The sequence below is a fragment of the Leptidea sinapis genome, chromosome 12 (assembly GCF_905404315.1).
Source record: "Leptidea sinapis chromosome 12, ilLepSina1.1, whole genome shotgun sequence".
NCBI lineage: Eukaryota > Metazoa > Arthropoda > Insecta > Lepidoptera > Pieridae > Leptidea > Leptidea sinapis.
In genome coordinates, this window is record NC_066276.1 from 8,951,870 (window position 1) to 9,096,048 (window position 144,179).

Consider the following 144,179-nt stretch of genomic DNA (forward strand, 5'->3'; position numbering starts at 1 on the left):
TGCCGAGACGGCGACAGCAGATATCCTCCCTAACGTACACACATACCCCGGCATGAGGCAAAAAATTGTGCTCAATTTTGTACCCGGGATACGTTAAATTTGACGTATCGCTAGGTCGAGATATCTGCGTCTCCATAAGGAAACACAAGGCTGGCTGCGCCGTCTCAAGGTGGTGGTGGACGGCGTTTAAGTTGGAGTGAATTCCCCTGATGTTACAAAAGTCCACATTAAGCGTGGAGCGGGGTGCCGTGGTGCTACTGCCTCGTTTGTCCTTGGTCATGCGCGGTTCTGTGCCCTCCCCAGAATACGAAGGGTACGAGCTAGAGTGCCCGGGGAGGGATTTTCCAACTCTGGTAGAGCCGGTACCCTCCTGGGGTAAAATCTTTTTGAGTACCGCTGTCATATTCGGGTGGAGGGGTGGGGGGGGGAATGGCCACCGGTCCTCGACACTAACCTATGCGAAACATAGCGGCACTAGGCCGCTACTTCACGCCGGTATTCTGTGCGAGTGTGGTAATTAACCCGGACGAGTCTGGCCCGATTGTGCTGACGTCAAAAGACGGCAGCGTGACTCTCCCACTTCTAAAAAGCCCTTAGTTGCCTCTTACGACACCCATGGGCCTGGGACTCCCCTATTCTTTTTACGCCCCGGGAAAAGTGCGAGGCAACTATTGAGCTTCTATTGAGCAGTCTTATAGTTTAGTTTCTGGTTTGGAATATGTTCCAAATTATTTAAATTAGTCAATAAGACAATAGGGGACTGCTCTAGCAATATAAATACACAATGTACAATTAATAGTAAACATAATAATTGTAAAGTTATAAACCTGATGCACCAAAATATGCAAGGATTGTTAGGTAAAGAACTGGAACTGGACTTACCAATGAACCATGAAAATATTGATATCTTATGTCTTACTGAACACTGGCTTAGAAAATATGAGCTCATTTTTAACTCCAGTGGTCATCGGGTGGCAAGTGTGTTTAGCAGAGAAAGGCAACACGTGGCGGCTCCCTTATACTTATAAGTAAATCACTTAAATTCAAAGACCGTAAAGATATTGTGGGCCTCTCTGTTGAACGTACCATTGAAATAGCGTGTGCAGAGCTTGAGTGTGCCATTGTTGTAAGCATATACAGACCCCTCGATGCATTATATGAGTTATTTGAGAGTGTATTGGAGGAGGTTCTATCAAAATTATCAGAATCTAAGAAATATATTATGATTTGTGGTGACTTTAATATTAACTTATTAGAAAAATCCACCACAAGTATGAGATTCAAATCTTTGTTTAAATCATATAATTTATCAAATATTTATATAAAAAACACAAGGTGGTATTGTTTGCGGATGACACTTCACTTATATTCAAAGTGAAACGAAGCCAAGTTTTGTATGATGAAGTAAACAATGCTCTATCTGACATCGTGTACTGGTTTAGCGCCAATAACTTATTGTTAAATAATCATAAAACCAAATATATTAAATTCACCGCGCCAAATGTCAAAAATGTAGATGCGAATATTTTATTAAATGGAGAGGTGGTAAAACCAGAGGAATCTGCTATATTTCTTGGCATTACTCTTGATTCCAAATTGCAGTGGGGCCCCCATATTGAAGGATTGGCGAATAGGCTTAGTTCTGCAGCATATGCGGTTAAGAAAATTAGACGGTTAACTGACATAGATACGGCGAGATTAGTATACTTTAGTTATTTTCATAGTATTATGTCCTATGGTATATTATTATGGGGCAATGCGGCCGATATTAATACTATATTTGTGCTGCAGAAGAGGGCTATTCGCGCGATTTATAACCTAGGTCCTAAAGAATCATTAAGAGAAAAATTTAAAGAAATAAACATTTTGACTGTTGCTTTTCAATACATTTTTGATAATGTTTTGTATGTTCATAAGCACATTGATGAATTTTCTAGAAACTGTGACATTCATAATGTTAACACGAGGAACAAACATAAACTTGTTATGCCTACTACTCGGTTGGGTCGAGTTAGTAAGTCTTTTGTTGGGCGATGTATATGCTTCTACAATATGATCCCAGAAAATGTATAAAACAAATGTGTTACGAAATTTAAAAGAATTGTTAAAAAACGTTTGTGTGGGAAAGGTTATTATAGCATAAAAGATTTTCTTAATGACACCACGGACTGGGAATAAAGCGAACACCCTCAGGCTCTTTAACTATAAATGTTTATTTTTATATTAAAAAAAAAGCCCGAGTTTCTTGCGCCCATTCTTCTCATTTCTGAGGCAGTCTCTTTTGAATGGGTGGTAGATTTTGACGTTCAATAAGTGATTTTAAATCCTATTTTGAATAAAAATATTTGAATTTGAATTTGAATTTGACAGCTCTCGTCATGTACGTCGAAGCATTGCTACGCGATAAGAAGTTTGACAACTCTCGTCATGTACGTCGAAGCGTAGCTACGCGATATAAAGATTGACAACTCTCGTCATGTACGTCGAAGCATTGCTACGCGATAAGAAGTTTGACAACTCTCGTCATGTACGTCGAAGCGTAGCTACGCGATATGAAGTTTGACAACTCTCGTCATATACGCCGAAGTGTTGCTACGCGACAATTATTTGTTTATTTATTTATATAGATTTATAATTAAAATGGTCTTTGTTTACGGCTCTTTCAAACCTAAACCACTGATCGTATTGACATGAAACTACCACCATCCGGTGCGAAATTTATCCTAGATGTTTGATGGCTACATATTTTTTGATTTGCAACGTTCTTACTTTTAAAAATTGGGCGGGAACGGCTAGTATATTTTATTATATTCTATTCTATCCCCGTTTTACTTTTAAAAAGTGGGCGGGAACGGCTAGTATATTTTATTATATTCTATTCTATCCCCGTTTTAAACAATGCATGTTCCTTCACGCCTGGCAACAACGTATAGCCCCGTCAGTATTAACGCCTCGCACAATTACCTGTCGCCTGCAGTTCCCTTGAATTGATATCAATGCTTGATTTTGATTCAAAATCGGCATCAATTGAACACTGGTATTAAGTCATTAGTTCAATGGTAACATTTTCTCACTTTATATCAGATGAGTAACTTACCCGTTTGCACCCTCTTATAATATAAAAACATATATTTTTCAGTACTTGAACATAAATAAAAGACATAAACCTTAAATATGTATATATAAATTAAATTTAAAAACAAAATTAATGAATGATGGGGGATTTGAACCCACGACATCTCGCGTTCCGTGCGAGTTCTCTTCCACTGAACCAACTCGAAATTCGAGTTACGTATCATGATAAAATCTTGAATGCTTTGTTAACCTCTCAGGCTGTGGCTTCATCTACACTCTACAGGATCTATTTTACAGTTTTTACCAATATTTTCATATTAGGAAATTGACTTGAGATGTCGCTTTTTCTAAACATAAATGGATCTTGAGAGTTGAAAATTTATATAGATAACATATAATAGACATTTTTTATTCGACATAATCACAAAGAGATTCAATTTTTGACTAAACTATGGTTAAGTCAAAAATTGACACCATAAGACACCTTTTGTATATACATAGGCTGCACTTAAAGTATCGGGAATGAAATATTTCCACTGTTCCTGTCATATTAAAATTAATTGGAATCTCTTTGGTTTTAAAAATCGAATACCATTTATTTTTTTAAAAAAAGATTTTCGGTCTTGTCACAAGGTCTTGTCAATAATAATAATATATCTGTTCAGTCTGTTCATTATATTATATCGCAGAACAACCCGATTATGAGAATTTGTAGAGAATTTAATGAAGTTAATATATACCTTACAAATATAAATTTGTTAAAAAGCTTTTTTTTATTCGATAATATCACAAAAAATAGAAGTTTGGAATTAACTATGGTGTGTAGATTGTATTATGCCAAATAGGACCCTTAATGGGAATTTGTTAAAACTGCAACACTGGTTTTCAGAAGGCCCCGAAAATCAAACTCAGCCTGAATAAAATTATTACTTATTAATTATATTAAAAAATTTATATTTAATATAAAACCATCTATTTAATATAAACTATTACTATAAGGAAAAAAGAAAAACATATAAAACTACTTATACTACAATATAAATAAATTAATAATTAAAATTAAAATAATTGAAAGCGAAACGTAAAATCCGCCTTACACGGCTTTGAAATAATTACTGTGTTATTTTGTTAAAGCATCTATTTTGGATTCCTGAAACCATAATCAAATTTATTAGTTACTAGCTGTGCCAGAAAAGGTTGTATAGCCAATGAAAGTAATAAAAAAAAATCAACACTAAACATTTTTGGGGTATCAAAAATAGACGACCGATTCTCAGACCTACCAAATATATCGTACATTAAATTTTTTGTACTTTAATAATTATTATATTATTGCCATCTTGCAACCCTATTGCGGATCTGTTGATGGAACAGAATAATATAAAAATCGTGATTAAAAAACAGGGGTTAACCATAGAAGGGTGAAAGTTTGAAGTTGTATGTATTTTTCAATTCTGAATCATATTTTTTTTTTTTAAACTAATTAAAAATGTATTTAGAGGTGGGTCACCCTTATTATTTAGGGGTATGAAAAATAGATGTTGGCTAATTCTCTGATCTACCCGACATGCATAAAAAATTTCATACAAATCGGTTCAGCCGTTTCGGAGGAGTTTGGTAACAAACACCGGGACACTAGAATTTTATATATTAGATAAAATTACTAACGTGTACAAATTTATACAATGAAATATTAGAGGTTAAAGTATAAAATCGCCGATTTGTATTGAAAAATTTAAATTCGTTTTCTTTTTTTTAATTTATTATTATTATGATATATATATTTTGCTGACATCTAATAGGAAGGTCATTTATGCCTTTGGGATAGAACTGTGGTGATCTAGATTCGACACTCTATATACAAGCATTTTGTACTGCCTCCTGAGAAGAAAACTTTTTATCACGTAGAAAATTGTCCAAATCACGAAAAAAATTGTACTCCATTGGAGCAAGGTCTGGCGAATAGGGAGGGTGATGAATGGTTTCTAAACCATGAAGGTTTTATGTCAATTCGAAGTACCTGTTACAATAAAACGGCAATTTTATATTATAACCCCTATTATATTATACAAAATCCACAATCCTGTTTTATATTAAAATTATAAACTAATTTATCAAAGTTTAACCCAATACAAGTTAGAATCTGTTTAACCTCACATCTGTGTCCACTTGTACCGAAATTGATTAAACATTACAAAACAGAATCCAATTTAAGCGAAGTGTTATTCTTCAAGCAAATAAAGTATGGGTTTCTGCAAAATCGCTTTTAAACTATTCAATCATATATTTACTGAAATTATTACGAAACAGCTTAATTACCTACTAATTGAATTTATACTGTGAGCTACGATTTTGATTATTGTTTTAACGTTAATTATGTTATTATCGTAAGCACACGCTGTCCTGCAGCAATATTTAAATATAATTTACTTTAGTATTTACAATATGAATATATTTATATTCTAAATAAAAAAGCTTTACAAAATTTTATATACATGTATATAAGTAAGTATATTGTATTAAATATATCGTTGTCTTGTACCTATAGTACAGGCTATGCCTAGTTTGGGGCAAGATAATTTGTGTAAAAGTGTGTCAATATTTATTTATTTTATTTTCAATAAATATACTTAAATGTTATATAATATTGACATTTTATTTTGATTCCTAATACGAATGATATTTTATAGATATTACTCAATATCAAGAATGTCTTTTTTTATGAAAATAAGGGATGAGACAAGCAGGACGTTCAGCTGATGGTAATTGATACGTCCTGCCCATAACAATGCAGTGCCGCTCAAGATTATTGAAAAGCCCAAAAATTCTGAGCGGCACTACAATTGCGCTCGTCGCCTTGAGACATAAGATGTTAAGTCTCATTTGCCCAGTAATTTCACTAGCTTCAGCGCCCTTCAGACCGAAACACAGTAATGCTTACACAATAACTGCTTCACGGCAGAAATAACAGAATAGCGCCGTTGTGGTACCGTAATCTAGCCGGCTTCCTGTGCAAAGGAGCCTCCCACTGGTAAAACGTATGTCTTGATAATATCAAATTTAATTTGTAAGGTATTTGATAAGGCAATAAAAATAAAGTAATTTTTATAAGGTAATATGATAATGTAATGATAGTGACAGTGGCATAATCACTACATATTATAAAACAAAGTTCTTCACCGCGTCTGTCTGTCTGTCTGTTCGCAATATAAACTCAAAAACTACCACACCAATTATCATGATGCTTTCTCCAATGGATAAAGTGGTTCTCGAGTAAGGTTTATGTATATAATTTGTTAAGTTTTTGTATGCATTGGCTAAATTAGAACGATATTTGTTGGAGGTATCGGAAAAAAATAAACTATGTGGGAGCTTTCAGCGAATACACTGTCTAAGCCCTTTGATATATAAGAAAATAATATAAGATGAAATTGTGTATCTTATATAGGTCTACAGAAAAGTCCTAAAAAATCTAAAAATAGGAGAAAATTATAATAATAATAATTTGAAAAATTTAAATAAACTTGCTCTTTTCTAAATAACTTAATCTCATCTGAAAAAGGCTGTATAATTCCCATAAAACCTAATTTATCCTCCACAGTGCGGTTTTCAAGGAGCTTTCTTCCACGTATTACAAAGCTGTGGAATGATCTTCCTTGTGCGGTGTTTCCGGGACGATACGACTTGGGTACGTTCAAAAAAAGCGCGTACACCTTCCTTAAAGGCCGGCAACGCTCCTGTGATTCCTCTGGTATTGCAAGAGATTGTAGGCAGCGGTGATCACTTAAGAACAGGTGACCCGTACGCCCGTTTGTCCTCCTATTCCATACAAAGAAGTCCGTGATCGCATATGTCTATCTCTAAAGGTAATCACACTATATCCATTTAATACTTTAAAAATTGGTATTTATAAAGCGGTTATGTAAAATCTGTTTACACAAATACGATACTATTAATACTATTAATCCTTTTCATTTTTTATTACTACATATATCCGATGATTTATTTACACATTTCCGATGGCTTTAGACGATGATGTATCATTCACTAATACCACTTTTGTCCAAAATAAATAAATACATCCTAGAAAACCATTACGCCACACTCATAAAAATGATAATAAATATTGCAGCCGCCATCTTAGTGTAAATTGTGAATAATGTTTATGAATTAATTATAATCGATCTGGTAGGCGCCCAGTGCCCAGGGCACTCTTGAATGATAGGGAGATCTTAGCGTCCAATTAAAAAGTAGACTGTAATTAATAAATTTAAGTCGTGAAGTTCAATTGACAAAGGTAATATAACGTTAACACGATAGTCCGTTCGTATCAAAAGTGACGGTCGCGAGGCTCTCTGCTACGCGACCGTATCGTATCCAAAACCGGTCTGTCCGCGCGACCGTCTTAATTCGGCCGCTAACATTTACAGGTAAGGGGCATATGTTATTAAAGGCTCTTTTTATGATTCCCTTTTTGGTCTTGATTTCAGCGACCCTTTTAATGCCGTCTCCACCTGGATACACGCGTACGATTCGTCCCAGCAGCCACATAAGAGGGGGGCTACTCTTATCCTGTATGAGTACAAGAGCCCCTTCTTTTAAGTCGTCCTTTGATTGCAGCCACTTCGTTTTTTGTTGCAATAAGGTAACAAATTCTGTGGAAAAACGAGTCCAGAAATGTTGCTTTAGCAATTCGATGCGATGGAACCTTATTACCTACTAATTATTATAATAATGTAACAATAAATCATTCTTATACACTATACTACTTTATAGTATAAAAAACGAAAACCGGAGTTTTGATGGAGCCGAGTTCAAATAGCCCTATACCACGAAATACGCTGGCATTTTAAAAAAAGATCGCGGAAACAAATAATAACATGACATTCATCTCGTTTTGATCGCGAAAACCGCTTAGGGGCCTCGTCGATGTTTGTATGAGTGTGTCATTTCGAATGTTTTTAGGTAGTTTCCGTACTGGTACATATGTCTACTGTGCTAATACTTCCTTAAATCATATTTTGTTTCTATTGAAAGAACAGCGTCAGTCGGGTCTAGTATAATATAATATAACATATCTGGGTCTTAACGACCTGCTCGTCAACGGTCCTTAGAGACATCTAAAAACTTTAAATGACACAAATAAAATTTGAAAAACAAAATTTTATGAACGATGCGGGATTTGAACCCACGACCTCTGGCGTTCCGTGCAGGTGCTCTAACCAACTGAGCTAGCCGTTCGAGTACCGCCTCGTTATTAAATTCTGTTTGCTTTGTTCAATTCTCAGGTCGTGGAGATCGTGGGTTCGAATCCCGCATCGTTTATAAAATTTTGTTTTCAAATTTTATTTGTGTTTTAATCCTAGAAGTGAGGGTTATCACTTCTAGGATTAATACTTAATATCTTCTAGGATTAATAAATAATACATTTAAATGATTTTATTAAAATATTTGGTAAGCTACACGTCCTTCTTTCTAGAAACATAAGCTATAAGCTGTGTTTATTGTAATTAATTATCAATTCTCTATTAAAGCTGTAACTATTAATTAGTCCAAATGGTGCTCACATTTTCCTTCTTAGCTGTTTTACAGTGCCGACAAGAACAAAGTCAATTAATACATAATTTCTTTCATGAAAGAGCTATAACGGCCCAAGTCGAAAGTCCCATGTGGTTCATTGTTATCCTGAAAAGGCGAACGCCTCGTAATTCTAGGATAAACTTTTGAGACATTAACAAGGCCTTAGAAAGTTATGGTGACATTCAAGATGAATATAATGAATACTTAGAACTTTTAAATTTGTTTAACATGGGACCCTTCCACAAAAACTTTTTATTTATTCGTTCTTATGATCGTTATTATTATTAGATTACATATATATCTTTGTTCCGAAGAAGGTTTTAGTATATAATTTATGGTAATTACTTAATTGGAGCCTACATTATTTGACTTAGAAATACCTTACCTTACCACCTACCTGGGAGGCTTCTTTGGACAGGATGCCGGCTAGATTATGGGTACCACAACGGTACATATTTCTGCCTTGATGCAGTAATGTATTAGCATTATTGTGTCCGGTCCGAAAGGCGGCGTAGCTAGTGAAATTACTGGGCAAGTGAGACTGAACATCTTATGTCTCAAGGTCACGAGTGCAATTGTGGCGCCGATCAGAATCGGCTTTTCAAGAATCCTGAGCGGCACAGTATTGTAATGGGCAGGACGTATCAATTACCATCAGCTTCATCTTGCTCGTCTCGTCCCTTATTCAGTCCCTTATCAGTTAATTACATTTCATTACATATGACAATTCATGCAATGATCGGGTGCAGGGTATTTAATTGTTTGCTGGGTCAGCACTTGAACATCATAATATTAGATTACAATTAGATATTATATATCATTATTAGTCTATCATTTATCATTCCTTTTTGTGATCGCTAATAGTTGACAACAGTATTTATAACATATGTGAGCATAAGCTTGATAGGTTATTATACGAAAAACAACTGTTTTCTCCGAGCGCGTCTACGTTCACTGGATCAGAATAAAACCAAATGAGTGTGACGAATCACTCTCAATAAATACCTCCAAAATAAAGAGTTCAGCGTACCTATAGAAGTTCTCCCACATACGGCCAGAGATAACAATGGAGGGGATGATATACCAATAACCTATTCGTTGATATAAAAACTCAAAATCAATAACTCAAAACATTCAGTTTGTGGTTTTTTTATGCAAGTATGAGTAAGGCTTTCCAAAATAATTTAGAATAACATTAAATTTAGAAACTGTATATATAAGAACTTTATCTGCCTATGGCATATTTGTATATATTTATAAGGGTTGGCTCACCTTGCGAATAGGGCGTTCGCAAGCTGGGTGATGATAAAAATATTCTATAAAATACAATTTTATCTTTATAAAGTTCCCTGCTGTCCTTTTTGTAAAAGTTCTTTTCTGGACTGAGGCGATCTTTGCGAATGGTAATGCGTTCTGACTTTAATAATTTAATTTAATAATAGTTTTTTTTTATGTAAGAGGAGGAAAATTAATAATAATAATAATAATAATAATAATAATAATAATAATAATAATAATAATAATAATAATAATAATAATAATAATAATAATAATAATAATAATAATAATAATAATAATAATAATAATAATAATAATAATAATAATAATAATAATAATCATCATCATTTATTTCAGGCATAACCCATAGAAAATACAAATTAAAATCAAAATTACAATTAAATTACAACTAAATCGAATTAACTAACCATGCAAAAAAATTAAATTAAATAAATTACAAATTACTTACTTATATTAAATATCTTATTTTCTATTTTTATTAAGATGGATGTCCATCCATCTTTTGAAAATATCGTTATTATATACATTGTTAGAGACAGTCATCAGAATTCCGTTGGTGGAGCGTCTCATTCGATCCCAAAAAGAAGCAATTCGTGTGCGAATTATTGCGAAGAAGTCGGGCACTCTCGCTCTCGCAAACATACTTGCAGCACTGCAATACCTTGGAAGTTTCATAAGAGCTCGATAGGAATCATTATATTGCACTCTTAGTGAACTTAAGGTCTTGTTTGAATAATTACACCACAGTTGGCAGGTGTACATACACAGGCAATAAGTTTTAAATAGTGTTGTTTTCACCTCATTGCTGGACTTTGCAAACCTTCGTGCTATCATGTTGCTACGTACCGAGAGCGCCCTTCGCTCCCTCTCAATATCGCAGTCATCTTTCAGATCTTCCGTTAAGATATGACCTAAATATTTGAATTGATTTACAATTTTTACACTATTCTCATTCAGATATACCCCAGGAATATTTTCTGGACCCTTTCCAGATTTAAATACCATAAACACGGTTTTATTAACATTATACTTCAATCCATGACTGTTAGCATAATTTTCGCATATTGATATTAATTTACGTAACCCTTTGATCGCATACGGGTCACGTGATGTTTATTAATAAGTGCCACCCACAATACTAGAGATATTCCAGGAGGTTACCAACCTTTTAAGTAGGTGTACGTACTTTTTTGAAGGTACAGATGTCCTAATATAGTCCTGAAAACACCTAGCAAGGAAAGTCATTCTATACTTTCGTTTTATATACAATATTTTTCACTAAGCTTAATAATAAATATGTTATTGTGTGAAATTGATGAAAAATACAGGTCTTTTCAAAATAAGAAAATGTTTGTAGGTTTTCTGCCTCTTATACTTAAAGCCAGATTAACAATTATATTAAATAATAAATAATAAATAAATAATAATATTGACACACTTTTTACACAAATTATCTTGCCCCAAGTTAAGCACATATAGCCTGTGTTATGGGTTACAAGACAATGATAATATATTTAATACAATATACCTACTTAAACATACATAAATTCATATAAAGTTACATAAATACGTTTAAACATCCATGACACGGAAACAAACATCCATATTCATCATATATAAATGCTTGCACCTACCGTGATTCGAACCCGGGACCTCTAGCTTAGTAGGTAGGATCGCTAACCACTCGGCTATACAGGTCATTATAATTAATATTGTTCTCAACATCACTTGTGTTTCACCTGATTCCTGCAGCCGAATTCCACCTTCGCACAATACGCCACAAATTAGGATATCATCCCCACCACCTGGATGTGTGGCGGTCCTCCGCAGTGCGGTTTTCAAGGAGCTTTCTTCCATGTACTACAAAGCTGTGGAATGAACTTCCTTATGCGGTTTTTCCAGGACTAAACGACATGGGTACCTCCAAAAAAAGCGCGTACACCTTCCTGAATACCGGCAATGCTCGTGTGATCCCTCTGGTATTGCAAGAGAATGTGATCACTTAACACCAGGTACGCTAATTTTTCATCCTTTTCCATAACCAAAAAAGGAAACAACTCAAAAGAATTGATATTTTATTTAATATTATATATTTTAGCAATAAAACATCTCACGGTTGAAAGTTCATATTTGAATTTCCCGTAAAGTCATGGCACTGGTAGCACGCGTTCGTTAGTAAAATGCATAATGCAGCATCATTGCAGACTCGAGATAAATGTATAAATTCATGAAAAATGTTGTATATCAAGCATATTATGAAATGTTTTCCTGTAATATTTATATTTTGTTCATTTGGTTGTCGAGCCAGTTTGTAGAGGAGTTTGAGTGCTGCCTTAGTGGGCAAGGAGATTAAAGTATTAACCCTCTCACTCTCCTACTTAAAAACCAATGTGAAATAGCGGCTTTATTCTATGTTTGTGTCTTTAGTCTGTGGGCTAACCTAAACTATACTGGCTCGGAACAAACCACTCTTCTTAAAATTCTATTATAAGGGGGGCTTCGGTCTGCTTCAAAAACAGTATTGCTACCAAAAGCAGCAACAACGTGGTATTATTACTCTGTTGTATCAAGATTAATGGGAGATTATTTATTTATTTGATTCGGAGAGATCTCCATATGTTTAGTAAATGTATGTAGGAATATTTCGTATGAACTATGTTAACATTAATAATCAATTGTATTTATAAACCTAGAGCTAATTGTGAGGAGAAAGGAGCAGTCAAATTTGGCAGCAATCATGTTTAGGATGCTGTTTTTTGCGCCAACAAGCACTACAATAGTACACCACGGTAGCCCCAACAGCCTTCTGACAGAATGCTTTGAATTTGTTGAAAATGCTCTTTAACATTTTTTGTGCTTCGAGAAAACCTGCCTGCGAGCATATTGCTTTAACTTTCCGAAATCAGCAGTGCGCCAGGGCACTAGATTTTTCAGATACACCAAAATCGTGAGTGCCATACGGCACACTATTCCCTCACCAAGTTCTGACCATTATTTTGCTTATAAGATGAGGTTCATTTTGCATGGTCTTATAGCTTGTTTCAACAGCTTTCTATTACTCACTCAAATCATCTCAATTATAAACAATCTATTAATACACGTAAAATAATACTCATTGACAGAACGCTGCGCGCGCGGAGTATCACGCCGATCTGAGGCATACTGAGATCAGAGTTTCCCGGAACGGAAAGGTTCCGTAAGCTGAAATTTTCTTTGCACTTACCTCACATAAAATAAATCGCTTGAAATAATCGGGAAATTCGTGGAACAACCATTATAACTAATGTTTATTTGTACGACTAAGCCGTGCTGAATTCAACATTTCATTGAAACAGCCAAAATAAAGTTTTGTCATGTTTTGAGATTAAGTTGAAGAGATTAAGCGCTTTGCGAATGTGGATTATTTGATTAAAATATTCCAGTAGAGTATGTTCACCAATGCTTTATTTATCATTATATATTATGTATAAGTCATAAGATGAGATAAATTAAAATGAGGTGTGCACTGTATATTATTATTATTACTAATAGGATTCAATACCCGCTGATCAATTTCATTTTTCTCTTCAAAATTGGATGTATAATACTTATAATAGATATATTTTGTAAATAATCTATAATTGTTCTTAGATTAAGGATTGGTTTCCGCTCCAACTAGATACCGCAGGCGTAGTCGCAAAGTGCGGTAACTACTACTACGCCCAAGTGGGCGTACTCGAGCTAGTCTTGAATAATGGGTTACGTTGACGTGCCACATGTTCTGTTAAACTTTGCTAATAATTGAAACTAAAATGCCGGCTTGAGTTTAAAGCTTTGAAAGAACAATAGTATAAGAATAAGTAAGACTCTGGGATCACATTTCATCAGTAAGTATTTTGTATTTTATTAATATCAATGTAAAGTAAGATGAAGCGTATGTTACAAAATTTGAAAGATGCCATTTAGTGTCAAGATGTCACGCACACACGTATAAGTTAGTTGGCACTACAGCAGTGCCAACTAACAGTTGGTAGTATCATCACGGTAGACGGTCGTACCTTATATAAGCCGGAGCGCTAAGTTAGAGTGGGCATATATAGATATGCCCACTCTAACTTAGCATACATAGGTATTTATTTACCTTAGTTTTTAGATGTAGTCATTAGTCTTAAGTTAGGTTAAGTGATAGCAAATAGCCAGGTTTTCCCAGTTTCCTGGATTTTCCCCCACAAACCTCATGTATTAGTTTTTAAGCATAATAAAGTTTTATCCCTCAATACGTAGATAGGGTTGTAGAAATAAGTTGTCTGATACCTACATATATAAGGCTTAATTGTAAATTGCTTTAATAAGTAGATTTAAGTAATTTTGTATATATATTTTAATATCAAATATAGAAATTTGGAATTTGATTTATTTTTTCGAGTGGGCATTACGTATTGTGGATTCTAAGGGGTAACGCTTCCCAAATTGTATTGACTCAGTTATTATTATAATTATTCATGGAAACTGTAAAATACAGATATTTCAATTTTATTAAATAAATTACCAACCCCTTCTACATAATGAAACAGTCAATTTGATGTGATCAAAAACAAAAAATATCGGTTTACTCTGGCAAATTCATTTCAGGCTCAAAACAGTGTGCACATCTACAAAAAGGTTCAAAGAGGCACGTTTCATAAAAAGGGACATTAAAACAAATGGACTGGTAGGTATCTTCCATTCTCATATATGAATAATTCATGTACACAATCTATAAACCAGACAGCGGAGAGCATTTTACAGAACAAACAAATTTTATTGATCTCTCGGGAATTGTTTGTATCTGAACCATAAAATATTTACATTCACTCTGTAACACCTGGCTTAGATACGCCTACTAAAAAATACAGACTACAAATTAAATATATTATATTCCCTTACCTTAGATAATTTATACGTCTAGATAGAGTATCTTGCTGTTAGACAACCGATAAAAACAGGCCAGGAATATTAGTTTAGTGTGCGTGACAAGCTACGTCTTACATTCCCGATTTGTATGATACTTTGTCTTCATCATTTCAGCCGGAAGACGTCCACTGCTGGACAAAGGCCACCCCCAAAGATGTCGGTGATTTTGGTTCTCCCACGGATCTCCTCATTTCTGATTCGATCTCGCAGGGAAACTCCGAGCATAGTCCTCTCGATTGCCCGCTGAGCAACAGTGAGCTTTCTCATAAGGCCCATAGCTAGCTAGTCTGTGTTCATTATGTCATCACTGGCAACACACATTGGTTAAAAACCTTCGTCTTCACTATGTGTCAGTGGGCGCAAATGCTCAAAATAGAGGTTAGATCAAACCCAATTTATTTGAACGTTTTCACAGCTGTCATAGTTTATATAGACGTATTTAAAATGATCTAAATCACTAACCAACGCAGTTGCTGAAGTTACTTCAGGTTATTAAGATTAATATTACATTAAAGACTTTGATCTGACGAGCCGTGTATATTTGATAAAAATGGCTATATCAACAATTGAGAAAAATAGTTCAAAGTTTGATTGCATGAGTAAATAACTATAGTATAAAGAATTGTTTTGGATTGGATAAGCGGACCCGAATTAATATTAAGAGACTTTTTTTTATGGAATAGGACGACAAACGAGCGTACGGGTTACCTGTTGTTAAGTGATCACTGCCGCCCACAATCTCTTGCAACACCAGAGGAATCACAGGAGCGTTGCCGGCGTCCCCGACAATTCGAGCTGCTCTGCTTTGCACGCGGTCAAATGGATCGAGCTGATACTGGGGTGCGCCAGACCAGAAATGACAGCAATACTCCATGAGTGGCCGGACCTGCGCTTTGTACAGCGCTAGAATGTGGGCTGGCTTGAAGTATTGCCGTGCTCTATTTATGACGCCCAGTTTCTTTGAAGCCAATTTGGCTTTGCCCTCCAGATGGCCACGAAATTGGCAATCGCTCGAGATTTAGAGACCCAGTATTCCGATACTAGGCGAGGCTTTAAGGGAAGTGTTGCCGAAGAGCGGTGATACGACAATTGGGGTTTTCTTACTAGTCCATCAAAATAAATAAACTAAAATAAACTAAATTCTGATATTATTTGCTTTGTCATACATTTTGCAATGTATTTAATTATTACATTTTATAGAAGTGCTTTTAATCATATTTTAGATATAGTTAAAACAAAACTTAAACTCCAAAGCACTACCGTTGCATCGTAAGGGCTTACATCGATTTGTGCTTTTGTATGTATGTTTGTGGCAGTTGGAGAAGCCCTATGTCTACAGACAAACAGAAAGAACTCATAAAAATTTAAATAATTAAAAAAATATATATATATTTAATTTATGAAGGAAAATATTGTCAAATTTAAATAATGGTTATGCACGTTAAAAAAGTTTAAGTGTTTTGTCTCAATAAAGGCCTATTTTATTTTTAATTGTTTTATTATGTATGTTTGTAATGTTTTTACATAAAAATTACCGAGCCGATTTCAAAAATTCTTTCACCATAAAAAAGCTGCATTTTCAATGAGTGACATAGTCTATATTACATTTAAAAAATCCGTAATAAAAATTAAATAATATAACTAAAGGTGTGAAAAAAATAGTCATAAAAAATCTGCCATCGCGTGCGCTCCGGAAACTATTGATAGTGGAACAAAAAATTGTTTTTCAGTATTATAGAACGTATCAATATCTATAAAAAAGTCCGCGATACCATATGTCCAACTACTGTAGTATTCCCACTATAACTACTCCTTTACATTTTAAAAAAGTTCATATAAGTGCCAACAATAATCAAACCAAATTATTCATACTTCTGTACTAATCCTTATCCCATTATATGGTATTTTACTAAAAACTGTTTCAGTACCTGTAAAAAACATTTTAAATTATTTAAATCGGGCATTAAATTTAAAACATATTTCATTTTTTTTTATGAAAATAAGGACAGAGACTAGCACGTAATTGACTATTACAATGCAGTGCCGCTCAGGATTCTTGAAAAACCCAAAAATTCTGAGCAGCACAACATTTGCGCTCGTTACCTTGAGACATAAGATGTTAAGTCTCATTTGCCCAATAATTTAGCCAGCTACGGCGCCCTTCAGACCGAAACATAGTAATGTTTACACATTACTGCTTCACGGCAGAAATAGGTGCCATTCTGGTACCCGTAATCTATTCGGCTTCCTGTGCAAAGGAGCCTCCCACTGGTGAAGGTGTCAAATGTCAATGTAAAGAAAATAATCCAATAATAATATAATAAGTGAAATAAATTTTTATTTTATTAAAAATTAATCTATAGTCCGAGATTTCCCACTACCACGAGATCCGTATCTAAGCGAGTGAGACTGCAGGGCATTGCTAGTACATATATTATACAAATATATTATATATCGATAAAGTCAGTCACCCTTTATTGATTCAGAAGCTAAATAATTATGGAATTGGAAGAAACTTACTGAAATGGTTTGAGTCATATCTTCATAATAGACTTCAGTCAGTAGTTGTAGGAGGCACTGAATCTACTTCATACATTGCGCGATCTGGTGTTCCCCAGGGATCCCACCTAGGACCGTTGCTCTTTTTGATATTTGTGAATGACGTTAGGAATCATATCAAATATTGTAAAGATTCTCTCTTCGCCGATGATTTAAAAATTTATAAAGTTATCAACTCTGCCTCTGAGGCTGCTTTTGTTCAAAGTGATCTCAATGGTATAAAAGATTGGTACCTATTAAATGGTATGATCCTAAATGCAAGCAAATGTTTTCATATTAAGTACACTAGAAAAAAAAACCGCTTGTTACAGTGTATGAGCTCGATGGCGCACCTTTAAAAGAAGTGCAGGAAATTCGTGACTTGGGGGTAACTATTGATAGCAAACTAACGTTTATTGCACAAGTTAATAAAGTAGTTACCACACCCGCACGAATGTTAGGATTTCTAAAGCGAAACTCGAATTGTTTCGGCTATTCTATATAACGCTCTAGTGCGCAGTCATATCGAATATGGTAGTATTATATGGAATCCCCTATATACGATCCATTCGCAACGCATCGAGAGTATGCAAAGAGCATTCACACGACACCTTGCATACATTAGTACTGGATTCTCTCATACACACCCGTACCATCAGCGCCTCAGGAAATTTAATATGATTTCATTGCTCGATCGGAGATCTCTTGCCGGAGTAATATTTTTGTACAAACTCTTAAACGGTCAATTTTTTTTTATGGAATAGGAGGACAAACGAGCGTACGGGTCATCTGTTGTTAAGTGATCACTGCCGCCCATACTCTCTGGCAACACCAGAGGAATCACAGGAGCGTTGCCGGCCTTTAAGGAAGGTGTACGCGCTTTTTTTGAAGGTACACATGTCGTATCGTCCCGGAAACACCGTTGGAAGTTCATTCCACAGCTTTGTAGTACGTGGAAGAAAGCTCCTTGTAAACCGCACTGTGGAGGACCGCCACACATCCAGATGGTGAGGATGATATCCTAACTTGTGGCGTGTCGTGCGAAGGTGGAATTCGGCGGCAGGAATTAGGTAAAACAGCTCTTCGGAACACTCCCCGTGATAAATGCGGTAGAAGACACACAATGAAGCGACGTCTCTACGCAACGCCAAGTGATCCAGCCGTTCACAGAGTACTGGGTCCCCGACAATTCGCGCTGCTCTGCGTTGCACGCGGTCAAATGGATCGAGCTGATACTGGGGTGCGCCAGACCAGAGATGACAGCAATACTCCATGTGTGGGCGGACCTGCGCTTTGTACAGCGCTAGAATGTGGGCCGGCTTGAAGTATTGCCGTGCTCTATTAATGACGCCCAGTTTCTTTGAAGCCAATTTGGCTTTGCCCTCCAGATGGCCACGGAATTGGCAATCGCTCGAGATTTCGAGACCCAGTATTCCGATACTAGGCGAGGCTTTAAGGGAAGTGTTGTCGAAGAGCGGTGATGCGACAAATGGGGTTTTTTTAGTGGTAAACGCGCAAACTTGAGCCTTCTGGGGGTTAAATTGGACAAGGTTCAATTTACCCCCGCGACCTTCTCAGGAGAGGACTCGATAGAAGACACAAGTTTCTCCCGGCACTGGTCGACGATTTCTCGAGAGAGACGTGCATGGCCCGTGTATACGGCATCACCAGTGCTGTCATCTGCATAGCAATGAATGTTGGAGGTGTCCAACATATCATTGATATGCAGAAGAAACAGCGTAGGAGATAGCACACAGCCTTGGGGCACTTCAGCATTCACGGGCTTCGGGTTCAAGCAATGTCCGTCGACAACGACCTGTATGCTGCACCCAGTGAGGAAGCTGGAGGTCCACTTGCACAAGCTCTCGGGAAGCCCAAATGATGGAAGTTTAGAGAGGAGCGCCTTATGCCATACACGATCAAAGGCCTTCGCTATATCCAGGCTAACTGCCAGGCCTTCCCCCTTGCTTTCAATAGCCGCAGCCCATCTATGTGTTAGGTATACCAGAAGATCACCTGCCGACCGACCATGGCGAAACCCGTATTGTCGGTCGTTGATCAACTGGTGACCCTCTAGGTATACCAAGAGCTGACGGCTAATTATGCTCTCCATGATTTTGGAGAGCAGGGAGGTAATAGGAATAGGCCTGTAGTTTGCCGGATCCGAACTGTCTCCTTTTTTTTGGATCGGATGGACAAGGGCTGACTTCCATGAGTCAGGGACTACGCCTTTGGAATAAGAGTGCCGGAATAAACGCGTTAGCACTGGTGTCAACGCGTTAGCACCGGTGTCAACTCAGGGGCACACGTTCTAAGCACGATTGGAGAAATGCCATCCGGTCCACTCGACTTCCTGACGTCCAACGATAACAGAGCTCGCCTAACAGGTTTCTGTCTGAACTGTACTTCAGGCATAGAGCTCTGACACCGCGGATTGGTCGGCGGTGTTTTTCCGTTGTCGTCACGAGATCGAGCGCACAGGAGATCGGCTTTCTCTTTTGCCGTATGGGCCAGGGTGTCATTCCTCATGTGCAACGGTGGCTTGGACGGCTGGCTGAAGTTACCAAGAGCAGCTTTCGACAACGACCAGAACTTGCGTGTTCCGGTCGGGTAACTGGAAAGCTGCTCGCCGATTTTGACGACGTCAGATACAATGTATTTGACGTCGTCAAAATCGGCGAGCAAATACAATGTAGTAACCTCTTGCAGAATATTAACCTTGCTGTCCCATATTTATTCCCAAGGTTCAAAATCAAGAGAATCTTCCAAGTTCCTTCTGTAAAAACCAACCTGGGAGTTCAGGCGCCTCTCGCTCGAATTCTTCGCGAGCACAATAAGTTAAACGATACCGATATTCAGAACTTGATATATTCGGTGGTGGGCTGGTCAGGTTTAAAGAAAGTGTTGTTAAACACTTAGCTGGTACTCAATCTGCATTTTTCAAATAAGTAGTTTTTCTTTTTTTTTCGTCTTCATTATTTTCATTATTTTAATAAGTTAAAGTTATAATTTGTACTTTCATTTCTTATCTTTTTGTTTTTATTATAGCTTAGATAGTTAGCTTATATAAATTAGTTCTATTTTTCAGAGGTAATTAGGGAGTATTTTTTGTAATTTTTATGTTCACCATAATTGTCATTAGAACTACTAATTGTAACATTAGATTAAGAAAATTGTATTGTATATGATGTGGTTTGCTTTAATAAATAAATAAATAATAGACATAAAAAACGAAGTATTCACTAGTACAAAATTAAATGATAGTGGACATGGCATGCAAGTTATAACAGCATCGCAAAACTTTTATTTTATTTATGAAGTTGCGTCGCGTCGAAAAATTTTCTCTCTCTCATATTTTTTTGCGATTGTTGCTGCCGTACACAACTGGCTTTGCATGAAAATCATATTTTCTAAACGATACGTGGTCTCGAGCAAATGTGAAAAACGTAGCGAGCCCCGCCTGCTCCGATATTTGGATCGGTATTAAGGTGTCAACGAAATGGGTCGCTATGAGTATCGAGGAGCAATAAATTCGTTTTCAGCTACGTAGAACTAAGAGCGCAGATTATTTCACACCATTTACTCCTTTCATCCGCAGTCTTCATAATACCGCTGCTATAAAAAGGACTTTCCCAAGATTGAAGTTTTAGAATACACTCATAGCTTAATCGAATTCCAAGCCCGGCTCTGGCTCAGAGAAATTTTTCAATTTTTGAGTTGAATTAAATTTTCCAAATACTTTTTGAGAAATTTATATATATATTTAAATGAATTGCTGTTCGTTAGTCTCGCTAAAACTCGAGAGTAGCGGGACCAATTTGGATAACTTTGGTCTTAAATTAATTGTGGAAGTCCAGGGAAGGTTTAAAAGGTGAATAAATATGAAAATGCTCAGAATTAAATAAAAACAACGATTTTGATTTTCCTTTGGTGTGTCCCCCGTCGCGTCGTTCAGAAATCAAGTTTAAAAATGAATAACTAATTAGAATTTTTATATCTTTCTTACTTTCTCAGCAGGTAAAAATAAACTTTATTTTAGGTTACCATAGTTGGTGGATTCCTTACAGTTGTTGACTATCTATGAAATTACTTTTATGGTAATTGATAGAGTATGCGATGTGTTCATTTAATATAAAGTTGATAAAGTTTTAAGATATAAAGATATTTATAAGTACTACGTGCTTATTCATGTGTGTATGCGGAAGAAGTTGCAGGTATCAGCTAGTAAAATATATTTATTTACTTATTTACACGCTCGTCTCTGTAACACACTTTTTTTAGAAGGTACCAGGCGAACATAAGTGATACATTTTTTTATATATAATCGCTTATAATGCTCACAGAATACCTTTATTTATTTACGGTGTGTGTCATCCACACATGCATGTATTGCACTCAATAACTTTTGTTTTGTATAAATTTACATTTTTGACTTACTTGTGTAAGGCATTGACTATTTGACGTTTGAGTATGTTTGTTGCGTGACTTTACATTTTATATTATACTAGCTGACCCGGCAAACGTTGTTTTACCATATAAAGTATAATTCACGTATATATATATATATTTATATAGTTTTATAAGTAATAAAATATTGCCTATATTATAGCCTGTACATCATTTTGTTCTTTTGTCAATAGTTTTTGCAGCGCACGCAAAAATAGGTTTTCGATTTTACACCTTGTGTTACAAAAAAGCAATTTTATTACGGATCCCTAATTTGAAAAAAAAACATAGCCTATAGCCTTCCTCGATAAATGGACTACCCAACACTGAAAAAATCATTCAAATCGGACCAGTAGTACCAGAGATTAGCGCGTTCAAATAATAATAAAAATATTACTATAGATTGTAATTGAAATGATTTGTAAAACGATGAAAATGCCATTCTCATGAGTTTCTTGGTACTTCTTCTCATTAGCTTAAGCCTTTACGAAGAAGCAGTAGATTCAATAAGAAAAAACATTTTTTTGACAATAAGTGTCATTTCCGTGACCTACATGAATAAAGTGATTTTGATTTGTGCTTGGAAAGTAATGTATGGGGATGTCTTTTACTCTGAGGTCATTCTCATGACTGCCCCCTTTGAAGTGCCTTGTGGTACCAGGTCAACATAATATCATGGTGGTAATATCTCTGATAATAGCAATGGAAAAGGTGCATGGGAATCACGATTCATCCGACGTTCCTTGAATATATTCCTTTTTTTATGATTTAATTACAAATTATGTATAATTTTTAAACTTCTTCCTATACTTGTAGTATAAGAAGGTATTATTTGCCAAATGTCATAGTGCTAGGTCAAAGGAAAATACCCTCAATTTTGATTCCCTTGAGAGTATTTAAATATACTTTTTTGCGGCATAAGCGCCCGTATATTTTTATTTTAGCTTCAAGAGATTGAAGATTGAGTATATGGTTTTAACTTCAACACGATACCTCTACGCGTTCCCGAGATAAAGGGTCTTGACAGACAGATGGACGGACTGACAACAAAGAGATCAAATCAAATCAAAAATATATTATTTCGTAGGTAAATAATATTACACACACACTCGTGTGAGTGTGTGTGTAATATTAGTAGGAGTGAGTGTTCACTCCTTGTTCGCGTCGGGGTAGGTAGAGACAACAGAACACCACTTGCTTCTATCCTTACAAACCACACGCGCTTCCTCTACATTCATTACTCTTTTCATACATGCTCACCGGTTGCGGGTGATTCGGACCTCTCCTTTTCTCAAAACGTCCCCAATTTGGTCGACGAATGTTCTACTAGGTCTTCCGCGACCGACTTGCCCACACACACTTGCCTTATATATTTAAACTAGCTGACCCGGCAAACGTTGTTTTGCCATATAAAGTATAATTCACGCGATAGTTTTATAAGTAATAAAATATTGCCTATATTATAGCCTGTACATCATTTTGTTCTATTGTCAATAGTGTTTGCAGCGCACGCAAAAATAGGTTTTCGATTTAACACCTTGTGTTAGAAAATAGCAATTATATTACGTATCCCTAATTTTGAAAAAAAAAATAACATAGCCTATAGCCTTCCTCGATAAATGGACTACCCAACACTGAAAGAATCATTCAAATCGGACCAGTAGTACCAGAGATTAGCGCGTTCAAACAAACAAACAAACACTGCAGCTTTATAATATTAGTATAGATAATATAACACTTGAAATAATATGTCATTTTTTCATACAGCTCATTCGGAAGGTAGATTTCTTTAAAGAAGAACGAGCAAGAAACTCTAACGTTGCTGTTTTCAAAACATAATGATATTAAAAGTTCTTATTTTCAAATAAATGTACAAATCATTTCAATAACAATATATGCAAAGTGATGTAACAAAAATACTCAAACGTCAATTATTAAATGCCTTAGACGAATAAGTAAAAAAACTGTATATTAATAGATAAAAACACAAGAGTTATTGAGTACATACTTATTCATGGTACAATACAGTGGATGCATCAATCCACACATACCGTAAATAAAATAAAGGCATTATGTGAGCATTTTCTAAGAGATTATATAAAAAGATTGCCCGTTGACAGGATCATCCAGCCACCACAAGTAGCGCCCGTTCACGAGCATGACGCATGGACCAGCCATCGCCTCTCTAGACCATATTTTTGGGAAGAGAAGCACCCGTCCCACGTCACCGCCCCAAGCAGTGACATTAAGCGAGAATGAAGATGCTTGTCACGAAAACTCTACCAAATAACAAAAAAAAATATTTATTTTTTTTTTTCATTTAATATTTATTATTTATATTATGACCTGATTTTGACTTTATAGCTGTGAAAATTTATTGAATTAGGCGTTACTTGCGGAAATCCATAATTATCCAATTGTTTTGAATTTTCTTTAGTGTTGATTCCGCCAATATTTGTCTTTTAAACAATTCGATACGTGTGCGAATCAACATGTCCTGAGGATGCCTAGAAGCCAATTAACAGCTTTCCTATTTAATATGTACTTGGGATTTATGCTTCTAAACTAAAGAGTTTCACTAAAATAATAAATGAATGTATAGAACTTTCATGCGACGAGACAGAATAACTTGAAGTATATGAGAAAGCTCATTTAAACGTGTCCTCTCAGGAATGAGTCCTGGCTATGTCGGTTATAAGCCCACAAGATAATGCATTTCTTACATAACATAAGCTTATATTTCTTTCTTGCCAATTTTATACATTTCGTTATTCACATATGAGATGTTATCCGCGTTACAGGCATGCCTATATTTTTATATATCCATTTTGTTGATAAATATATTTTTCATATCTGATACATAATGTATATAGGGATCACATAGCGATATGGAACGCCATAGATCATCATGTGCTGTGTAACGACTCAGCTCATACTAATTTTATACAGGGTTGATAATTCCATTTAACTTCGCATGGGTATTTTATTTGACCCCTCGTTTCCCATAAGAATCCTTATCAAGTACTTATAAGTAAATAATATATAAAATAGTTTGTGATCCTCTCAGTTTATTTTTGGAATAAACGACTATTCCTGACCAAAGAAATTTAAATAGGGAAAGCCTCATAAAATATCTTACAATACAAGAGGCAAAAGGCACAGCCGGCCACATTCTATTGGGGTCTAAGATGCTCCTAGATTTTAAGGGTTTAATACTCACGTCCCACTGAAAGAGGGTTTGGGATCTGACGTGAAGCATTAAGTCATTCAGTAAGTGGCGTCGACCACAATTTTCCAACATAACTTTATTAAAAATACTCAATTGAAAAGTCAAGCCATATATTGTTCTGGATACTGTACTTGATTGGATCATTTTGAGGGATACGTTTTTTTAAGTAAGGGGGAAGAACGGGCATACATACGGGCAATAGTACAAGTACGGAAGTTTCACTCTGTAAAATAAATTAAAGAAATAGGGACTTTTGCGGTTATACAAAAAGATGTAATTCAGATCGCACAGCGCTACAAACCTACATTTTTATTTACCTAGAAGTTGCCTATTTCTATCTTGTCTTACCTTTTCTGACGATATTAGGGTTGACTTCTTTACCTAAAAGTGTACCTACCTAGCATGAAATCATCTTATTAAATACTTTAGTTTTTTCTGTAACATAAATAGGTATGTAATCGTTATTTTATATTAATATTCTTTCGTTGTCAAACCTACATTAGTGTGCGATAGTAATGTATGCATTGAAACACCACAACATAGTCAAACCTACTTAGTATATAGGAAATAAATAGGTAGCTGTCATGAATGGTACTTTCATTATAATATAATCACTTTAAATTAGATTGTTTCAGCGTCCTTTGCAAGCAATGTCAGTAATGACCTTTTTTATGACAATAAGGGACGAGATGAACAGGACGTTCAGCTAATGGTAATTTATACGCCCTGCCCATTACAATGCAGTGCCCACCCGTATACTACACAGTAGGCCAGCCTGTAGGCGTCACGAGCGAGAAGTGACGCGCGAGCTTTGGTGTTACGTACTTCAACAATCCGACCGATATTTAAAAAATGGAGAAACATAAAAAATGCAAAGCATATTAAAATACCCCAGTGGGAGGCTCCTTTGCACAGGATGCTAGCTAGTTTATGGATACCACCATGGCGCCTATTTCTGCCGTGAAGCAGTAATGTGTAAGCATTATTGTGTTTCGGTCTGAAGAGCGTCTAGTGAAATTACAGGGCAATTAAGACTTAACATCTTGTGTCTTATTACTTAAGGTGACGATCGCAATTGTTGTGCTGCTCAGAGTTTTTGGATTTATTCAAGAATCCTGAGCGGCATTGCATTGTAATGGGCAGGGCGTATCAATTATTATCAGCTGAACGTCCTGCTCATCTCATCACTTATTATCATAAAAAAGGAAGACATTGTGCTATTGAAGAAGATGTAGGTGTTTTGACGTTCGAATATGACTAGTTTTCATTTTCTCAAGATAAATTAAACGTAAAGTAATTGTTAGTCCGAAATGAGAGTGAAGTTACATAAAGTCCCAACAAGCTGAAAATCAGTGAAATTGTTCAAAACATAATTAATAACAATGTTTAAAAGTTCCCCATCATTCCCGTGTATGGAAATTTTTTTATTCAAGATCAAAGGTCAAAAAAATGAGTTTTTCGCGATTTTCAGCAAAGGGTAAGTTTTATCATAAAAGTACCTCAGACAAATATTGTAGCTCATAAAATTATCTATAAAAAATGTATCAACACTTTTTTTCTTACGAGCCACCGTTTCTGAGATTCAAAAAGTTATACAAGTTGTTATCGTCATAATGTGCACACGTTTCCACGCCACCTATGATACAACTACAAAGTTATGAACAATTTCACTGATTTCAGCTTGTTGGGACTTTATGTAACTTCGAATGTCTAAATTGACCGGACTATGTAGAGCTCACGGTATCTATGATCATATAAAATATAGATAATAGGATCTCCTATAACAGAACTATCGTTTGACCATTCGATTTTAAATGGCGCGGACGTCTAGAAAAATATGGATATGCATTCATACGTAAAAATTGCAATTGTTACACATTAAAGATGAAAAATAATGGTATTTCGTTGTCCACTCATAACTCAAAAATATTATTATCTAAGAAATTTTGATTTAAGATCCAAAAAGAGGAGGAAGTTTCAATAAAATTCATAATTTTAATTCAATGCCCAAAGTAAGACTCCGCGGGATCGTTACATTATGGACGCATTACCAGTGTATCGTCCAGACACTCAAAATAATACATCTCCTTTAGTAATAATGATAAAAATAATAATAGTCATAAAAAAAATTTCTTATCAATTCTTCTCCCCGCATCATAGACCCTATACAAACTGATGTAGATTTATAACGTTTACCAAATATTGTTGCAACATGTTATGTTATAGTCACTCCCTATGGTAGATAAATATATTTCTGTTTATAATTTATAATAAATAACAATTTGTTATTTTTTTAAAGTGATAACCCTAACTTCTGGGATTAATTACACAAATTCATGAACGCGTGACTCGAACCCGTGACCTGTCGCATTCCATGCGAGCGCTCTTCCACTGTGCCAACCGTTCGAGGGACGTATCGTTGATTAACCTTGTATGTGTTGCTGTGGCTTCATCTACAGGATCTACTTTACAGTTGATAACCTGCTCAACCCCAATAATTGTATATTAGGAAATGGACTTGAGATGTCGCTTGCAATGACGTTCTTATGTATAGAACGTCATTGGTCGCTTGTTTCTTTAGATTTGAAAGAGAAGACTTGAACAAAGATTTATGAACCTTACGTCACTCGAACAGTTGGCTCAGTGGAAGAACACTCCCACGGGTCGCGACAGGTCGCGGGATCGAGTCCCGCATCGTTCACAAATTTAATTTGTCTCTTTAAATTTCTCTATCAAGCATATTTTTGGAACCATTATCAAGAATATATATTTTAATCCTTTATGGAATCCCAAACCATATGTTCCAAAAAGTCCTGATAAAACATATATCCTATAGCTGCTAGTTACAATAAACTTTTTACCGTTCAATAATTTTTTCACATGTAATTGTAACCGCGTTGTAAACGAGAATCATAAATTACTCGACTGTCCCGTGCTAGCTTTCATGCCTCAATCAAAACGTCTGATACCAGACCAACAGCAAATTGAGTCGTCTCATCTCACAGGGCGTGTATTTAAACGAATCGCGTTTGGTTAAAAATAACTGGTCTGTTAATTTACACAAGTAATGGAAGGTGACGCTGAGATAACTCGCCTGTTAATTTACACAGGTAATTGAAGGCTACGCTGAGAACTTATATCCTGCTGTTTAATAATAAATTTCAAAATTATTGCACGTTTTACTTTATGTTTAAGTTTTACTGGCATTTTTGGGTTAATCTTGTCGGGACTTTTTTCTGTGCAAAAATGATCCGATCTTGTTTAGATAAACGAAGCTCCCGATAACTGAATGTAATTAAGATGGAATTTTGTAATGAAAGTAATTCTTTTGGAAGAATTGGCCAATAATGTGCTTTCCATTGTGAGTTTCTAAGATTTTTTCCTTAAAATGTGTATTCTTCGCTATTGGTAAATGTTGTGGTACTAGGTAAAAGCATAAAACTTGTGATTATTATAAACTTACGTGAATATTAGGTAAGTATAGTGCTGTCGTAGTATTTTGGTCTTTATGGCTTTAAAGTAGCATGTGGTATGTAGATAATAGTACATTACGATACAAGTGCGCAAAGTAGGTCGTTCCTGCACCAGCGAAGAGAGTGCAGGATGACCTGCGAGCGCACGAGTATCGTATACTATTTTTCTATTAAATTGCGCAAAAATCGACCACTATAATTATTTTCAAACATTCCCGCACGCTCAACTACATTCCTGCACGCTCTTGTGAACGTGTGGGAAAGTAGTACTTTTCTGAACGCAAATGCATGTGCAAAATGGAACTTTGCGAATGCATTTGCGTTCACCCATTTTTAAAAACTGATTTTTACAGAAATGTATCACATGAAAGAAATGTATTTTACAGAATATCAAGTGTTGCTTTAATCAGCAACCTTTCAGATGAAGGCCATACCATTAAGTATAAATTTCCTTTGTATGTTGTACAAATGTGCACATTAAGTTACCAATAATTATTAACTGAAACTGTATTGGAATTAAACTAATTTTGTGTCTTATTGCTGTTACTCAAACTGTAACTAATCAAATTAAGGTCCATAGGCGTCAAAACGCATCAAACTTAAGTTTAGTCTTCATTGACCTGTGTATCCAGGTTGACCCTATGAGACCATCAACATCTTGCAGAGCCGGCCTAGTTTTTGTACTTTTGGTGTGGCACACTCGTTGACGTGAGTCTATCATCATGCGACCCAGGCGTTCTTTTCAAAGTCAAAGTCAAATTAACTTTATTGACACACAGACACACACTCACGCCTTTGTCCCCTTCAGCTTCGGCAAACACATTATAACGCTTCTTGCTTCTATCCATACAAACCTCACGCGCTTCCTCTTCATTCATTTCTCTTTTCATACATACTCGCTGGTGCCAGGTGCTTCGGACCCTTCCTTTTCTTAAAACGTCCTCAACTTCGTCAACAAATGTCCTACAAGGTCTCCCGATATTTCATAAGTCATTTTTCTTCACTCATTCGCTCCACGTGCCCAAACCATTTCAGCATTCCTTTCTCAATCTTTGTCACAACATCTTCTTTCAGACCACAGTGCGCTCGTATTAATTTATTAAATTAGGCTTAAACCAAGCGCTTTCGAATCGTCATCAAATATTTTGTCCTCTTATCTACAAAAAAAAAAACAAATAATAATCAAATTATTCATAGGAAATTGAATACAAGAATCTAATTCATCCAATCTAATACAATTACCTGTAGCTATAACGAATGCTAAGCTAATCCAACTGTTAGAAATTTCGTTAGTGATGCTACAGGTACAAGTATGCTCATTAAAATGTGAAAATCGTTGCAGTGAACTCCAAACAAAGGAATCAAGCCTTTGTTAACAATACACAATAACCATGCATTATAAATAATACGTACTGATCCCTTGTTTGACTATCATTTTCAACCACGATAGCAACACTGTCCATTGTATGAGAGATATTTAATGAAATTACGATACACGAAATATTATATAAGTTCATAATTACGGTACAATATTTTTATATTAATATTTTACGTTGATAAATGCCGCATTTATTCTGATTGAAGCGTTTGTGAATATATAATATAAGAATACTATTTGCAGCCTTTGCCTGAAGCCGTGAAGCAGTAATGTGCAATGGCTATTGTTTTTGTGAGGTGAGAGCAATCTCACCCAGCAATAGCTAAGAATCTCAACCATCAATAGCTAAAAATGTCATCCATTAATAACTAACAGTATCATCCAGCATTAGCTAACAATCTTACCCAGCAATAGCTAATAATCTCAACCAGTAATAGCTTACAATATCATCCAGCAACAGCTTATAATCTCAACCAGCAATAGCCAACAATGTCACCCAGCAATACCTAATAATCTCAACCAACAATAGCTAACAATACCATCCAGAAATAGCTAACAATCTCACCCAGCAATAGCTAACAATGTCAACCAGAAATAGCTAACATCTCAACCAGCTATAGCTAACAATATCATCCAGCAACAGCTTATTATCTCAACCAGCAATAGCTAACAATGTCACCCAGCAATAACTAATAATCTCAACCAACAATAGCTAACAATACCATCCAGAAATAGCTAACAATCTCACCCAGCAATAGCTAACAATGTCAACCAGAAATAGCTAACATCTCAACCAGCTATAGGTTAAAATTTCAACTAGCAATAGCCAACAATGTCACCAAGCAATAGCTAACAATGTCAACCAGAAATAGCTTACATCTCAACCAGCTATAGCTAACAATCTCAACCAGCAATTGCTAACAATCTCAACCAGCAATTGCTAACAATCTCAACCAGCAATAGCTAACAATGTCATCCAGCAATAGCTAACAATCTCACCCGTTGAGGGCGCTGTAGCTATTGAAATTACTGGGCGAATAAGGCTTAACAGCTTGTAATATCTTAAAGTAGCGAGCGTAATTGTGACACCGTGACCGCTCAGATTTATTGGGTTATTTTACCTCTTGATTCATCCTGAGCGGAACTGTAATGGGCATTGCATAAGCTTCCTAGTGTGGACGATATGACACAGTACCTTAAAAAAGCGTACACCTTAGGACACCACACCAACACCAGAGGAATCACAGAAGTATTGCCGGCCATTAAGGAAGGTGTACGCGCTTTTTTGAAGGTATACTCATGTGATATCGTTTAGAAAAAAATCTTCCTTATTCTTTGCAATACGAAAAAAATATAATAATATGTATTCTACCCATAATTATTCTTACAAAATATTTTCATAATCAAAGAAGGACATGCCCTTTAGTTTTAGATTCATTTATTAATCCCTAGAATAATAAATGAAAGTGGCTCTATAAAAATCCTTGTTTTCCCGATACGCATAGAAAAAGTACAGAAAAATATTTTTCACTGATGATATTACTTTCCCAATTGAAGAGCAAATGACAAAACGTACGCTGAAGGATTAAAAAAAACTTTACTAGGGCTCGGAAAAGTCTAACTGGTCATCATACTGCGTCAGGCATGGTTTGAAGGGGAGTTTCTTATCAAGTATTCACAAAGATTCATTTCTGTAAAAAATCTGTGAAGACTTCAGGCAAACAAAACACCTTTTTGTTATTATAATATTTTTTTATGATAATAAGGGACGAGACGAGCAGGACGTTCAGTTAATGGTAATTAAAACGCCCTGCCCATTACAATGCAGTGCCGCTCAGGATTGTTGAAAAACCCAGCGGCACTACAACTGCGCTCGTCATCTTGAGACATAAGACGGCCCAGTTATTTCACTAGCTACGGCGCCCTTTAGACCAAAACACTATAATGTTTACACATTACTGCTTCACAGCAGAAAAAGGCGCTGTTTTTGTACCCATAATCTAACCGGCATCCCGTGCAAAGGAGCCTCCCACTTAAAAATATAGTAATAGTTACTCAATATAGGAGGAGAATAAAAGATAGAATGTGGGTGTTTAATTAAAATAGCCTGAAGTCAGAGTAAAAATTTCAACTGAGGAAAATTCTAATGAAAAAATCTCGTTAAATATCAAAGCTCTCTTTCGATATAAATCAAAGGAAACTTCTTCGTAAAAATCAAATAATACTGAAATGATTCTTTAAAGGTTTTAAAACATCCTCATAAAAGGTGGGGACTGCAGATAATTGTATTCCATTAAAGCCTATATTGGCCACAAAAAGAAGTGATTTCCGTAAAGTATTTGTGACGTTGAGTGACGTAATACTTCGCTAAGATTAGATCCATCATTTGGTGTCGGCAATCGTTAATTGTTGTTTTTTCTCTTCAATGTTTTCAGCTAGATATAATTACATATTATAAAGTTTGTTAAAATTATATTTATTCTCTAAAAGTGATTTTGTATTAGTGTGACAACTGGGCTGAGAGTGTGTCATTTATAACAATCGTGGGCGGAAAATGTATGATAATCTATTGATCACTTGTTCTTCATTTGTTTTTATTATTGCTTTTATTTCATTTAATATTTTTTTATACCATATTTAAAGACTTCGCATAGCTTTCTGCGTTCAATTTATAAAATTGTTATTTGCAATTTATTTGATGAAATTAAAATAATTTGTTTTGTTTTTTTTTTTTATATAAATAGCGTTATTAATTATAAAGTCATATTATTATTAATATAATATTATTTTTTAATAATTAAATTATAAATAAAATCGACGCCCCCGGGGAATAAAATGGTTATGCGCTATTGCCACTTTTTTAATGTCTTTGCATTTTCGGCATCTATGGGTCGATATACACCTACTGATTTTTTTTTAGATCTTTTGACAGAAAATTCATAAAGTTATAACAATTTTTATTTTTACTCTACGGAAATCAAGGAAATAAAAGTTGCCCATACACATCCACAATCTGTTTACTTTAAATATGATTATGATGACGACTATATTGAAATGAATATAAGATCAACTGCAACTAAAAACACTGGAAAACGAAAATCTGCCTCTACCGCAGCAACTTCGTCTATCGCTGATGATGTGACATTGCAGCCAGCTTATAACGGTCCAGTTCCAATTTCTAAAGCTCTACACGACGACCTATCAAATCTTTGTAGGATTAACGCCATACCTCTCCATTATCACAGTTTTTACAATTCGCTGATAAGCACAAATAATACTGAAGCCGTTATAGGTGAGGATGACTGGGACAGTGAGAGCAATGAAACAGACTAATTGATTTTTTAGAACTAAGACTGATTAATGCCTATTATAACAATTGTGATTTTCTTAAATAAAAATTATGTTTATTATACTTACTTCATTGTTTATTTTATTTGTTTTTACAATATGTAGGTACTGACTGAGTGTAGAAAAGCACCCACAAAGTACCCAGTACCTAGTGGTATTACAGTAACAGTGTTACAATAATTTATAAACAAAATTCATAAACATTACTGCATATTACGATGAAGTCGTTATATAGCTATACGAAAAAAGGCACTGGTAAATAATGTAGAAAAACATCGTAATGTAGGGATATAGTTTTCATGATATTACAATTTCACGAGAATAAAATCGTTATGTGCCGTTCCTTAGGATACACTTAAATATAAAATCAGTTATATACATCTTTCGTAATAACTTTAAAAGTATAGATTATATATTTTTTTATTATAGCTACTTATTAAGAAAAAAAAATACTGAAAAAAATGATGTATTGTATGTTAATATAGGCCGGTTAGTTTATGAGCTAAAACAGAATAACAGTTTTTTGCTCGTCCTGTAAAATTTACTTTTGTCTATTACGATTTTATTCCCCGGGAGCGTCGAAATGTATATATGTGTAAAGAGTGTATACATAATAAATAAATAAATTTGTTTTTATTTTCCTTGCAGGTATAATATAAATAAATATGTTACATTCGGGGAATTAGATTTTTTATGCATCAACATCTTATCATACTAAAGGAATAATAAGAATAGCTAGTGAAATTACTGGGTAAATGAGACAACATTTTATGTCTCAAGTTGACGAGCGCAAAGGTAGTGCTGCTCAAAATTTAAGGGCTTTTCAAGAATCCTGAGTCTGTAACAATCACCATCAGCTACAGTCCTGCTGGTCTCGTGCCGTATTTTCATTAAAAGTTCATAAAATTGCATAAAACAAAAATATAATAGAATAGTTTGTAGTGCTAGCGAACCGTCGTTTGAACACAATACGATGTACATAAACACACCAATTCAACTGTTTACGTACAAGTATGCTCATTAAAATTACAAATTCCGTGCGCCTTATTCATAACGAAGGCATCAAAGCTCTGTTAACTATACACAGTAACCATGTAATGAAACTTAAAAATATTTTTTGAGTTTCGGCTCAAATCAACTCTGAGACATTTCCTATTATGAATTATATATTTCATAAGTTATAATATGTTATGTTTTTAGAGTGACAACCCTCACTTCTAGGATTAATACACAAATATAATTTTAAAAACAAAATTTTATAACGGGGCGGTACTCGAACGGTTAGAGCACCGGCTACGGCTACCAGCGGCCACGGAACGCCGAAGGTCGTGGGTTCGAATCCCGCATCGATCATAAAATTTTGTTTTTCAAATTTTATTTGTGTATTTCATAAGTTCTTTAAGATACAGATTGATTATAATAGTGGCGCGTTGGTATACATTAGATTAAGATTTATGTGTTTGTAAGTGTTTTTTTTTAATGTTCTTATTTATATAGTTTCAGTTACTTGATTCACAGCAATTTTTTCAATCAAATTTAATAATATTATTATTTGAAAATTTATAAGTTATGATATAATAATATATCATATAATATATAGTGGATCCTGTAGAGGAAGCCACAATCTGAGAGTTGAACATACAAGATTTTATGACGATACGTCACCAGAACGGTAAGCTCAGTTGAAAGAGCTCTCTCGACTCTCACGGAACGCGAGAGGTCGTCAGTTCGAGTCCCGCATCGGTCATAAAATTTATTAAATTTAAATTTTTTTATGCATTAATCCCAGAAATGAGGGTTATCACTTTAAAAAAACATAACAAATTGTTTAGATTTGCAAGAGCGACATCTCAAGTCAATTTCCTAATGGGGTTGAGCAGATTATCAAATGTAAAGTAAATCCTACAGATGAAGTCACAACCTGAGAGTTGAACAAAGCATACAAGATTTTATGACGATACGTAACTCGAACGGTTAGGTCAGTTGAAAGAGCACTCGCACCGTTCATAAAATTTTATATCAATATTGATAATAATATTGACACACTTTTCACACAAATTTTTCTTGTTTCTGAAATTATAAACTTAGCTTACTTTTATTTTCTAGAGTTTTTTATTCACATCGCTTAAGTTGTATATTTTTTCTTCTTTTATGTACAATAATTCCCAAATAAAGGGAAATTGCTTGAGATAATAATATATACGAGGTTACACCGTTGTCATCAGTTTTATAATACTAGTTAATCAAGGTATATTTATGAGGAAATTATCAGACACGATCTGGTTATAATGGAATCTTTCAGACACGTGACATCGCTACACTTAGTACGAGAACTATTCACTTGAGCTTAATATATTTACGTTTTAGTGTGTAATTTACCTAAAAATAATGTTGGGTAATGTAAACACTTAATATTAGTGCTGCAGAAAAGGGGTATTCACGCTATTCATAACCTAGGTCCCAAAGAATCATTGAGAGCAAAATTCAAAGAAATTAACATGTTGACTTTTGCTTCTCAATATATTCTTGATAATGTAATGTTAGTTCATAGGCACATAAGTGAATTTGCTAGACGCTGTCATAAACCTAATGTTAACATCAGCAACAGGCATAAGCTTATAATGCCTACTGCTCGGCTAAGTCGAGTTGGTAAATCTAAAAAACGTTTGTGTGGTAAAGGTTATTATAACATTAATGACTTTCTTAATGATACCACAGGTTGGGAATGGAGCAACCTCAGGCTATTAGATAATAAGATTAATTGTAAAATATTACTTTGTAAACATATTTTTTGATGAAAAAAGAAGCCCGCGGAGTTTTTTGCGCCCATTCTCCTCAGGCCTGAGTCATTCATTTTCGAATGGGTGGTAGTTTTGTTTGACTTTCAATAAGTGATGTCAAATCCTATTTTGAATAAAAATATTTGAATTTGAATGAATATCCTTTAAAAAATTAAGAAAAGTGCTGGATCCGATTATTGTTAATAGCGACTGTTATTGAATACCAATATGTCAGTCTTATTACAATAGTTTTTAAATTTTTGATTACCTTAGATACAATTTGCTTTACATAGTTTTGCATATTATAATAAAGCATTTAAATACAATAGTTCTAACTGATAATCGCTAAATAATCGATGGTGATCACTTAACATCAGATGACGTTCGCTCATTTGTTCTCCTCATCCATAAAAAAAAGAAAAAAACACAACTTCAATAGAGTTGTCCAACACTGAAATACAGAATGAATGAAGAGCAGTTCGATTAAATAGTAAATTTATGTATTTATTACCAGGAACTCAGCAGTAGCAGATGACGCAATAGCTGTCAGTTTTATTTTAATTATAATTTATATAAAATTAAAACCAAATAGGTACTAACAAAAAAAATATCATTTTCGATTGCTTTTTATTAGTTGTGCAATATCAAACACAACCGCTTATAAGCTTTAACTTTGTGAGCATCTGTAATATTTACCGTATGATTGAGTTGCTAAACAATTACTAACTATAATTGCAATTGTATGGTTTTGTGTTTTAATGCTTTAACTATGAGGCAACATTTAAATACTATTTTGGCTTATAACTAACAAATGTGCTTACATTAGTGAATACCTTGTTGGGGGAATTTTCCAGATACCACCTTCGCTTAATATGCGTGGCTTTATGTAGTGGCTACAATTTTCTATAATAATATGTTTACATAAAATTTTATTTCTCCAAAAAAAAAAATATGTTCAATGCAGGTAAGTTTAGATATTTCACTCATAAGTTTACGAATCTTAAAAAAATTACATTACTTTACATTTTGGTTCCGATGCCATGGCTTTTATTATTCCTTTAATATTATATTTTAAATGGCGTTCCTTTCTATTAATACAATGCGAAATGCTTTTATAATATATAAAAAAGGAATTATTGCGAGAAATGAAGATTTCCGCAAGGATTCTTTTGTGTATCATTAAAAAAGTCCTGAAGTTTGGTCCTTATCATCAATGTACAAGATGGCCCTAAACTAATACAAATAGAGTTGAATAACGATATATTAATATATCGAATAGAGTTAAATAAAGAGAGTGGCTCTATTTATTTATTTATTTATTTATTTATTAGAAAATGCTTACTAACTAGACACACAATTAATATTATGACTACTTATAATATAAAATTTCTTATATTTATATTTGTATATCTAACTTATAGGTATGCACAGCGTTGCCTTCATTTATTATTGTAAGTTAAGTAATACTACTACAATATGTGTTTACTATTACTAAAAACTATAATTTTATACATCCAAATTATAAGGGTTCAAAAGCGTATTTTTTAAAATTCCAAATGTATTAAAATTTATATCTATACTACTATTACTATGGAATTTACTGTTATATAATTTTGAGATAAGTTGGATAGGTGCTCTATCAAACTACATCCTCACCCTGAATTTTCTTTTGTCTCAGTTATATAATTTACAGAGATGACAAATTTTTCACATCTGTAGGTGGCTCTACAAGCAAGTGACAAAGCGTACGCTCAAAGAAGTTTTAAAAGTAGTTGGAAAATTGTAACGTGGTCATCATACTGAGTCTCATCAAGGAGTTCCAAAGATTAATTTTGGGAAAAATTTGATAAATCCAGACAAAATGTATCAATAATTGTCTTAGATTGTGTTGTGGAACTTGTCACACTTGGACTTTCCAGAAAGACTCTGCAGTTCGTCATAAGTATGGCACAAACTCAACGTTCCGAACGTTATTAGAGCTAAAGAATGGCCTCCGCCTAGCCCACATTTTGTCCTTGTACCACAAATATAAGTCAGTTTACGAACACACGGCCTGATCTGAACGACACGTTGACTGCTTTAAAACTAAGGTTGTCATTTTGAATAGATTTTGTTACTTAGATAAATTAATACATAGGTCTTAAAAAGATTGAATGATTTTATTAACATAACTTATGGCCAAAATAGACATAAAGACAGTCGAACATCTTATAATCAATTAATTGATACTTATTGTTGTTTCATTATGAAAATAAAAGAAGCCCGCTGAGTTTCTTGCACCCTCAGGTAGTCAATGGATGATAGTTTTTGACTTTCAATAAGTGATATCATAAAATAGATAAAACAAAAATATTTAAGTCTGAATTTGAATTTAAAGAATGAAACCGTATTTAGTTTAGATTTGGGACTAAAACATTGTTTAAAATAATTAAGTGCCTGGGGAGTTGAGGCATTTGTATTTAGTCATTTTAATTGAGCATGGAATTTTTTGCAAGAATCTCGTCAAATTAAATTCTGTTCTTAATATTGTATTTTAAGGAAAAACAAGCTCCTAACAAAATTTATAATAAAAATTTTCTTTAGAACTTTCTTTGGGTTTTTCTGTAAAATATACAATAGTTATTCTCATCTAAGAATATAACAAATCATCCTGTAATATGTGAAATTGTGTGCCTGTAAAAATTATTTCGAGATTGTTAAATTTGCGTTCTTGTGAATGCTTTGAAAAATTATGTTCTTTGTCAGTTAAATAACTTCGGAAGTTATCGGGTTCAACTTTCTTTAGTAAATGCGCGCAATTGACATTTGATTAAAGTCGAGTATTTTATTAGAAAACTTAAGGATAAGATATGATTTTGGAGGAAATATGTAGCGAATTCCGCGAACATTAGAACATGCAAATTTCGAGATTTAGAAGTAAAACGGGGCAATCATCAATCTGGAAAATCAATTTGAAATTTACATTATAAATGAGAATCATCAAATCTGTATGAAGATTTATTATATGAGATGATGATGAGATGAGCAGAATGTTCAGCTGATGGTTATTGAAACGTCCTGCCTACTACAATGCAGTGCCGCTCAGGATTCTTGAAAAACCTCACAAATACTGAGCGGCAGTACAAATGCGCTCGTCATCTTTAGACATAAGATGTTAAGTCTCATTTACCCAATAATTTCACTAGCTACGGCGCCTTCCCGACTTAAACACAATAATGTTTACACGTTACTTCTTCACGGCAGATACAGGCGCCGTTCTGGAACCAATAATCAAGCTGGCATCCTGTGCAAGGAGCCTCCCAATATTATTAGAACTACAATATTTTCATAATGATATTTGCAATTTTGAAACGGGGACGTAGATATGCATATAACAAGTTAAACGTTCAGAGATATTAGAAATACTAATATATATATATTTTTTAATTCATTTAAAATATACTTTTACATAAATGCTTTTATATTGTATAATATAATATTAAGTATTTTTTTATATGCATTGCGGGCCTTTAAGGTGGGAGTATGCTCTTTTCTTGAAGTACCCTAAGTCGTATCGGTTTGGGAAAACAGGAGTTGGTATTTGATTCCACAAGGAGGCTAAAATAGGCAAGAAATTACTTTCTTCTTTGACAACGAAGGCTTACTATAGTATAGTAGATTATATAGAGGGTAATGACGCATGGTTCTTGTCTGGTTATGTGATTGTTGTGAATAAGTTGTTATGTGATTTAAAAGATGGGCTGGGGGTTACTTGTCAATACTCCCCCCTTGTCAAAGACCCTTTACTAACTTATATAGCGTAATGAATAAATATATTTCTATTTCTTACTATCGAATATTTACATACAGATTAATATTCATCATATAAATATTCAATATAATCTAAACACGAGGATGGGTGCCTTTACAACCTTACTAGCTGATGCCCGCGACTTCATCCGTGTAGAGCATGGTTTTTCAACCTTATTTTGCTCACCGCCCACTTTGAGAATATGTTTTTTTTCTAGAGTATTTTTTGCCTTTTAAGACTATATTTTTTAATCTACCCACGCCCCATCTGCACCATCTCAATGCGCCCTAATTTTTTCTGGGTCTTCTACTGCCCCCCCGAATGTCTCAAACGCCTACAAGGGGGCGTTATCGCCCACGTTGAGAACCTATGGTGTAGATAAAGGGTTTTTAAGCAAGTTTGGAGTTGAAGATTACCTCATGTCCTATTCCAGTTCCAGTTCCCGTTTTCGCTCCCGTTACCATCATATTATTATATGAATCTTATTAAGAGGAAGATTGTTATGGCAAACTAAATCTAATAATTGTATAGTTATAGGTCATCGACGTGAGTTTCAGTTTGTTACAAATCCCGCGGAAACCATTAATTTTTCCGGGATGAAATGTAGCATATGTCCTTTCCCAAGTTCTAGTTCAGCGAAAGCGCTGTACCAAATTTCGTCAAAATCGGTTCAGTAGCTCCGGCGTAAAAGCGTAACAAACAAACTTACATGAACATTTATAATATTCGTAGTGATACACCAAATTATATTTCAACAATATACAATAATTATTTATTTTGTTTACAGAATTGCTCTCTTGGAGTAGTCCTACATAAAATATCACTAGCGAGAAAGTTTTTCTTGTTGTTAAACTTTTGTACACAAGATGTATTGACCAAACACCGACGTGCGACAGTTACAACAAATACGTTCACTTATCTGAAATCATTCTTTTTCTGTTTTTTACGAAAATGGTAAGTCATTTTTTTTTTTATGATAATAAGGGACGAGACGAGCAGGACGTTCAGCTGCTGGTAATTGATACGCCATGCCCATTACAATGCAGTGCCACTCAGGATTCTCAAAAAGCCCAAAAATTCTGAGCGGCACTACAATTGCGCTCGTCACCTTGAGACATAAGATTTTAAGCCTCATTTGCCCAGTAATTTCACAAGCTACGGCGCCGTTCAGACCGAAACACAGTAATGCTTACACATTGCTTCTTCACGGCAGAAATAGGCGCCGTTGTGGTACCCATAATCTAGCCGGCCTCATGTGCAAAGGAGCCTCTCACTTTCAATAACGTATATTTAGTTATGAATACACTGCTGTCACCGTTTAATGACAAGATCCAAGAAGATATATATATATATATCCATAGTTATGTCCAATATAGTTTTACGGCCGTTCCCAATGTACTATCTACAGATAGAGATAAATTACTACCTTCTACTGTTAGTAGTAAGCTGTCAATAATCTGAAGCTGTCTCAATATACCAGATAAGTCATTCTTATCGCCTTATATTGGGACGCGTGAATTGCAATTTCCATACAAACTTCTATCGCTGGGAAGCTATACGTCGTGCCATTGACAGGCAGTGTATACGGATAAGGTGAGTTACCGTCGTTAAGTTCATTGGGACAGAAAAGTCAACGATAGTTACGATTTTTATATCAAGTATGAGATAGACTGAATATTAGGAACAGTCGATAATCCAATGCTTTATGTTGATAGGTTATTGAAATGTATGTAAGCGTAAAAGGATAGATTTGTCTACCTCTAGTAAGCTAAACTAAGGATAGATAGGTTATTGAAAACAGCCGTTAGAAATAATTTTTTATTTGTTCCGAAACAATTAGAGCCACCAATGTGAAAATTATGTGTCAATACTCATATTACACATACATGATTGTTTTATACATTGTTCATATGTTTTATTTTTTAATTATACACGCGGCAACAAACACGTTTGATTATCGCTACTAATATTATAAATGTCAATGTAAGTTTGTTTGTTACGGTATCACGCCTTAACCACTGAAACAATTTTGATGAAATTTCGTACAGAGATAGAGTAGAACTTGGAAAAGGACATAGGTTAACTTTTGTCTTGAAAAAGAGGTTTGGAGGGGGTGGAAGTTTGTTTGGAAGCTTGTCATTATCAAAGATGCCGCATGAATTATTTAGGAAAGTATTTAGGTACTTGATAAGAAATAAATAAATATTTGTTCTAGCGTTGTTAAGCGTTTAAAAGTACCTAACCTGTGTAAAAAAAAATCTCATGGGAAACTGTATGTGGTAAGTATCAAACCCACAAAATTTTTATGTTTTCGCAAAGGATGGAGAAACAAATTAAGTTGTTTGTAAAAATGTATTAACAAAAGCAATTTATTGTTAGCCGGAGAAGTATGTATCTGTATTATTTGCAAAGTATTCTACAAAATAAAATTTGCTGCCCAATTGTAAAGTCGGGGTATACTCGTAATCTAATAGGCTATATTTTTTTTATTGTTCAAAATATACAAGAAACAAACTTCTAAACAATTTTAGCCATCCTCATGAAACTTAAGTGTTTATGTGAGGAATAGCGAGTTCACTTATTCTTAACTTAAAATATTTTAATATTAAATAATTATTATTCTAAAATTATCCAAATAAAGTACAAAAAATTTGTAACATACAATAACATAACTAAATTATTTAATGCTTAGGAGACAAAGCAAAATAAAAACAATAGAAATAATGAAAAAATGACACACCCAGACTATGCTCATTAGTAATAGATATTTCCTAGAGTATGTGGCCATGATCAGCGGCACTCATTCCCAAGAAATGTCTCTTACATCGACCTAACAACAATGATTTTGTATTACTGGTATCTCAAATTCGATGAGCACATGAATGAATAAATACTTCCCATATTTATAGTCATGTTAACACACTACGGTCAAAAATAATTGTGTGGTTTAATGTTGTTTTAAAAAGATAATACAAAGGAAAGGTAAATAAAAGCTGAGTCCTACGCTATGTCTGCGACGTAAAGAAATTGGCTTACTTTTTATTTATTTCGTGATATCTATACATTTAGGTACCTATTTCCTTATGAATTTTATTTATTAGTATGTGTTAATATTTTATTGTTTAAATAAAAGTATTTTGTTGGTATTGTTAGACATTTTACCAGTGGGAGGATCATTTGCACAGGATGCCTGCTAGACAACGTACCACTGTACCACAACGGCTCCTATTTCTGCCATGAAGCAGGAATGTGTAAACATTATTGTGTTTCGGTCTGAAGGGCACCGTAACGAGTGAAATTAGTGGACAAATGAGACTTAACATCTGATGTCTCAAGGTGACGAGCGCAATTGTTGTGCCGCTCAGAATTTTTGGGTTTTTTGAGAAACCTGAGTGGCGCTGCATTGTAATGGGCATGGCGTATCAATTACCAGCAGCTGAACGTCCTGCTCGTCTCGTCCCTTATTATCATTAAAAAAAAAAATTACTTACCTTTTCTATTTTCGTAAAAAACAGAAAAAAATTATTTCAGATAAGTGAACGTATTTGTTGTAACTGTCGCACGTCGGTGTTTGGTCAATACATCTTGTGTACAAAAGTTTAACAACAAGAAAAACTTTCTCGCCAGTGATATTTTATGTAGGACTACTCCAAGAGAGCAATTCTGTTAACAAAATAAATAATTATTGTATATTGTTGAAATATAATAGAATCGAATTATTGCATTATAATGGGAAGGGCGTATCAATTACCCTTCATCTCGTCCCTTACTGTCATAAAAAACATAATTTTCGATTTATATATCATCTTTGGCGGCAAAAACCTCCTCCATTAATTTCGACTCGTTCCTATCTCTTGGAATACTTATCCACAACTATCCTGTTGTTTCTGCAGATTTTCTACAAAACACACAAAACAATACAATTCCTGTATAATTTATCTTCGATTGGATTTGAAGATAAGAAAAATATTTTAAATTCTCTTTGATAAAAGTATCAATTCAATTATACTTTGATAAACTTAATAAAGACGATACTGCAGTGCAAACTTAATAATTCTAGATACAAAACCAAGTTTATAATGTCCCCAACAACACAAAGTTAAGTAAGGCGTGCTACTAAATATACAAAGGCGAGGCTAGGGCTCCACTAGGGCTGTATATTAATGACTAGTATTCAATAAACACCCTTGTTTGAGCTGCAACGATAGCAAAAGTTTGTGACTGAAAATATGTTTATATATAAAGGGTATATAAATAAAGAGTTTGTTATACGTAATAAAAAAAAATTTAAAAGCTTAAAAATAAAAAATCTCCTTTATTTCAGTCTGGTTAGGAGTATCTTGAAGTATGGTTCAGTTGTCTGGCGTCCTTCTATCATAAGACTGGAACGTGTTCAGATGCGATTTCTGTGGCATGTGGCTTTTAGTACCGGTGAAGCCAAGAAAATTTCTTCTTACATTGAAAGGCTGGTCATCTTTAAAATGGTCACTTTGGATGAACGTAGAGAACTTCTGGATCTTCTGTTTACTCATAAACTATTGAACGGCTTTATCGACTGCCCCGAATTGCTAAATAAATTTAGTCTAAGAGTACCAGTAAGAATTCCACGTAAGCCTATTACTCCACTTTGCCCTCCACTTCGTCGAACGATCCTAGGTACCAATTCCCCAGTCCCACGATTATGTAAAATTGTAAATCTTATAGCGTAGCTGATATTCACATATTTGCTGAATCCTTAGCGAAATTCCGCAAGACCATTTGCAGCATCATTGGTAATCTTATAATTGGAAATGTTATAATTAGAAAATTAATGTAACTGTGTATAACTATGCAAGATACTCATTTATTAATTAAAAAAAATGTTAAATTTGTAACGTATTCTATATAATACTTAAAATTAATTATTACTGTACATTCTGTGTTTATTTATAAGTAATCACATTTAGTTCCTAGTTTTTAGTTCTACTTTTATATTTGTGTGTATTATAGTAAGCGATTGAAAATAAACGTAAAAAATAAATAAATAAAAATCAACATTTTGAAGTAGGTATCTCGTATCTAGGTAGGTAATATTTTTTATATTTCACTAAGAACCAACAACTGTTTTCAGAAGTATGTATTTTTACATCTTAAATGTAGGATTGGTCTCCGCTGCACTCCAACTTGATACCACACTGCCTCAGAACAATAGCTTTTTTATTACGGCAACTAGTAATTGTTTGTGTTCGTGAAATCTTGACAATCAATCGCATCTTTCAAATTTTGTAACATACGCTTCGTGTTATTTTAGATTGAAATTAATAAATAAAAAATACTTACTGATGATACACTTATCATTGATATTGCGAGCAAAAACAGCTCGCAATATCAATGTTGCATTTTGAGAGGGGACTGCTAATGAACTTCACTAAGTTTTTTTACGCAACCCGTCATTTTAGGTCAATTGTTAGCAAAGATTAACAGAACACGTGGCACGTCAACGTCACACATTATTGGAGACTGGCTCGAGTACGCCCACTTGGGCGTAGTATAAGTTATACAAATGATTTAAGTTTTCTTTAGTGTTAATTCCGCCAATGTTTGTTTTTAAACAATTCGACACGTGTTTTGCCTCTACACGAGGCATCCTCAGGACGTGTTGTCTCGCCAAAATCGACATGAGACTCATTTTGGCGAAACAACACGTGTGAATTAACACTAAAGAAAACTTAAATCATTTGCATAATTATGGATTTTCGCAAAGTAACGCCTAATTCAATAAGTAGTATTAGTTGCCGCACTTTGCAACTACGCCTGCGGTATCTAGTTGGAGCGCAGCGGAGACCAATCATTAATCTAAGAGTTACATATTATAATTTGAAATTACAAAAACGCCGAACACTGCTAAAATTTATGTATTGAGTAAATTTGAATAAGTAGATTTTTTAATTGGCTGTTATACCTACATTAATGCTTGAGTCTTTTTTGTAACATTTATGGTGTCGGTCTTTTAAATAAATAAAAAATTAGAAGTACTACCACACGGCATTTTAAAATTTTAGGAGTCGTCTTATATCATAATAATATTCTAAATTATTGTGCCCTCTTTATCAATTTGAGTAGTCTTTACAATTAAAATAATTACATAATACCAGTGGTAGGCTCCTTTGCACACGATGCCGGCTAGATTATGGGTACCCCAACGGCGCCTATTTCTGCCATGAAACAGTAATGTGTTAGCATTACTGTGTTTCGGTCTGAAGGGCGCCGTAGCTAGCGAAATTACTGGGCAAATGAGCCTTAACATCTTATGTCTCAAGGTGACGAGCGTAGTTGTATTGCCACTCAGAATTTTTTGGGGTTTTCAAGAATCCTGAGCGGCACTGAATTGTAATGGGCAGAGCGTATCCATTACCATCAGCTGTACGTCCTGCTCGTCTCGTCCCTTATTTTCATAAAACTGGTCTAAATGAAAAAGAACTAAAAACATACAAGATCTCAACTGTCTTGTTAAAATATTTAAATAGGTCTTCTCATAATATACTATGATACCTACTTGTGCTAGCTGGAAGATCATGGATCATTACGAAGAGAGACGGACCTATATGGATGGCAATATCTTCGCACGACACGCCACAAGTTAGGATATCATCCCCACCATCTGGATGTGTGGCGGTCCTCCACAGTGCGGTTTTCAAGGAGCTTTCTACCACGTACCACAAAGCTGTGGAATGGACTTCCTTGTGCGGTGTTTCCGGGACAATACGACATGGGTACCTTCAAAAAAGCGCGTACACCTTCCCTAAAGGCCGGCAACGCTCCTATGATTCCTCTGGTGTTGCAAGAGATTGTGGGCGGCGGTAATCACTTAACAACAGGTGACCCGTCCGCTCGTTTGTCCTCCTATTCCATAAAAAAAAAATTGTAAGAGTAAAATTGTTACTCGAACAAAAAATCTATAGTCATTGTTGTTTTTTCAAGAAAAAGGCCTTATTAGTAAGAGCAACGTTTATTACTTCAGTTTGGGATGTCAAATTGAGTTCACGGCATTTAAAGATATTTGAAATAAATGAAACATCTAAATTGAATAATTATTCTTCTTCTATCGCCTAAACCACTAATCCTATCGACATGAAACTGTGGTAGTTAGCATTTGATGCGAAATTTATCCTAGATGGCTACTTACTTTTTTATTGTATTTGTAATAAGATGAAAAAAAATTAATTTATTTCCTTTTAAAATTTGCCCAGCGAAGCGGGTAGTTACGGCTAGTATAAATATTTTTTTTTCCAACTCGATTTACTCCAATAGTTAACCGATGACAATGCATAATAAATTTATAGTTAAACTATAATATAATAATGTTATATTACTTATAAGAACTAATACAATTAATTCAAATTAATAAGAAATTTTCCTTTTCCTTCAAAATTTCCAATGAAATATTTTCATAGTATTTGCAAATTATGGTCTAGCCCAGGGGTTAAGTGAAATAAAATATCTTCTAATCTAATCTAATATATAAAATTCTCGTGTCATGGTGTTAAACATTGAACTCCTCCGAAACGGCTTAACCGATTCTCATGAAATTTTGAGTGCATATTGGGTAGGTCTGAGAATCGAACAACATCTATTTTTCCCTAAATGTTAAGGGTGGTCAAGATCTTTTTTTAACTTTTTTGACATTTTTTTTAAATTTGTTTGATTATGAGTCAGCATTAAAAAATACATACAACTTCAAATTTTAACCCATCTACGATCAACAGTTACTTTTGTATCGCGATTTTAATATCGGCAATACAACGTTTGCTGGGTCAGCTAGTAATATATATATATTTCTTTTGTGTGTTTGTTGTAACTGAACTCCTCCTAAATGGCTGGATCGATTTTAATGAAACTTTCTGTGTGTCTTCAGGTGGATTCAAGAATGGTTTAGATTCACAATTGAACTACCTCCTAAACGGCTGGACCGCTTTTGATGATTTTTTGTGTGTTCCAGTAAATTAGAGATTGTTTTAGATTCTCAATTCCGTCTATATCTTTATATATATTATATTTCTTTTGTGCGTCTGTTGTAACTGAACTCCTCCTAAACGGCTGGACCGATTTTGATGATTTTTTGTGTGTTCCAGTGAATTTGAGGTTGGTGTGTGTCTTCAGGTGAATTCGAGAAAGGAATAGATTCACAATTGAACTACCTCCTAAGCGGCTGGATCGATTTTGATGATTTTTGGTGTGTTCCGGTGAATTGGAGATTGGTTTAAATTCTCAATTCCGTCCATATAATATAATTCTCCTGCTTATGTGTATGTTAGTGAACTCCTCCTAACGGCTGGACCTATTTTTCAAACTTTAGACGTGTGTACAGGACAACGTCTGTTGGGTCCACTAGTACTAATATAGATTATCGAAAATATCAGAAAATGGTCTCCAGATGTGCCATTTGCCCATAGCATTGAATTTATCATCTGAGTCTCATGCATTAGGGCTCGCCAAAGCCTTACCCTAAGATTTTAGTGATTCCCAGCCACTGTTCAGGCATTATCTATTAATAAATTAAATTAAAATGTTTCATAAAAAAATGGCTCCTTGGTAAATCCTATTACTCCACAGCTGAATATCTATGTGATCGGACAGCCTGGGACTAGATTATCATTATTTCATAGCGATAGAAATGACTGTACAATATTGTATATTTTTATTGACAAAAGCCTAAAAAAATAATGCCGGGAGAGTTTCTTGCGCCGCTTCTTCTCTCTCAGAGCGCCATTTGTTTTAGTATATTAGAAATGACACCAAAAAGAATTCTAAAGGAATCAATTTGAGAAAATAAATGCCTTTTATGCCTTTTAGTATACCAATAGAAAATATTTTGATAGTGATATTATAGTATATATAGATATAGTATATAAGAAAGGTGAAGAAAGCTGATGAGTAAGCTATTATGTTTATGACTCCCAATTTCGGAACATAATGTGTTGCAATGTATCATTTTTATGAGCGCTGAAAGTGAATATGCCAGCCAAGATAAGTTTAACGGAGGCTTTTTAAATTTAAAACGGAAATTAACTTTAATTAATATTTATATTGATTAGGTACATGAAAATTAGTGTAATTTTAATTAAGTTTGCTACATATACTGCGTTTCTTCAAAACTATGTTTTTTTAGTGATCAGAACGTTCAGCTGATCGTAATTGATACGCCGTGCCCATTAGGATGCAGTCCGGTCAGAATTATTGTAAAACCCACAAAATTGAGACATAAGATGTTAAGTCTCTTTGGCCCAGTAATTTCACTAGCTACGGCACCCTTCAGATCGAAACAATAATGTTTACACATTACAGCCTCCTGGCAGAAATAGGCGCCTTTGTTGTACCTCATAATCAAGTCGGCATCCTTTGCAAAGGAGCCTTCCACAGGTAAAAATTAATATTAAATAATTATAATAGCAAATATAAAAGAAATAACAAAAAATTGTGATTTAAATCAAATACACACGAAATGTATTAAAGGATACTTTACGGAAAGCTCAAATATTACAGAAATAATTACGCAACGCTTCTTAAAACATCTTAATAAAGGATAAGGGTCTAAGATAATTGTATTCTATAAACGTCTTTATAGGCTACAAAAAGAAATAATTGCTAAAGATATCTGTGACGGTGAGTGAAGGATCCAGATCTGCGATGAAATCCATGACTAATGCCCCGGATAATTAATTGCAAAACTCCTTCTTTTTGTTGTAATTGCTGTCAACTGAATAAAAAAAAATATAGGTTAATCGATATTTTTTTTCACTTCAAAATATTATTTACAGTCACGCTTACAATTTCCGATTTATTATTTAACTATCTGACCCTACAGACGTTGTTCAGTACATACTAAATAAACAACTGTTTTTTTATGAATTTGTCAATCATGATTTTTTCATAACGTCAAGAATTTTTTCATAAGATATGCTCCCTGTTGTTATAATGAAATTGTTTCACAGCAGAACTGTCAATTCGTTCGTCAATAAATTCTCTCATAGAAAATATGTCATACAAAACAAATACTGGAAATTAAAATAATTATGGGTCCCAAATAGAAATAAAAACTATCCTATCTCTCAAATTGGACTAAACCGCACTCGGTGAAGTAGTCCCCATTAAAATGTGGTCAGGAAAGTTTAGGAGTTCACTGGAAAAAAACATAAGGACATTGGATTTATGTATATAAAGATCAAAATCGAGTCCTCTCTTGAGAAGGTCACGGAATGGGGTAAATTGAACCTTGTCCAATTTAACCCCCAGAAGACTCAAGTTTGCGCGTTTACGACTAAAAAAAAACCCATTTGCCGTATCACCGCTCTGTGACAACACTCCCCTTAAAGCCTCGCCTTGTATCCGAATACTGGGTCTTGAAATCTCGAGCGACTGCCAATTCCGTGGCCTACTGAAGGGCAAAGCCAAATTGGCTTCGAAGAAGCTGGGCGTCATTAATAAAGCACGGTAATACTTGGCCACTCATGGAGTATTGCTGTCATCTTTGGTCTGGCGCACCCTAGTATCAGCTCGACCAACTAGACCCAGTGCTCTGTGAACGGCTGGATCTCTTGGCGTTGTGTAGAGATGTCACTTCATTGTGTGTCTTCTACCACATTTATCACGGGGAGTGTTCCGAAGAGCTGTTTATCCTGATTCCTGCCGCCGTATTCCACCTTCGCACGACACGCCACAAGTTAGGATATCATCCCCAACATCTGGATGTGTCCTCCACAGTGCGGTTTCAAGGAGCTTTCTTCCACGTACTACAAAGCTGTGGAATGAGCTTCCTTGTGCAGTGTTTCCGGGACGATACGACATGGGTACCTTCAAAAAAAGCGCGTTCTCATTCCTTAAAGGCCGGCAACACTGCTGTGATTCCTATGGTGTTGCAAGAGATTGTGGGCGGCGGTAATCACTTAACACCAGGTGACCCATACGATCGTTTGTCCTCCAATACCATATAAAAAAGTAAGCTTTAAATCCACTTCAAATACATTTTAATGATAACAGTGGATAGGCGGAAGTTTATTGAGAGGAATCGGCAAAAAACCAACAACATAAAAATCAAAGAAAATTGCGGAAAGGTTTATCAAGCGCTCGTATGATAAGCAGTGCGGGTTACTGCTTGCAAACAACACTTCTGAAATGAGTTGTTTCCAGTTAATTAGATCCAATTTGATTTGCAAGCTCATTAAATAAGTATGTAATGTTTGAAAACGCCGTCAAGGAGTGAAGTGCACGAATTATCGTGTTTCGTTTTGAACAATAAATGATAGAATAGAGAATAGATAAATAAATTATGATGGTTTAATTTTTGGCTCTACTTATATCTCATTTAAAATTTTAAAACAAGTTATTTATTTTATAATGTTACCACTTGCTTTAGAAGTCCCTGTTTTTTTATATCCCAAAGCTGGAATGATTTTTTCCAACATATTCTATGATTAACGTTTTCTTTCAACATTTATAATATACAACACCATAATTTATTATACACATATATATTGTTCCACTTTGGGACCTGTAGACACACACATAGATACGGACGCGGTCCTCAAAATCTACACGGAGCCAGAGAGTAGACAGGCCCCTACCCTCAAAATTGTCGAGACGGCGACAGCAGATATCCCCCCTAACTTACACACATACCCCGGCATGAGGCAAAAATTCTGCTCAATTTTGTACCCGGGGTACGTTAAAACTGACGTGTCGCTAGGTCGAGATATCTGCGTCTCCGTAAGTAAACACAAGGCCGACTGCGCACTTGGAGTGAATTCCCCTGATATTGCAAAAGTCCACGTTGAGCGTGGAGCGGGGTGCCGTGGTGTTACTGCCTCGTTTGTTCTCGGAATACGACGGGCAGTGCGAGCGAGAATGCTCGGGGAGGGATTCTCCGACTCTGGTTGAGCCGGTACCCTCCTGGGGAAAAAGCTCTTTTAGTTCCGCTGTCATGCGGTTTTCCACTCGGTTGGAGGGGGGGGGGACCCTATACTACCCTAACCTACGCGAAACATAGCGGCACAAGGCCGCCACTTCACGCCGCTATTCTGTGCGAGTGTGGTAATAACCCGGACGAGTCTGGCCGAAATTGTGCTGAAGTCATAAGACGGCAGCGTGACTCTCCCACTAAAAAGCCCTTATACGCCTCTTAAGACACTCTTGGGCCAGGGACTCCCCTATTCTTTTTACGCCCCGGGGAAGTACAGGGCATATTAGGAAATTGACTTAAGTAGTCGCTCTTTCAAATCTTAATAATTTGTAATTTTATAATTAATTAATCTTGTATGTCTTGTTCAACTCTCAGAGTGTGGCTTCATCTACAGGATCTACTTTACATAATAATTTTTTTAATAAATTTATCCAAGAATAATACGAAAAATATTAATCCTTAATAGATACAGACAGAACGACAGAAAAATAATAATTTAAGTGTATTTAACATTATAAATAGTATATTCGTCGGAAAAAAGATCTTCAATGAAGCTCTACATGGCCTGCAAACTCTGAGTTGCAAACCGTTCACAGGTCGACATTTTAGTAAAGTCATGTATTTTACGAGAAAACTTAGAAGACATTATGTGGCTGTAGAGGAAACTTATGACAAGTGGTCAAGACGTGACACTCATACCTATGTTAAGATACACTATTATGAGTTATTATATTTTAAGTTTGGCCCATCATGCACCATAATGACGTACTGGATTAGATTTATTATGAAATAACTCTTTAATATGTAGTGCTAGTCAATTCTTTGTGCGAAAAAAAGAAACAAAAGTAAGGTACCAACTTCAATGTATAATTCACTTATAATAATAATGAATATAAGACTTAATTGGGTTTCTCTGAAAATATAAGTTTTTTTTTTTTTTTTTTTTATGGAATAGGAGGACAAACGAGCGTACGGGTCACCTGGTGTTAAGTGATCACCGCCGCCCAAACTCTCCTGCAACACCAGAGGAATCACAAGAGCGTTGCCGGCCTTTAAGGAAGGTGTACGCGCTTTTCTTGAAGGTACCCATGTCGTATCGTCCAGGAAACACCGCACAGGGAAGCTCATTCCACAGCTTCGTGGTACGAGGAAGAAAGCTCCTTGAAAACCGCACTGTGGAGGACCGCCACACATCCAGATGGTGAGGATGATATCGTAACTTGTGGCGTGTCGTGCGAAGGTGTGATCAAAGTCAAAGTGATTTATTTGCCAGAAACATTCACAAGTAAAGTTATTACAAATTCAAGAGTAGGCACATGTTTCGTCTTGAAACACATGCAAATATTTTTGTGGTTTCACTTCACAATATTATAAACCTAACAATGAATAATTACGGCTACATTTAATTTGACCAACGGAATTTGATTGAATACCTCGAAACAAAATGTGAAAAAAGAGGCTAGAAATGACAGCGCCTCCTCGGATTCAGTTCTAATATATTATGTGATATAACGAAATAAAAGTTGATGAAAAATAAAAATATATCTTAGATTACGGATTGGATCTCCGTTGCCCTCCAACTAGATACCGCAGTAGTAGTACCGTAGTCTCAAACTTGTTTTTTTTTTTGTTTATAAAGGTCTTTATTTACCATAAGCTTAAAATATAATACAATGGATACTGTACATAATCACTTAAAGACAATTATTTTACATAGACTAATTACGTCTTTCTAAAATATTTAGATATAAAACAATATAAACTTAATAAACAAGATAATGAAATAGGTAGGTATTAAAATACAAAACATCTCGCTGACTTTATGGTCATACAAGTTTTAGATTATGTACCTACTTAATTTATTTTTAAGAAGGTATAACAATATTATTTTGCAATAAAAGTATTATTGTGACATAATACTAGCACATTAATCACAATTAAATTGTTCAATACTAATCATGGAGAAAACAATAACGTAGTAATACAGTGATTATCAAAATTATAGCATTGCATCAATGCGTAAGGTAACGCATTACAATACCTACAGGCTGCGAGCCTGCAACACCAAGCTAGTTGAAACCGGTATTATGTGACGTTATCCATACTCGAGGAAATAGTGATGTGGGAGGCGATATCGATTATACCTGCCAGCGTATCGTAAGTTATTTAAGCGGGTTCTACCAATTGAGGAAATTAAGGGATTCTTATGAGTCAGATTTTTAAAAAGATTTTATCGTAATTTGTATTACAAGTGCTGCACCACACGGGAGCAGCATATGTAATGCATGGCCTGACAAGACTAGAATATATACGCATTTTAGTGTTGCAACTTAAATTTGATTTGCGGTTAAGCACAGGACTGAGAGCGTTAATTGCTTTAATACCTTTTACATGAAGAGCATTTGTATTTTGTGTCCAGTTTAGCTTATTATCTAGTATAAGACCTAGGTATTTTACCGTAGTACTCCATGGGATAAGTTGGCCGTCTATTCTTAGTTTGCGAATTGGAGATGAGCGTTTTCGAGTAAACATAATAGCTTCCGTTTTAAGGGTATTTATTTTTAACTTCCACTTGGTGAAATAAATGATAAGTAGTTCCAGTGACCACTGAAGGCGTGATATTATAATATCAATGTCATCAGAAGACGTAAAACTGGCAGTATCGTCTGCAAATCCAACGAGGTGGGTATGAGGTTGTTTTTTGATGTCATTTAGGTACATCACGAATAAATAGGGCCCTAAGATTGAACCCTGTGGTACACCGGCTGGTACAGGTCGTGGGCTCGATATAACATCACCTATGTGGACTGCAAAAGAACGATCTTTTAAATATGACTTAAGTAATCTAACCAGAGGCAATGGAACATCGTGTGAAATTAGTTTATGAATCAGTCCAGCATGCCAAACAGTGTCAAAGGCTTTTTCAACGTCTAATAGTATCATGCCAGTAGACTGGCCTAAATTAAGATGATGAGTCACGTGTTCGGCGACTCTTGCTAATTGCTGCGCAGTGGAATGACCCTTGCGAAAGCCGAACTGCTCAGGAATAATTTTGTTTTCTATTACATCTAATAGCCTCTTTGCAATTAACGATTCAAATAGTTTAGCTAAGGAAGGAAGTAAGCTGATAGGGCGATAATGAGATGGGATAGTATCGTCCTTTCCGGGTTTTTTGATTGTAATGACTTTGGCAATTTTCCACATTGAAGGAAAATAACTGATACGAAGACAGTCATTTAGAATTTTTGTTAAAAGAACCAGTAATTTCTGCGGTAGGTTTTTCAGTAATTGATTATTTAGGCCATCAATACCTGGAGCTTTACGATTTTTAAATTTTTTAACGGCTTTAGCTATTTCTGTTGGGGTAATGGGCCGCAACGGAGAACTATAGTTTGGTATATAAAGACTCAGTAGTCTCAAACTGCGGCAACTAATACTACGCTCAAGTGGGCGTACTCGAGCCAGTCTCGAACAATGTGTGACGTTGTCGTACCACATGTTCTGTTAAACTTTGCGTATAATTAAAAGTAAAATGGCGGGTTGCGTAGTAAAACTTTGTATAAATAATACTACAAGAAATAAGAAACACTCGAATCACATACAAGCAGCAATTAGTTGTCGTAATGAAAAAGCTACTGTTCTTAGGTAGTGGGGTATCTAGTTGGATAGCAGCGGAGACCAAATCTTAATCTAAATTAATATTATATTCACAAAATACTTAAAAAATTAAAGATAGACCTGAAAACACAAAAGTAAAACATTTAATGCCTTTATTTCAGGATTTCTCATTTCGTTTTGTATAAATTTTATCTTTTCACATTTTTACATATTGTAAGACAAAAAATACCTATTTGCGATCACGGACGAGTAAAAAAGAATGACTCCGTGTCACCGTACATAACAGTGAAGCACCAAAACAAGCCGGTAAACGTGTATATACATAGCCCCACGCACACACACTACTACAGGCCGGGAGGCGGCCATTATGAGAAATGTCATCATCTGTGACAGATCAGTTCGCGTCTCAATAAAATATTTTAATAATGCCGTCGTGCGTTGTAAAAAGTGTAAAAACGATACTATATAAGTATACAAATGATTTAAGTTTTCTTTAGTGTTAATTCCGTTAAAATCTGGCACGACTCGTGCCTGATTTTGGCGAGACAACACGACCTGATGATGCCTCGTGTAGAGGCGAAACACGTGTCGAATTGTTTTAAAAACAAATATTGGCGGAATTTACACTACAGAAAACTTAAATCATTTGTATAATTATGGATTTCCGCAAAGTAAAGCCTAATTCAATAAATTTTCTTACTATATAAGTATTTTTGGCCGTATAATATGATTATTTAAGGGAGAAAAAAATGTGTATCCCCCGTAACCGGAAACACACTAGTTTAACGGTGCTTCACTTCCTTATATCACCGCGCGGAGTCCTTCTGTTTTTACTCGTCCGTGTTTGCGATATATGTGATTTGAATACTTATACATAATTTTCTATTGACATAATGCATTCTCAGCCGAGCAATAACCAAATTGGAAGTAAAATCAAGCGTGTGAATGAATTAAGTGCAATATGCTGCTTCTGGCAGGCCTACTAGAGGCTTTTGAAAACATGAGAAATAATTGTATACCGTTCAGACGCCCCACGACGATTAATCATGCCCTCAGCGGGCGGTGAAGGTGACCTATGGTCGCTACACTTGGAACTACAACGTATATTACGTTCGTTAACATTTCCATTAAACAACGCACAAAAGTGCGTAGAGTGCCATGCTTATACTATACAGCGTGGCTCTACGATGGCAACAATAAATGAACGGGTAGAACCGTAATCATAAAAAAAATTTAGAATACAAATACATAATTCACATAAGTAAATCAATTTTCAATAATATAATTTCGGAACATTTGTAGGTCATCTAGTAGCCGCGAACTAGCGTAGGCACTGTCACTAAGCTCGGTATCCAAAGCCAAAGCGGAGAGGTGAGGAGATATATAAAAAATATACAAAAAAACTCATTTCAATCTTTGTTTTAACTCTGGCTTAGTAGACCCAAGTGGTCGTCACTCATAAATGTCTTTTCTGCGCATTCTGTTCAGAAACCAACCGGTCAAACATTATTTTATCTACAATGTACCTGTATACTTATAGGCTTAGATTAATTGTACATTTAGACAGACTATCCGCTAATTTCTGCAACTGCTTCATTAAGGTTAATGTTTCATTAAATAATAATAATTAATTTCTTTTTCATTTTGACAGTCAAAGATAGAATGTGATATAATGAAACATTCACTTTAAATAAAGTTTTTGCAACTGACGATAAGACAGCTGTGAAAACGTAGAAAACAATAGACTTTAGAACTAACCTCTATTTTGAGTATTTCACGCATACTAACAGAAAGTGTCATACATATCGCTAGTAATAATATTCCTGGCTTGTTTTTATCGGTTGTCTAACAGCAAGAGACTATAAATTACCTAAGCCTATAAACAACATCATATTAACGGTATGAGAACTTGATAATGTTTTTAAATTAAAAACATTCAATTATACACACTCATAATAAATCTGAAGAGATCAAATTTCTGTACAAAGAAAAAAAATATATCAAAACTCGGGACTCGTCGGATAATAGAAGAGGGACCCGGGGCACAGTTAAAAACCTATACTTATATAGCGTAGTACACAACAACTTATGCACATAGTTAAATAAAATATGGCATGTTGTATCTTATATTGCCTGTCAACAACTTAGATACTTTTCATCCCGAAAATTAAAGAGTTCCCGTGGGACATTTAAAACCTATACATACTTATATAGCGTACTACACAACAACTTTTGCTCATAATTTAATGAAATTTGGCATGTTGGTACTTTATATTGCCAGTCAACATTTTAGATACTTTTCATCCCGGAAAATTAAAGAATTCTTGGATACATTTCATTCTGGAAAATATACGCTTTCCCGTGGGAAAGTTAAAAAAGTATAGTTTCATATATAGCTTAGTACACATCAATTTAAGTCCCTACTTTGGTAAAATTTGTCAAGTTGATACCTTAAATTCTCGGTAAAACAATGTGCATTATAAAATTAACAAATCCCATAAAAGTGACGGGTTCCCGCGGAAAAGTAACACTACAAAAACTAAGCCCAGCATAGTGTCATTCATATTAAATCAATTGTGATTGATGGATGTTATATCCACCTCAGACAAAGAGCGAGATCGACAAGTCATTTAGGTCAGACATAATAAATAGGTACATCGATACATACTAAACATAATCGTACAACCCTGAGAATATCTCAGCCCTACCTTTTGGCTTTCCAAAGAAGTATCTTCTAATAATATAAATACGAAAGTTTGTAAGAATGTATGGACGTCTGGATGTATGGATGTATGTTTGTTGCTCTTGCACGCGAAATCTACTTAATGCATTTTATTGATACTTTACAATAATATAGTTTATATATTATCAGAATAATACCTACATAACAGATATTTATTGTAGATGAATTTTGTCTATACTACATTATTTGAACAAATATTTGAATAGTTATGACCATGACGATTAACAACCGAGTGCGCGATATGTAGTGCGGTCCGGTGGCAGGCGGTGGGACGGGCATGCGAGCGATCGGACGACTGCGGATGGAGGACTTATTAATTTTAAACGCCTGCAGTTCCAATTAATTTGCATTTTCAATGCCCATCAACAAATCGCAGGGTCTCAAACCTTAAAAGAAGCAGACATATATTTGAGAATGCCGTGTTTTTGCTACGGCCAACTCTACGTGACTTGCTCACGCGTTTCTAAATCGCAAAATCTTTATATTTATCCTGACTAAAATAAATCGTTTAACTTAATTTAGGAGGACATAGGAGTACATTGCTGGTAGATATTTATAACTTTTCCATTACTATCAAGCATCATATACATACAGCCGTACCTATCTATCCTTACAAACAATAGCGTTTATAATACCTATTGGTGAAATCATCATAAAAATTCTGAGTACAAATTAACATACATTACTCAATATAGTTGTTCGAACGGCTGAACTGATTTTTGTGATTTTTAATTTGTTGGATTTGCCTCCGTCCCGAATAGCAGAATAATATAAAATCAATGAAAAATTAACCAAAATAAGATAATACTCTTCTACATTTAAAAATCATTATAACAATTTTCTGAAGGGTTTTCTTTTTTTATGTAAAAGGAGGGCTAAAGAGCGTAAGGGCCGCCTGGTGATCTGTAAGTGATCACCGTCGCTCACATTCTCTTGCAACATCAGAGGAATCACAAGAGCATTGCCAACTCTTATCTCTGGATCTAATAGAAAGTCAAATTTTTGTGAGATATTAACCCAAAAAGACTTTTTCATAGTAGTTGTATTTGTAAAATACGTCGGAGAAAAGATCTGAGCAGTATGAAATATTTTTTAAAAATATAAAATTATAACGGTTTAAAAAATTGTTTCAGTTGACTTTTTTACTGAGCGTTACTACCGTCAGAAAAAATTCTGAGTCACCCCCAACCCACGTCGCGCCTAAAGAAGTTTTACTTCAAAAATACTACCCATAGTAAGTAGTAACTATCCCGCCGCGGACGAGGTCGAGGGAAAAAGCTAGTTTTCTTATAAACGTCAAAAATATGACACTAAAATTCGCAAAGCATAATGATCAAATAATTCAAACAATAAATGAAGGAAGAGTTAAGTTGAAGCATTCCAAAAGCTCAAATTTTAACACAAAAGATCCAATAAAATAGGAACGACCTGAAACTTGTTTGGGGAAGCTCGTAAAAACTCGCTATTGGAACCAGAGGGCAGAAAGTCACTAATTTCAAAGTTTTGCTCAATTGTAGATTAAATTCGGATTAAACCACGCTTTACGTAGTTAAGTCGAGATATATGAACTGAAAATGTTTGAGGTTTGTTCATTTTCTATCTTATGATCAAAACTTTTTCAAGTATTTATATTATGTGTGCGAGCGATGTACAGTAAATAATAATTATTATTATTAAAATTATTAGTAAATTATTCGATCGATTCGACAAATATATTATTGAGTATTTTCAATTCCGAGCTCAATATTGTCGAACGGCACTGACTTAAAACCCATCAATAGGTAGCACATATGAATAATAGTATTTTATTAATATTAAAGGTAAAGGTTTGCAAGAGGTGTATTAAATTAAATTTTTAGTTATTTGATACTATTCAGTTTTTGAAGTCGGTTTTTTTTAAACGTAGTTTATTTTTTATAACGGAATAAATCTGTAAAGCTCTAAAATCCTATTAAAATATTGTGTGATAATCACGGGCCAGTAAAAAAAGAAGGACTTCACGCCGTGATATTAGCAAGTGAAGCACCGTTATGCTAGTGTGTGTGCGGTTAAATTGAATAAAAATAATAAATAAATAAAATTTAAAAATAGATATACAAAATCGGGTGTTGCTGTGTTGGGGCACGTGAACGTATGAAACATGAAATATTTTTATATTAGCGAGTCGATTGTAGTGTTCGATATAGCTTTTGTATTACGGCAACTATTAGATTCTTGTGTGCGTGGCATCTTTGACACTCAATAGAATCTTTCAAATTACTATATATGTGATCCCAGTGTCTTTCTTCATTTCTTGTAGACATTATTTTTGCAAGGTTTTACTACGCAACCTGGCATTTTAGTTTCAGTTATTAACAATGATTAAAAGAACATATGGCACGTCAACGTTACACATTGTTCAAGACAGGTTAGAGTACGCCCACTTAGGTGTAGTATTAGTTGCCGCACTTTGCGGCTACGCTTGCGACATCTAGTTGGAGCACAGCGGAGACAATTATTAATCTAAGATTGTAGAGTTAAATATTTGAATTGAAATAAATTTTACTTGGTTCTTGTGGGTGTCGGTGCATTGTTCCAAATACAGAAGCGGAAAAGTATTACAGGAGGCATAGTCTTGAAGTTTTATTGATACTTTTAGAACGCTACCGAAAGCTTTGCCTATTTCTAGAACGAGCTGATGCCTGGTGATTGTATTGAAATTTTTTTATTTATCAAATGCCTAGTTATTTTACGTATTATTTTTATTTATTTCTTTAGAGATTTAATTCCTTTTATATATATACATCATACATTTAGGTATCTTAATTTATATAAATCCAGTGTCACGATGTTTTATATTTAGATATCTTATTATACCTATATATAAATCCAGTGAACTCCTATACTAATGAACGGATTTTAATGGAGATTACTTCATGGAGTGCAGTTTAGTCCAACTTGGGAGATAGGATAGTTTTTATTTCGATTTGGGACCCATCATTATTTATTTATTTCCAATATTTGTTTTTTATGGACATGTTTTCTATGAGAGAATTTATTGATACCTGTTTTGACAGTTCTGCTGTGAAACAATGTCATTATAACAACAGGGAGCATATTTTACGAAATAAATCTTGATGTAAAATGAAATGTATGAAATATTATTGACAAATTCAATAAAAAACAGTATAATTTTCTTTATTATGTACACAACGTCTGTAGGGTCAGCTAGTTTACTTATTAATTGTATTTATTAGTATGTTTTAATGTTTCATTGTTTTAAATAAAAGTATTGTTATTAATTATTTTAGATATAAGCCTCCTCTATTAATTTCCACTCGTTCTTATTTCTTGCAATTGTTATTTATTACAAATTATAAAATATTTTATCCCAACGCTGCTTTAACCGAAATCATAGGCCCTTATTAATTCCATTTGTATCAAAATGATTTGAGTTTTCTTTAAACAATTCGACACGTGTTTCGCCTCTACACGAGGCATCCTCAGGACGTGTTGACTCGCCAAAATCTGGCACGAGACCTCAGTTTTCCGCAAAGTTACTACTTCAATAAATTTTCCTAATTCCATTTGCTAAGGTAAGAATTACGGTGCAACTATGTAAGAAAAATTGGTTGTGCCTCAGCCGTAAGCTCGAAGTCCATACAGGGAGCCATACAGTCCCTGACTATTTCAACTATAACACTAGACATACGTTTTTTGATTTAAATCATTTTGTATTTATTTATTTGTGTAGAGCAAACTAAAATAATCAAAAATAATACTTACCTTATTAATTTTTAAAGTGACATCCCTCACTTCTGGGATTAATTAAATTAAAATATGTCTAAACAAAATTTATGAACGATGCGATTTAGATACCAAGATTTATGAACCATACGTCACTCGAACCCAAGAGGTCGCATTGTTCAGAATTTTTGTTTACAAATTTAATTTAATGATGAAGGATTAAATAAATAAAAATTCTTGAAAAGACTCCATAGGTACTTGTTTTATTAAATTACAACAGAGACGGAGACAGACAGAATGAGATTTTTTAGCGGGAAAATATTGACAGATCGTAGTGTAGTGACACTTAAGTTTCTGACAGCTGGGTGACAGGGTGACATGTTTTTTTTATTTCGATGAATTCATTCAACAACAGTAAAATACATACATACAGTTGTTTTAGTTTTACTAAGAATAAATGATATGAGTTACTAATCTTTGTATATTTATATGTTAAACACAACAGCTGCAGACTCACATCACAATTAATTGAGACGTCAGAGAAACGAAGAAAAGAAAACAGTAATTACTTTTCATCATCACAATCTGCTTTGGAAAACACATTTTACTTTTAATGGATATTCCATCTGTATAGCTCACAAAGCCTATTAAAAGATTGTGTGATAGTCACTGACGAGTAAAAAAAGAAGGACTCCACGCCGTGATATTAGCAAGTGAAGCAGCGTTATGCTAGTATATGTACGGTTACAGGGGATACCAGTTACACAATTATTTCTCCATTAAATAATCATTTAGTATTAATATTATTAATACTTACTTATATAGTATCGTTTTTACACTTATTCACAACGCACGACGGCATTATTAAAATATTTTATTGAGACGCAAGCTGATCTATGACAGACGATGACAATTCTCATAATGGCTGCCTATCGGCCTGTAGTAGTGTAAGTGTGTGCGTGACGCTATGTATTTACACGTTAATCGGCTTGTTTTGGTGCTTCATTGTTATGTAAGGTGACACGGAGTCCTTATTGTTTTTACTAGTAAATAGTATGGAGAGGTGTCCGTATTAACACATTAATACAACTAGAACGCGGAAACAGAGGAAATCTGAAAATCCTACTTAGAATACCTCTCAGATATATCACTAATTCCGTCTATTCAGAATCAGGTGTACTAACGGTCTGCCAACTTTATTTGCAAAACGACTATCCTAAAGAAACATTAATATTAACGTTTGGACCTATTCTGAGACGAAATAAAAGTCAAATATGTATAATTCCCCATATACTCAACTCTATGTTTACAGTAACCAAATATAATGTAAAGCAGCTAATACATTTTTTTAATTAAGTTTAAACAGTGGGAGGCTCCTTTGCACTGGATGCCGGCTAGGTTATGGGTACCAGAACAGCGTCTATTTCTGACCTGATGGTACATATGGTGAATGTGTAATCATTACTGTGTTTTGGTCCGAAGGGCACGTAGCTAGTGAAATTACTGGGCAAATGAGACTTAACGTCTTGCGTCCGCAATTATTGTAGTGCCGCTAAAAACTTTTGGGTTTTTCAGGAATCCTGAGCGGTATTAATTACCACCAGGTGAACGTGCTGCTCGTCTCGTCCCTAACTGTCATCAAATGAGATAATAATAGCTAATACACGACTAAAAATACTAACGCCTTTATAAAAAGGCAAGAAAACAATCAAAAACTGGCTCCATCGCTGAATTTCCATGAGAACGAGAAATTAATACTATAAAACATCTTACAACACTATCACACACTCACACCCACACACACATACACCCATTATTAGAAGTTATACTTTTAATTTCAATTTCGTATTTGGACAGTTTTTTTATTTCATTTAATTTTAAGAATTTGATTTAATACGTAATTATGTCTGGTATCGAGGTGAATTCACTGACAGCTGAAACATAGTTAATACTGGTTTAGCTGACTTTGGTACCTGTATGTAAGTAGTAGTATCTAGTAGTATAAGAAATGACATCAAAAAGAATTCTAAAGGAATCAATTTTGAGAAAATAAATGCCTTTTATGCCTTTACAATTTAGAAACATATTTGAAAAAAGAGAAAAGAAAATCTCTATAACAGATACATGCTACTCTACAAGTGTTCCGAAGAACTGTTTCACCTGATTCCTGCTTCGAAATTCTCAAATGCTTCGAATTCCACCTTCGCACGACACGCCACTAGTTAGGCTACTGAAAACATTTTTTGAATTTCAATTTTAGAACTCTTTGGTCACCTAATGTAGTATATTTGTCATTTGTTTTTGTGAATTGGCAAATCTAAAACTCTTGTTACACGTGAAAATCAACTTAACGCTTAAAAATTTTCGGTCAATGATTAATTATGACTTTCCTTGTCGGCTTACTCAACAACAAAGCTATGATAGGCTGCGATTAGAATTTCTTAATGAAGTCCCATCGCGTGCCACTATTTACAATTGCTTTAATGAGTTTAAGCGTGGACGTAGCAATCTCAATGATGATCCGCGTAAGGGACGTCCTTTAACAGCGACTACTGAAGATAACATCAGTGCTGTGCGACGCATGATAGAGGAAGATAAGAGAGCGACCTATCAGCAGATACAAGCAAGCCTAGGCATTGGTATGAGTCAAGTTCAAAAAATATATCACGAACATTTAGGCGTCAGGAAGATTTGTACCAGATGGATTCCCCATACTTTAACCGACGAACAGAAACAATTTCGCATGGACTGGTGTCGCCAAATGTTAGATAAGTTCAACGGCGGTGAGTCAAATGTTGTATTTGACATCGTCACAGGTGATGAAAGCTGGATATATTGCTATGAACCCGAAACCAAAAGACAATCAGCTCAATGGTTGTTTCCTTTCGAGGATCGGCCAACTAAGGTAAAGAAAGGAAGAAGTCAAGAAAAAAAGATGATTGCCTCATTCTTTGGTCGGAAAGGTCATTTCGCGACAGTTGTGCTAGAAGTTGGAAGGACAGTTACTGCAGTTTGTTGTCTTGGAAAAAATTCGACAGCAGCGCCCTCGAACCAGGATCCTCCTTCAACGACAATGCTTCAGCGTACTCCGCAAAACGGACTGTTGAATATTTGACTATGGCAGGTGTCGAGATAATGAGTCATCCGCCATACAGTTCTGACCTGGCGCCCTGCGACTTTTATTTATTCACAAGAAGTAAAGATAAAATTCAAGGTATTCGCTTTACGAGCCCTGAAGATGCGGTGATAGCTTACGATTTTTGTAGGATTTCGCCATAGAAGAGACCCCTAAGGAAGAATGGGCCCATTGCTTTTCTCAGTTGTACCATCTAATGCGACAATGTGTAGAGAGGAACGGAGATTACTTCGAAAAACTATAAAAGTACTGGCAACTCTACATTAACCCTTTTCTCATTTTATTAACATTTTCAGTGTTATCATTCATCCTTAAATGCCGGCAACGCCCCTGAGATTCCTCTGGTGTTGCAAGAGAATCTGGGCGGCGGTGATCACTTAACACTAGGTGATCCATACGCACGTTTGTCCTCCTTTTCCATAAAAAAAAATACGTGCCCCAATTATAAGATTGTTTTATCCGTCTATTGTTCTTGCAAGGCAACATCCAATTAAAGATATATATACCGTAATGTAAAGCATTTTGTAAGATATTTTCGTTAAGGAATATTTTTAAGGTATGCTTTGCATACATTTCGATGAGCACATAACAAAGAAATGTATATTAATAGATTGAGTTTTAGATAATTTATACGTCTAGAGAGTCTCTTGCTATTAGTCAACAGATAAAAACAGGCCAGGAATATTAGCTTAGTGTGCGTGATAAGCTACGTCTTACACTCGCGATTTTTGTGACACTTTTGTGTTACTGCGCGAAAATGCTCAAAATAGAGGCCAGTTCTAAGGTCTATTTTTTAAGACGTTTTCACACACGTGTTATAAAAACAATGGACGAGACGAGCAGGACGTTCAGCTAATGGTAATTGGTACGCCGTGCCCATTAATATGCAGTGCCACTCAATATTCTTGAAAAACCCAACAATTCAGAGCGGTACTGCAATTGCGCTCGCTTGAGACATAAGACGTTAAGTCTCGTTTGCCCAGTAATTTCATAACTAATGTATTAAACCTTAATGAATATACACTCACATAGATTAATACTTGATTCAATTAACAATGAAAGAGCGAGATAAGAACAGGAGGATACGTCACAGGTTTTGACATTACCGGGGAGCGATACACGTTCCCGGCTAATGGAATATCGCTATCGTGCTATGGGATTTAATTAAATTTCTTGTACTGGCTTGAAATAAAATCACACGCTACAAGAGAAATACAGATTATATATTTCTAAACAAGTTTATGTTTTGCAAAAGAATTCAAGAATACGTCTGTAGAATAGTATTATCTAGATTGGGAGTTACGTTATCCAGATTGAACTTGCTTAAGATTAACTGCCTTATTCAGAATAAAACACTTTTCGAATGTATAAGGCTGTATTAGTTAAAACGTGTTTTAAGCCTATCAAACGTTCGATAAAATTCCTTATTCATATTCATTAGATAAATCTCTCATAACTCATGCGTCTCTATAGTACGCAATGTTGCCATTTCGTACAAGAAAACACTATTTTAACTAATTTAATGAGTAACTGTCAATGGTTTGTCAGTTGTCAAAAGTCGATTTCAAAATAATTTCAAACTTCAAGAATCAATGTTTTGAAGTCTGTCGGTAGTCAATCTATGACGGATATCCAATAAATTTTGAGCGGGAAGCTTTTTAACGAACAGCTGATCGATGTCGGCCATGTTTTTTTGCGTTCGAGTGATTAAAATAGGTTTATAGAAGGGTCGTAGCTACTACATATAAGTCACGTCAGCTTTATCGAAGAGATAATGAGCGTTTTAGCTTTAAATGTGATTATGAATACCTTTTTTTAACAAGCGTATATTAGCGCTGTTTTAAATCTCCACTAAGTAATTATGAATAAGACAGTAAATCTTATGCACAATCGTAATTTCAGTAAGATCATTCACTAATTTGTTCGAAAGAAAATAATTTCATTCATTGTTCGACGTTATACATCTACTTACTGTCAAACCACCATATTTGATTTATACCAAATAGCTCAATTTAATCTGAATTTATACTTATAACTCTCAGCAATATTGATGTGTCTACTGCGTTACTAGTCTTAACTAGTCGTAAATAAAAGCACGAAGCTATTTTTTTTCTTCTTTTTACAATAACAATCCAACGCGTTTACGTAAGAACCACCCACCCACATTATGAAAAATCTCACGTGAGATTGGGGTTTGGGGGAGGGGTTTGAATAAAATCTCACGACATCTCACCAGGGGGGGAAGGAGGGACAGAAAATTCAAACAACACCTCACGTTATTTATGGACGCCTCCTTATATTATATTTTGTAATTTATAGACTGATGCAAACTTTTGCAACACTTTTTGAGTAATTTGGCGAAATATTTTATAACTTTGATGCTGAAATAGACAGTAAAATTGTTGTCAGAAAACTCTTAACAATTCTACTTTTTAATTAATCTTTTTTTTATGGAAAAGGAGGACAAACAAACGTACGGGTCACCTGGTGTTAAGTGATCACCGCCGCACACATTCTCTTGCAACACCAGAGGAATCACAGGAGCGTTGCCAGCCTTGAAGGAAGGTGTTCGCGCTTTGTTTTGAAGGTACCCATGTCGTATCGTCCCAGAAACACCGCACAAGGAACATTCCACAGCTTCGTAGTATGTGGAAGAAAGCTCCTTGAAAACCGGACTGTGGAGACGGCCACACATCCAGATGGTGGGGATGATATCCTAACTTGTGGCGTGTCGTGCGAAAATGGAACGCTGATGTTATATATGCGAGCGACAAAAATAATATAATAAAAATTTATATACTTTAATTAAATAATTTATATTCTTTATTACTTACGACTCATATATCAATATGACTATTACAAACGAATTTGTTATGTATATTACAGCCATTGTAAAATACTCTCATTGATTGAAAAGAGTGGCCGTTTAGTTTCTTGTATGTTCTTCTCACGAGCTCAACTTTTTACGGACGTATGGTGAATTCAGTAATTTAATAGAAATGTTTGTAGTGACGATTCAAAAGCGCTTTTGTTTAAGCCTAATTGAATTAAGTTTATTTGGTTTCGTCTTTAATAACTAGATCAAATAAAACGATTTTGCATACTCTGTGCATGTTATGTAAATTGAAAATAAATTATGAAATATTAATTAAGCGAAACCGCTGGTTACCAATGAATACATAAATAAATTTCTTTAAGGCGCGGTCATACCTCGATATCCACAAAAATTAGTTTCTTAGAGAGTCGATTACAATATAACGCAATCAAAAAAATCCGACGCAAAAAATACAGTGCACAAAAGAAGGACTTTTTAGGAAAATTTTGAACCGAATAGAATATTTATATATAATTTGAAATATCCAATGAAAAATTTGGAAGTTGCTTCCCAATAATAAAGTTTGGAGTCAAAAATCTCCGAATTTTCAGCTATAACAACATTTTTTTTTTAAAGAATTTAATAGAATTAGTGATTTTCTAAAACTTAAACCGAACAATTTTTCAATTTAATATATCAATATAAAATAAACAAAAGAAAATCAGTAAAATGAATGCCCATTTGCAGCTTAGCCACATGATCAACATAAATATTGTAGGGAAGGTTGCAGCGTTTACAATCCTAGTCAGTCCGCGCCTTAAATAATATTAAACAGCTTTAAATAAAAATGACCCACATGTCAAAGTTATCAGACCCCGCAAATTCACTTTCAAGGCTCGTAAAAATGATATATTGCAACACTTTATGCCCCTAACGCCTTCGGGCTTACAAGCGTTTGGGCTTAAGACTTGAGTCTCATAAACATAATAGCCACCTCATCAGCTTTCTGTTACTCATTGTTATCTATTACAAGTCACTTTTATTATACCTCCTATTAAGTGAGCGAGTTAGTTATTTGATAATCATATGATACTGCTTCAACAAATCTAACAATTCAGAAAAGTGTTGATTTAGTTGAGCTCACAAGTCTGTAACCAAAATACACACATAACTCGGCTGAGGCGTATACAGAAGCGCTTTCTCAGGCATTTACAATTTAAAAGTAAAAGATACAACCCCTCTGATCCAGGCAGATGCAAGAAATTCCACATCCTTCCATCCTTTATATCTACTGAATATCGCAAATGGAACTATAGACTGTCCAGAGTTACTAGAACGCATATGCTTACGAGTCCCAGGCGCACGAGTTAGAAGACCAGAACTGTTACATGTCCCAATGATATCAACATACTATCGACAAAATTCATTCATTTTTGGCATGCAGGTTTCATAATGACATTGTTAGAGACTGTAGCATAGATATAGATTTATTTAATACAACGGTAACGAAATTAAAACACCAGCTCAGCAAAAATTTTTTCGAATAATATCGACAATAACGCCTAAATTTATGTAACATATTAAGTAAAATTAGAATTTTTATAAATTTATTATTAAATATAATATACTAAGTGTAGACTGAAGAGTATATGAATAAGCAAAATAGTATTCAATAAATGTAAGACTTTATTGAACACGTGCATGTAGATGCACGTCCGTTTAAGTATTATTTTTTTATGTATAATATAGCATTCTTAAATAAACTAACGAATCTTTCTTACCATGTTATTAGATCAGATTTTCTTATCCTCGATTTGTTCATATTAATCTAGTTACTATTTATTATGTAATTTATCTCAATCTAGTAAATATCTGCGAAAACTTGTAAATAGCCTTTTATGTAAATATTTTTCTAACAATAAAAAATAAATAAATAAACTTAATATGGGTTAGGTGATGCAGCTACATATCTATCATCCATATCCATAAAATAATATACGTGGAACAAACACTTCTATGTATTAGTATTTCCAAATTAAACATAATAAATAATGACTTTCGTCGGACGTATTAATTTACAATTGACAATTTATTATACAGTATTTAAGGCCACAGAGATTGTCTAGTAGTCTTGACAAGCTCTGTGGCCTTAAATACTATACTCACTGAACAATTTGTTATGGCTTTAAAGTGATTACCCTCACTTCTAGGATTAATACACAAATAAAATTTGAAACAAGATTTTATGAACGACGTGGGACTCGAAGTCACAACCTGAGAGTTGAACAAAGCATTCAAGATTTTATGACAATACGTCACCCAACGGTTAGCTCAGTTGGAATGGCACTCACACGGAACGCGAGAGGTCGCGGGTTCGAGTCCCTCATCGTTCATAAAATTTTGTGTTCAAATTTTATTTGTGTAATTGCTCACTAAGTTTCGGCTCCTACGTCGCAATTCGTTTAATCCACTGCGAGCAAGCGAGATCAGTGCACTGTTTTGTAAGCCATGAGCGTTGTTTTCAACAAACGAACAATAATTTTATTTAAAGTAACCAATAAAACATCATCATTATTATAAAGAGAGTTTATTATTCAAACAAAACAAATCTTATAACTATATTTACAATACTATGAACACACAAAATTAAAACTATCATAACGTGGAAGCGTACCAAGAATACTGGCAGCATTACCGCGATGGATAGCAAGGCTGATCCGTTGACCGAAATAGCTGCCAGCGCTTGGGTTTCCAGTAGCCTTATTGAGGCGCGAAGATAGTATTTTGAACATTCCCCGCGCCTCTGGGCCCCACGGGCCAAGTGTCTCGACACCAAACGGCACAAAGATGTATGACTCACTGAGACCAACATATTTGCGACGCTTGCTGTCTTCGGCAGTCGAAGCAGCAGCCCCAACTGACGTAACTTGGACATGAGAAGGAGCCAGAGATTACGACGCAAGTAGCGTCCCACACCAGCGACCTTCCCCGTACCCATGCCACCAGCGTCATTCCATCAGGACGCTTGCCATCGCGGCGGGTCATTATTATTACATCTGAGTTTGCAATGCATATTCACACTGCATGCTCCCCTCACTACCCGCCCGCGCGATCCAATTTGCGACACATAGTAGACACATAGAGGTCCTTGACGTGGGCCATGTTTACTCGTCATATAAAGAAGCCCGGTGTCATAAATAGAGCACCGCAATACTTCTAGCGCTCTACATTTTATTGCTTGTAACTAATTCTAGTAGGCTTTATAAGATACATAATAGCTTTAAGGGTATACACTTCTATAATAAAGTCCCAGCCACTATTCAGGCATTATCTATAAATAAATTTAAATGTTTTATAAAAAAATGGCTCTGTCTTAAATCCTATTACTCCACTGCTGAATATCTAAATGATCGGACTGCCTGGAACTAGATTGTGATTATTTTATAGCGATAGAAATGACTGTAAAATATTGTATATTTTTATTGAAAAGAGCGCAAAAAAAGAATGCTGGGAGAGTTTCTCGCACCGCTTCTTCTCTCTCAGAGCGCCATTTGTTTCCGAAGCGGTAGTAGTATCTAGTAGATAATAGAAATGAATCATCAAAAAGAATTCTAAAGGATTCAATTTTGAGAAAATAAATGCCTTTTTATGCCTTTTTTTTTACAAAACGCAGGTCATCAGCTTGAACCATTTGACTTGTTGCGGTTCTGACACAGTGAACATTCAAAACTTGGCGTTGCGTAGAGACCTCGCTTCATTGTGTGTCTTCTAGCGCATTTATCACGGGGAGTGTTCCGAAGAGATAGTTCACCTGATTCCTGCCACCGAATTTCATCTTCGCAGGACACGCCACAAATTAGGATATCATACCCATGCTAATATCACGGCATGGAGTCCTTCTTTTTTTACTAGTCCGTGGGGCGACAGCGATCACTTAACATCAGATGACGTACGCTCGTTTGACCTCCTCTTCCATTCAAAAAAATGTTACAAAACTCCTGTGAACTAAAAATATTTCGATTTGCAACAAAATGCAGCAAGTAAAAGAACTTATACTTTTAATTTATCAAATACATAACTATTATAAAACAAATATTCATATTATATTTACTTAATCTGTACATACATATAAATAAAATTGGAGTGTCTGTTTGTAATATTGAAATAACCGTTTTTTACTACATATTTATGAATATATTTACGCTACTTACACCAAAATAACATTTTTTACAATTTTTGTCTGTCTGGCTGGACCGATTTTAACGGGACTTTTATTGGCAGGAAGCTGATGTAATAAGGAGTAACTTAGGATACGTTTATTTTAGAAAAAATCATTAATTGAAGAAAAATAAAATAATGTTGCAATGTCCAAGAAACGGTCTAACTCTAAAAAGAATTTATATGGCAAAACAACGTTTGCCGCGTCAGCTAGTTTATAAATAGAAATGAAATCTTCATAATTTGAATACTATTACTAAAAGGTAAAGTAATCTAAGAATGTACATTGTACTATTTTTATAATGAAACTGTCTCCAGGATTGTTACTTCCCCTCGTTTTTTCGAGCGCCATCTCAATCATCAATATATCAAAAAAATTCAATATGACTTCCCCTCAGGCCGTTATATCTCACGCGTTCAACGTAGAGGAGATAACATTAGTTATATCACGACCAACCTCTAGTTACTGGGTACTACCGTCATATTTCACTCTATCAATTTTTCTGCGCAAAAAATCACAGTAAACTCTCAGAAATTGAGCATCTCGGGCCTACAACATATTATGACTATAAATTTTGCCGACGTGTCCAATATTTCAGACATTTTCACCGGCCTAACCTGTTTTAATAAATCCTCTGGATACGTGGTTCGGTTACGTTGGACATTTCATTGCGTCAACAACATTACCCATAAATTTATTCAAAGGTACTTTTTTATCAGTTGATAAAGTTAGTTATTTATAAATTAAACGATTTTTTTTTTTCAATATGATGCTGTTGAACATTCAGATTAAATTAAATTTTTCAATCAGTTTATTATAGTAATACTTTGATTAAGAATTGGTCTCCGCTGCGCTCCAACTTGATACCGCACTACCTAAGAACAGTAGCTTTTTTATTACGGTGACTATTAGATGCTTGTGTGCGTGGCATCTTGACCCTAAATGGTATCTTTTAAATTTCGTAACATACGCTTCGTGTTATTTTACATAGAAATTAATAAAATACAAAATATTTACTGATTATATATGATCCCAGTGTCTTTCTTATTTCTTGTAGTATTATTTTTACAAAGTCTTACTACGTAACACGGCATTTTCGTTCCAATTATAAGCAAAGTTTAACAGAACATTTGGCACGTCAACGTCACTCATTGTTCGAGACTGGTTCGAGTACGCCCACTTGGGCGTAGTATTAGTTGCCACACTTTGCCACAACTAATCGTTAAATAAGTAGTAATACAAATTTGTTACATTTACAGTATCGCAATATTCCCGTATAGAAATAACATATTATATTTTTTTTATGGAATAGGAGGACAAACAAGCGTACGGGTCACCTGGTGTTAAATGATCACCGCCGCCCACATTTTCTTGCAACACCAGAGGAATCACAAGAGCGTTGCCGGCCTTTAAGGAAGGTGTACGCGCTCTTTTTGAAGGTACCCATGTCTTATCGTCCCGGAAACACCGCCATATATATATGCCACATAATAAAATATTTGTTATTACATCTTATAGAAGTGCACTACTTCCACATGTGCATATTATATAATACGATTCCATATAAAATATAAATATTCTCTTTCTTAGTAAAATTATATTATTGCATAGTAGATTTTCTGTGTGCTGTCTTTAAACTAGGTTTTAGATTGCTATTTGGTTGGACACGACATTGCCTTGTAACGTAAGTCCAGAGTTAGTATGTTGTACATAACTTACATAGCACGTTATGAACTTTATAATATTAAACATGAAATAAACTTGTATGGTCATCATCATCAGCCGGAAAACGTCCACTGCTGGACAATGGCCTCCCTCAAAGATCTCCACGACGTTCGGGCCCTCATGCAACTTATTCCGGCGATCTTGACTAGATCGTTGGTCCATCAATGTGGTGACCAACATTTCGTCGTACGTGGCCGCCATTCGAGGACTTAACTGCCCCACCAGCCATTTGTCTGTCGAACTATGTACCCTGCCAACTGCCACTTCAATTTCGCAATCATATAAGCTTATATAAGAAGGCAGAATATTTTATATTATATAAAATAAAAGATTAAAACGCGTATAATTGTAGCTGTACTTTTAAATTATGTTTTTGCGTAATAGTTTATACATTTTTAACCCGATGTTACGTGGCTTTTGCAGGCTCATGTTTACTGGGAGAATTATACAAATGATTTGAGTTTTCTTTAGTGTTAATTCCGCCAATATTTGTCTTTAAACAATTCGACACGTGTTTCGCCTCTACTACCGCAAATTTTCCGCTAAGTAACGCCTACAGCAATAAATTTTCTAGTGGGAGAATGTTTCTTTATTAAATTAATATTTATTATATATAAAAATAACTATTGTTTATATATAATACCTATACATAATATATTAATAATTTTATCAGGAAATATTTATCAATCAATGATTAACGGTACTCAGTCAAGGAATTGATTTCAGAACAGAACAGTTTATTATTATAACAAGAAAGATAAACGGAAAAAAGTATTTTTCAGCGCACTGATCCATTGAAATAATTTAAAATTAGGTCAAGATTAAATTTATATCATAAAAATCGGAATGCGACTGTTTCCCTATACGGGCGTGTGTTTGAAGTGAGTACGTGTACATAATATCGATATTTAGTAGTAGATAAAACTGAGAACAGGTGCTCTGACGCCCTTATTCTCTTCCATTCCAGGACTGTTTCTTTCCAGCTGTGTACAAACTCTTGGTTTTATTTAGCGAGTATAGGACGACAGCATATTTTTATATACTTAATTTGTAACGAGTCGCTTCACATATCTAGAGAAATCAGATTTCCGCATAGTAAAATAGATTCGTATACTTTTGAAAGACTGATTTAAAACATGATTTTTTTATGGAAAAGAGGACAAACGAGCGTACGGATCACCTGATGTTAAGTGATAATCGCCTCCCACTTTCTCTTGCAACACCAGAGGATTCACATTGCGGTTGCCGGCCTTTAAGGAAGGTGTATGCGCTTTTTTTGAAGGTGTCCACCATGTCGTATAGTCCTGGACACACAGCTTTGTAGTACGTGGAAGAAAGCTCCTTGAAAATCGCACTGTGGAGTACCGCCATACATGAAGATGGTGGGATCATATCCTAATTTGTGGCGTGTCGTGCGAAGGTGGAATTTGGCGGCAGGAATCAGATGAAACAGATTCAAGTCACAATATACACCTGCGTATATAGAATACACATCGAATGGAACATTGTTATCTCGCTACGCTCTCTAATTGAATTACTTGTTCAGGTTGGAATTAAAACCACAACGTGTAATCACATGATAAGAGAGCCGCTATGAAGTATTGCGAATGATTAACAAGTTACTGGAGTGTTAAAATAATCACAATTTCGCTTTCCTGTACTTAACATATTGATTACTAGCTGACCCGGCAAACGTTGTTTTGCCATATAATTTATTTTAAGAGTTTAACGATTTTTTCTCCGACGTATTTTACAAATACAACTACTATGAAATAGTATATTTCATCACTGAGAGTGCGGAAAGCCTGTCATTGCAAAGATTTCCGACAAATATCTACCCGAGCTGAGGCGCAGCCGAAGGTGAGGGTTGACAGTCGGAACAAGTTGCAATGACGGTTCCGCACGTGTACTGAACAACTATTTTTAATACAGTTGCGAAAAACTTAAGCAATTTAATAGAATAATAATAACACAATAAACTCAACTAACTAAAATGGCGCCAACCGTAAAAGAATATAAGCAGAGTTATTTTTTTGATTTCTTCACCCATTTTGGGTAGGCAAAGGTAAAACAAAAACTATACCCATACAGCCAAGTCTTCAATAGATATTTTTTTATTGATATGAAATGAAAATGAAAGTTAATGAGATGAAATGAAATAAAACCTAACCTAACTCATTGAATCAAATCATTAAATCAGATATTGAAACAAATTTGTAGCTTCTATTTAGAAATATTTGCATAAATCATAAATACTTCGTGGTTGGTTTTTTTCTTTTTAATAGACATTATTTTGACAGTTGGGAAAGAGAACGCACTAGTTCGGAAAAGGTATAGAAAAAGCACGAGTATGTAATAGCCGACATCCCGAACGCTATACGTCCCTGCAATACGCCACTTTTTGAGCAACTGTGTTAAAAAAGTCTTTTTGAGTTAATATGTAGCATATCTCACAAAAATTTGGCTTTCTTTTGCTAACAGTATTTTCAAAATCGGTTCAGTAGATTCAGAGATAAAAGTTCTTGTGATTCCTCTGATGTTGCAAGATAATGTGGGCGACGGTGATCACTTACAGATACCAGGCGGCCCGTACACTCTTGAGTCCTCCTTTTCAATAAAAAAATATTGATAATAAGAAAATTGTTATAATGATTTTTAAATGTAAGAGAGTATTATCTTTTTTTTTTGGTAAATTTTCCAATGATTTTTTATTATTTTGATATTCGGGACGGAGGCAAATCAAACAAATTAAAAATCACGAAAATCAGTCCAACCGTTCTAAAGATATAAGTGTTTGAACAGCTATATTGTGTAATGTATGCTAATTTATTCTCAGAATTTTTATGATGATTTCACCAATAGGTATTATAAACGCTATTGTTTGTAAGGATAGATAGGTACGGATGTACGTATATGATGCTTGATAGTAATGCAAAAGTTACAGATAGCTAAAGCAATGTATTCCTATGTCCTCCTAAATTAACTTAAACGATTTATTTCAATCAGGATGAACATAAAGATTATGCGATTTAGAAACGCGTGAGAAAGTCACGTAGTTGGCTAAAGGTTTGACCCTTCGATTTGTTGATAGTCATTGAAAATGCAAATTAATTCGAACTGCAGACCTTTAAAATTAATAACTCCTCCACCCGCAGTCTTCCGAATGCCCGCATGCCCGTCCCGCCGCCTGCCACCGGACCGCACTACATATCGCGCACTCGGTTGTTAATCGTCATCGTCATAACTATTCAAATAAAATAATGTAGTATAGAAAAAATATGTACAATATTAAATATCTGTTATGTAAGTGACGAGTGTTATTCTGATATATAAGCTATATTATTGTAAAGTATCAATAAAATGCATTAAGTAGATTTCGCGTGAAAGAGCAACAAACATACATCCAGACGTCCATAAATTCTTACAAACTTTCGTATTTATATTATTAGAAGATACATGTTTGGAAAGCGAGTAGGTAGGGCTGAGATTTTCACAGGGTTGTATGATTATGTTTAGTTCACAGTAAAAACATTTATCTACACCCATGCTTTAAGCCCTCTATTAAAGATTCAGAAACAGTTAGCTTATTGCCAACATTAAAACACCCAATGTTCTAATAACCATTACGTCATCCAAACGAGTGTTGTAATGTTGTACTGAATTTCATAACAAAACTCCTATGTTTTTCTCCTTCATGCGCAAAGAGTTTCAACAGACAGCCACATTCTTAATGCTCGATGCGTGGTATCTGTATGAATTTCAAAAAAAGAACATTTTCGTTTACGCGCGTTCCACACTACCAGAACGTCGCGCGCCGTAAAAAAAAGTAGGTTATTCGAATCCCCGCCATTTTTCTTCAATATTTTTATTGTTTTGTTTACAAAAAATGAGCGATTCATTTTAAACGCTGCAAAAGAACGTTATATTCGAGTGAATTTTAATTATTGCACTATACAAAATGTAAATTACTACTAAAATAAATAATTGTTTCATTAATACTTAGTTTATTTGTATATAATCAGTAATGAATGATATTAGGTTACTACTAGGACTGGTGTTTTAATGTTAGCAGTAAGCTAACTTTTCCAGAATCTTTTAGAGGATTCATATTCTGGGTGTAGATAAAGTCTTGTGTGCAACTGTTGATAATTAGGTATTAAAACACTCATGTGATACTATTATCACTCCATACAATCACAGTCAACATTCATGTTTTAATACCCTTTATTACACACAACAGTTGCATAAATAACTATTACAACCAATTCTAGGCTTGTTATAATTCTTCTGAGGATTACGTTTAAAAAATTCTCATTCGGGCAGTCAAAATAATGGGTTCGTATAACAAAAGCAATTCAGAGTCCAGTCATAATTTATATCTTCAGCAGAACCACTTTGCTTTTAATAAACACGCATGAATTACCTTCGCTTGCGCCTCTACAAGTCCTTGAATAAATAAAATGAGGACCAACCCACACCGTTGCTCCTTGGACTTTGTAATCATACTTCCTGGCATGCGTAATGGGATACCCTAACAAAATGGCGGATAAAGATTCCTTTGTATCAAATAAAAATCAACACAATAGAAACATTTGCTAAGTTCTGTGTAAGGGGTCAGCCAGTAGATTTCGTGTTCCCAATGTTAATATATAAAGGACATTCTTTAAGATAAATACATCGCTAACAATTCTAAATTCAAATATTTTTTTTGTGATTTTATGATTTAATTATGTTGCAATGCTATTCGGTATAGTGAAAAAACAATAATATTTTTCTATACATAAAAATTCACTTTATTCTATAGAAGAGGACGAACGAGTGTACGTGTTACGTGATGGAGTGATCACCGCCACCCATTTTCTCTTGCAAGACAAGGTACATCGTATCATACTGGAAATCAAGTGTACCTCAAAACCAACACAGATAGAGATATTAGCTTATTCGTTATAGCTACAGATATATTAGGTTGTATTAATTAGAGATCTACCAGTGGGAGGCTCCTTTGAACAGGTTGCCGGCTAGATTATGGGTATCACAACGGCGCCTATTTCTGACGTGAAGCAGTAATATGTAAAAATTACTGTGTTTCAGTCAGAAACGTGCTGTAGCTAGAAATAATTGGGCAAATGGGACTTAGTGCCGCTTAGAATTTTTGGGTTTTTCAGAAATCCTGAGCGGCACTGCATTGTTATGGTTATATATGTCAATTACTTTCAGCTGAACGTCAATATACAAGAAAAATTGAAATCGGTTGAAAAATATTTAAAAACATTGAAATTCTAATAATGGACGAATAAATTCGTGTTTATGAATTTGAGTGAACTCAAAAAAGAACTCTTGAAAAATCGCTTGATAATGTAATATAAATCTCCGTTAGTTGTGGCGCTGTGCAGAGTAAGGAAAATCATTTAGACGGTCTGCTAAGTGGTTAAAGCACATGATACGTAAATTTTGTATATTTAATCATAGAAGTGAGGAAAATCACTTAAAAATAACAAATTGGACTGTTAGAACTAAGAAATTTAACAAATATAGGGCGACATTTTAATTTCTCAGTGCAAAAATTGTGCACAAAAGACGTTATATGTCAAAGCGACGCGGAGGTACAGACAGCCACATCCGTGATTGCATTGCTGAAGCCAGTCCCTGTTTGTCAGTGTCCCATGATAAATCGGTCGGGACCTCTGCCAAAACTTAACACATGTGTTCCACCGCAACTTACCTGCCTGCACTTTAAAAATCGCTTCTGGCTTTTGTTTCGATACTGCAAAAAGATTAAAAAGATTAGTAGCGCCTCGTGTAACATATTTGGCTGGAGTATTCTTGAACAAAGGAAGATAGAGATATATTGTTAAATAAGAAGTTACTCTGCTTCACAATTCCCTTTGAAATTATGTATTGCATGAGAAGATTTATTTACATGAATCTTCTATACAAAAATGTTGATTATCTTTTGTGTAAGTAACTATCCTTTTATTAATTATTATTGTACTGCATTTTCATTAAGACTTACTGTTATCTGTTGTTCTTGTTTTAACTGCAAAGTTAAAACTGTAATATAATTTTTATTGTTTTTAGCAAAAAACAGTTACAATGCGATCGTTTAACAGATGGATGGGTTTTGGAGTTGGTTCCCATTAAATATTTATGGGAGCGATACGTAATTGTGAAATCAATGATTCCCATCCTGCATAGGTAAATCTAAGTTTGTTTTATTAAAAATAATAAATTTAAAGATTCACTCTATAAACATGAAAAAAATACATTACTATGGTTATGTAATTAATCATATCTATTGTTTTTCTAAAATTGAAAAAAAAAAGGAAAATATAACACAGAATCATTATCCTTTTTACATTTTTAAAATACAGATTTTATTAATTACTATCCATATTTTTGCTGCTACTAAATAACAGGTCTATTCAATCAATTATATATGCCTTTTGATGAGTTTAAATTTTCTGAACATTTACCATTGTAATGTATATTTTTACCCCATCAAAAAGAGATTTTAAACAAAAAACCCACCGATTTTGTTTGAAAAAGCTAATATTTAGACGGTTGAATTTTCGATTGAAAATAAGGGTTCTTTTTCGATAATTGACTCAAAATAAGGTGAATTAAAACACTTTAGACATTGTCTCAATTTGAAAATTAAATTGAAGTTTACATGTGCAATTATTATCTTATAGTTATCTATATATATAAAAATGAATTGCTGTTCATTAGTCTTGCTAAAACTCGAGAACGGCTTGATCGATCGATTGGCTAATTTTGGTCTTGAATTATTTGTGGAAGTCCAGAGAAGGTTCATGAATAAATATGAAAATGATCGGAATTAAATAAAAAAACAACAATTTTGTTTTTCCTTTGATGTATCCCCCGTCGTTCAGAAATCAAATTGAAAGAATAGTTTAAAATGAATAACTAATTAAAATCTTTATATCTTCTAGCTTTCTCCGGAGGTAATAAAAAAACTTAATTTTATCTACCTATAGTTGGTAGATTTTATGTACGACTTTATATTTGGTAGGTCTGAGAATTGGTCGTCATCTATTTATTATACTCCAAAAATTTTAATTATTGATTTTTTTCTTATTACTTTATATGGCAATACAACGTTTGCTGGGTCAGTTAGTATCCTATAAATTAAATCACTAATATTGTTTATTTCCTAAGAAAAAAATAGTAAATTTTATACACTTTTTAAGATCAATTTTATAATAGTACAGTGAGGTATAAAAGTTTTAATGGAGCACGTCTAATAAAGGCTGCGATGCCACCACAATGTTGGACACGTAACAAAATATTCTTTATCATTTTATAAACTTTATTGAAAAGCGTTCGAGCGTCTCCTATTCAATGATCGAAGTTGGCTCGTATTTCTTCCCTTACGTAATTCAAGTTTGCTAATGAAAAGCCCTTGTAACCTTAATCCTTGTAACTTGCAAAATTAATTCTAAAACGATTTAAAGGACATTAAATGGCAGGTATACTTAATAATATGTTTTACAAAAGGCAGGCTGTATTAGATTTATTATATTTATTTAAATTCTAAGCAATGATTTATTAATAAATAAAGGTGAAATATGTAATTTAATTTTGTATGACAATAGAAATACATAAAATGTTTTCTCCTCACAGACAATATAAACTATAATTCAAATTCAATTCAATTCAAAATATATTTCTTTTTTCCCTCACAATACAAAACTTGGTATACACAGTTTAATAAAATCTATATTTAAAACATTGTTTTAATTAGGAGTGACCGGTGCTTGAAATAGGAAACGACTACATGTGATACAAATCACCCCAAAAGCACTTGGTAATGATGTAAAGGATATACAATAAATATATACATATATTTATTTATTTATTTATATATTATAATAAAACTTGATGATTTAAAAATTTATAAAGTTATCAACTCTGCCTCTGAGGCTGCTTTTGTTCAAAGTTATCTCAGTGGTATAAAAGATTGGTGCCTATTAAATGGTATGATTCTAAATGCAAGCAAATGTTTTCATATTAAGTACACTAGAAAAAAAAAACCGCTTGTTACAGTGTATGAGCTCGATGGCGCATCATTAAAAGAAGTGCAGGAAATTCGTGACTGGGGGTAACTATTGATAGCAAACTAACGTTTATTGCACAAGTTAATAAAGTAGTTACCACATCCACACGAATGTTAGGATTTCTAAAGCGAAACTCGAATTGTTTCGGCTCCAAAACGAAAACAATTCTATATAACGCTTTAGTGCGCAGTCATATCGAATATGGTAGTATTATATGGAATCCCCTATATAAGATTCATTCGCAACGCATCGAGAGTATCCAAAGAGCATTCACGCGACACCTTGCATACATTAGTACTGGATTCTCTCATAGACACCCGTACCATCAGCGCCTCAGGAAATTTAATATGATTTCATTGCTCGATCGGAGATCTCTTGCCGGAGTAATATTTTTGTACAAACTCTTAAACGGTCAAATACAATGTAGTAACCTCTTGCAGAATATTAACCTTGCTGTCCCATATGTATTCCCAAGGTTCAAAATCAAGAGAATCTTCCAAGTTCCTTCTGTAAAAACCAACCTGGCGCCTCTCGCTCGAATTTTTCGCGAGTACAATAAGTTAAACGATACCAATTCAGAACTTGATATATTCGGTGGTGGGCTGGTCAGGTTTAAAGAAAGTGTTGTTAAACACTTAGCTCGCACTCAATCGCATTTGTCAAATAAGTAGTTTTTCTTTTTTTTCGTCTTCATTATTTTCATTATTTTAATAAGTTAAAGTTATAATTTGTACTTTCATTTTTTATTTTTTTGTTTTTATTATAGTTTAGATAGTATAAGTTCTATATTTCAGAAGTATTTAGGGAGTATTTTTTGTAATTTTTATGTTCACCATAATTGTCGTATACTTTAGAACTACTAATTGTAACATTAGATTAAGAAAATTGTATTGTATAGGATGTGGTGTGCTTTAATAATTAAAATAAAACTTAATTAAACATGGAAAACTTATTTAGATAAAGAAAGTAGAAAGTAATATTATTTCGACAACCTGTATAGCCGAGTGGTTAGTGATCCTACCTACTAAGCTAGAGGTCCCGGGTTCGAATCCCGGTAGGTGCAAGCATTTATATGATGAATATAGATGTTTGTTTCCGAGTCATGGATGTTTAAATGTATTTATGTATGTTTATATGAATATATGTATGTTTAAGTAAGTATATTGTATTAAATATATCATTGTCTTGTAACCCATAACACAGGCTATATATATGCTTAACTTGGGGCAAGATAATTTGTGTAAAAAGTGTGTCAATATAAAAAAAAAAAAAAAAAAAAAAAAAAAAAAAATGTCACATCGCAATGACGAGAGTTTAATATAAAAAACATTTGCCAGCAATTCTAATACTATTCATAAGACAGTGAATTTATATAGATGTAACAACAGAAGCGAAACCACATTAGTTAATAAAACAGGTACCTAGTTACTCATGTGCCGAAACTGCTTCATCGGGCGGCTATACTAGTTGTATAAAAATCCTTATTAATTATAGTTTTTTGGGCAGTGTGATATGAATTTGTGTAGTGTATTGTATATTTTGAAGGAAAACGATTCTGGCCATATACAAAATTATGTGAAATATCTGAAATATTTATAGGCTGTCTAAAAGGCTTTAATTCTTTTGGGGTAGTTTGCGCTACGCTGCCACGAAATTTTGGAATAATTTGATATTTCGAACAACATCTTTTAAAAACTGAAACTCCGAATGCAGAGTAGTAGTTCGGAATTTTTGGTGATTGATTTGGATTTTAAGTTATTTTAAAGATTAATATATATTGTTGTTTGTTTGTTGTGCCAATCTATTACTTGTACCTACCCATTTACATATTTCTTTTTAGAAATGTCTGTACTTGTATAGAATCTATAAGGATATGTGTTTTCGGGTTGCTAGCGCCACACAATTCTCAAAAAACCAGCGCTGTAATATGTGATAGCATTAGCTGCTGAAGAAGATGCCTTTTTCAGTATTTGTTGATATTTTTCTTCATAAATTAACATTTTGTAAAACATATTAATATATAGAACTGAAATTAAAATTTATTCTATTCTAAATAGCTCTCTGCCTTCAATATGTTGAATAAATAATAGTCATATATTTGCCGACATTATAATAACATTGGTCTCTTACTTAGTGAAAATACTAATAATATTAGACCGTTATCTAACAGAATGTCAACAGAATAAGCGTCACATTTTGAAACAGTTTAATCCTGACCGCTGAACAGACCATTGTGTTAATTCTATGCTGCAAGTTAGAAATTAGATAGCGCTAGAACTGACTCAACGACTTTGTCACTTTTCACAATGAGCTTTAGGGATTTAAAGCATGCATTAGACACAAAAACAATTGTTCTCTTTACTATCTTTGTAATTTATTTGACATTGTTACATTTTGCTATATTTGTACATTAATTGCTTGATTACATGCCACAGTAATTCTTAACTAAACTTTGTTAAGCAAGTTCCGAAATAATTAAGGAATTGTAAACTTTGTTGTAAATTATTTTTCAATCTAATTGGAGGCTACAAGGCTAATTACGTTGAATAAGATATCTAATGACGTAAAACGAATCTAAGATCATCATTAATATTTGTAGTTACTAAAATATAACCGAACTTTGGGCCTGCAATAAACTTATGAATATTAATTTTAAGTTAAGCTGACCATTGTCACCTATTTCGTGGTATTTAAGCTTTCATCTTTTGATACGATTCCAGGTAGAATTAAGATGTTATTTCCACTTTCTCTACATTAACATATCGATTGCTCACAAGAAATTTGTTAAATTTGAAGCAACATTTATTAATTTTGCACAATCGGATAATTATGTTTGAGATAAGTATTTAAATATTGGTGGCTAGTTTAACCAACTTTTCGATATATTAATAAACAATATACGTGTTTTTATTATTAAAAGATAATAAATATAAGTAATACAATACTTAAGCACGCAATGCAATAAAAGTATACAATATTTTACCGCAGCGAACGGTAACCTTCTATGATAAAATCGACCGAATAAATACGTCTACACGCTACAATAATTTACATAAGAGACGTTAGAACTATTGAGAATTAAGTTAAATCGAACATTTTTATAATACCTAGTCTGGCCATAAATTTATTACAATTAAAAATAAACCAAATATTGCATTTGAATTTGGAATCTATTCTTTTTATATGATTGTTCATTGAGTTTTCTGATTTTGCCGCCAATACATTGTGCAATATTTTTCGATATTAAAATGGAGTGGGGTGATAAAGAGAACCGAATCGCCGTGATTGCATTACACAAAGTAGGTGTGGAGCCAATTGGAAGACTTTCCATACGCTTGGTATTAGTAAGATATTTGTGTACCAGGCCATTAATAAGTACAATGAGACTTCCTCTGTTTGAGACAGAAAAAGATCTGGCTGTCCACGCAGTATTCGTACGAAAAAGGTTATCAAAGCAGTAAGTAAGTAAATCCTGTCCGAAAGCAAACAGATTTTATGTCGGGAGATGAAGATAGCACCTATGACCAAGTCGCGTATTTTAAAAGATGACTTAGGACTTGCAGCCTGTAAGAGACGTACTAGTCATTTCTTAACTGGTAATTTAAAAAAGAATAGGGAGGAAAATATAAACAACTACTGAAGCGTACCACAAGGGAGGTCACAGAATGTTTACGGATGAGATTTTTTTACAATTGTGTAACATTTTTAAAAACAAAATGACCGTATTAATGCTCAAAGCTCTAAGGAAGCTTCCCAATTAGTCAACAGAGTGCAACGTGGGCACTATCCGACTTCAGTGATGTTTGGTGGGGTATTAGCTATGAAGGAGTGAGTGAGCCTTACTTTTGTGAAAAATGTATCAAAACATCGGCAAAAGTGTATCAAGATACCATTCTTAAAAATACTATGTTCAATAACAAAGAATGGTCCGGTCCTTCCAGCAAGATTCGGTGACGGATCATAAAGCTCGGTCTAGGCAGTCTTGGTTGGAAACGAACGTTTCGGACTTCATCAGAGCTGAAGACTAGTCGTCATCTAGTGCCGATCTCAATCCACTGTATTTTGATTTATGGTCAGTTTTAGAGAATAAGGCTTGCTCTAAACGCTATGATAATTCGGAGTCCCTAAAACAATCCGTACGAATCGCAGTGATGAATTTTTCCATGGAAAGAGTGCGTGCTTCTATTGATTCTCAACGTTTAAAGGACTATATTGCAGCCAATTCGAATAAAATTTTTATATTTGAAATTGTCTTTTATTTTTGTATTAAGCAAACACACTGAAAACGTAATAAATGTTATTTGCAAAATATTTTTTTTTTTGTTTCAGTATTTATGGCAACACTAGGTATACAAGCTGACCCGACAGACTCTGTTCTGTCAATAGAAAAAAGAAATATGTAACTATGTATTCGGGAATAATGTAGTATAAGCCCATCGGTAATTAAATATTTTATAATATACTAGCTGATTCGACAGACGTTGTTCTGTAGCTGTTTATTATAATGAAATTGTTTCACAGCAAAACTGTCAAACCGTGCGTCATTAAATTCTCTCACAGAAAATATGTACATACAAAACAAATGTTGGAAATAAAACTAATTATTCATCCCAAATCGAAATAACAACTATCCTATCTCTAAAGTTGGACTAAACTGCACTCCATGAATTAATCCCCATTTAAATCCGTTCGTTAGTTTAGGAGTCTATCGCGGACAAACAACGTGTCACGTAATTTATATATATTAAGATTGTGTAGTAATGAACTGATAAGGATTAATATCGTATTTTTGTAAACAGACTTTACGTTACCGCTTAATTAAATAGCTATTTATTAAAATATTAGAATGGATATACATATAGTATTTTATCCTTAAGAGATAGACATAATGTACCACCCAAAATTTTTCTGTAGACCTATATTATAAGATACGCAATTATTTCACAGGAAAACTTTTTACAAACACTCAAATCCTTGTCTTTATTTATATAATTCTTAAGGCATAAAAAAGGCGTTTACTTTCTCAAAATTGATTCCTTAAGAATTGTTTTTGATGTCATTTCTAATATACTAGATACTACTACCGCTTCGGAAACAAATGGCGCTCTGAGAGAGAAGAAGAGGCGCAAGAAACTCTCCCATCATTCTTTTTTTGCGCTCTTTTCAATAAAAATATACAATTGTGTACAGTCATTTCTCTCGCTATAAAATAATCATAATCTAGTCCCAGGCTGTCCGATACTTAGATATAAGAGTTGTTTGGACCAGATTATAATTTTCATCTGGGAGGTGATTTTGAGGTAATTTTTGTAAATTATTTCATTAGTTATTTAAGCTTTTTAAAGTATACTTTTTGTCGAATCTTAAAAGGGTCTAAAACTTTAACTTCGTTGGTTCAACTTGAAGTAGATCTCTTCTGAGACAACAACAACCTTTTTTTCGTTTTACATCCATCCATCCATCATCACATAATTAAAGCGCTTTTCGTTACATTTATAATTTAGATTATAAAAAATCAATTTATATATAATAACAAACACAATAAGTTTTTAAAAACCAGTTTTGTTCATATAAGTAAGCTTTACTGAACTTCATTTGAATCTTTAATTACTGCATCCCTGATTATTATGTGGTCCGAGAATATGTGTACAATTAGTGTTGCATGGCGCCAAGCGAAGCAATATTCACGAGCATTATGTACGATATTAAATAAACCTCTCATTATTACAGTACATAATTATTTTGCTTCTTAATGCAGAGAATTTTGGTTATCTGAACAAGTACATAAAAATATAATGAAAAAAAGATTATTTATGTTAACATCCAAAATAAAATAAAGGTTTTTATCTACACCCATAATATGAATCCTCTATTAAATATTCTAAAACAGTTAGCTTATTGCCAACATTAAAACACCAAAAGTCCTAATAACCATTACATAATCCAAACGAGCTTTGTATGTAAGTCTTGTATGCAACTGTTTATAATTAGGTATTAAAAAACTCATGTTATCTAACTCTATTATCACTTACATCCGTGTTTTAATACCCCTTATTACACAACAGTTGCACGAATAACTAATACAAGATCTAACGTTGTTGTCATTTGGTTTTGTGGTTTTTTTTATAATTGCTACTTTTTTGTAAAAGTTAATTCTAAATGTATCTGTTTGTATATAATTTTCCTTATTAGTATGCGGGTTCTGTATTTGTACAACTGTACTATACTCATGAATTTATTTTCTTCATATACCTTTTTAAAGGGATAAAATAAAAGTGTTTTAATTTTTTTTTTTTAATTTATGAAAGATGCGCATGGAGCGCGAGTAGAGAAAAATTTTGTTTATATAATTAATCCCAGAAGTTAGGGTTATAACTTTAAAAAATAACAAACTTAACTTAAATTTATACAATACTAGCTGACCCAACAGACGTTGTCCTGTTCATAATAAAAAAAACTCTTGCGGATGGAATTTTGTAAAATCCGTTATTAGCTGACCTCTACTCGGTGAAAAGAATATTCCTACCAAATTTCAAGTCTTTAGCTCTAATGGTTCTAGAGATATCGTGATGAGTGACTATATACGTGGAAATTTCTTATATATGTATAGATTTATACATAAGCAATTGTTATTCGCAAGTAGAACCACATGGCACAACTAGTAATAAATAAATCTAGAACAAGATTAACCACATCACGTCAATACTCTATTCAGTATAGCAGCGCAGTAATATATTCTAGTATGATATATGAGCATTTGAGCGATGCAACAACATTTGCGAAGTTTGAATATGCTTGATGTCTAAAGCTTGATTGCTTCATCTGAGAAGCAACTAAGCAATTCTAGAAATTGATAGAGACTGGCACTTAATATAAATACAACATACAATTTAATTTGTAGGGGTTCCATTTGTTCTAATTGCTATCAACAGGAAATTAACGTGTCTTTTTAAATGAAAATGTATATTAGGAACAATTATTACGTACTTATATAATAAAATAAAAACGTATGCGTCTCGGGAAGCCTGGCAGAATTGATAACTTAAATTAATTTAATTGGAACTATTTAATGTTTAATTTGTTTAACTTATGTTATTACTTAAATTGTATATGATAATGTAAGGAAAGGTTATTTGTTTATAAAATATTTTATTGACTGTAAAATATAATGTAATCTTAGTTATGATTCTTGAATATGTACATTATCAGTATCATTATTTAATCCTATAAAGGTAACAATTGGTTAGAGTGAGAGAAAGGGAAGCCAGATAGACTAGCGCCGTAACGCGTTACTTTACGAAGTGGTTTACTATACTATAAGAAGTTATTTACTTCAAAAAATGTTGAGTAACGTATTGGCGTAAATTTCTAAAGTGGATGATTCTGCATGATGTTAACCAGACCATGAATTTGATTTATAAAATCCACAATTGTTACCATATTTTTTTCAAGAAGAAGACTTTATCCAAAAAGAATTCCTAAAGGACAACAAGCGTATGAGCCCCTGATTGTAAATAATCACTGCTGCACTTGCAACATCGAACCCTAAGAGATTGCTCACCTCAAGGTGGGTTAACACGCTTTTTTTAAGAAGTTCATGTCGTATTGACTTGGAAACACTACGCATGCCATTGACATTAACAATGGGATGCGGTTTATACCGATTTCCAGAAGGCGTTCGATAAAGTAAATCATCGATTACTTTTCCAGAAACTTGAGAAGTATGGAGTTCATGGGGATTTATTAAGATGACGTATCTCATCATATATCATATGTTACCAATAGATCACAAATAGTCGCTGCTAATAGTTTTTATTCTAAGCCTATAACTGTTCCAACGGGAGTACCTCAGGGATCACACCTTGGTCCATTGCTCTTTGTCATTTTTGTTAATGACATAAAAAATAAGGAAATTCAAAAATCCTATAACTCCCGAGGTAGGGTAAGCCGACATATTATGTCTGCATAAAAAACTACCGTTGAGTGTTACATCTCCTTGTTGATATTTTAACATTTCTGTATGAATATTGTTGGTTTGTCAAATAAAGTAAAAAAAAAAAGAAACAAAGAAAAAGCAAAGAGCTAGGCTTTATCACAGGAGATTTTCCTATGCACACTGTTACACTTAAATAAATTTCTGCGCCGCTTCAAAAATTCGGTTCCGTTGGAATGGCTATATTGACCTACCATCCATTTTCAACTGGAAAAAGAGCATAGGTAATGATAATAACAGATGCAGTGCCTATGTCTTCATATTCCACAAAAATTTCTAAATGTACAACTAGTTCGAATTACTACAATTTTATTTTGTAACTTGTACACTATTTTAAGGTAGAATAGCATTTAAGAGCTAGAAGCTGACGGAAATAATTTACGATCGTAGACACTTACAATATTAAAACTAACTACAGTTCCTAAACTGTAGTTAATATCAAGCAGGCGTTGTTAGAAAACATGGGCAACATGTGGTACAAACTCAATTGAAACTCCCAAACAAGTTCATAAAAGTTAGTTTCATAATACGCCCTTTAAAATTTGTGGAGTATGCTGGCTCTACGAGTAGAGCGTAGTTGGAATATGTCTAAATTGTCTAATACGCGCGGCATGGCCAGCCCATTCCGTTTCACAAATAGTCCATTAGGTCCCAATCCCTTAGCTATTTCGAAAGGATGAAGGGTTAATTTACGAGCTTAAAATTTAAATCTACGATCAACTTGCATAACAACGGACAGGGGTTAAATGTGTTGTAAACTGTATTATTATGAGGCACTGTATGACTACACTTATGTGGTTTTGAAGAGCGAAGGAAAGGTTACTTTTGTTAATATGATAATTAAACGTGGCTTATATTTCATGAAATTCCGCTTCTCAAAACAAAGCATTTAAGGAAATATTTCTACATTCACCAGTAGGCCTTACATTAGTTGCTGGCTAGATTATAGGCTAGGAAACAGTAGTTTGAAAGTATTATTTTAAGTATTGATATGTGCCGTATCTAGAGAAATTATTTGTGGGCTCATGAGACTAAGAGCTGATTTCACCACCTTTCCACAAATCTTATTGCCGGTTTAAGTTATAAATAACTCGCAAGTAAGCCTGTTTTACGTTTCACCAACTCTTAACCTTCGAATAAAATCTCTATACTCGAGTAAAATGATAAATCGAATTATAAATTTATAAAGATTAATAGTGTCACTGTGGTGTACAGTTGTACGCACAGAGAACATTATAACATACCAAAACAGGGGATCATTGTCAACTCAACTGTCAAGTGAACGAATTATCCGAACAAATAACTGAATACGTAGCGTTAGTGCGCTAGTATACGTCAAACTGTCTATTTTACTCGGGTGCATTACATATTCATTCAATTCATTCATTCAACGTCATAGAGTAACTGCGCGAGAGTAAGATATCTAAAGACAAGTGTGGTGAAATAAAATCGAAGTTAAACATCGAATAAATCGACTGAGTTAAGTTTAACTGGGATAGTTACTTTAGTGTTAACTCAGTGCTTATGAAATCTGGCCTTAGTGGCATACGTATCAAAGTGACGAGCGCAAGTGCGTTGGTGATAAGAATGTTGTTCAATGAACAATCAGCGGCACTTTATTATAACAACAATGGTAGCGTATCACATACTGTCAGGTATCTTGCTCGTATCATCACTTTTTCCGATAAAATATTTTTCATTTTTTAGTCAAATTAGTGTAATGTCATCGGTCCTCGATAAATCTACAAAGTTTGAACGAAATCTAGCCGTTTAAAGTGGGTCAAAATTGCGCCCACTGAAGTGGGGTACAAACAAACAAACATACAGGTGAAGCTAATATAAAGCGTATAAAAATAAAGTACACTTCTATGGTTGCACTCCGGGAGTGCCGGCAGAAGTGAAAACTTGTTATTGTGCATTTGGTTAGAAAATAATTTAGCACGAATTGCTTTATTTATCAGTATAAAAGTACTAGCATTTATGTGGCCAACTACAATATTTACCGTACACAAAAATGATAATTAATATTACATAAAAAAATTAACTCTTCAGAAATATTACAATTATTTTACATTAAAAAGTTTATTTTGCAGAAAAATCTACTTTCAACCGTAACTTCAACGTCTCTCCCACCGTCTTCATTACCAACATCATCATCGGCAATCTGTTACACTGATATAAATACGGTTCACGGAAGCCGAAGTAAGAAACAATATAAAAAAATAAACAAAATAATAAGTATTAAGGAAAAATAAGTATAACTATCACCTTAGAGAGAGTCTTCGCTAATGTGAAAGCTTAAAAACCAAATAATTAAACTGTAAAAATATTTCACAGCTGAGATTCGATCCCTCGACCTCGCGGTGTTTCAGCTTCGCAATAATAATATGATCATGAAGTTGAAATAGGTCAAATATTATTAGTTAAAATTATAAATCTTTCGTCCATAATTTCAACGACTGTCTTGCGAATTTTCAATCAGGCCACGTGTCCTGACGCGAGTTTAACATTTTATACCCATCCCAAGGAAAGAGCTTGAGCTCTTACGATATTGATATCGTTAAAGAAGTTTTCACTTTAAAAATCATTTCATTTCAATCAAGATTTCATTCAATACTATTGTTTTTAGTTTTATATGTAAAATGTAAAGTTGTTTTACGACAACGAATGAATTGTATTCTTATAATATAATTTAATAAAAATTCGTAAGTATAAAATACCAGATCTTATTATCCTCGCAACTTTTAAAACTTTGATTTGTGAAATCAAAAAACTTCCTTGCCACAGAAACTTCACGAAGTTTTCGTAACACATTTCCTTTCTTAGTCCTCGAAAGTACTTACGGTTCAAAAGTTTAAATTTCATAAGCGTCCCTTGAGGAAAGAACGCGTTTGGTGTAACATTGAATAAAAAGTTTCGGCAAGGTTCGCGCTACATTTTTATTATATATTTATAATCAAGATAAGATTCCTTATTTCACAAACTCAGAACAAATTTTATAAAGATTGTAGTATTAATCACATCAACGCCAATTATTCATTTAACTGGGCTGAATAGCTTTCGCTGTAGATATTAATAATTATTGGGAGGGATATCATAATACGTGACGGTACTAATTACCAGAGAGACTTTCCCCCTTATTCGTAATGGTCCGCTATCTTTAAACAGCCGCTAAGGAGTGTTTTTCTCATTCTGACTGAGGTCAATAGAAGAAGACAGAGTGTGAATTAGCAATGCTTTAAGTTAGCAGACTATTATGAATAAGGGGGTTTATGTATAAAAGGTATGATATTCAAATAGGTACTACTGTAGTTAAGGCCGTGGAAATAGAAAATCAAGAAATAAATAGAAATATAATTTAATTAAAACCTCACAGAAAAGGTTGTATTTACTAGACGGTACAATCTATCTACACTTTTACTATAATAATATTTTTTTTATGGAAAAGGACAAGCATACGGGTCACCTGGTGTTAAGTGATCACCGCCGCCCACATTCTTTTGCAACACGAGAGGAATCACAGGAGCGTTGCTGGCCTTTAAGGAAGATGTACGCGTAATTTTTTGAAGGTACCCATTTCGTATCGTCCCAGAAACACCCCACAAGGAAGCTCATTCTACAGCTTTGTAGTGCGTGGAAGAAAATTCCTTGAAAACCGCACTGTGGAGGACCGCCACACATCCAGATGATGGGAATGATATCCTAACTTGTGGCGTGTCGTGCGAAGGTGGAATTCGGCGGCAGGAATCAGGTTAAACAGGTCTTCGGAACACTCCCCGTGATAAAAGCGGTAGAAGACACACAATGATTTGACATATCTACGCACCGCCAAGTGATCCAACCATTCACAGAGCACTGGGTCCCCGACAATTCGACTGTGGAGGACCGCCACACATCCATATGGTTTGGATGAGGATGGGGATGACATCCTAACTTTTTAAATATTTTCCTTTATTTGTTGTATAAGTTATTTATTTTTCAAAATTTACTCTTCGCAAATGAATACCTTCTAATGTCAAATAAACCAATCACCGCTTAGGAAGCAAGCTACAAGATAGAATAAGCTACGTAAGAATCCCTCTCAGAATTTGGGCCCTTCATTATAATAGTAGTAAGACTGTTACTCGCAAAATTCAATCAATCGAAAAAATACAATTTTGTATTTTACTGTATCTGAGATAACACACAGGTAGTAACTTGCACTAAGCTTTGTATTTGTATTTGGCAACATTCCAAGAAATTTTGGAAATAATTCCTAACCTATGCCACTAATATCGCGATGCAGACATTTAAATATTTTCTTACGGCCGTTCCCAATATACTATCTACAGATAGAGAAAAATTATTACCTTCTACTGTCAGTAATTAGCTGTCAATAATCTGAAGGTGTTCCAATATACCCGATAAGTCATTCTTATCGCCTTATATTGGGACGCGTGAATTGAAATTTCCACACAAACTTCTATCGCTGGTAAGCTATACGTCGTCCCATTGACAGACAGCGTGTACGGATAAGGTGAGTAACCGTCGATAAGTTTATTGGGACAGAAAAGCCAACGATAGTTACGATTTTTATCTCAAGAAAGAAATAGATTGAATATTGGGAACGGTCGTTAGTATGTTTCCATTGATTTATCAAAATGGGCCAACTTTTACATAAATAAATACTGCATAATTGAAGAACGTTAAAGTTATTATGCCATAATTAAATCTCAAGGCAAAATTTAATAATGGAAAATAATGCTTAAATCCTAGAAAACACTCCATTGCACCGCATACAAATAGATTTCAGCTAAAAGCATATTTCAAACACGAAACAATGAAAATATGATTCAATGTTCAAAGTAAAACTAAAGCTGGTTCCATTAATGTTGAAACTGGTAACAACGGAACGTTCGGTACTTTAAGTCCCAGCGGTTGTCCACAAATTCCACAATTAATAACAGAGGTCTGCAAGTTGAATGACACATGTTGTGCTAGGGCTTCTATTCGGTTGCATGCTGAATACAGATGAGCTTATTTATGTAAATTCGTTGCCTCAGAATGACGCCCCGGTTTGAGTAAGCCCGGGCATCGTAATTGATTGATATTGTAGACGTCGTTAACATTTCGCTTTTATATAACGATATGTCTTCGGAAAAGGGGTTCAAAGTTGTATTACATTATTCAAAAGAATTGTTACAAAAATCTTTGGGTGGGTTTTTTTTTATGATAATAAGGGACGAGACGAGCAGGACGTTCCGCTGATGGTAATTGATACGCCATGCCCATTACAATGCAGTGCCGCTCAGGATTCTCAAAAAACCCAAAAATTCTGAGCGGCACTACAATTGCGCTCGTCACCTTGAGACATAAGATGTTAAGCCTCATTTGCCCAGTAATTTCACTAGCTACGGCGCCCTTCAGACCGAAACACAGTAAAGCTTACACATTACTGCTTCACGGCAGAAATAGGCACCGTTGTGGTACCCATAATCTAGCCGGCTTCCTGTGCAAAGGAGCAACCCACTGGTAAAGGTTACTATAACATAAATGATTTTCACAATAATGCCACAGATAGGGAATGGAGTGACCGTCCTCAGGCTATTAAATAATAAGTTTGATTGTATTAATATTATTTTGTAAATATATTTTTTTGATGAATAAAAAAGCCCGCTGAGTTTGTTGCGCCTATTCATCTCAGGACTGGGGCATTCGCATAGGAATGGGTGGTAGTTTTTCACTTTCAATAAGTGATGTCACATCCTATTTTGAATAACAATATTTGAATTTAAAAATATTATTATGTGGCAAGACATTTATACAAACACCAATCAGTCTTCGAAATATCTATTGTATTACATATTGAAGGATTGGCGAATAGGCTTAGTTCTGCAGCATATGCGGTTAAGAAAATCAGACGGTTAACTGACATAGATACGGCGAGATTAGTATGCTTTAGTTATTTTCATAGTATTATGTCCTATGGTATATTGTTATGGGGCAGTGCGGCCGATATTAATACTATCTTTGTGCTGCAGAAGAGGGCTATTCGCGCAATTTATAACCTAGGTCCTAAAGAATCATTAAGAGAAAATTTAAAGAAATAAACATTTTGACTGTTGCTTCCCAATACATTTTTGATAATGTTTTGTATGTTCATAAGCACATTGAGGAATTTTCTAGAAACTGTGACATTCATAATGTTAACACGAGGAACAAACATAAACTTGTTATGCCTACTACTCGGTTGGGTCAAGTTAGTAAGTCTTTTGTTGGGCGATGTATATGCTTCTACAATATGATCCCAGAAAATGTACAAAACAAATGTGTTACGAAATTTAAAAGAATTGTTAAAAAACGTTTGTGTGGGAAAGGTTATTATAGCATAAACGATTTTCTTAATGACACCACGGACTGGGATTAAAGCGAACACCCTCAGGCTCTTTAATTATTAATGTTTATTGTACGATATTACATTGTAATCCATATTTTATATATAAAAAAAAGCCCGCTGAGTTTCTTGCGCCCATTCTTCTCAGGTCTGAGGCAGTCTCTTTTGAATGGGTGGTAGATTTTGACGTTCAATAAATGATTATAAATCCTATTTTGAATAAAAATATTTGAATTTGAATTAAATTTGTAAACAAAATTTATGAACTACGCGGGACTCGAAATCGCGACTTCTCAGGTTCCGTCCGAGCACTCTTACAAAGAGTTCACTTTTCTTCCAACCGTTCGAGAAACATATCGTTCATAAATCTTGATATGTCTTGTTTAACTCTCAGGTTTTGGCTCCGTGGCTCAGTGGAAGAGCGCTCGGACGGAACCCGAGAGGTCGCGGTTTCGAGTGCCGCATTATTCATAAATTTTGTTTCCAAATTCAATTTATCAATTAAATCCCAGAAAGTACTTTAAAAATAACAAATTGTTTAGATTTGAAAGAGCGACATCTGAAGTCAATTTTCTTAAATGCAATTATTGGGGTTAAACAGGTTATCAACTCTAAAGTAGATCCTGTAGATCCACAACCTGAGAGTTGAACATGACATAAAATATTTATGAACGATACGTCACTCTAACGGTTCGGTCAGTGGAAGAATTTAATGAATCCCAGAAGTGGTATCACTTTAACTATATATTGTTTTTAACTACCTATTGTGGTGAAATGAAATGAAGCACAATTACTTATGTAATAAATCGAACTGTGCATATCCTCTCTGACACGTTATAATTAGCACAGTTTTGAATAAAAATACATCACTTTAGGCCGCTAATGAAGGTAATATAATTTTACTTACACGAAGTAGAAGGGAAAGGCTTAGATTAAGGATTGGTCTCCGCTGCGCTCCAAATAGATACCGCAGACGTAGTCGCAAAGTGCGGACAATGTGTGATGTTGACGTGCCACATGTTCTGTTATATTTTGGTAATAGTTTAAACTAAAATGCTGGGTGGCGTAGAAAGACTTTGTAAAAATAATACTACAAGAAATAAGAAAGACACTGGGATCATATATAATCAGTAAGTATTTTGTATTTTATTAATTAATTTAAATGTTAAATACTATGAAGCGTATGTTACGGTTTTTTTGTTCGTATGAAAATAAGGGACGAGACGAGCGGGACGTTCAGCTGATGGTAATTGATACGCCATGCCCATTACAATGTAGTGCCGCTCAGGATTCGTGAAAAACCCAAAAATGCTGAGCGGCACTACAATTGCTCTCGTCTTTTTGAGGCATAAGATGTTAAGCCTCATTTTCCCAGTAATTTCACTAGCAACGGCGCCCTTCAGACCGAAACACATTAATGCTTACACATTACTGCTTCACGTTGAAATATTCAATGGCATCTTTCATGCTTGTGTGCGTGGTGTGTCTTGACACATCTAATAGTAGCCGTAATAAAAATAGTAGATTGTTAACCGAGGGTCGAAAGAATCATTTCCCGAGGTATTTAGACTTATATTCAAATCGTAGCATAAAAGATTGTTACCCATTTTTTGAATTCTGTCACAGATACATTACAGATCATTATCCCGCCAATTTATGTCGACTTTTTAAATTTTAAATATGGAACTCACCGCGAAATTGTTGCGGCTTATTCCGTTCAAAGAAGTTTGCGCTAAGTTCACACTGGCTGTTTAGAAAGACACATGGCATTTCTTTAAATTAGTTTTTTTTTTACATAAAACTCTTCATAGCTGAAAGCAGTTCTATTTTTAAAGTTCATTCCGGCCCTTAAATGGGAAGTAATTTGTATGAGTTTTTCCCTCTCTATGGAGGGAAGCAGCATTTTCCACCCAATAATCAGATCAAAACAACATTACTTTCCGAGTATGAGAAATGAAAAAGCTATTGTTCTTAGGTAGCGCTGTATCGGTATAGTTAGAGCGCAGAGTCCAATCCTTCATCTAAGGGGAAAAGAGACATTTATGCCCAATACAATCACTCAATCGAATACTAGCTGATATCTCAATGACAATTTATAGTCACTTGCAGTAACATAAGGCCTTTAAGCCTCTAACAATTATAATAGTATTGGTCAACAGGGTTTAAGCATTAAATTACTCGTTAATCTTCAATATTGTTATATAATTAATAAATTAAATTGAACCAGGCGCAGTACACGCCTTAATACGATAATATTTAGGCTATTAATTAAACATGTTAGTTAATTTAATCCACTGCATATTTAAATGTAATCAATCAATATTAGGACGGATTAATAAGAAGATCAACAATATAAATTATTGCATTATCAACTATACGAATGAGCGTTATATTTATCAAAATTCAATTACTTATTCGAACGAAATAACTAATCCAATGGTATAAGAGGTTTTATTTAATTTCAGAAATTACTTATTATATTACATTACTAATATTTAATTCATAAAAACATAATAATAAAATTAAATATAATATCTGCAACAGTAAATGTATCTACTAATTATTATATGATAAGTCGATCATTGAAAAATTGTTTTAATTAAAAAATTTAAATTAATAAAATATATATAATCTTCTTCTTCTTCTTCTGCATATCAATGATATGTTGGACACCTCCAACATACATTGCTATGCAGACGACAGGACTGGTGATGCCGTATACACGGGCCATGGAGGTCTCTCTCGGGAAAACGTCGACCTGTGCCGGGAGAAACTTGTGTCTTCTATCGAGTCCTCTCTCGAGATGGTCGCGGAATGGGGTAAATTGAACCTTGTCCAATTTAACTCCCAGAAGTCTCAAATTGCGCGTTTACCACTAAAAAAACCCCATTTGTCGTATCACCGCTCTTCGATAACACTTCCCTTAAAGCCTTGCCTAGTATCGGAATACTGGGCCTCGGAATCTCGAGCGATTGCCAATTCCGTGGCCATCTGGAGGGAAAAGCCAAATTGGCTTCGAAGAAGCTGGGCGTCATCAATAGAGCACGGCAATACTTCAAGCCGGACCATATTCTAGCGCTCTACAAAGCGCATGTCCGGCCACACATGGAGTATTGCTGTCATCTCTGGTCTGGCGCACTCCAGTATCAGCTCGATCCATTTGACCGCGTGCAACGCAGAGCAGCTCGAATTGTCGGGGACCCAGTGCTCTGTGAACGGCTGGATAACTTGGCGTTGCGTAGAGACGTCGCTTCATTGTGTGTCTTCTACCGCATTTATCACGGGGAGTGTTCCGAAGAGCTGTTCAACCTGATTCCTGCCGCCGAATTCCACCTTCGCACGACACGCCACAAATTATGATATCATCCCCACCATCTGGATGTGTGGCGGTCCTCCACAGTGCGGTTTTCAAGGAGCTTTCTTCCACGTACTACAAAGCTGTGGATTGAGCTTCCTTTTGGGGTGTTTCCGGGACGATACGACATGGGTACCTTCAAAAAAAGCGCGTACACCTACCTTAAAGGCCGGCAACGCTCTTGTGATTCCTCTGGTGTTGCAAGAGAATGTGGGCGGCGGTGATCACTTAACACCAGGTGACCCGTACGCTCGTTTGTCCTCCTATTCCATAAAGAAAAATAATACAATTTGTTATGTTTTTAAAGTGATAAGCATCAGTTATGGGATTTATACACAAATAAAACTTGCAAACAAAATTCTATGAACGATGTAGGACTTAAACCCACGACCTCTCGCTTTCCGTGCGAGTCCTCTCCCAACTGAGCTAGCTAACTTTGTTCAACTCTCAGGTTGTGGTTTCATCTACAGGATCTACTTTACAGTTGATAATCTGCTCAACCCCAATATATACATATTAGGAAATTGATTTGAGATGTTGCTCTTGCAAATCTTAACAATTTGTTTTGTTTATAAAGTGATAACCCTTACTTTTGGGATTGATACACAAATAAAATTTGAAAACAAAATTTTATGAACGATTCGGGACTCGAACGGTTAGCTCACACAGAAAGCGAGAGCTCTCCCAACTGAGCTAACCGTTTGAGTGACGTATCGTCATAAAACCTTGTATGCTTTGTTAAAAGCAAAAGATAAAAACCAATCTCATTTATTTAGTAATAAAATAAAAGTAGAGGGATTTCCAGTTACTTTAAAACGTATAATACGATATTTTCATTTACCTGTTTCGCTAAAAGTACAGATATATCCATTAGATGCGATAGAATTTAAAATGTTAATTAGAAATACTTTGAGTATGTTACGAAATAGAGTAGTTATTTAAAAGTAGCTTTTCCAATTAGAACGAAATTTAATTAAGATTCGAATTCTTGAAACTGGCTTTGATTACAGCTACGTGCTCAAGACTGCATTCGTTGGATGCTCGATCGATTTCCATTTCTAATTATATATAAATACTTGGTTGCTTTTTTACATTTCGTTCCTGATTTTTATTACAATTTTATACTATTTTACTATTCAAATCAAATCAAAATCACTTTATTCATGTAGGTCACGGAAATGATACTTATGAAAGTCAAAAGATTTCCATTTCTTATTGACTTTACCGCCACATCCTCAAGGGTTGAGATAATGAGAAAAAGTGGTAAGAAACTCTTTTAAATCAACATTTACAGCTTCATCGTTTTATAAATCATTTCAATTTCAATATATGTAAACTGATGCAACAAAAAAAATCAAGCATCATATAGTGAAAGCCTTACACGAGTAAGTCAAAAAAGTAATTGTAAAGTAATACAAAACAAGAGTTTAATGAATTAGGCGTTACTTTGTGGAAATCCATAATTATACAAACGATTTAAGTTTACCAAAATTCGCCAAAATCTGTCTCAAATTCAGTCTCGTCCACACGTCCTGAGGATGCCTCGTGTAGAGGCGAAACACGTGTCGAATTGTTTTAAAGACAAATATTGGCGGAGTCAACACTAAAGAAAACTTAAATCATTTGTATAAAACAAGAGTTATTAACTAGTGTAAATGCATCAATCCACACACAACGTAAATAAATAAAGATATTTCGCGAGCATTTTATTAGAAATATTATGAAACAAACTCGAATGCTCAAGCGCCTCGAGGATTAATAGTTTAAAAACTTTAAATATTTTTCTCAATTAAATCTAAGACGCACCTTGGCTCTGTTCATTCAATATTATAATAAGTAAGAAAAATTTTAATGGTTATACGTTACCAAAGCCAAAAATGTAGTTAGAATTTTTGCATTCATTTCATTGTTTGTACTAATCTCAGAAATGGCTTAACCGATTTGAACGATATTTTCACTGATATATTCGTGATCGGTTCACTAACATAATGATTAAATCACTGACAAATTCTCTAGCGCCCACTTTATTAAAAAGTAATAATTTAATAATTAGTTAATTATTTCTATGTTTATATTTTTAATCTTAAACTTTCTTAAGACATTATATTTTATAGTTATATATGCTTCAATCCGATATTTTAATCTGACTGAAAAAATAGTTTATTAATATACATAATATAAATATAACTTAATTATATAATGTCTAATCTGTTAATACTAATGTAGTATTCACTTGAATCATGTAGCCTTAAAAGAATATTCAAAATTCATATAATTTTTTTCAAAATAACAATTCGAAACGATTTTTATGACCATAAGGTATTAGACGAGCAAGAAGTTCAACTGATGGTAATTGATACGCCTTACCCATTACAATTTAGTGCCACTCAGGATTCTTGAATATCCCAAAATTCTTCTCTTTGAGACATTAGATGTTAAATCTCGTTTGTCCAATAATTTCTCTAGCTACGCCGTAGCCCTTCAGACAGAAATACAATTATGCTTACATATTCCTGCTTCACGATAGAAATAGGCGCCGATGTGGTACCTATAGCTTAGCCGGCATCCTGTGCAATGTAACCTCCCGAACCGATCTGGTAAAAATGATTATTGAACAAACTATAGGCCGAAATATAGGCCTTAGACCTCAATAAGAAATGACAAGCACGTACGCAAGAAACTACACGACCCCGTTTTTAAAAATTTATTAAAGAAAAATCCATAGTATAAATAATAAATAAAAAAAAAGATTTACATGATCTAGTCACTAACATGACTTATGCTTTCCTCCACCCGAAAGTGCCTAAAGAAATTTCACTTCAAAAACATAACCGCAATACTTTTTAGAAAAACAATTTCCCTCCAGCAAAAAATTTATTTCATATAATATTCTTGTACTCATATTTGTAATATCAATTCCATATAAAAGTTAGAGAATTTGCAGAGCATTCAAAAATTCAGCGAGAATGTACAAATTTAACGCTTAGTCCAGGTAAAGGTGGAATTGAGTTCATGAATAACGCAGTAGTCCTGCAACCGCCTTTGTCTTGTTCGCTTTGTAATAACGTCAAGTACTTTTTACACGTTACCTTATTTGTTATTTTCCAGGTGATATTGAATATTTTACCTTTTGTAATGCTAAATTTAAACATGAGTTTGTTTGTACGTGTTTCATTTGGAGCCAATAACAGCCTGATTTATCACTTTGATATTAAAGATTTTATGAAAAGTTTGGCTTATACATTTGAAAGACAAAATTATTTATTATGCAGCTTGCAGCAATTCACAAGCATTGAAGATTTATTGAAGTGAATAACTTCATATGGGAGGATAGACCGCTTCGTAACGTAACGCGTTACGGCTTCAGTCTGTCTGGCTTCCCTTTCTCTCACGCATACGACAGCGATAGGCAGGCTCCTCCTCTCTCACTCCTACCAATTGTTTCTTCTATATTATTAAGTAATGATACTTATAAACTCACTTAGAATAGAAGATATTATTTAATCAATAAAATATTTAATTAATAAATAACCTTTATTTATACTATCAAATTAGTATACATAAAATTTAAGTAATAATCTAAGCTTTTCTCATGTTAAACGATATCAATATTAAAGAGTTCAACTAGATTAGTTTAAGTTATCATTTCTGTCGGGCATCCGGAGTCGTTTTTTTTAATATTCCAATATACTTTACTTATATATACTTACTTCAAAAGTCTTCTTAAGGTTATTTTATTTTACACAGACGTTTCATTCGACAAAAGTTGAAAAACAGTTATATTTTGGAATAAACGAATTTTCAGAGGAAACAATTGTTTTTGTTTATAAGTGTTTATGGTTTTCTAATCAACTTTATTTGTTCTTTCTTTTAACCAAACTAAAATTTACGTTCCTTATAGTAATAATTTGAGATATTCCTGCAGAAAAACACTCACGAAATGGACGATGATAAGAGATTGCACGCGTTAGTGACGGTACTTTCATAACCGTTTTATAAATAGATGTTTATTTATTTATTTATTAAAAGGTACATCAACAGTACACACATATAACAATTACATATAACACTATCTAGGAAATTACATTACTGATGCGAGTACCAATAATAGATGTACACAACATTCACAGTTGCTGTGACTATTATTAATTATTACATACTTATTATTACTAACTATTAACTAATTACCAATATAATTTAAAATAAAATTTAATAACAATTTAAAGTTGATTATAGACTTTAAGTTACATAAGTTTAATTATTACATATAAAAGGAAAAAAGATATTTATTTATTTATTTCTATAAATACCGAGTGTTTTTTATTTATTGTTAAGTTTCCGAAGATTACGTTTAAATTCTTGTAGACTATTGGAAAATATGTCTATGTTCACTATTTCTTTATTTATTTCATTGTACTGCCTAAGCAGTCGTGGTACTGGTGAAAATGAGCCTAAGTTTGTTCGATAGCATGGTATATCAAAAATACACGAATTACCTTTACGAGGCATGTTGTGAGGGACGTATATTTTAACAGCTTCTAATAATTTAGGACAATAAATAATACCATTTATTAATTTATATAAGAAAACCAAACCTAAATTCTTACGTCGGTCATAAAGGGTGTTCAACTTAAAAAATTTACTTCTGTCACTATAAGAGCTTCTGTGGGATATACCCTGGGCACTGTATGCTAAATATTTCGTAAATCTTCTTTGTATGGTTTCCAGTCTTTGCGAGTGAATGCTATAGCTTGGGCTCCAGACTATGCAAGCATATTCTAAAATACTTTTAACTAGAGTATAATATAAAGTGATTTTATTATTGATTAGTCTGAAGTCTTTCGTGTTACGCTTTACAAAAGCCAGCATTTGTGCACCTTTTAAAACTATAGAATCTATGTGTGCCTTAAAGTTTAATTTTGAATCCACGATAATTCCGAGGTCCTTTGTTTCAAACACCTCCTCGAGCTCAGAGTTATTTATGTAATAAATATATACATTAGGAATGGTTTTCTTGGTGAACCTCATCACATGACATTTTTTTGTGTTTAAGACCATATTATTATTATAACACCATAACTGTATGTTATTAAGGTCAGACTGAATTAAATTACAATCACTATTATTACTAATTACTCTATATATCTTTAGGTCTTCGGCAAACAGGGAAGCTTGACTGTAATGGATATGATTAGTTATGTCATTAATAAATATAGTGAATAAAATCGGTCCAAGATGCGATCCTTGTGGAACACCTGACGGAATAATAGTATTCGAGTCATATCCATTTACTGAAACTACTTGAGGCCTCTGATTAAGATATGATTCAAACCAATTTAAAAGAGCTCCATGTAATCCGTAACTGGCAAGTTTTTTTATTAAGACTTGATGGTTCACTTTATCAAACGCGTTAGAAAAATCTGTATATATGACGTCGATTTGTTCACCGTGGTCCACATGCCTGGAAAGATCAGATATAAAGTGTACCATATTGGTATGAATTGAGCGACCTTTTGTGAAGCCATGTTGATCTGATGTAATAGATTGACTAACCTGTCTAGTAAGATGCGGAACAACAAGCTTTTCGAATAATTTGGAGCAGCAGCTTTGAATAGCAATTGGTCGATAATTAATGATATCATTCCTCGAACCTTTTTTGGATATTGGGATAATTCGTGCACTCTTCCATTGTTCCGGAAAAACCCCGTTGGATAAAGATTTGTTGAAAATCATCAATAATGGGAGTGTCAACGATGTAGCGCAACGTTTAATAAATAGTGGTGGTAGTTTATCTGGACCGGATCCTTTAGTAGAGTCAAGACTTCTTATTGCCTTAAGTATGTCTGTTTCATAGAAATGTAAATTGCTTAAGGTGTTGCTGCAAGATGGTATATAATCAAGCGTATATTTAAGAGCAGATTCAGAAAAAACAGATTTAAAATGAGTTGCAAAAAGGTTTACAATTTCCTCACCCCCTGATGCAGATGAATCCGCTAGAATCATATTGGATGGTATTGTCGAGTTCATTTTACGTTTGTGTTTTATGTAATTCCAAAATGAATTTGGGTTTTTACATATATTGGTTTCTATTTTTGTTCTGTACTCTTCAAAACATTTTTGGTACAGTTTTTGGCATTGAGATCTAATTGTTTGATATTCTAAGAAATCACGTGGGTTTTTATATTTTTGATATTTTCTACGAATTTTATGTTTCTCTCGGAGGCGCTTAATCAAGGACTTCGACATCCATGGAGGAAATTTTGATTTATTATTGTTAAAATATTTCGGAACACATTCCTCTATTACTTCATTAACCTTATCATAAAATCCAGCTACCATGCAATTTACATCATCGTCAGAGTCAAACACATCATGCCAATTAATTTGTTTCAATTTCCTATTTATTTCAACGTAGTCTGCCTTATAAAAATTGTGTCTTATATATATTTTGTGTTTAAGATAATTCGTGTTATTTGCAAAGTTTAGGGAAATTTCCAGACTTGGATGGTAGGAATCTGTTTTACTTATACTAAAAGTTGCTTGCATTACATTAGTATTAACTATGTTGCTAATTATTAAGTCTAGAATATTATTGCGACTATTTACCACACCATTAAACTGATGCAAATCATTACAAGAGATAAAATCTATTAACTTATAGCCTAAAGAGCAATGATAATTAGTAGGAGTCAAGTAGTTATTGTCCGAATTTGGAGTCCATGTGATAAAGTTCAAATTAAAATCTCCTAGTAAAATAATATTATCAACACTACTCAGTACGCTATCAAAAGAATCTATAAAGTGGGTAAGAGAATTCACAGTCACGGGTGGTGGTAAATAGACTACACATATGGCTATTTTCACAGGCTGGTTATTAATGTATGTCTGCATAACTACCCATATATCTTCACTGTCTGTTTCCCAACTTGAAACGCGATAAGACATTATGCTTTTAGAAACAGCCAAAAGTACTCCACCACCGTCTTTTTTTTTGTTTTGTCTTCGATCACGTCGATAGATATTATATCTAGAATCTACAACTTCTCCGTCGCTAACATGAGAATTTAACCATGTTTCGGTTAGAGCAAGAACTTCAAAGTCATTATTATTTTCTAAAAATGGTGACCTGTAGTCGCTGCGGAGATGAAGCAACAGAAACGATAAAATGTTCAGTATGCACTCGCGCAGACTCGGTGATCGGCAGGCATCTTGGCGGTGTCCGGCTTGTAAAAACCCAGGAAATTTAAGTGTTGTGACTCCTACCCCAATTTCTTCACCGATATCGCCATCACCGATAAGATTGGAAACCATCATGCAGGAACTAACAAACATCAATTTAAAACTGGCGCCACTCTCCAGCCTTGTAGCGGATATGCAGGTCGTAAAAAAAGAGCTTAGTGACCTTAAAGCCTCTGCTTCTGAGTATTCAAAGAAAATCTCGTCACTTGAAGCAAATCTCGCCAGGGTAGAGAAGGATCAAGAATGTTTGCAACCACTCAAGGTTCTGGTGACCAAACTAGAGGAAGAGCTTGCTGACAAAGATCAATGGCTTCGCTCTAACAATATGGAGATAAAAAACGTACCGATCAGAGACAAAGAAAATCTTTTTGATGTAGTTAATAAAATTGGTAATAAGATCTCATGTCCTGTGTCTAAAGATCAAATAAACTTTGTACATAGAGTTCACACAGGCACCAACAACGTCAAGAATATAGTACTATCATTCACAAACCGGTACAGCAAAGAAAATTTTGTTGCTGCTGCACGCTCCGTTAAAGACCGTCTCACACCTCAGGATATTGAGATTTCTGAATCTGGAAAATTTTTTGTAAATGACCACCTCACCACTAGAAACAAAATGCTGCTTACGAAAAGTAAAGCACTCGCCTCGCAACATAATTTTCAGTTCGTGTGGGTCAAACATTCAAAAATTTTTGTTCGGCGCGACTCTACTTCAAAATCTTTTACCATACAAAGAGAACAGGATATTCAAAAGATACGATAATAATACTGCCAGAATTACTTATTTTACTTATAAGATTTTTTATTTTAATATTTTACATTACTTGTATTTCTTCTACCATACTTAAACATGTTATTATTTATGCTATTGGCATTACTATTGTATCTGCTTTTAGTATTATTTGTATTATTTATAGAATATGTCATTACTACGCTAAAAAAGTTACTGCGTGCTTTTCCATTTGCTGATAATTATGTTTATTATTGTTCATGAATATATTTTTTATTTGTTATTTATCTATTTCGGGTAGCGCTGACTGGTATATGGAGTATATGGTTCGGTATACAAATGATTTATTTCAGTATATCATTGATCTATTTAGAAATTGTCTTGTCGGTAACAGTGTTTAATCTTAGTATTTATCACCAAAATGTACGGGGGTTACGAACTAAAACAGAGGTATTCTCAAGAATCTCTATCTTTGAGCGATCATGATATGATAACACTCACTGAAACATGGCTGACTGAATCAATCTCTGACAGTGAGCTATTTGATAGTAGGTATTTAGTCTTTCGGCGTGACCGTGATTACTTAGCACAAGGGCAATCAGGTGGAGGTGGTGTCCTTGTAGCCATTAGACGTGATCTGTTGGCTACACCCAGAATTGAACAGCAGTCGTGTGCCGAGGATGTGTGGGTTACACTGTTGATAACAGCATCTAGTCCGAGAACAACATTTAAAATACACATATGTACTCTCTATCTTTGCGAACAGAACCTTGGGAATAATTTTGCTGCTCAGCTTAACAATTTTCTATGTAAAGTAACATCTTTGATTAATAACAATCCGCTTGATAAGTTTATTATTATGGGAGATTTTAACATGAGCTCCATATCGTGGGTTCCATGCGAAACGTACTCAAATCCAATTGCACCAACCACGTCCCACATTTTGCACTTCGTAGATACACTCAGTCTGTGTGGACTTAGACAATTTAATAGTAATTATAATGCATTTGGCAAATTATTAGATTTAGTTTTAAGTAACAATGAGCTCACTGTGTCAGCATGCACTGATCCGTTAGTACCAGAAGATCCCTATCATAAGTCATTAATTGTGCACTTTAACTTTTCATATATACCACACTTGAAACCAGCTGAGCGGACAATTTTTAACTATAACAAAGGTAATTTTGAGGAGATGAGTGTGGAACTAAGTCAGATTGACTGGATTAATATTCTTACTCAAAACTCTGTGGATGATGCCGTTAATCATTTTTATTCAATAGTTTATGATATAAGAAACCGTCACGTGCCGAAACGGATCATCAAAAATAATAAATATCCAATTTGGTATAACGTGGCCTTAATTAAAATCCTCAAAGAGAAAAATAGATATCTTGTGAAATATAAAATATATCATAATCTCAATGACTTACATACTTTCCACCTACTTGGAGACAGGGCTAAAGTTATTGAGCGTAGTTGTTTTGAACACTACATTAGTAAAATTGAAAATGATATATCTAATAATCCCAAGGCATTTTGGTCCTTTATGAAAAGTAAACGTAATTGTTCAAATATACCAACTTATATGATCTATGGAGACACTGAAGGCAATAAAGAACAGGACATTTGTGAGCTTTTCTCAAGATATTTTTATTCGACTTTCCAAGAATCCACTACCACATCAAAATCCTATAATTGTTCAGATGAATCTATTATTAGTAATATAAGTTCTATCGAAATTGATAATAAACAAATAGAAAAGCTCTTAAAATCACTTGATCTAAATAAATCACCTGGGCCAGATAGTTTACCAGCACTGTTCCTCGTCAAATGTTCTGAAGTATTGGCATTACCTGTCACCTTGCTTTTTAAGAGATCAATTAATGAAGGTATCATGCTGATCAGGTGGAAGGCGGCATTCATATCACCTATACATAAAAAAGGTCAGAAAGACAAAGTGGAAAACTATCGACCGATTTCAAAATTATGTCTTCTTGCCAAAGTGTTTGAGCGCATCATCTATAATCAACTTTACCCTAGCCTTAAAAATGTGTTAAACCAACAACAGCATGGTTTTATAAAAGGAAGATCAACGGTTACTAATTTACTTGTTTTCACTGACTTCTTAACTGATTGCATGGACGGTGGTCAACAAATTGACGTTGTGTATACAGATTACACCAAAGCTTTCGACCGCATAGATCATAGAATCCTTCTTCAGAAACTTGCTGGTCTTGGTATTAGGGGTAACTTATTTAGATGGTTAAGTTCGTACGTAAAAAACAGAACTCAGGCAGTTGTTTTAAATGGCTACACCTCCTCATGGATCACGATACCTTCTGGAGTTCCTCAGGGCTCATTCCTAGGTCCTTTATTATTTATCTGTCTCATAAATGACATCGATACATGCTTTCATCATTCCAATTATTTACTTTTCGCTGACGACATGAAGATATTTCGGCCTATCAACGATATCTATGACGTTGATCTCCTTCAGGAAGATCTCAATAGACTAGCAACATATTGTAGTAATAATAAGCTTTGGCTTAATATACCTAAATGTCTTTTTATAAGTTTTTCCCGTAAAAAGCTAATCATCAAATTTAATTATACTATAAATAATCAATTTCTATTGCGGGTCGATTGTGTCACAGATCTAGGTGTAGCTCTTGACTGCAAGCTAACTTACGAATGTCACATCGACAATATTGCAAATAAGGCATCACAAGCACTTGGCTTTATAATACGTTCAGCGAACTGCTTCAAGAGAATGAAAACATTAAAAATTATTTTTTGCGCTTATATTCGTAGTCATTTAGAGTATGCTAGTCAAACCTGGAATCCGGTATATATGATACATAGTAAAAGAATTGAATAAATACAGAAAAAAATTACGAGATTTTTAAATTATAAGTTCAGAATTCCCAAAACAGATTACAAAACTCGGTGTACTCGATTTCATCTCCTACCATTAACACTCCGTAGATCCATGGCTGATATTACGACTATTATGAAAATTGCTCAGGGTAAGATTGACAGTCCAACCTTGTTATCTAAAATAAACCTCAATATACCGTACCAACATGCTAGAAAAAAGAATCTCCTCCAAATTCCACTCATGCGCACAAACTATAGTTCACACTCCTTTATACCACGTACTTCGTATAATTTTAACAAACTAAAATCATCCGAAATAGATCTTTTTTGTTCCAGTTTAGGTAGTGTTAAGAAACATATTATACAAGTTTATTTGCAAGTCACAGAAAACTAAAACAATGACAACATAATATGTGTATACTTTAAGTCAATTTAAATTGCAAAAAAGCGTAGTTAACTAGTACATAGTAATGCCTTTAATTAGTTTAAGCATTTGTAAAAACGTAATAAAAAAAAAAAATACTATTTAATACCTATTTGTGGAGGCTTTTAATTGGCCTATATATAAACATGTAGATATATGTTTTTGTATTGACGGCTGTTAGCCACCCTATGAAAATAAAATAAAATAAAATATTTGATGGTAAACTTCATTAGTCTTGGTGCGAAGACCGCGAACGTTTTGGTAGTAGATGTTGAACTTAAATGAATCTTAGGTGGTTACTATGACTTATCACTTTAGTTACTTTATAACAGGGTAATAGCTTCCATACTTCTTATTTGGCGAGCCGGTGAGGTCTCATTTTTCCTAACTAGTATACGACCGTCACGAACCCACACGTATTTATAGCCTTTTTCACGGGCAGCTTTTCTTGTTTCGGCATGAACAGCTTTCAAAGTGGGACATAGGTGTTCAGAAACAAATATTGGACTTTTTGCACCACCGTGTCCGATATGATGAGAGTTTAGTTTATTGTCTGCGTTTAATTTATTAAATTTTATAGTAGAGGACATAAGTTCATCACGTTTTCTAATGCTTGCCAGTTTAACAACAATAGATCGGGGACGGTCAGTTTTAGGGTCCATCTTTCTTATTCGTGACACCGATAGAATGTTCTTGTTCTTGCAAAACTGAAGACACAACTTTCCCTAGTTGTACAATCGTGTTAACAAGATTTTCCGATTTGTGCTCCGGAATTCAATTTATTTCCACATTATCTTGCTGGGAATACTGCTCAAGGTTAACTACTCTATTTTGAAGTTCCTTAACAGCATTATTTAATTTATCATTTTCCATTCTTAATTTATTGCTCTGTTCTTTATTTTCCATTAATTCTTTCTTGATTAGGTCAAATTCATTACTGATAAATTGAATGAATTCCTTCAATGAGTTCAGCTCACCCTTGAAGTCAGCTAGTTCGGATTTTATTGACGTAGCAATTTGCTTCGTAACCGCAACCATTATTTCGCGCCGGAATTTGTCCCAGGACTTCTCAAAATCTTCGGAAGTTGAGGTAGATTCCAGACCTTTGAGGGGTGTGTTTGTGTTATCTTTCCGCGGCAATTTAGAAGTGCACCCTGGGCATACCCAATCATGAGGAATTTTTTGTCCACGGCTCATACGCAAACATTCTCGGTTATACGTGACTTTACAGGTTGAACATGTTACTGCTTCCGATTGTGTTAAGAATTTGCCACAACCTCCACATTTATAATTAGACATTTTAAAGTTTTATAAGAAAAAGTTGTAATAATTAAAATATTAAAAAAAAAAAAAAAAAAAAAAAAAAAAAAAAAGCTTTTGATAATGATGTTCAGTATCTTCACTTTATATTGTACTGACCGATAGGAAGTATAATCTAGTTTTTATTGAATAATAATACTTTGGATGATTTTTTAAAACCTAATACCATGTGAAGCAAAATATTGAGTAAGGTAAAAATTTCACGAAATATTTTTGAAAATTTTATTCTTCATATTATGTCGTCATCATTTATGTTTTCTGTTAAAAAAAAACCTTCAACAAAATGGCAATTAAATAAGCTGCTCAGTAATGTATAATACATGTACATTATCGAACAAAAAGTCATAAAAAATATTGTTGTAAACTTTTTGCGCCGACAGAAACTCTTGTCCTTGAAGGGCGAGATCACTTGGGTATGATATAATTATGCTATATTTAGACAAAATAACTGCTGAACTACATTTGACGATAGTTTTGCAAGTTTTTTTTTTATGAAAATAAGGAACGAGACGAGCAGGACGTTCAGCTGATGGTAATTGATATGCCCTGCCCATTACAATGCAGTGCCACTCAGGATTCTTGAAAAACCTCAATAATTCTGAGCGGCACTACAACTGCGCTCGTCACCTTGAGACATAAGATGTTAAGTCTCATTTGCCCAGTAATTTGACTAGCTACGGCGCCCTTCAGACCGAAACACATTAATGCTTACATATTACTGCTTCACGGCAGAAATAGGCGCCGTTGTGGTACCCATAATCTAGCCGGCATCCTGTGCAAAGGAGCCTCAAACTGGTAAATTAAACATATCCTAATATATGCCAAATTAAATAAACGTTAAAAAACAGACAAGGGAAACGACAGTAATTTATATCAACAATTACAATTATATAATACTAGCTGACCCGGAAAACGTTGTTTTCCCATATAAAGTATAATTCACGCGATAGTTTTATAAGTAATAAAATATTGCCTATATTTTAGCCTGTACATCATTTTGTTCTATTGTCAATAGTTTTTGCAGCGCACGCAAAAATTGGTTTTCGAATTTACACCTTGTGTTACAAAATAGCAATTTTATTACGGATCCCTAATTTTGAAAAAAAAACAAAGCCTATAGCCTTCCTCGATAAATGGACTACCCAACACTGAAATAATCATTCAAATCGGACCAGTAGTACCAGAGATTAGCGCGTTCAAACAAAGTAACAAACACTGCAGCTTTATAATATTAGTATAGATATAGTATAGATTATTATGTCTCACATAATATAATTGTGTTATAACAATAGCAACTCACCGAATATTGGCTATAAATCGAGAAACAAACAAAACTCAGCGCAGTCACGGAAATAATTAAAATCTGTTCAATAAACCGGTGTTTGTTATACTGTCTGTCACAACAATGTCATACTAATGGTTGCTTGCATCAATATCAGCTGAAGTGGCACAAAAGACACACAACAGTGGTATATTTTGTTCGTTAATAAATATAAAAATCGTTTACAAGTCCGTATATGCTGCGCTCCAACTACATATCACAGGCGTAGTCGCAAAGTGCGGTAACTAATACTACACTCAAGAGGGCGTACTCGAGCCAGTCTCGAACAATGTGTGATGTCGACGTGACACAGGTTCTGTTATTCTTTGCTAATAATTGAAACTAAAATGCCGGGTTGCGTAGTAAAACTTTGTTAAAATAAAAGTACAAGAAATAAGAAAGACACTGGGATCACATATCATTAGTACTTATTTTGTATTTAAATACTTTAATTTGAATGTAAAATAACTATGTTACAAAATTTGAAAGATGCCATTGAGTGTCAAGACACCACGCACACAAGCATCTAATTGTTTCCGTAATAAAAAAGCTCTTGTTCTTAGATAGTGCGGTATCTAGTTGGAGCGCAGCGGAGACCAATACTTAATCTAAGGTTATTAAATATAAAACTAGTTTTGCTACGTCACTTTTACATTGTGGCCGATCGCTAGGATTCTCATTTTGTATAGAAGTGCTTAATAATAAGACAAATTTCGAGGAAATACGAGCGAAAAATTTACTTTTGTGAAAATAAGTTTACATTTGGCAAGAAGTCGACAAATTTTCATAGTACCGTTGAGCACGGCAGCTGTGCGTACTGTGAATAAAGTAACCTCGGCGCTCGACGGATATTTTTCCGAGGAAAGTGTATCGCAGTGAAAAGTCGGGATACGAAATCACTGCTTACATTTTAAAGCCTCGTTGCTCTTTAAATATGAATTTAAGTTCATATTTTGAATGTCAAAGAATTCCTTGTTGGAAACTGGAATAAGTTTAAAATAAACATTTACAAACATGCTCGTTTTGAGCGTGTAACAAGTCTTCTCATTATAATACCTCATTGCTTAGAGGAAGTTTTGCATTATTAATATTACGCTGACGATTGCGTTCCTATTTAGACTTCCAGTATTCACTTTCATTTTGATTTCTAAAGTTGTGTTTTCCGAGAGTTCCATTTTCAAATATTGTAATAGAGTAAGTCAAATTTATTCTGGGTTGCACCAAGTAACTATAGCAATAACAAACATGTTAAAGTGCCTTTTAAGCTAAAAATGAGTTGCACCATTTGATAATATTTAGATGACGTCATAAATTTAACTGTTAACCGTCACCGTCAAATCTTCGCCGGTTAAAGCTATTGTTAATGTTGATTAGCTAAATTGACTTGATGTTTCACTCTTTTTAACTATGCCAAGGAATACGATGGTGCAACACTTTCCACAGCCTATATTAAAATCAGCGTTAAATTTGACTTAAACCTTAACAGCTGATATGATGCAAGCTGCCATTGTCTTTTTGTTTTTATAAGCGGCTGGCTTATTATATATTATATCATAGAATATTTAACAAATTATAGAAATCATTTTATCCAATATTTTTATCTATTTTTTTATTTACGACAATAAGGGATGAGACGAGCAGGATGTAAGCAGATGGTAATTGATACGTCTTGCCCATTGCACAATGCTGTGCCACTGAGGATTCTTGAAAAACCAAAAAATTCTGAGCGACACTACAATTCCGCTCGTCACCTTGAGACAAAAAATGTTAAGTCTCATTTGCCCAGTAATTTCAGACCGAAACACATAACTGCTTCACGGCAGAAATAGGCGCCGTTGTGGTACCCATAATCTAGCCGGCATCCTGTGCAAAGAAACGTCCTAGTAGTATATGACTTATTCCAATCATTCTCACGTTCATTGATTGTAATCTCACATTTAAGGTTGTGATATGAAACCTCCATTATTATTCAAAACCACTCAATTTAATTTGTAACCCATATTCAATTACAGACATGAACATGAGGCGGTGGCCTGCTTGGCAACCGGTGCCATAACATCGCTAATTCCAATGCCCACGTAAAAGGAATATTAACCCACTATACTTAATTACAATTTCGCATGTTTTACCATTCCTTAAAAGGGTCGCTTTGTACATTATGTAATTTGAACCCTAATATTCAAATAGTTGAGCGTAATTCAACATTTTTGTTTAATTTGAAAATTCTTTTCATGATTCCAATTTCAAAGAGAATATATATCTTATAAAGCTGAGTATTACGAATAGAATTTTGAGAGCTTTAATAATAATTCATATCTTATACGTGCACATTTGAATAGTTGTAGTTGAAATTAAAAATTGTCTGATACGAACAAAGCTACACCAACAGCAAGTAAAAGTACATATTTTAACACTTCGTCCCAGTTTATGTAACCGCTTTATCCCTAGTAAAATTATAAATGTGAATATAAGTTTGTTTGTTGCGCTTTGTTGTCTAAACCACTGAAACAATTTTGTTGAAATTTAGTACAAAGATAGACTAGAACTTGAAAAAGGACATAGGCTTCATTTTATCGCGAATAAAATGTTTGGAGGGGTGGAAATAGGGGGTGGAAGTTTGTATGGAAGTTCGTGATTATCAATGATGACACCATGAAACTTTGTATGTAGGCACTTGATAAGATATAAATTAATAAAGAAAAATAAATGTAGATTATAAAAATGTATTAACCACAGCAATTTGTATGTGTTTTATTTGCAAAGACAAAAGAATTCTGACCAAAGTTATCTACTATTCCAAGCGGACGAAGTCGCGTCTATTATCTACGAAGTCGCGGGTTGAAGGTAGTAAGTGAATAAGTTAAATGCAGACGTAACAGCTACTAAGCTGAGGTTACTTCAGTTAATTCCATTTCACATGTATTTTAAATGGGTTTATTTATTTATTTATTTATTTATTTATTTATGATTCCTTACAGCTAACAAAATGAAAAGAGTATATTAAAAATTATACAGAATAGATACGCCAATTAAAAGGAATACTATTAACAGTACAATAAGTATGTGACAAAGTAGTTTAAGACAAAAACGAAAAATACTAGAAAAACTTACAAGAAAAAATTACATAGAAAGAAAAGAAGAAATCGTATCCATATTGAGTAACTGAAACGGTGAGTAGGTTGTGTGGTGTGAGTAGTGTGAGTGAATGTGAGTAGTGTGAGTGAATGTGATTGGTGTGAGTGAATGTGATTGGTGTGAGTGAATGTGAGTGGTGTGAGTGAATGTGAGTGTTCGAATATAATGTTTAAATTACGATGTGAAACTAATAATTTATCCTGAATATACTGATGATTAACTCCTGCAATTTAAACAGTTTAATATCAGTTTTTTGAACCTCAGACGTGATAAGTTGAAAATGTCGAAAGAAGTGTGCTTGCTTGTGCTTCATAAGTTTTTATGAAGCACAAGTCACAGCTACACTAATGGCTTTGAATAAATTTAAATAAAATTGTTTTTAAGGATTAAAAAGCGTGTAATTGTTACTGTATTTTTACATTACTGTCTTTGCGAAAGAATTTCATTTTATAATTTTATGTAACTCGACGTTTCGTGGCCTATGCAGGGCATGTTTTCATATATAGAGATAGTATTAATCATAGTTGTCATTGTGAAGTTTAGCACCAATTGTTGGCTCGGAGGTGGTATCTTTTGTAGTTGGATTGTTGTAGGCAAAAGTCACGAAACGTCGGGTTAAAGAAAATAATAATAAAAATGGTATTTTTATGCACAAACCTTATATAAAATACACGCGCTGAAATCCTTTGAAAATGTATTTTATTTAAATGACTAATACTATCGTTAATCGAAGAAGATACTTTTTGTAAAAATTGTTTATATGTCCTTAATAGTATTAAAGTTTACCTTCCTTTCAATCTCAATGATGGGGTAATACCTTTGATGATAATTCGTCCAATTTCTAAAATACCTAGTCTGCTATAAATACTGGAAAAAGAAAAAAAATTCACTGCCAATCGTACGGATTGATTTACTCTGTCGACTAATTGGTTTATCGACTAGTTTTCTTAGAGCTTTGAGCATAAATACGGTCATTTGTTTCTCAAAATGTTGCTCAATTGTAAAAAAATCTCATCCGTCAAAAATTTTTTCTGTGACCTCTAGGTAATAGGTGCTATCTTGATCTCCCGAGATAAAATCTTTTGCTTTCGGACAGGATTTCTTCGAATTCTTTGCGTTACTGCTTTCACATTCTTATTCATACGAACACTACGTGGACGCCCAGATCTTTTTCTGCCACAAACAGAGGAGGTCTCATTCTATCTGTTAATACTCGTAGGCCGGTACACATACATTTTTTATACCAAGCGTATGGAGAGTTTTAAGAATTGCATTTGGCTCCATACCTACGTTATGTTATGCAATCACAGCAATTCGGTTCTCTTAATCACCCCACTCCATTTAAATATCGCAAAATATTGTAAAATGTATTGGTGCCAAAATGAGAAAACTCATATAAAAATGACAGATTTCAAATTCAAATGCAATATTTAATTTATTTTTAATTGTAAAATATTTGTGGCCAGACTAAGTATTTTTAGAAAATGTAAATATTTATACTGTTCAACACATAACATTTCAGAACACTAGTAATAAATTTCTACTCTGAAAGACATTTTCAGATGGCTTTAGAGAAATATTCAACTAAATAGTTCATAAGTATCATGACATAATTTTCGTCCATAGAATCTTTGGAACGGTGCTTTAAAACAATGGATGAAGCTTTCTCGAGCATTCACCGTTATATTCTAAAGCGACATAATAGTACACTGTACGAGCTGATATTATGACAGTTATATATAATATATTTTTTTTTATGGAAAAGGATCGTACGGGTCACCTGGTGTTAAGTGATCAACGCCACCCACAATCTCTTGCAACACCAGAGGAATCACAGGAGCGGTGCCGGCCTTTAAGGAAGGTGTACGTGCTTTTTTTGAAGGTACCCATGTCGTATCGTCCCGGAAACACCGCTCAAAGAAGCTCATTCCACAGCTTTGTGGAAGAAAGCTCCTTGTAAACCGCACTGTGGAGGACGGCCACACATTCAGATGGTGGGGATGATAACCTAACTTGTGGCGTGTCGTGCGAAGGTGGAATTCGGCGGCAGGAATCAGTTGAAACAGCTCTTTGAAACACTCCCCGTGATAAATGCGGTAGAGGACAGACAAAGAAGCGATGTCTCTACGCAACGCCAAGTGATCCAGCCGTTCACAGAGCACTGGGTCACCGACAATTTAATTTGACTTGGCCCTAATTACTTAACACAATGTGCATATTTTTTTAAAACAACGCAAACCCTGGTGGTATAAATAATAAACGCTAATATCTAGTAACTTTTCATCCAGATAACGATTCTTTCGTGCGTCGCGTTGGAATGAAAAATGTGGTGGGAGCATCGTGTTTGTTTAAGCAGCGTCGGGCGTAGGCGTGGAGTAATTTATTAGAGGAAATAAATTTTAGCCTTGGAAAGACGGTAAGAGGGTAACATACTGTTCAATTGATGACATCAGATTAGGGACATGCGTAGCCACATATAGAACAGCTGCGAATGCCTCACTCATTAAGATTTAAATCACAAAATTTATTAATTTGCGAGATCTAAGTTTTATTTGTTTAATTTGTTTTTATGACGGTTAATGATCTAACAAGTACGTGTCCCTAAGTAACTCATGTTTATATAACAGTTAAAAATGAATAGAGTCGTCATTTATCACAAATACAATATTATTTTTATGAAAATAAGGGACTAGACGAGTAGGACGTTCAGTTGATGGTAATAGATACACCCTGCCCATTACAATGCAGTGCCGCTCAGGATTCTTGAAAAATCCAAAAATTCTGAGCGCTCGTCACCTTGAGACCTAAGATGCTAAGGCTCATTTGTCCAGTAATTTCACGGCGCCCTTCAAACCAAAACACAATAATGCTTACACATTACTGCTTCACGGCAGAAACAGGCGCTGTTGTGGTACCCATAATCTAGTGGGCATCCTGTGCCGACTAGGAGGACTAAAGGAGCCCACTGGTAAAAATGAAGCTTATAACATACCTAAGTATTAGTTCGCACGACACGCCACAAATTAGTATATCATCCCCACCGTCTGGATTTGTGGCGGTCCTCCGCCGTGCGGTTTTCAAGGAGCTTTCTTCCACGTACTACAAAGCTGTGGAATGAGGTTCCCTTTGCCGTGCTTCCGGGAAAAAAAGCGCGTACACCTTCCTTAAACGCCGGCAACGCTCCTGTGATTCCTGTTGTGTTGCAAGAGAATGTTACTGCAAACTTTTCTTAGTAGGATCCTTTTTTATAAGACGCGAAACGAAGACGAGAAAAAAATTTAACATAAAACAGGAGTTGATTAAGTATCGACGCGAGAGATTTTGATAAACATAGAATCTCAGTCGATAAAATAAATATGGAACTAAATGCAATTTTTGAAACATTTCATCCGCTTGGTATCAGTCAAAAGTTTTTGTAGCGGGCTTTTGACGGGTACTAATGGTGAGTGGTGAAACTGATGATATTTTTACAACTTGTTAAATAAGATTTCCATATAGAATCCTTTCTTTTATATTGCGTTGGTAGCTATTGTAAGTTTTTCATCATTCCACATGTGTGTAGTCTTGTGTTCGAACGCTGTCTGGCTTTACCCTTTGTAAGTTAGGTGTGCATCTTTTCGTTCTATATTTAAAGAACGTTCTGCAACGGACATTTTGAAAAAATTTACTTATCATTTTTTAAAGTAACTGGTCGATAATTTTTTTTACTTTTATTATGACGAGTCTACGTTTAGCTCATTAGAGTACTCAAAATTATAAAAACGCATTAGATTGAAAGTCAAGAGAAATAATGATTTTTGTCAGATTTCAGCGCAGCGTTCAATTTTGACGTGAACAAGTGCACAACAGAAGTTTTTCTTGAGCTTGATATACCTTGCATGCTTGTCACTATTTAAATTACAAGGCCAAACTTCTTCCACTGAAGACGTAAATTTGAGTGTGTGTTGCTTTTCGTGCATTTCTTATATCTTTTCCAAATATTATCTTCTTTATAAAGAGAGAATAAATAAATATATTCGACAGCCAAATGGCCGGTGGGGCAGAAAAGTCCTCGAATAGCGTATACGTACCGGAAGACGCGGTGTTGGTAGGGCCCCCCACAAGATGTACCGACGATCTGGTCAAGATTACCGGATTACGTTGGATGAGGGCAGCGCAGGACTGATCGTCGTGGAAATCTTTGGGGGTGGCCTTTGTCCAGCAGTGGACGTCTTCCAGTTGATGATGATGATAGAGAGAATTGTGATTGGAGATTATAATACGGTTGCAGTTTCATGTACGTAGATCATTATTATTATCGTTCATCGTGTCTAATTAAAAAAAAAATCCAAAACAATGGTGTCAATTGTTATATTAACAAAAAAGGGCATTGCTATTATATATTATTATAAAATTAAAAATCTCTCCTTACCTTATTTATTGATAATCATCAGAATCCCATGAAATATTTTATTATAAGAAGTACTTTTACTGTAATTGTAGAGTATAAAACGAATAAACAGTAATTATTTAAGTATTATGTATTAATAAAATTACTCTTAAATAAATCATCTGAACTGATTATTTTAAATGGGATTAAGCTGTCAATTTCAAAAGGTTCATTATAGCCCATTTTATTATTTATAATGAATCAAAACGAGATCATTATAATATGATTCTATATATATCTCTATATCTACACCCATGCTTTAAATCCTATATTAAACATTCTAAAACAGTTAGCTTATTGCCAACACTAAAACACCTTATATCCTAATAACCATTACATCATCCAAACGAGTGTTGTAATGAAATTCAGTACAACATTACAACACTCGTTTGGACGATGTAATGGTTACTAGGACTGGCTTTTTTAATTTTTGCAGTAAGCTAACTGTTTCACAATCTTTTATAGTGTAGTTATGACTCCACTATAAAAGAATATAAACACATACAAGACTAATTTATCTACACTCATAATATGTTATGAGTGTAGATAAATTAGTCTTGTATGCAACTGTTGATAATTAGGTATTAAACACTCATGTGATACTATATCACACTCGGCTACGGCTCGTGTGATAAACCCATATTGGTGTTTTAATACCCCTTATTACACAACAGTTACATAAATATCTATTATGCAACAGTTGTATTAAGAGAATTGAGTTGCATACAATAGTTTTTACGACTTGGTAATTTAATTTATTAATAAACAAGCAAATACCAAGATTTTCGAGTTGCCGCTAAAATAGGCGGGAAATATAGTATATACATACATTAAAATATTATGTATGTAATGTTAAATGTAGTTATTTTGTATCTAATGTTTCTATGAATCTGACATAACTAACCTTTTAACATAAGTATTATTTAGTGTGTGTGTGTATGTTTGTGGCACGAAAACAACTGTGCTTTTTTGGCGACATCATAGTACTGTAAACAAACCCGTTTTAAGCCGTAGTGTATAAGACTTTTTCAAGAACTTAATAAATATGTAAGTAAATTACAGATCGTGTATATATAAATGACAGATACATATATAGAGGAGTAAAACAAAAAATATAGGAAAATTAAATAATCTTACAGCTGATGGATCGCAGCTGATCGCACTTCGAACGTATTCGTGTGAACATTATAAGGTAAAATCGATTTACTCGTGAACTATTTCTTGGCACCAGTTTTATGACCTGAACATATATGAAGGTGTGTCTATGAATTAAAATTACATTACTTTCAACGTTAAATTTTAAACTCTGTTATACTAAATATATCAAGCTTGAATGACGGACTAGATACAACTGTTGAATTATGTGTTTTCAGTTTTTTAATTCATCAAGATCTGCGACGCTCTTGTGATTCGTTTTGTTTTTTTTATGGAATAGGAGGACAAACGAGAGTTAAGTTTTGTGTCGCAATTTAACGAGACATAATTTTAATGTTAGAAAAGTCCGAACTATACCGATTTATACTACACTAAGATTTTTAACCGACTTTAAAAAAGGAAGAAGTTCTCAATTCATCGGTATGTTATTTTTATGTTTGTTTCCACAGAACTTTCGACTGGGTGAAGCGATTTATTTAAAGCTGGTGCTTCTCGTGTGGTCCCATTGCAGTTTGGTCCAGATCTGACATCCATGAAAGGCTTAAATTTAAAAAAAAATAAAAACCATCAAAGTCTTAAATTTGCTCTAAGCATGTGCGCGGCAAATGTACGAATAACTCAATATCGCGCCAACCGATTTCGATGATTCTTTTTTTATTGTAAAAATGATAATTCAAAGATAGTTTGGTGAGAGTTTGGTTAGGTTCTGATTATGTGATCAATGACAAAGTAACGGAACTCTTCATTTCTTAGGAGCAAATAAACGATACTCGGCCGAATCTCTTTCATGCTATCTGGATATTTGTGTCACCTACCATAACGTCGTTATGGTAAAGTAATAATTGTCGTGGTCAAATATGATGATCAATGGAAATCCTTAACGACTTACAGTAAGGGTGCAAATTTTCTAACTGTCTGTAATCAAATTGTAATGCGCTTACGTTCATTGCTGAATTGCATTATTTCGTGGATCTGGACATATTTAGATTCTATTGTTTTGGAATAGTATTTATGAAGTCGGTTGTTTTTTGTTAAAATTGTTTTTGAAGATACGCATGTATGTACAGGTGAAACTAATATAGAGCGTATAATAAAAATCATTACAAATTTCACAGTATAGAAATATTTATGTGGGAAAATTGAATAAGGGTATTGAAATCGCGTAGTATGAAAAACGTTGTAAGGCTACCGCGTTATAGGGACGCTTACTATATTTCATTCTTATTTTTATACCAAACAAATATGATAATTTATTGAAGCGTGAAAGCCTTCTATATTTTTTAACTGTCAGCTATATAAACAAGGTCACGTGACTTGCTTTTAAATGGCTTCAGTTTTTGTCCTTTTATCATAGCGCTATTGATCATAGACGTTCAATATAATAGCTTATACGTAGTGTCTTGAAATCTAGTCTGAATTTAATGTGTGTTATTAACCCTTGTCACTGTCATGACATCGACAGTTACATTCTGACATGTGACACTAAGTGCTATGATTATAAAGAATGCACAGCACAACGAGAGCGCCAGGAGTGACTGACGGACTGACATATACCACATACACAACCACAAACATACTCCACAAACTAACACATTTACACTACTTACATATAAACCAACATACATACATACATGCATACACACTTACATACATTGCACAATACATCACCGCACTTGTGAGTGTGTTCTTCTCATGATTTCATCTTCATCAACATCTTTTCTCCATCCCACAAGCAACAGCTGTTCCGAGGTTCGAGTCTCCTTAGGAGGCGCCCCGCGACTGTTATTACGTAGTCTTTGCAGCCTCCACGGCCCACGTCCTATGTCGCTGTATTAGCCTTCAGGGCTGACAGTATAGAGGAGGTTTTTAGTCTTAGTCTAGAGTTTTAGTTTTTAGGGGGTGTCCGCGTTAGCGGACCGACGAGCGAGTCCGACATATGAGCCCTGTTTCGGGGTCTTCAATACGTAAATGTATTTTCCTCCTCTCCATAAGAAATGGGAACGCCAGTTGATCGGCCGTCGGTTGAGAGCGGACGTACCCTGGTGTAGAGCTACTTACCGAAGGATGGTTGTTTTACCCGTGACCAAACGTGCGACATTACAGTACCTATAGAGTATAGATGAACAATGCATGCGAGAGAGATGTTCTACATCTCTTATGGAGATATAGCAAGATAGAAAAGGAAAGCGAATGTAATGTTTTTGTAACTGATTTTAATTGACAAGTGGTAAACAGTCAGCCACTTTCGGCATTAGCTCTTTAGTATATCAAATATTAAACTATCTAACGCATACATTGAAAAAATTAAAATTAGTCACGTATTGTCAGGCTGTTATATTGTGGTCTATGCCATAGTATATTCTATGGGTGTAACAGACTAACATGTAGCGGTTGCTTTCAATATCAACAACCAGTATTTACAGTAATATTTCAGCTAACAGAATCTAGATGAGATTAAAGATTATTTAAAATCTAGATTTATGCCACCCGTTAGTCAATTTTGTATTAATTCCAATGAGTTAATCTTAATTTACAAATCCATAATTTACTATAGATAATTTTTATATGCCACATTTACATAGAGCTATAGAGTCTGATTCCATAAAAAATATTGTATACATTGTTGGCTTGAAAAGAGATCATTAAATCATTCCACAGACCGATTGGTGGCTTACTTATAGCAAGAAAAGGATTAAATTTATAAGCTCAGATAGCAAATTTAAAATTTCGATTAAAATAATTTTTAAACTATTTTTGTGTTGTATATATTGACTAAATATCATGATAAATTATTATAACATTGTTGCTTTACTTGGTATTGGTACTTATTAAAATATATAAATAAATATCAGTATTTCCGCACCGATAAGAGACTGGGACCTTCAAGCTATGAGCATAAGCTGCCTTACGTCTTCCCATCACGTGAACATCTTACCCATTTGTCCAATTTTATATAAAAAACACACTATTACATTTTTTTCTATCCTTACACAGTTTCCTATAACTATTCAATTCAATATGACTCTTTAACATAAAAAATATTTTGTGATGTTAATTTAATCATGTATTCGTTATATAATTTTACCAGTGGGAGCTCCTTTGCACAGGATGCCGTCTAGATTATGGGTACCACAACGGAGTCAATTTCTGCCGTGAAGTAGTAATGTGTAAGCATTATTGTGTTTCGGTCTGAAGGGGGCAATAGCTAGTGAATTACTGGGCAAATGAGACTTAACATCGTATTTCTCAAAGTGACGAGCAAAATAATTGTAGTGCCGCTCTCAAGAATCCTGAGCGGTACTGCATTGTAATGGGCAGGGCGTATGAATAACCATCAGCTGAACGTCCTCCTGGTCTCGTACATTACTGTCATAAAAAAAAGATTTTACGAAAAAATAATATTTATAATTCCCATGTAGAATAATAAAGTAGGGCTTAGAGACAAAATTATTAATAACACAATAACTAAGAAAACCAAAGCAAAAGATGTAGCCTTATCTGTTCTACGTTTAAAATGGAAATGGGCTGGACATATACAAAAAACAAAAGTCCAAAGTAGTAACGAACTGGTACCCTATGAATAGGAAACGAAGTCAAGGCAGGCATAACAAGAGATAGAGTGATGACATAGTAGAAACAGCAGGAAAGATATGGACAAGAATTCCAAGAGACAGGAACAAGTGGAAATTAATGGAGGAGGCTTTCACCGCTAAGGGTGGTCCTCTAATCGATAATAATATATAACAATACAAACAAAATACTTTTATTTAAAATAGTGAAATATTAACACATACAAATAAATATAATTTATAAGTAAATACCTAAATGTATAAAACGATGGATAAATAAGGAGGCTTCTAACCGAAAGGGGTCCGTATTAAACCAATATTTATTTATGAAGAAAACAAAGAGATACATCACTATAGTAAAAAATCAAGTTAAATAAAATATAAAAAAATTACAATTTTGGATATATCCTAGAATAGTTTAAGTAAGTAAGTATCTAAGTAAGTTGAAAATCTTGTCTATGTACAAAAACATAATGTAAAAAGTGATTCGGAATAAATAAATCATTGTTATTATATTATTATTATAGATGTGAGGACATAAAGCTCTGAATAAATAAAATGTAGAATTATCACAGCATAAAAGCTCCTATGTAAGTACTTATGCTAAATTAGAAGCTAATTGTCCATTGAGAGTGATAGGTGTATAAATTTTGTATGGAACATCCCATATATAACGATGTAAGCCTGACACGGAACACATTTATCCCTCTATATATCTCTCAAACACGTCCTGGTTCATTTAACTCTACTTACCATAGTAAATTATCACTTTTACTGATACCAAGTACTCTCGCAAATTGTTGCGTGACTTGTAAACATTCATCAAACCTTATGAACATATTAGGAGTTATATCTTTATAAATAATGACTTATAGCCACACACATGACATACTTTTATATATATACTAGCTGACCCGACAGACGTTGTTCTGTATATAATAAATAAAATAATGTTTTATATGAATTTGTCAATAATATATCATAACATCAAAAATTACTTCGTAAAATATGCACCCTGCTGTCGTAATGAAATTGTTTCACAGCAGAACTGTCAAACCGTGCGTCAATAAATTCTCTCATAGAAATTATGTATGGACACATCAAAGGAACAACAAATTTGTTGTTTTTATTTAATTTAGCAGCATTTTCCTATTTATTCACCTTTTAAACCTTCCCTGGACTTGCACAAATAATTCAACACCAAAATAAGCCAAATCGGTCCAGCCGTTCTCGAGTTTTAGCGAGACTAACGAACAGCAATTCATTTTTATATATATAGACTAGCGGACCCAACAGACGATGTTTTGTAAATAGAAAAAAAATATGTAGGTATTCGGGAATAATATACAGCTTTTACAAAAAGTTTTAAACTTTGATGTTTTATGTGAGCCGATTTGTACACGATCTAGTAATAAATCTAGCAATTATGGATCTACACATTTGTGAAAACTATTCTGGCTAATTGTATTTATCTAAATTAAGGCTTAAACTATGTAAAATGTAAAGGCGATTGTTTTCCAAATAAAAGAGAAAAAAAAAGCCGTCGAAAAATTTTAATGAGTAAAAAATTAACCTAAAACGTATTTCAGAATGATTTTATAATATCTATAATTTAGTAATCACCAATAACCATCTGGATGTGTGGCGGTCCTCTACAGTGCGGTTTTCAAGGAGCTTTCTTCTTCGTACTACAACGCTGTGGAATGAGCTTCCTTGTGCGGTGTTTCCGTGACGTTACGACATGGGTACCTTCAAAAAAAGCGCGTACACCTTCCTTAACCGGCCGGCAACGCTCTGGTGTTGCAAGAGACTGTGGGCGGCAGTGATCACATAACACCAGGTGACCCGTACGCTCGTTTGTCCTCCTATTCCATAAAAAAAAATGATAAGGATTAATATCGTAATTGTGTAAACAACTTTTACATTATCTCTTTATAATTGAAATTTTTTTAGGTATTAAAATGGATATAGTAGGTATGTTATCCTTAAGTGTATACATTTCTATAATAAAGTTCCAGCCACTGTTCAGGCATTATCTATAAATAAATTTAAATGTTTTATAAAAAAATAGCTCTGTCGTAAATCCTACTACTCCACAGCTGAATATCTAAATGATCGGACAGCCTGGGACTAGATTGTGATTATTTTATAGCGATAGAAATGACTGTACAATATTGTATATTTTTATTGAAAAGAGCGCAAAAAAAGAAAGCTGGGAGTTTCTATCGCCGCTTCTTCTCTCTCAGAGCGCCATTTGTTTCCAAAGTGGTAGTATTTTCTAGTAATAGCAATGAGATTAACAAGAATTCTAAAGGAATCAATTTTGAGAAAATAAATACCTTGTTATGCCTTTTATCCGCAAGTATAAGAAAAAATGTTGCTTTAAGATGTCTAGTTCAATTATGAAGCTAATATGTATACACCTTCTTGTTCGTAGAGTTTGTATACATATAATATGTCACCGGTTGGGACAAGCTGCGGTGTAGGATGAATAATTCATGAGACATGTGGACCTAAAGCAGACTGGATTTCCGCCGGGAATTTAAAAATATCTATAGGAGCTTTTAAAATTGAAAATTCTTTTATAAATAATAACATGAAGATTGCTGGGATTTAGGGCATATTATTATACTGTGATTTCTTAGTCAAATATAAATGACTGGGTATTGCATTAGTTAGTACTAAGGCCATTTTTAAAGTTACGCTAGTAAGAACGAAATATAATATTGCAATAGTGTTACCCCCTTATTCATAATGGTCCGCTAACTTTAAACAGCAGTTAAGGAGTGTTTTTTCTCATTCTGACTTAGGTCAATAGAAGAAGACAGAGTGAGAATTAGCAATGCTTTAAGTTAGACTATAATGAAAAAGGGGGTTAGTGTTATAAGTAAATAAAAATACTTGTAGTACCTGGGTCTGTTTGTCGAAACACAGATAACTCCTTGATCGGCTCCAGGTGCAAAAACTTTTTTTTACATAGGTACGTTGTTCATTACATTTATTTGCTTTTTAATTAGAATAAGTACTTTTTGTAAAATTACTGTCGATGAATACTTTTCCTACAAATAGTATTTCTTGTATGTTTTTTCATAGTTAGAATAAATCTCTACTTTTAGTTGAAAGGTGTCAAAGTCAAAGTCAATTAAACTTTAAACAATTTGTTATGTTTTTAAAGTGGTAACCCTCACTTCTGGTATTAATTACACAGACCAAATTTGAAAATCAAATTTTATGAACGGTGCGGGACTCGAACACGCAACCTCTCCCGTTCCGTGCGAGCGCTCTTCCTACTGACCTCAGGAAGGTCCCGCATCGTTCATAAGTTTCGTATTCAAATTTTATTTGTACAAATAAACTTTATTCCATTAGGCATAAATTGAGCTGTTGAATCGTCAGTATAAATGTTTCTTTAAAATTACTGAATTTACCATGTTCGGAAAAAGTTGAGCTCGTGAGAAGAACATACAAGAAACTCAACGGCCACTCTTTTCAATCAAATACAGTATTATTACAGTGGCTGTTATATACATAACAAATTAGTTTGTAAGGTGCTGCATCAAATATATAAATCGTGTTTTAATAATAAAAAATAATTTTATACAAAGTAAAAAAAAAAAATAATTAATATAAATTATCGTATATTGTATGCATTAACCTTTAGAGCTTGAATTCATTGTTTGTGTGAGGATGCTTCGTGAACATGATGATCGTTATTACTGTCATAATTAGTAATTGTATCAACAAATACATTGATTTATTAACTATAACAGTTCGACCTGGCACCACAAGCAGCACCCGTTCACGAGTTGACGCCTGGACCAGCCATAGAATTAGAGAAAGAGACCCGGAACACGACGTCAAAACGATCAAAACTATCGTAATTGGTTAAGATATCTTCACATACAAAACAAATGTCCAATGAAATCAGTAAAACAAGCATAATTATCAAAATAAGATGGAAGATGCTCATTTGTCATGTATTGCATCATTTGAGCTTTTTGTGTTTACTGTCGAGAAACTAGATAGTGGCAGATTCACAAACTTACGGCCGCTGATGCTGATCTCTATCAAAATAATTATTTACGCGCCTTTTCATCTTAAAAATATGACAAGTAAGTCATGATATTATGTAGATATATCTGTATATGGGAGTGCCAATGGGAAGCTCCTTTGCACAGGATGCCAGCTAGATTATGGGTACCATGGTTTCGATCTGGAGGGCGCTGTAGCTAGTAAAATTACTGGGCAAATGAGACTTATATCTCAAGGTGACGAGTGCCGCTCAGAAATTTTGAGTTTTTCAAGAATCCTGAGCGTCACTGTATTGTAATGTGCAAAGAATATCCATTAACATCAGTTGAACGTCCGGCTCGTCTCGTCCCTTATTTTCATAAAAAATAAATATATCTAGATATGTTATATTGTGATTTCGTAAAAATTATATATAAAAGTTTGGCCATATTCTTGATCATTAGAGAAGGATCTGTGTTTGTTTGCAGATACTTATCTTTTTAAAATATATATTATAAGCATGAATGAAAGTTACCATATTATTATTATAGTATAGGCTTTTAACTGTCCCACGGTAACTCTCTATTTTTCCGGGATAAAAAGTATCTAAGATGTTATCCGACAATATAAACATGCCAAATTTTATTAAATTATGTGCATAAGTTATTGTGTTCTACGCTATATAAGTAACTATAGGTGTTTGCCTGTCCTACGGGAACTCTTTAATTTTCCGGGATAAAAAGTATCGAAGGTGTTGACCGCCAATGTAAGGTATCATCATGGAAAATTTCAATTTAATCGGTTCACTAGTTTCAGAGATTATCCCGTAGAAACAAACAAACAGACAGAGAAACAAAATATTTCAACAAAATCGGGACTTGTTCTATTTCTCTTCTTACAGCCCCCTGGCTCGGTTTATAGCATTTTTATTCTTTGTACAAAAATTTGATCTCTACAGATTTATTATAAGTATATATATATATATATATCATCTCTAGTGATCAACAAAATGAACTAGATTTTTTTATGTTATCATAGAGTTGTATCAGTCATTTATAGCCCGGTTGTAAAACCATCTATCACATGTGCAAATGGACTTAAAAGCATTTGTGTTTTCTCGTGAAAATATCCGGAACGTTTTCTCCGAAGATTTAAGTGTCTCGAAAGTAATAAATGCTAGAAATACACTCAGTTCGATGACATAATTAATTGGTTATAATATAGTTTTGACGTACTTAATCATAGGTACTTCGCTATGTCGTTCTTTTTTTAATACCGTTGTTTTAGTTTTCAACACTTTTTCTGAAATATAATACATAAAATTTATTGAAATAAAATATTACAAATAAGTTGACCGAAATAGCTGCCAGCGATTGGGTTTCCAGTAGCCCTATTGAGGTGCGAGGATAGTTCTTTGTACATTCTCCGCGCCTCTGGGCCCCACGAGCCAAGTGTCTCGACACCAAACGGCACAAAGATGTAAGACTGACTGAGACCGACATATTTGCGTTTAAGTTCGACCTTTCTCCCATGCTTCACTGAAGCTGCAGGCCTATGCTTATCACGTACTATTTAGAGCCATAGTATTGATTACTAGATACTATTGAATTGAATGAATAACTAATATGGGTAATATATAACTAGTACAAAACCCTCGCTGAAACATAAACACAGCTGCTAAAACAAAGCAATATATTGTATCAACTAGCAAAGGATTTGATCTTCAATTCAACACGAAATAAGCTTAACAATGTAATTGAAACCCCAGTAATAGTCTCGGATCTACGAAGTGCAAATACAGTAACATAAAGACGGTTATCTAATGGCAAAGCAAGACAATCAGGGAGGATTGTACGTAATGTACCTCGAACATTACGACTTGATCGTTCAATGACATAAAACCACTGGGCGCACAAAATGACACCGTAAAACCAAGACTTTGGGAAAGCCACTTAACAATAAACCTCAATAGATTAAGTACTGCAGACATTCTTTATACAATGTTAACTGAACGGTATGTATAGTAAAGTAGCACATATAATTTAAATGTTAAATAGTAAACAAGTTTAATTTATTTCTAATGCTTTCTATAATTTCGTGATAAGACGTGTGAGTTTGAAATTTCAAATTAAATAGTATTATTGGGAATTTTACTTACTGATGGGCAAGACTAAATTTGTTTTTAATATCACACTAAAAAACAAATCAACAGTAAGATCATATGATAACCTTTTAAATGTAAAATTATTAATGTAAAATTGTATTATACCACATAAATGCAACTACTTGTATACTGATAAATAAAGCATTTCATGCGAAATTATTCCCTAACCTAACTTTAACTTTAACCTAATTTTTTACTTCTGCCGGCACTCTCGGAGTGCAACCCGTTTTTTGTTTATACAGCTTCATCATATTCAATCGATCTGTTTTTTTTTTATGGAATAGGAGGACAAACGAGCGTATGGGTCACCTGGTGTTAAGTGATCACCGCCGCCCACATTCTCTTGCAACACCAGAGGAATCACAAGAGCGTTGCCGGTCTTTAAGGAAGGTGTACGCGCTTTTTTTGAAGGTACCCATGTCGCATCGTCCCGGAAACACCGCACAAGGAAGCTCATTCCACAGCTTTGTAGTGCGTGGAAGAAATCTCCTTGAAAACCGCACTGTGGAGGACCGCCACACATCCAGATGGTGGGGATGATATCCTAACTTGTGGCGTGTCGTGCGAAGGTGGAAGGCTGTTTTCCTACTTAACAACTGATGATATAATATCTAGTAGCACCGATTCATTTTTACACTGATACATGTTGGGTGAAATAAAATAAAAATATATAGTTACTAGCCGTTGCCGCCCGCTTCACTGGGCGAATTTTAAAAGGAAAGAACGTTGGAATTCAAAAAATAAGTAGCCATAAACCATCCAGGATAAATTTTGCATCAAATGGTGGTAGTTTCATGTCGATACAATCAGTGGTTTATGCGTGATTGAGCCTCAAACAAAGACCGTTTTCATTATATATATATAAATAGATACACTCGTATTATTTATCCAAAATAAGCAGGAAATACCATGTGTATTAACAGCTCAATCAGGAAACAGGGCTACCGACGTATATGTACGCTATCAGAAATTTATTAGGTGTTGTCGGTTTATTGATTTAGGTGGCTTTCGTAATTTTGTTGCTCCTCTGACACAGATAGTAAACAAAATTATTTATGTATTAAGGATTAAGATAGAGACTAAAAATACATAATTTTTCTTTTAAAAATAACATACATGGATTAGAAATGACAATTTTGTATATCTTACTTTGAGATATGCACAGCATCACTAATTTACTGACAAGCGACTGCAAATAAAAGTTTAAGAAAATATAATTAATACTTCAACTACAAAAAAATGTGATTTTATAATATATAATAATGTACAAATATTCATTTGTGATAAATAAACGTTTAATAACTTACTGAAACCAATTTTACGATTTTTGAAGTTGTCTTTGATCTGATGGGAAGATCTGTCTGTAAGTGAACTTAAGAATGACAAGAACAGAAGATCCTATGATTTGTTAATGAATATGCCCACTACTTTTTCAGTATTAGATTCGTTATTGAGAATTTTAAGGAAATCTTAAAAATTCTGTTCTGTTCATACCAATAAAGAAATTTGAAATTTGAAAATGGAATGATGTAACACCAGAGGAAGCACATGAGCATTGAACATTGAATTCGGTACGAGGCGGGTGAGGATCGAACCGGTACGGGGATGCCGTGGTGAGAGTCAACGGTTCAACCTATCGCGACACCGACGCTGCTTATTTTATAAGCCTATGGCCTTTCCTACCCGAGGAGGCGTGATTGAAATACACAGAAAAAAAGTAATTGAATATTATATAATAGTTCGTGTTTGTACGCGAATAACAACCTGAGTAGGGTGAACATATAAAAAATATCTGTACCCGTACATTTTCGTAAGGGCATGAAGGCATTTATTTTCTCAATTGATTCCCTTAGGATTCTTTTTGGTGCCATTTCTAATATTACTACCGCTTCGGAAACAAACGGCGCTCTGAGAGCGGCGCAAGAAACTCTCCCAGCATTCTTTTTTTCAGTTCTTTTTAATAAAATATACAATATTGTACTGTCATTGTCATTGCTATAAAATAATCATATACTAGTCCCAGGCTGTCCGATCACTTATATATTCAGTTGCAGAGTAGTAGGATTTACGACAGAGCCTTTTTTTAATAAATCATTTAAATTTTATTTATAGAACGCCTGAACAGTGGCTGTGACTGTAATACTACATATGGTCGTGATAGATTTTTAGTAAGAGCTTGTGATTTTAACAACAGGAAGAATGGAGATTTAGACCACTTTTGGCATAAAATCAGTAAATTTAAAACAAAATTATCAATATATTGTTGAAAATGTTATTCATTAGAGTATCTGTGCATTCACCCCCAAAATTTAATAAATCATGTTATCTGTGAAAACTAAGTGCATGTAAAAATTTAAGCACGTGTATGCCGTTTGTCTGTATAAAATATATTATGTAAGAATTTTTAGCAAGAAACATCCCTTGTTCCACCAAAGTAAAGTCGAAAATGTAAGTTTTGCGCATATTTTTGTAATCACACCAATTCTTAAATTATTGCAAGTTAAACGTTCTTAATTATCTTATTATTTTTTACCGCGAATGCTGCAGATATACAGGGTGTCCCATAGTCATGGGACATGAAGGGAAAGTACCTTAAATATCGAAGATAGGGTATTTTACTAAAAGAAGACTATATGTTATTTTTAAAAGTTAGTATTTCTGCATTCAAAGATTTTCTAAAAATTACTTGCCTCATCTGGGAATCGAACCGACTGAAATGTAAAAAAAACACCCCTACTTTTATGATATGTAGATATAAGAAAGTAATCAATTAAGCGGGTATTTTTTTGTAAATTAATTAATTCAATTATCAAAATGCGATCCCTCCTGTCTTACGCAATTCGCCAATCTTTTAATGAGTCCGCTGCCTTTTGATTTTCTTATCATTTTATGGTGAATACTCGATATGATAATATGGCACAATTCTGTTTGTAACTCACTCACATTCTCGTATCGCTTTTAAACTAATACTATGCTATAAAGTATTTTAATTATGAAGTGGGTACTTATTTACGAATAATCAATGCTATCTATGGAATGATAATATCTCTTATTTTCGAACGTCGTCGTCGGCAATGAATAACTGTCTTGAAATTAGACTCAAACATTTTACGTTGCTCCTTTCTTTTAAAATACTATGTTACTTAAGAAGAGTTATTAGTTTTTGGCCATTCTTTCGATTGGCATCATAAAAGTAGGGGTGTTTCTTCTTTCTTTTAAGCCGGTTCGAGTCCCAGACGAGGCAAGTAATTTTTAGAAAACCTTTGAATGCAGAATTACTAACTTTTAAAAATAACATAAAGACTTCTTTCAGTAAAATACGCTATCTACGATATTTAAGGTACTTTCCCTTCATGTCCCATAACTTTGGGACACCCTGTATATCTATTTGCCAATCCTACAAATGATAACCTTAAGTTAACATTTAAGTTCACGGTGTTGAAGTAGTGTGCACATTTTAATGTATAAATTCAAGAATATTTTTGGGCATGTTTTAACTGTATAGTTTACTTCTTCTCAAAATATGAACTCATTTGGAATATATTTGCATAGGATTGACATGTATGTGACAACCTCACAGATAGATAACATACATATTATATTTAGTTAGGGTGTTTTAAATTACATGCATACCAATAACAAAAGGTATGATATTTTTATATGAAATAATATAAAAGAGATTATTTTTCAATTTAGAAGGCACATTATAATAGAGATTTAATTGAAAACCAGATCAGTTTTTGTAGACAAAAATGTTTTCATGTTTTTTGTTCCAAATATGAAAAAAAGATTCGTTAAAAAGTTATCAGACTGAATCAAGGTAATCGCTTGCACGCTCGGTTGTTTAATAATTTAAAAAGTAAGTTTCCAGAACGCAAAGGCGGTATTATAGCGCTTATTGACCCACATTGGACTGAAGGTCGCGATTTAATGAAATAACAATTCTGTTACTTTTAATTATTGTTTTAAGATTCTTTGTTTGAAATTCAAGTAGATATATTTATTATTAGTAATTATTATAAATATAGACAAGAGCAGTAGTTTAAATAACATTTTTTTGCAAATTAATACGTGTGTTATTGTAACTGTGTTTTACCATTAGATTTTATTAATATTTCAGCTAACCCGACCTTTCAAAACCTTTCCAGATTTCGTTTTCAGGGGGACAGTATTTTTCATAGTTGTCATTATGAGGTTAAGCCTATTTATTGCCTCGGAGGTGGTATTTGCTGTAGACAGGTGGTTTTGGAAAAATTTATTTACAGTGTCGTAAATTTTACGCAAAATCTAATGTAAAATAGTAACAATTACACGCGTTTTAATCCTTTAAGAAATCATTTATTTAAATATTAATCAACGAAAATTCTAAGACCATTAGTTTTATGTGCTGTTTATTTATATGTAGGCTTTGAATGAAAAGTGACCCTTGGGGGGTATACACCTTACTACCACTCCCGATTCGCGGTATAAGTACTGGGGGGTTAGCAATATAAAACCAGCCTTATACTATGAACTAACATCGTGGTCTCCTCTCGCCGCGTCCACATGGGCACGGTGGAGGAATGCTGATCGGGACTTCTCGTCCGCTGCAGCAGGTGTCACTAGCCGCCCGTGAAGACGGGCGGTCATTGGGATGGGGGCGGTTGCTCTCTGCTGTCGTCTTCTTCATTTTAGCATTGTTTATTTGTTGGAGGAGCGGATGCTCCCCTCATCTTTTTGGAGCTGAAGGAGTGCGTGTTCCCTTAGCTCAGGTATATGGTGCGGTGATTGCGCCAGTTCGCGCGGGCCCTGACGATCAGCCCCAAAGAAGAAGGAGGACGATCAGCCGGGATTCATCCTAAGCCCGCACGAGATCGCGCGGTTAGCGGCGGCCCTTAGGTGGCCCCCAACTTTTATTACTCCTTATACAATATTTGGGGTAGTACTTGTTTTTGGGGCAGATGGCGGCAAATAATACGCAAAAAGTACTCTGTCGAGATGATCACGACCCTCGGCACTGAGGTAACCGACGCGAGGAGGAGGAGGATACAATATTTATTTTACGTAAACATTTATAGTGTGTTTTAAAACTAGCTGAAATACCGCCACCATAATATGATCAACTTATAGAATTACCGGCCCGTCGTAAAAAGACGTGTATGGCAAGAGGCTCACGTCCTGGGAAGTGAAACAGTAATGGATCATTGACAGACTGGACCTCATGAGACTCATTGTCGACTTTAAGGTGGAAGTATCCTCTATGTTTGTTGGTTCCCATGTCATATCGGTTTGGAATAGCTGCAGTCGGTAATTGATTACACAAAACGTCTGTACGTAAAATGCTGTCGATAACAATCTCTGATTTGCCAAAAATCTAATAATCCATTTGAATACCTTCTCAATCAATCGCTAGTCAGCTAGTGCTTCTCTAGATATCCAAGAACTGGAGACAATTGACTCGATATTGGATAAAAGGTTCCTAAAATTTATTAGTAACATTTTTGTTTGTTTATTATTCCAATTCACGGACAGATGGCCAGTGGAACAGAGTCACAAGAGGACAAAGTCTTCGAATGACGACCATGTACCGAAAGACGCAGTGTTGGTTGTCGACGTCTTCCGACTGATGATGATGATTATTCCAAAACAGTTCACAAACAATAAAGTTAATTTATTTGAAATAAAACATCGAAATCTAGGCGATTTAACTCGCAGATGCACCTTCATACGAAATAAAATATAAGTTACTATATTATTTTATATTTAATTTTAATTTTATTGTTGTTTATTTCATTGGAATTTTATTTGAATCCTTACAGGTACATAATTTATTTTGTATTTTAATTTTTATTAAGGCTTTTTTTGTAAATAATTGATTGTCCTTTTACATATAATTGATTGAGCATAGATCATAATATTTTCCTATTGTAAATAATATTATAGCAGGATGTATACCAGATCAAAACGAAGGAATATCTGCGCAACATGCACACACACTATAAAAGTGAAAGAATATTTGGAATGTACTAATTGCAATAACACGTTTGACTTAAAATGTGCTAGCATTACTTTAAAAAGATACAATTCAATGTCGACCGATAAGAGACTCAAATGGAAATGTCATAAATGTAGGAAAAGCTCTACACAGGAAATAAAAAATCTTTCAAATACTGAACAGCTGACACAAAGTATCTCGTTAGATAAAACCATTTCAAATATTAGTAATTTATCCAGCAAGAATACTCACACACTACATAATCAATCATTAGAAAATATAACATTTTGTAGTTCAATGAAAGACCTACATAATTCAACATTCAGAGATGTCAGCACATGTAGTTTACCAGATCTTGGTACTGTCGAAAGCTCACAGGTTTTAGACCTTAAACAGGACTTAGCAACCCTATCTGGGCAATTAGAAAGTGCTCATGAAGAAATTGCCCAACTAAATATAGAAAACACAAAACAAAGAAAGTTAATTGAAGAAAATGAGAAACAAATAAAATTACTTAAAACATTGCTAAGCGACGGTAATTCTTCAATCAACTCCACACCGCAACGAACAAAAACAAAGAAATCTAAACGCACACCGTCAGTAAAATCCTCTATACAGAACAATATAATATCTCATAAAGCAATAGAACAAATACCAATTAATTTAGAAAATGCACCAGCAGTACCACTAAATTCTGAATTTAATAAAAAACTCGCTCAAAAAAGTACCAATATTCAAAGAAAATCAGGAAGAAAAATTTACATTATAGGAAGTCAACAATCTAAAAATTTATCCTCAGCGCTCATTCAGTCGAGAAGAACTAATCCGTATGAAAAATATACAATTGAAGCGTTCATCAAACCCGATGCAACGACAGGGGACATCCTCAAATCTTGTGAGTTGTATGATTTTTCCTGTAACGACAAATTAATATTAACTGTAGGTGAAAATGACTGTGATCCAATTAAAATATCATCTGACTTATATACAAAAATAAATTCTCTACCACAAGTCCATATTATTGTAACTAGTGTGACTTTCAGTAGGCATTTGAATGAACTGAAACTTAATGACATGTTGCGATTGATATAAAACAAGTTTCCTAATTGTACGTTTCTTAATCTCGATGAAAACATTTATCGAAATAACACGCCGTATTATAATATATGCCATAAAATAAATCTCGTAATTGACCAAATAGACTACAATAAAAGGTTTTTGAATTTCAAAAAACAAAGACACATAAATCGTTCCACACTAAAAGGAACGATACCATATTATTTTAAGAAAGTGACTCATGGCGTAACTTCAAAAAATGATCAAACTTTAAATTCATCTCAGGATGCACCAAAGAAGGGAACAATTCCTTTTTATTTTAAACCAAATAAAGTTGATGACAGCAAAAATGGGGAAAAACTGTTTTTTCGTGCCAAAAATTAATAATTCAACATGCACTTGTAAAGTTCTTCACCAAAATGTTGCTGGCTTTCTAGCAAAGAAAGACTTAATAGAAATCATGGTTGAAGATCTGCAAAATACAGATAAAATTGACATACTATGCTTCACGGAAACATTCATTCCAAAAGGGCATGAAAGTAATATAAAACTAAATGGGTATCTGTTAGCATCAAATTACAGTAGAATAAATGAAAGGGGTGGTGTTTGTATATTAACATCACAAGGGATAGGATCAAAAAATTTAGAATACCTACATACTTTGTGTGAACCGAAAGCATTTGAATGTTGTGGGATAGACATAGTGGACAAAAATTTGTTTATCATTTGTATCTACAGGACACCTGATTCTGATGTAAGTATATTTTTTGAAAAACTAAGAACCGTGCTTCAGAAATACTGTAAAAAGAATAAAAAAATTATTATATCAGGAGATTTTAATATTAATACACTGAATTGTAATAAAATCTCTCAACAGTTAAAGCAAATCGTGCAAAACTTTAACTTTAGATTACACATTAATCTACCAACGAGAAATAGCACATGCATTGATCATATAATAAGTAATATTGATGGCGCTATAGGTTCTTTACATAATTACGATATTTCTGACCATAACACAGCACAAATTCTAAGTTTCGAAAGTGTTAACATTAAAAATAAAATATCTATGTTTATGTACAAACGTAATTATAGTAATTATAATATTGAGATATTCAAAAATTACCTAAAAAGCTTGTCGTTCAATGAAGTCTATGAAGAAAAAAATTTCAATAACGCTTTTAGCAAATTTCATTCCTTAGTAACTCTATTATATAGACTTTGTTTTCCGAGAATAAAAATTAAAAATATGGAATCCAATGGAAAGCCCAAATGGATAACTAAAGGTATTCGAATAAGCTGTAAAATAAAAAGAGTATTAAGATATAGAAAATGTAGAAAAAAAGACGATAGCAATAAGAATAATTATTTGAAATATGCAAGAACACTTAAATATTGTATTGCCACATCAAAAAAATTGAGTAATACCCATTATGTAGCAAACAGTAAAAACATATGCTATGCGACGTGGAGAATTATTAAAAATGAAACAAAAAGTAACAATAGTGACACTTGTATAGAATCAGTTATAGTAAATAATAATGAGATTAATAATACTAAAGATATAGCAAACAGTTTTAATGATTATTGGATAAATTTGACTAACAGCAGTGATAAATGTCTGACAAAGCGAAAGTTGAAACCTTGTATAAATCAAAATAAAACTGGAAGTAGTATTTTTCTCAATCCAGTAACGGAAAACGAAACATTAAAAATAATACAATTGTTGAGGAATACTAAAGCAGTAGGCTATGATGAAATTCTCACAAAAATTATTAAAATATGCAAAGATGAACTAGTACCAGTTATAACATACCTAATCAATTTGTCGTTTGAAACTGGTGAATTCCCAGACGCACTAAAATTATCGGTGGTCAAGCCACTACATAAAAAAGACGATAAAAAACAACTTAATAACTACCGCCCAATCGCACTCGTATCTATTTTTTCAAAAGTCTTTGAGAAAGCAATGTATGGTCGTTTAACAATTTTTTTTACAAAAAATAATATAATAAACAAGCAACAATTTGGCTTTCAAAAAAACAAGTCGACAACATTAGCTGCATTTAAACTGGTTAACAAAATAGCAGAAAATATAGATTCAAAAAAACCAACGTGTGTAATATTTTTTGATATGAGCAAGGCTTTTGACTTCGTATCACACACCATCTTGTTGGATAAGTTGGAGCAAAATGGCGTTAGAGGACCAGCTCTTAACTGGATGGAGTCCTACTTAAAAGACCGTAAGCAATGTGTGGAGATCAATTCTATCGACGAAAAGGCTACCATAATTGCCCAACAATCAAACTTTAAATTAAATAGATTTGGTGTTCCGCAAGGAAGCGTCCTTGGACCATTATTATTTTTAATTTATATTAATGACCTGCCTAGTGTGACAAAAAATGACTGTTATTTATTTGCCGATGATATATCAATAATTATGACATGTAATAATAAAAATGAGATTGATATTTATGAAAATGAAATTAATAATGAAATTAATACAGTGGTAAATTGGCTAGAGGATAATAATCTTCAAGTTAATATTAAAAAAACCTCATTTATGCAATTTAGTTTAAGTAACCGCTCTAATAACTATAGCCTTAAGATAAATTATACAAATACCCAAATAGAAGAAGCTTTGCATGTTCAATTTTTAGGAGTACTTCTAGATAAAAATCTAAAATGGAAAGAGCATGTAGACATGGTATGCCAAAAAATTGATAGATATGTTTATGTGTTATATAGATTGCGTAAAACGGCTTTACAAAGTACAGTCCTGGCAGCTTATCATGGTTATGTCGCATCAGTACTTCGATATGGACTAATCTTGTGGGGAAACTCTAGCGAGGCTAATAGGGCTTTCATGGCCCAAAAGAGATGCTTAAGAGCTATGACAGGAGCTTTTTACTTTGATTCGTGTGAACCACTGTTTAAAGAATTACGTATTCTTCCATTTCCCTGTATGTATATATACGAAATATGTATCTTTGTCAAACAACATGACCATTTATTTACAAAAGCAAGAGATATTTATCCGAGAAATACAAGAAACGGTGACAGACTGGTGATTGCACACAAATTTCATAATGCATCCTACGGAAAATGTAGCTATGTCATGTGTATAAAAATATTTAATAAACTCCCTCCAAGCTTACGCGTATTACCCGTCCAACGATTTAAAAAGGATCTTTTTACATGGCTTATAGATAAATGTTTTTATTCCATAAATGAAATGTTGACACATTAGGTTAAATTAAATTGACTTTAAAATATATATTAATTCTAGTCTTTAAATAATGACATTTAAAATAATAATTATAATTTAAATTAACCTAAGTGCTTAAAATATAGAGTTTGTTAATCAATTATAATAATAACTAGAATTTTGTTAATAGTAATTTTGCATGCCAGAAATGGCCGATAACATTGATACATTAAAACTACTTACACCCATTGTTACATGTTTTCTAGCAAAATAAAGAATTTATTTATTTATTTATTTAATATGTTACTATTGCATTTATCAAACAACAATATTTTCTTTCTAACTTCTTTATTATTCAGGAAGTATAGAAATCAATTTAATTTTAATAATAGGTTCGACCTCGTACTCTAAATACACTCGTGCAGAATACTTGAAAATAATAGTTGAAGTATTTTATCCTTACCGCACTCAAGTTTCAGTTAAGCTTTAAAACAGGGATGAAATAATCCCACAGTAAACCCGACGATACACTCGTATGGCGTCCATGTTTTCGATGTAAATAAACGTTAGAATGCCGTCGATCAAATTTTCAACTTCACTGCCAGTTGTTAGGCATTATTTACGGTCTGGCAAAAAACTTACATATTTTTTTGCTTAAATTTTGTAAATGAATAGTTTCAATACTATTTTATTGGCAATTAATAGTTCAGCCAAAACAAGATCAATATTTCTTATTCGCTTAAATTATCAGATGATATTCGAGCAGTTAGACCAGTGCCGAACGAATCCTTTGAAATCTTTACTTTCCAATGGTGTAAAAAAAATATATATTACAATTGTAAATGTACGGAAAATTTATGGCCATCAAAAGGCATTATATAAAGAATTCACACCTGTTATTAAGTAGCAGCAAAAATATGGATTAGAAAATCAATAAAATTGAAAAAAAAAAAGGTTAATTTAACACTGAATCATTATCCTTTTTACATTTATAAATAGATTTGATTAATTGTAATCCATATTTTTGCTGCTACGAAACAACAGGTATGAATTCTTTATGAAATGCCTTTTGTTGGACTTAAATTTTCCGAACATTTACAATTGTAATTTATATTTTTTTTACAAAATCAGAAAGTAAAGATTTCAACGAATAGAAAGCACACAAACTTTTTGAAAAAAGCTGATATTTTTACGGGTGAATTTTTTATTGAAAATAAGGGTTCTTTTCCGATATTTGAGTCAAAATAAGGTGAAAAATTAATATTTTAATTCAAATAAATTACAGTACATTTGGAATATAAAAAGGTAACTTTTTACAATATTTCGTGAAAAATTTTTTTTTTTGTGAAAGATAAATATAAAAATCCAAAAACTTGTTTTTTTGAATTTTTCACATAAACTGAGGTTATGTGAAAAAAGTGTAAATACAAAAAATGTAGATCTTTTTATAACCAACAACTTTGCCACTTAACTTTTTGCCATAGGACTTGTAGGTTTGTCGGAAATCGAGATAAACTATTTTTTACCCTAAAACACCCCCCCCCCCTTTCCACTGTCCGACCTCAGATCGCCCGTAATTTATTTTTCCCTTGTTTTTTGTTATATTCTCGTCCTTTCATTTCATCAGGTTTCATCCTACTATTATTTTTTTTGCTTTCAAAAATTATCGACCCTGGTCTAAGTATCTATAATTAAAAGTTATTTGATTGACTGACTATATCAGACATAAGACCGATAACAATATTGCTTAAATAGAAATATAGAAAATTTTATTACATAAATTAGTTAAAATTTCTTGAAACGAGATCACAAAGAGCTCGTAAATTACATATTTTTAAGAGAGGATTGCGGCAAATACAGTACAAAGTAATGAACATGCAGTGATCCGGTAAATCAGCGAATATTCGTGTAAAAATATTTTATGAGCTTGAAAGAGCAGGCACACGGTGAATTATGAAACACACAGGCCAACTGTGTTCA

General features: G+C 34.1%; 2 protein-coding genes and 1 pseudogene across 2 annotated transcripts; 2 read left to right on the forward strand and 1 right to left on the reverse strand.

The window, feature by feature from the left end:
* Window positions 1-18,227: 18,227 nt before the first annotated feature.
* Window positions 18,228-18,938, reverse strand: LOC126967255 (uncharacterized; the record flags this gene model as incomplete). The annotated part of the gene is made up of 1 exon (XM_050811746.1): window positions 18,228-18,938. A coding segment is annotated over one exon (711 nt), but the record flags the coding sequence as incomplete, so codon positions are not given.
* A 14,066-nt stretch (window positions 18,939-33,004) lies between these two features.
* LOC126967329 (uncharacterized) lies at window positions 33,005-99,724 on the forward strand (annotated as a pseudogene).
* A 7,025-nt stretch (window positions 99,725-106,749) lies between these two features.
* On the forward strand, window positions 106,750-107,589 carry LOC126967330 (uncharacterized). Its single transcript, XM_050811789.1, has one exon. The coding sequence runs from the start codon at window positions 106,750-106,752 to the stop codon at window positions 107,587-107,589; it is 840 nt and encodes a 279-aa protein (XP_050667746.1).
* The last annotated feature ends 36,590 nt before the right edge of the window (window positions 107,590-144,179 follow it).

Bases quoted from the DNA above. Each gene is read 5' to 3' on its own strand.
- LOC126967330 (XM_050811789.1), top strand. From the start codon at position 106,750: ATGTTCAGTATGCACTCGCGCAGACTCGGTGATCGGCAGGCATCTTGG.